This window comes from Hyla sarda, chromosome 3 (genome assembly GCF_029499605.1).
Source record: "Hyla sarda isolate aHylSar1 chromosome 3, aHylSar1.hap1, whole genome shotgun sequence".
NCBI lineage: Eukaryota > Metazoa > Chordata > Amphibia > Anura > Hylidae > Hyla > Hyla sarda.
This window is the reverse complement of record NC_079191.1, coordinates 250,999,535-251,143,283: the sequence shown is the minus strand read 5'-3', so window position 1 is coordinate 251,143,283 and position 143,749 is coordinate 250,999,535. Positions and strand designations below refer to the sequence as shown.

At 45.6% G+C, this 143,749-nt stretch overlaps 36 non-coding genes across 36 annotated transcripts; all 36 read left to right on the top strand.

Moving 5' to 3' along the window:
* The first annotated feature begins 10,961 nt into the window (after positions 1 to 10,961).
* TRNAL-UAA (transfer RNA leucine (anticodon UAA)) lies at positions 10,962 to 11,044 on the top strand. The gene has a single exon. It is a non-coding gene; the product is annotated as a tRNA-Leu (tRNA).
* Positions 11,045 to 20,147: 9,103 nt separating this feature from the next.
* On the top strand, positions 20,148 to 20,231 carry TRNAL-UAG (transfer RNA leucine (anticodon UAG)). The gene has a single exon. It is a non-coding gene; the product is annotated as a tRNA-Leu (tRNA).
* Positions 20,232 to 23,191: 2,960 nt separating this feature from the next.
* On the top strand, positions 23,192 to 23,274 carry TRNAL-UAA (transfer RNA leucine (anticodon UAA)). Its single transcript has one exon. It is a non-coding gene; the product is annotated as a tRNA-Leu (tRNA).
* A 17,330-nt stretch (positions 23,275 to 40,604) lies between these two features.
* Positions 40,605 to 40,676, top strand: TRNAC-GCA (transfer RNA cysteine (anticodon GCA)). The gene has a single exon. It is a non-coding gene; the product is annotated as a tRNA-Cys (tRNA).
* Positions 40,677 to 43,480: 2,804 nt separating this feature from the next.
* Positions 43,481 to 43,552, top strand: TRNAC-GCA (transfer RNA cysteine (anticodon GCA)). Its single transcript has one exon. It is a non-coding gene; the product is annotated as a tRNA-Cys (tRNA).
* Positions 43,553 to 47,271: 3,719 nt separating this feature from the next.
* TRNAC-GCA (transfer RNA cysteine (anticodon GCA)) lies at positions 47,272 to 47,343 on the top strand. Its single transcript has one exon. It is a non-coding gene; the product is annotated as a tRNA-Cys (tRNA).
* A 2,793-nt stretch (positions 47,344 to 50,136) lies between these two features.
* TRNAC-GCA (transfer RNA cysteine (anticodon GCA)) lies at positions 50,137 to 50,208 on the top strand. Its single transcript has one exon. It is a non-coding gene; the product is annotated as a tRNA-Cys (tRNA).
* Positions 50,209 to 53,927: 3,719 nt separating this feature from the next.
* Positions 53,928 to 53,999, top strand: TRNAC-GCA (transfer RNA cysteine (anticodon GCA)). The gene has a single exon. It is a non-coding gene; the product is annotated as a tRNA-Cys (tRNA).
* A 1,946-nt stretch (positions 54,000 to 55,945) lies between these two features.
* Positions 55,946 to 56,017, top strand: TRNAC-GCA (transfer RNA cysteine (anticodon GCA)). Its single transcript has one exon. It is a non-coding gene; the product is annotated as a tRNA-Cys (tRNA).
* Positions 56,018 to 60,626: 4,609 nt separating this feature from the next.
* TRNAC-GCA (transfer RNA cysteine (anticodon GCA)) lies at positions 60,627 to 60,698 on the top strand. Its single transcript has one exon. It is a non-coding gene; the product is annotated as a tRNA-Cys (tRNA).
* A 2,802-nt stretch (positions 60,699 to 63,500) lies between these two features.
* TRNAC-GCA (transfer RNA cysteine (anticodon GCA)) lies at positions 63,501 to 63,572 on the top strand. Its single transcript has one exon. It is a non-coding gene; the product is annotated as a tRNA-Cys (tRNA).
* Positions 63,573 to 67,306: 3,734 nt separating this feature from the next.
* On the top strand, positions 67,307 to 67,378 carry TRNAC-GCA (transfer RNA cysteine (anticodon GCA)). The gene has a single exon. It is a non-coding gene; the product is annotated as a tRNA-Cys (tRNA).
* A 1,946-nt stretch (positions 67,379 to 69,324) lies between these two features.
* Positions 69,325 to 69,396, top strand: TRNAC-GCA (transfer RNA cysteine (anticodon GCA)). The gene has a single exon. It is a non-coding gene; the product is annotated as a tRNA-Cys (tRNA).
* Positions 69,397 to 72,201: 2,805 nt separating this feature from the next.
* TRNAC-GCA (transfer RNA cysteine (anticodon GCA)) lies at positions 72,202 to 72,273 on the top strand. Its single transcript has one exon. It is a non-coding gene; the product is annotated as a tRNA-Cys (tRNA).
* Positions 72,274 to 76,000: 3,727 nt separating this feature from the next.
* TRNAC-GCA (transfer RNA cysteine (anticodon GCA)) lies at positions 76,001 to 76,072 on the top strand. The gene has a single exon. It is a non-coding gene; the product is annotated as a tRNA-Cys (tRNA).
* A 1,946-nt stretch (positions 76,073 to 78,018) lies between these two features.
* Positions 78,019 to 78,090, top strand: TRNAC-GCA (transfer RNA cysteine (anticodon GCA)). Its single transcript has one exon. It is a non-coding gene; the product is annotated as a tRNA-Cys (tRNA).
* A 2,806-nt stretch (positions 78,091 to 80,896) lies between these two features.
* Positions 80,897 to 80,968, top strand: TRNAC-GCA (transfer RNA cysteine (anticodon GCA)). Its single transcript has one exon. It is a non-coding gene; the product is annotated as a tRNA-Cys (tRNA).
* Positions 80,969 to 84,672: 3,704 nt separating this feature from the next.
* Positions 84,673 to 84,744, top strand: TRNAC-GCA (transfer RNA cysteine (anticodon GCA)). The gene has a single exon. It is a non-coding gene; the product is annotated as a tRNA-Cys (tRNA).
* Positions 84,745 to 86,690: 1,946 nt separating this feature from the next.
* Positions 86,691 to 86,762, top strand: TRNAC-GCA (transfer RNA cysteine (anticodon GCA)). The gene has a single exon. It is a non-coding gene; the product is annotated as a tRNA-Cys (tRNA).
* A 4,601-nt stretch (positions 86,763 to 91,363) lies between these two features.
* On the top strand, positions 91,364 to 91,435 carry TRNAC-GCA (transfer RNA cysteine (anticodon GCA)). The gene has a single exon. It is a non-coding gene; the product is annotated as a tRNA-Cys (tRNA).
* A 2,802-nt stretch (positions 91,436 to 94,237) lies between these two features.
* TRNAC-GCA (transfer RNA cysteine (anticodon GCA)) lies at positions 94,238 to 94,309 on the top strand. The gene has a single exon. It is a non-coding gene; the product is annotated as a tRNA-Cys (tRNA).
* Positions 94,310 to 97,162: 2,853 nt separating this feature from the next.
* On the top strand, positions 97,163 to 97,234 carry TRNAC-GCA (transfer RNA cysteine (anticodon GCA)). The gene has a single exon. It is a non-coding gene; the product is annotated as a tRNA-Cys (tRNA).
* A 2,790-nt stretch (positions 97,235 to 100,024) lies between these two features.
* TRNAC-GCA (transfer RNA cysteine (anticodon GCA)) lies at positions 100,025 to 100,096 on the top strand. Its single transcript has one exon. It is a non-coding gene; the product is annotated as a tRNA-Cys (tRNA).
* A 3,736-nt stretch (positions 100,097 to 103,832) lies between these two features.
* TRNAC-GCA (transfer RNA cysteine (anticodon GCA)) lies at positions 103,833 to 103,904 on the top strand. The gene has a single exon. It is a non-coding gene; the product is annotated as a tRNA-Cys (tRNA).
* Positions 103,905 to 106,694: 2,790 nt separating this feature from the next.
* Positions 106,695 to 106,766, top strand: TRNAC-GCA (transfer RNA cysteine (anticodon GCA)). Its single transcript has one exon. It is a non-coding gene; the product is annotated as a tRNA-Cys (tRNA).
* Positions 106,767 to 110,487: 3,721 nt separating this feature from the next.
* TRNAC-GCA (transfer RNA cysteine (anticodon GCA)) lies at positions 110,488 to 110,559 on the top strand. Its single transcript has one exon. It is a non-coding gene; the product is annotated as a tRNA-Cys (tRNA).
* Positions 110,560 to 112,491: 1,932 nt separating this feature from the next.
* TRNAC-GCA (transfer RNA cysteine (anticodon GCA)) lies at positions 112,492 to 112,563 on the top strand. Its single transcript has one exon. It is a non-coding gene; the product is annotated as a tRNA-Cys (tRNA).
* Positions 112,564 to 117,142: 4,579 nt separating this feature from the next.
* On the top strand, positions 117,143 to 117,214 carry TRNAC-GCA (transfer RNA cysteine (anticodon GCA)). The gene has a single exon. It is a non-coding gene; the product is annotated as a tRNA-Cys (tRNA).
* A 2,802-nt stretch (positions 117,215 to 120,016) lies between these two features.
* TRNAC-GCA (transfer RNA cysteine (anticodon GCA)) lies at positions 120,017 to 120,088 on the top strand. Its single transcript has one exon. It is a non-coding gene; the product is annotated as a tRNA-Cys (tRNA).
* Positions 120,089 to 123,801: 3,713 nt separating this feature from the next.
* Positions 123,802 to 123,873, top strand: TRNAC-GCA (transfer RNA cysteine (anticodon GCA)). Its single transcript has one exon. It is a non-coding gene; the product is annotated as a tRNA-Cys (tRNA).
* Positions 123,874 to 126,675: 2,802 nt separating this feature from the next.
* On the top strand, positions 126,676 to 126,747 carry TRNAC-GCA (transfer RNA cysteine (anticodon GCA)). Its single transcript has one exon. It is a non-coding gene; the product is annotated as a tRNA-Cys (tRNA).
* Positions 126,748 to 128,684: 1,937 nt separating this feature from the next.
* Positions 128,685 to 128,756, top strand: TRNAC-GCA (transfer RNA cysteine (anticodon GCA)). Its single transcript has one exon. It is a non-coding gene; the product is annotated as a tRNA-Cys (tRNA).
* Positions 128,757 to 133,365: 4,609 nt separating this feature from the next.
* Positions 133,366 to 133,437, top strand: TRNAC-GCA (transfer RNA cysteine (anticodon GCA)). Its single transcript has one exon. It is a non-coding gene; the product is annotated as a tRNA-Cys (tRNA).
* A 2,802-nt stretch (positions 133,438 to 136,239) lies between these two features.
* Positions 136,240 to 136,311, top strand: TRNAC-GCA (transfer RNA cysteine (anticodon GCA)). Its single transcript has one exon. It is a non-coding gene; the product is annotated as a tRNA-Cys (tRNA).
* A 3,726-nt stretch (positions 136,312 to 140,037) lies between these two features.
* Positions 140,038 to 140,109, top strand: TRNAC-GCA (transfer RNA cysteine (anticodon GCA)). The gene has a single exon. It is a non-coding gene; the product is annotated as a tRNA-Cys (tRNA).
* A 1,946-nt stretch (positions 140,110 to 142,055) lies between these two features.
* On the top strand, positions 142,056 to 142,127 carry TRNAC-GCA (transfer RNA cysteine (anticodon GCA)). Its single transcript has one exon. It is a non-coding gene; the product is annotated as a tRNA-Cys (tRNA).
* Positions 142,128 to 143,749: the final 1,622 nt, after the last annotated feature.

The following is a 143,749-nucleotide window of genomic DNA, read 5'->3' as shown; positions in this document are numbered from 1 at the left end:
TTATTTTACTACTTCCTAACTACATGCACAAAATTAATATTTTTTAAATTGTGATCTTCTGACCCCTATAACTTTTTTATTTTTCTGCATACGGGGCTATATGAGGGCTCATTATTTGCATAGTGGTCTGTAGTTTTTATGGGTACCATTTTTGTTTTGATGGGACTTTTTGATCGCTTTTTATTAGTTTTTTATGGTATGTGAAGTGACCAAAAATGCACAATTTTGGACTTTGGTATTTTTTTTACGTATACGCCATCGACCATGCGGTTTAGCTAATCTTATATTTTAATACTTTGGACATTTACCACACAACGGTACAACATATGATTATTTTAATTTTTCATTACATTATTTTATTTAAAAAATTGGGAAAAGGAGAGTGATTTAAACTTTTAATAGGGAAGGGGTTAATTCACTTTTATTCACTTATTTTTTAACTCTTTTTTTTTTTAGCCCCCAGCTACAACATGCAATCTTCTGATTGCATATACTGATGAATGCTATGCCGTAGCATAGAATTGTTCAGTGTTCTCGGCGCACTGCTCCTCTAGCCTGCTGAGCAGGCTTGGAGCAGCAGATCGCCGAAAGGTAGGCAAAGAGGCATGTGAGGACCCTTTTTTCGTCTTGTGAGCTGATCGGAACAACGTGATTTTGTCGCGATAGCCCCAATCAGCTCTGCTGAGCTGCCGGGATAGTTTCACTTTCATTTTTCACTTTCTAAAGGGTTAATGCTGGACATCGGCCCGATCAGCGGTGCCTGGCATTACCGTGGTCCCTGGCTGCCCCTAGCAACTGGGACCAACCGGGTTTAACCCGTTCTCTGCTGGTGAGAATTATTTAAACCCTGTTAACAGGACCAGGGCGTACATGTTGGTCCTTAAGTACCAGCATCCTAGGATGTACCTGTATGCCCTTGGTTCTGGACAGGTTATTATTATTATTATTATTTATTTTTTGTTCTATACACAAAATACAGATGTACCATCGCCCAGAATACACTTGGAATGGATACACGTATCCTGTCTGGAAATGAAGATATATAATCTTGATCTCGTGAATTTTAATGCAAACCAAACAACATAGTAACTCCATTAAACACTGTGTACATCAGCAGATCCATCGGAAAGGACGTTTTAAATGAAGATTTATGTTCCAGTATGTTTCATGAACAAAGAACAGTTGTAATCTATTTTCACACAATAGAGGGCACTGCTTTGCCTACAAAAAATGTATGCTTCTTTCATCACTTAAAATGGCAAATGTTTTATTATCAGTACCTTATTTGCTTTCAAAGCATATAGTTTACTTTGTTCTATGACTGTAATTATTGTGTTTAAATATCTTCAGTTTACAACTGTGCATAGATTGCAGCTACACAGAGCAACAAATGTCAGAAATGGCAAGAGGTATTAAATGTGTACTAAAAGTGTTATTTTTACCCCAAATTAAATACAAAAACCTAACCTTTTCCAAAGGATGGGATGTTTGTAGGCAATAATAAATACATTGGTCGAGATTTACTTAGTGCATGTTCACTTGTTAGAATGTTGCAGCCGGTTTCGCTACCACTAACTTCAAAGGGTTCGCAGTTAATCTGCAAGACGGCCACTATTGCTGATTTTCCGCTTACCCATTAAAGTGAATAGTAGTGAAACTCGTAGTGGATTTCCTGCATTGGTAAACTCGCTACGAGCTATCTATATAAGAACGTACTCTTAAACTGTCTTTTTCTTAAACAATGCAAACTTAAAAAAGGACGGACTTCAAAAAGCCAGATTTATTGCAGTGTATTAGGCTAATTGATAAATCTGGTGCATCTGGAGATTTTTTTTTGTTTAAGTTTAGACTATTTGTTGTCGTGTGCGCCAGAAATTTTTGCACAAATTCCCCACCAAAAGTCATTCCCCTTCAGACACAGCAGACAAATGTGCTTAAATGCATAGTAAATGTGTCAGAAGTTATATAAGACATTATTTTCACAATTGCATCAAATCTGTAGAAATAGATAACTAGATTGTGTGACTTTGAAAAATGTTAGTTAGCAAGCAAGCAATTGCACATAGACCTTTTAAGTATAAAATACCTACTTACTTTTCTTTCTGGTGTGAACATACACATATACCTGATGACTGACCACATATGTGTTGGACTCTGGATACACACCCGTGTCTGAATATTTCTCCTGCATCTGTTACCAAGTGTGCTCAGCATTGTATATGAATGAAAAGACTGCCATGCATATATAAGCACCTATATTATATGGCGGCTGTGGAACATTTATTATTACCCATTTGTGCACACCCTAAATTTTTATATTTCCATGTGTGGAAATATTTTATATCCACTTTACTATTTTCTTAAACCGGAATAATAAAAGTGAAGTTTTAAAATTATCTCACTATTTCATCAGTGCATGCTATAAGTATTTAGTGAGAAAACTCCTTTTTTGCTATGTTTTACATGGATCAGTGCAATATATTTAAAATCACCCATTAGGGAATGGTGAAATTGCTTGCTGGAAAAATTGACACCACACAATGTTTGGAAGATGCCAAGGAGGTATTTTCTGATAAAGAGCTTGTCTTTAGCACTCAGTCTACATCTATTAAAACCGCATTTAAATCAGTCACCAAACTGTATAAAGACCACGCAAGAACATGGTGGGAAATACACAGCTTGGAGAACTTTTTGGCACAAAGTATAGTACCGAAAGGATTGAGAATCCCCATTATGTCCGCTACTAGATTACAAACATCAATTAAGGAGCGTTGGGAAAAAGAGGCCACTGAAAGTTCTCTTCGTCTTATTAGGATTCTCCTGGAAGAAGAGAAAATCTAACTAGAAACCCTGCAAATTAAACACTGCAATTGATCATATTAACACATACAAAAGCAATTCTACTTTCACCAAAAAAAAGAACAAGTATTGGAGGACAATGTAGCTCAGTTTATTGCATATTTGAAGGAGAGAAAACATCAGCAATTCAAACGTGATATTACAGATTTTAAGGAGAAAAGGGAATACGAGACCATCAAAAAGAATACAGTAACACAGTTTGAAACTGACATTTCGTCCTCGGAATGTGAGGAATCCGAGGCAGAAAGAGGACCAGGAGGAGGATATTATAGGGGGAGAAGTAGGGGGCGACCACGAGGAAGAAGACCTTATTATAGACAGCCACAGGAAGGTTTTTTAGGGAACTACCCCAACAGTCAGTACCCACTACGCAACCGCAAACAGGACAAAACTCTCAGGAAGACACAGAGTTCCAGATTATTAACCTTACTCCTAGGGAATTAAGTAAAGTAGAGATGAGTTAATTTAGGAGGGGATTTCCCCTTGTACCCTACAGCATCCCTAAAATTCATAAAGGGACTTCCCCTTTAAGAGGCCACCCCATAGTTTTGGAGATAGAAAGCCTTACCTCCTACCCTAGCCAATATGTTGACTTAATACTTCATCCGTTTGTGTATGCCCTGCCTTCTTTTGTGAGGGATACCATGGATGTACTGAACAGGTTGGAGGGTCTCCACATCAAGCAGAGTACATATCTGGCTTCCCTCGACATGGAGGCCCTCTATTCATCCATCCATCACATGGAGGGCTGCATGGCTGTGGAATCATTTTTGCAAACTTGGCATATACAATATACCCAACATAATGAGTTTGTGTTAGAACTCCTTAGGTTCATTCTCACCAGGAATTATTTTTTATTTGAAGGGACTACATTTTTGCAAAAAAGAGGCGTGGCTATGGGGAGCCCATGTGCCCCTAGCTACGCTAATTTATACCTTGGACATTGGGAGGACACAGTGGTGTTCACTGAGGACATGTCGCTATGGACCGGATCCATTCAATTATGGATCCGGTACATAGACATCTTCCTCATTTGGACATCCACTAAAGATTGTTTTGATGAATTTGTTGCACACCTCAACTGCAACAAGTGGGGGTTAAAATTTACATACACAATTGATGCAAAGGAGTTGGTTTTCCTTGACTTGAAAATATCCATAGAGGAGAACAATCTAATTGCCACGACTCTTTACTGCAAAGAAACTGCTACCAACACACTATTACAATGGGAGAGTTGCCATCCAATTCCCTTAAAACTGGGAATACCCATAGGTCAATATTTGTGTGTAAGGTGCAATTGCTCCTCAATGGATGAATTTGAGCTCAAGGCCAATGAATTACGTATCAGATCAAAAAATAGAGGATATCCGAATAGGGCTTTAAAAAGAGCATATCACAGGGCCCTGTTGAGTAACAGAACTGAGCTGCTTACTCAAAAAAAAAGTGCTCAGGAGGATATGTCTATTCGTATAATAGGTATGTATGATGAAAAGGCAAGTGAGGTAAAAAATTTACTTACATCATTTTGGGATATTCTAAAATCAGACGAAAGTATCTCAGATATAATCCCTGATTTTCCCATAGTTACATACAGAAGAGGCAAAAACTTAAAGGATCACCTCACATAGAGCTATTTAACCCCTATCAAACAAACAACGTGGCTAACCAATAAAACAGTAGGCTGCTATCCATGTGGCCATTGTTCCATCTGCCCTCATGTTCAGACAGGTAAAATATTTAGAAGTGAAACCACAGGTGAAACATTTAACATGCAACATTTCTCCAATTGCAGTAGTGTTGGGGTGATATATCTTTTGATATGCCAGTGCCCCAAAAATTATGTAGGTAAGACCTTCCGTCCCTTCAGAAAACACCTTTAAGAACATCTAGGTGATATAGCTAACAAACGTAATACTCCTGTAGCTATCCATTTAAAAAATCATCATCGGAGTAATTGTTCAGGGTTAAAAGCACAGGTCTTGGAGGTGGTGCACCCACCAAAAAGAGGGGGTAAATGGGACCGATTATTACTTCAGCGTGAAGCTTAATGGACCTACATATTACACACAGTGAAGCCCCATGGTTTGAATGATTTTATATAATATACTAGTTGTCTATAACTTTAGCCCTTCACAATTTGTTATATATATTTTTCTTTCCAAGTTGTACATAATACTCTTTTGATATGATTTGTAAACAATTATAGTGTGTTATGGTAGAGTTTTTGGGTTTATAGACACTGTCATGGAGCTATGTGCTATCTTCTCCCAGTGTCTCTTAAAACAAGCAGAATAAAATATGTACATATAGATTTTGCATCAATATAGAGTAGGTAGGTAAGCTAGTCCATGGCAACCGAGATATAGTTGTAGATGATGTAAATTATAAAATTAGCATTTATCCTAGGGTTTAATCCCATGTTCTCCAACCCATTGTATTATCGCATAATGAGAATAGGTGTCTAGGGGCATTCACTTAGTTCATCAATCTTACACTATCTCCCCAGCATGGTCTTGAGCCTACCTGACAAGTATTACACAGGTGTAGCTGTTCAAAGATGCTGAGCACATGGGCAGGATCTATCATGGAATTCTGAACTTACCGAAAGGACTGCCATCCATTCGGAGGATACACTACTGTTTTCCATCTGGAGGATTTACCCACTGAAGCAAGTTCAGGACTAGCAGGTCTATTTTTCTTTCATGTAATTGTAACAAACTATCTATTTGCTTGATACAGACTATGAGGCTCAATATTGCTGTTAACAAAAGATTTTGGGGAGAACCAATATGTTGCCGTACCGGACTGTGTTTATATCGTACCGAACGGTCCCCTTTTCTTTACAGCTATATTTCAAGCAATTGCACATAGACCTTTTAAGTATAAAATACCTACTTACTTTTCTTTCTGGTGTGAACATACACATATACCTGATGACTAACCACATATGTGTTGGACTCTGGATACACACCTGTGTCTGAATATTTCTCCTGCATCTGTTACCAAGTGTGCTCAGCGTTGTATATGAATGAAAAAACTGCCATGCATATATAAGCACCTATATTATATGGTGGCTGTGGAACATTTATTATTACCCATTTGTGCACACTCTGAATTTTTGGACATTCACATATTTTTTCATATGTGGAAATATTTTATATCCACTTTACTATTTTCTTAAACCGGAATAATAAAAGTGAAGTTTTAAAATGATCTCACTGTTTCATCAGTGCATGTTATAAGTATTTAGTGAGAAAACTCCTTTTATGCTGATATTTCATAAAGAAAACAGCCCTTACAAATCCTACCACTAGGGGTCCCCATACCTACTGGGACACTAACCAGTCCTGCAGCAGCATCAAGCTTGTCTAGGAGTCATGTACAAGGCTGCATGAGCAGACACACCAATCATCTCCCACCACCACAAGGAGGGACACTCCCCCTTCCCCTGAGAGGATTTCCAACACTGTGAGCTAATGAAAAGAGGGATTTGTATAATAAATATCGGTGTTAAAGGTATAAAAATGGGTAAGGGTTAGGTACTGAGCAACATATCAAATTCTTTTTGTGGCATCTGATAGGTACACTTTAAAGGGGTTGTGCGCTGCCCTGCCTTTCGGAGCTCCGCACGCAGTGTCCCGGAAGTTCATTACTCCAAACGCTGTGTGCGGGCTTCCGTGTTTGCGGCCACCGGGCGTGACATCACGCCAGGCCCCCTCGTGACGTCATGCCCGCCCCCTCAACGAAAGTCTATGGGAATGGGGCGCGACCGCTGTCTTGCTCCCTTCCCATAGACTTTGTTAAAGGGGCGGGCGTGACGTCACGCCCGGCGGCCGCGAACACGGAAGCCCGCACACAGCGTTCGGAGTAATGAACTTCCGGACGCTGCGTGCGGAGCTCCGAAAGGCAGGGCAGCGCACAACCCCTTTAAGCAGGAAGAAAAGGGTGGATATTTTAGATGTTTTTAAAGTCCAGTTGACAAGAACATGAAAGGGACTGAATATAAGGAATGAAAGATAAATCAGAGTCTAACATAACTCCAAGACAACAAGCTTGCTGACTGGGAGTTATAGCAGTACCACACACTGAGATAGAAATGTCAGGTTAAGGTAGAGTAGTCAATGGAGAAAATATTAAAAGGTCAGTTTTAGAAAGATTTTGTTTCAGATACAGGGAGCACATGATGTTTGAGACAGCAGAGAAATAGTCACTGGTATTTTGTAGGAGTGATGCAATGAAAATAGAGCTGATCATCATCAGTGAAGAGTTTAGGGCTGCAAATAATGATTATTTTTATTTATAAGTTGTCGATTAATTGATTAGTTGTTTTAGCCCTACATACCTGTCTCTGAGCCGTGGTCCATTTCATAATGTTATCCCCCCTTCATTCAGCCGTCAGGCCGAGCTTCATGACGTCACCGCTGCTGCTTCTCTGCTGGGTCTGACTGAGAGTAGGCTTGTGGAAACAGCAGCGGTGACATCATGAAGCTCCGCCCGGTGCCCAAATGGAGGAAGATAATAGGTGAACCAGACCACAGCTTGGAGACAGGTATGTAGGGCTGGAACAACTAATTGATTAAAATAATCATTACTTGCAGCCCTAGTAGAGATAGTACTGGAAACCATATCTACTGATAGTTTGTCTAATGTGGAAGTGTGGAGAGAAAAGAGGAGAGGACCAAGGACTGATCCCTGAGGAACCAAAACAGCAAGAGGAAGAGGTGAAGAAGTAGAGATGAAAAATTATACAATGAAGGAGCATCCAAGAAAGTCCAATGTAGTTGGTGATCTACATTGTCAAATGCCACAGAGAGATCTAGAAGAATCAATAGAGAAATTGCCCTTTAGATTTGGCTGACAGAAGATTTTTTGTTACTTTTGTTAGGGCAATTTCTGAAGAGTTAGGCTATGTTCATACAACGGAATGTCTGCACAGAGGATCTCCATGCAGACATTCCGCAAACTGAGGGGCGCTGGCATGTTACCGGACCGCACAGGAATGCGCTGTCTCATAGACGGTTATCCAAGAATGAACATGTTCATTCTTTGTGCGGACACGAAAAATAGAATTTCCATGTCGGAAACATCTGGCAAGGAAATTCTGCCGTGTGAGCAGCGCAGCAGAATCTCATTAAATTCAATGAGGCCCGCTGCAGTGGCCTCAGGGAGTTAAAGCCAGGCTGTTAGGGGTCATGGATTGAATTTCTAGAGAAATAGTGCATTAGGCGGGAAAAGACCAAGCATTCAAGGAGTTTTGAGATAAAGGTCGATAGTTAGCTGTGCAGAACAGGTTCAGAGATTTTTTAGTAATGGAGTTATGAATGTTTGAATGAGGAGGGAAAGCTACAAGAGGGAAGTGAGAGGCTTCTGCTAGTTTTTTTTATGACTTTAACCCGGACCAAGCCCAATTTGGCCTTAAGGACACAACCAATTTTCGATTTTTTGCACTTCAGTTTTTTCCTCCTCCCCTTCCAAAAACCATAACGCTTAAAATGTTGCACATACAGACCCATATATGGGCTTGTTTTTTGTGTCACCAATTGCAATTTTTATTGACATCAATCATTTTATTACAAAATATGTGGTGAAATAAAAAAAAATATTTGTGGGGTAAAATAAAAAAATTTCAAATAAATTTTTTATTTTATTTTTTAATGGTATATGAAGTAAACAAAATTGCACAGTTTTCAACTTTGTTTTCTTTTTACGTGTATGCCATCAACCATATGGTTTAACTAACCTTACGTTTTAACCAGTTAATGACCAGCTTTTTTCTGTTTTTGCACTTTCATTGTTTCTCCTTAACTTTAAAAAATCATTACTCTTTCAATTTTGCACTTAAAAATCCATATGATGGCTTATTTTTTGTGCCACCAATTCTACTTTGTGATGACATCAGTAATTTAACCCAAAAATGTATGACGAAATTGAATAAAAAACATTGTGCCACAAAATTGAAGAAAAAAACCCATTTTGTAACTTTTGAGGGTTTACGTTTTGTCATAGATTTTGTTTTTTGGCAAAAACAACACCTTATCTTTATTCTGTAGGTCCATATGATTAAAATGATACCCTACTTATATAGGTTTGATTTTGACCTACTTCTGGAAAAAAAAATCATAACTACATGCAGGAAAATGTATGTGTTTAAAATTGTCATATTCTGATCCCTATAACTTTTTGATTTTTCTGCCTATAGGGTAGTATGGGGGCTCATTTTTTGCACTGTGATCTGAAGTTTTTAGCTGTACCATTTTTGTATTGATTGGACTTTTTGATTGCTTTTATTCATTTTTTCATAATATAAAAAGGGCCCAAAAATATGCTATTTTTGACTTTGGAATTTTTTTGTGCGTACACCATTGACCTTGCTATTTAATTAACAATATATTTTTATAATTTGGACATTTCCACACGCGTCGATACCACATATGTTTAATTTTATTTTTATTTACACAGTTTTTTTTTCAATGGGAAAAGGTTGGTGATTCAAACTTTTATTAAGGAAGGGGTTAAATGATCTTCATTAAGAGGGGTACTCTGGTGGTCAACGTGTTTTTCCGTTTTTGACTTACCCTATTTGTTTTGTTTCATTTCTATTCTTGTTGTTTAGGCGACTATTTCCGTTCTTTGTTTTCTTTTTATCCCCCACTTTGTTTTCCTATCTTTGCTTCTATTTCCTGTTTCTTGCTGTGCTGAAAACTAAAAATCCCAGCATGCCACTTGCCTTGCTGGTTTGGGGCGGCTACTTTTTTTTTTTTGTTTGTTTGTTCCACCCTTTACCCATCCTACTATTTTCCCGGGTCAGCCCCCTTATACACAGCACACTAATATAAGTCAGCCTTGGTTGGGATATACTGTCATACACATACAAAAGGGACTACAACTCCAAGCATGTGTCATTCAGGAGGCTTCAGTCTGTGGTATAACACCAGCATGCTGTCTCTGTAGTCTCCTGGGGGTTGTAGTTCACCACACCTCTGTAGGGCATACACCAGCGTTTCCCAACCAGGGTGCCTCCAGGTGTTGCAAAACTACAACTCCCAGCATGCCCTGAGAGCCTTTGGTCTCTGAACCAGATGAAGAAGAAAAGATAACAGAGAAGATATCACTCAAATCAGAAGACGTCACTCAGGTCACTGATATCATTGTGTGTTCTCCTGACTGTCCCATCAGAGCTGTAGTCACTTGTAAGTTCTGCAGTGATGATGGGTAAAACTGTGTCCAATCTGTGTCTCTCTGGCTGTTACAAAACTATAACTCCCATTGCCAGAGACTCTCCAGAATGATGGGAGTTTTAGCTTTCCAACAGCTGGAGAACCACTTCAACTGAGGTGATCGGTGCGGGTCTCAGCAGTCGGACCCCCACCAAAAAAATGGCCCTGGGGGGACAGGCAGGGGGAGGGGTCTGGAGCCCCAAGGTAATTTTTTGCATCGGGCCCTGTAGATTCTAGCTACACCTATGGGGGCAACTATTAACAGAGGGTCCTACCACAACTATGGGGGTAACTATTAACAGAGGGGTCTACGCAAATTATATGGAGTCCCCTACATAGCTTGGGTAGGCCCCTCTGTTAATAGTTGCTTCCCCCCCCCTGATTTCCTGCACATCTGTACCCTGCAGGAGGCCGCGGCCGGCACACCCCCTCCATGTATCTCTATGGGGTACATAGAAGGGCGTGTCAGCCGGCGCTCCGTGCTGGGTACAGCATGCCCCCCTTCCAGCTGGGGGGGGGGGGCAGGCCTTGAGCTGTGTGAGGGGCCCCGAAATTTGTGATGGCAGCCATGATTTTTGTATCTGTGCGTGGCGGTTTTCCCACAATTCTTATGTGATTTTCACCCCAATATTTATTTTTAACAGCATACAAAATGACTGTTGTCTCTGATTTTTCCCAGGTTGCAATGCGGCCGGGATCTGACTCACTAGTCAGCTGATGGCAGGGGGCCTGTCTGCTTCCATGGGTGGAGCGATCGCAATAAAATGGAATCAATAACCCTAGTAATCTTCCACTTTAAATATGCTCTTACAACTATTTAATATTCAAATTAAAAACCTCAGTCACAATAATCGACCATAGCAAGCAAAATTTCCTGAGCAGTTTACCAGGATGGCCGAGTGGTTAAGGCGTTGGACTTAAGATCCAATGGATATGTATCCGCGTGGGTTCGAACCCCACTCCTGGTATGAGTTTTAACTTTTGTGTTCTCCAAAGTGTTCTAAAGAAGAATATTTCATAAGTAACATGCATCATCTTGGTAAACAGTTGATCTCCTGTGATAAACCTACCACTCTTCCACTTCAAATATGCTCTTACAACAATTTTATTTTAGAAGTGAAAATCTTAGTCACAATGATCTCCAATGATCTCCAGGCTCTATTCTAGGAAGATTGAATAGATATGTATATGCGTGGGTTCAAACCCCACTCCTGGTATGAGTTTTAACTTTCACATTCTCCAAAGGGTTCTAAAGAAGAATGTTCACTGAATAACTTGCATCATCTTGGTATACAGTTGATCTTCTGTATAAACCCTAGTAATCTTCCACTTTAAATTTGCTCTTACAAGATCGAATGGATATGTATCCGCAGGGGTTCGAACCCCACTCTTGGTATGAGTTTTAACTTTAGCATTCTCCAAAGGGTTCTAAAGAAGAATGTTTCATGAGTAACTTGCATCATCTTGTTAAAAAGTTGATCTCCTGTGATAATCCTACAACTCTTCCACTTCAAATATGCTGTTACAACAATTTTATTTTAGAAGTGGAAATCTTACTCACAATGATCTCCAATGATCTTCAGGTTCTCCGGGCTCTTCAGGCTCTTTAGGCTCTTTAGGCTCTTTAGGCTCTTGGACTTGGATGGCCGAGTGGTTAAGGCTTTGGCCTTAAGTTCCGATGGATATGTATCTGTGTGGGTTTGAACCCCACTCCTGGTAGGAGTTTTAACCTTGGCATTCTAAAGAAGAATGTTTCATGTGTAACTTGCATCATCTTGGTAAACAGTTGATCTCCTGTGATAATCCTAGAACTCTTCCACTTCAAATATGCCCTTACAACTATTTTATTTTAGAAGGGAAAATTTTAGTCTCAATGATCTCCAATGATCTACAGAATCTCCAGGCTCTCCAGAATCTCCAGGCTCATGGACCAGGATGGCCGAGTGGTTAATGCGTTGGACTTAAGATTGGTATACAGTTGATCTTCTGTAATAACCCTAGAAATCTTCCACTTTAAATAAGCTCTTACAACTATTTAATATTCAAAGTAAAAACCTCAGTAACAGGAGGGGCGGAGACTAGCCGCAGACGGGTATGGACGTGTGAGCTCCTCCTGTGCACGCTTCCAGCCCCAATAACTCCGCTTTTACTAGCACCAAAATGGGAAAAATCGAGGAACATACTATGAACCGGCTGAGTCGCCTGGACAAGGTAGAAACCAGGCTGATATGGCGAAATTTCTCAAAAAGAAGAGCAACACTTCTCCCGCCAGATCGCTTAAGATGGCACCCGGGACTCCTCAACAGTACTTAAGCAGGGAGGACGGTGACTCAGTTGAGGAACGGGAGGACGTAGCCCCAGCTGTAGTGACACAGCATTTCTTAAAGACTTTTATGAAAAAAGCTTTATCCGAAGCCTTGAAGCCAGTAATAGCCGATCGGGCTAAAATCTAAACGGAGATGCACTCCATTGGCTTTAGGACAGAAGCGTCGGAGGCCCTGGCAGGAAGACAGTCCCGCTTAGAGATAGTGTTGCTCGCGAATATTCGCAATGCGAATTTTATTCGCGAATATCGCATATTCGTGAATTCACAAATATTGGCGAATATAGCACTATTTATTCGCAATGACGAATATTCGTTTTTTTCTTTTTTTTTTTTCACAGTACACATCACAGTGATCATCCCTCTCTGCTTCCAGCTTGTGTGGTGTAAAGAAGGCTCTAATCTGAATATGCTAATTTTCGCATATGCTAATTATCACTTATGGTAATTTCTGTATATGCAAATTTCCGCATATGCAAATTTACGCAGATGCAAAAATAAAACATGAATATTATGAATATGCAAATGTTGCGAATATATGACAAATATTCGTCCATATATTCGCAAAATATCGCAAATTCGAATATGGCCTATGCCGCTCAACACAACTTAGAGACCCATGTAAACTTAGCCCTATCCCTCATTGTGGATCAGGAAAATAAGTCGCCTAGTCGCAGAAAGAACATCCGCTTCAAAGGGCTGCCGGAGTCATTGGCACCCGAGTCTCTGAACAAGGTGGCGATGGACATTTTTACAAATCTACTGGGTCCCGAAAGAGCAGCCAGGATTATCATCGAGTGGGTGCATAGGGCTCTGCACCCGAAACCAAAACCCTCGGACCTTCCGAGGGATGTAATCTGTGGACTCTTATCATTTGTGGATATGGCAGCAGTTTTACAGGCGGCCAGGTAGCACAAGCCTCTCATGTACGGAGAAGATGAAATAGCGTTGTTTCAAGATATCTCCCCAACTACTCTCGCTAAGCGAAGAATTCTAAAGCCACTTCTAGAGAGACTGAGAGAGAAAAACATCAACTATGCCTGGTTGTTCCCTTTTGGACTCTCGATAAATGCAAATGGTCGACGGCTTACCGTGAAGACTCCGGGAGACCTGGAAGCAGTGTGGTCTGCTCTGGACATCTCTCCATTAGACATCCCCAGCTGGCTCCCAGTGACGGACCTGCCAGCCCTGCCGACTCTACCCAGGCAGGATGAATGGAAGCAGATGCACCTTCAGAAAGCTGGCAGGAATAAGAAGACTCCTGTGAAGGGACCCCCTCCGCCTCCCTGAAAGCTCTCCCAATGGAGATGGATGGAAATGGATAAGTAACTGTGTTTAATCTGTGGGCTCCCCCCGTTTCTGGGGACTCGGGTCTGGGGTGTCTTTGCCCGGGTTGCATGGGATGGGGACTGGGAGGGTCGTAATACTGCCAGCTTGCTTCTTGCAGTTGCTGACTCTGAGGGGGGCAGACTCACAGAGCTGTTAACTATGGGCAGTTTATAAGTGATTTCATTTTCAAAAAGGCTCCTTATATACTGACTGCATTGACTACCTGTTAAACTTGTAACCTGTTGTTTTATTGATCGTCTTTGCACTTCACTTGTGTCCCTAACCCTGTTAATCATCCTCTCCGATACCTCCTTGCTGTTCCCCCCCACCCCTCCCCTTCTCCTCTCTCACCCCTTCCACCTGTTCCTCCCCTATCCCTCTTTACCCTCCCCCTCACTTTAACCCCTTACTTTGACTTACTAATGTACATAGTGACATGGTGTGTCCTTTCATGGTATAAGACTACTGGGAGAACTTCTCTATATCATTGTATATTTATAAATTCTCTAACCTGTTGTACACTGATAGTGCTTATTATGTGCAGCTGAAGGATGCCTTCCATACCGCATTCTGCATTTCAAGACATTCTCTGCATTTGTTTTACCCCCGTTGCTTTACTATTCCAGTCCTTCTTAAAGCTTCATATATCTCCCACATCTGCTGCTCAAACTCTCTCTCTCTGATCGCATTCTCACATTCTTATGTGTCCTCTATATGTGTTCCCAACTTCTCTCCCTCTCCATTCCCCCCTCTTGCTTTTCTCCTCTCCCCCTTCTTTAGTTTTGTTTTACTCCTCTTCTCTCCTTCTCACTATCTGAGACTGTTTTCCCTTTTCGCCTTTGCACCATCCCTCCCTTCTTCTCCACTGTCTTGGTCTGCCCTGCATTTCTCGCAAGCTCTCTCATGCCCCCCTCCCCCCCCTGTTTTCCACCTGATAACTAAGTACACATAATGGTTCCTCGTTCTCTTGTACTGTTATTTCTATTGAAACTGTTTAGCTGGTGCTAGACCTGTGCTCCACAGGTTAGGATTTTAGTGGTGTGTATTAGCATCCTCCCCCCCCCCCCCCCAATTCAACCCTCAATGAACTTCTTGTTCTTACACAGTGCACCTTGAGGGAATATTTGCTCAAGCCATTGTTAGAGGTTTTAGTAAAATGAGTTCTGATATCTCGGTGACCTTCGGGTTCTTGCAGGTTTATTCCACCTTTGTTATACACTCCCCCTACCCCTTCCCCAGCCCTCTATTACCTTGTTACCCACTCAAATGTCTGACCTGAAGCTAATCTCCTTTAATGTCAGGGGCTTTAATACCCCAAACAAGAGGCACCAGATTTTAGAGGTAATCAGGAAGCAAAACACTACAATACTGCTATTACAAGAAACCCATTTCCGAGAGGGTAGAATTCCTAAACTTCGATTGAGACATTTTGATAGGTGGTTCCATTCTACAAATGAGGCAGCTTCTTCAAAAGGAGTCACGATAGCTCGCTACCTCTGCGTATATTAGATGTGTACAGAGATAGTGAAGGTAGAGCTCTATTTCTAAAGGTTCAGCTACAGAATGTGGAGTTCACCTTAGCCAATCTATATGCTCCAAATCAGCGACAGGTACCTTGGTTGCTACAGACATTAGAAAATCTAGCAGTGTTTGCAGAAGGTCCCATTGTTGTGGGAGGTGACCTAAATGTGACGCTAAACCCCCTGGTTGACACTACATCTGGTAAATTTCACATTTCATTCAGAGCTATTACAAAACTGAACTCTAAACTAACTGATTTCTCTCTCCTAGACTCCTGGCGATATCTCCATCCGACTGGGAGGGATTGATCACATTTCTCAGCAGGACACAATTCCTACCAGAGATTGGATTACTTCCTCATCCACAGGTCCCTGCTCACCAGTATCGGAGCCGCAAGTATTGAAGCGATCTCTACATCTGACCATGCACCTATTTCCCCTATTTCCCTCACACTCTACCTTATCTGCCCTTCCCCCTCACAATTCAGATGGCGCCTAAACGAGAATGTCTTAGAAGATATTAGGGCCAAAGAGGATGTTAGGCAACACCTCAAAACATATTTTGAACTAAACTCTCACTCAGGCCCGTCTGTGCCAGTAGTTTGGGAAGCACACAAATCATACATCCGGGGAATTTTCATTTCCTGGGGGACCAAGCTTAAGAAGGAAAGGGGTCAAAAGGTTTCCTCATTGCTCTCCCAAATTTCTGCACTAGAAAGAGTGCACAAACGAACGAGAGCAGCGGGGGTACTAGAAGAGTTGCAGGGACTTGGAGAACGACTTTTGAGTCATCTACAACTTTCACATTGGAGAACTTACTTACACTATCGTCATAAAATTTATGCCCACGGTAATAAAGGGGGGAAACTTATGTCTGCTCTATTAAAAAAAGGCCCGAGCTAAATCGCATATTCATACTATAAAATCTCAACAGGGAATCATGCATACAATATCCACGAATGTTATTCGGCACTATATGATCTCAGGTAGGGAGACACTCCATCAATGGTGGAGGATAGATTACACAAGATGAACGAGTTTTTACAAGACATTAACCTACCCTCGCACTCTTCAGACATGGCTAAGGAGTTAACCTCACCGATTACCAAGGACGAAGTGAAAAAGCTTATCTCGTCCTTTTCTCCTGGCAAGAGTCCGGGACCAGATGGTCTGCCTCTGTCTTATTACAAAACTTATGGGGACACACTCCTTCCTCGTCTGAGAGATTGGTGTGAGGCACTACTACAAGGCGAGACCCTACCTAAGCAGGTGCAGGAAGCTCACATAACTCTTCTAGCAAAAGAAGGGAAGAACCCGGAGGAATGCGGCAGTTATAGACCGATTTCCCTCCTTAACCTGGACGTTAAAATATGGGCCAAACTACTGTCCCTACGTATTAAAAAAATTCTCCACCAGTTAATAGGAGGGGAACAGTCTGGATTTGTGCCGGGGAGGGAGGGTCGTTCAAACACCAAACTTCTGACGAGTATTCATGAAGCACACTTAAAGATGCCGAGAAGGTTTTTGATAGACTAGATTGGTCATTAGTGCTAAAGACACTCCAGATAATTTTATAAATGCCATTTTTTCCCTTCATTCAAACCCGTCAGTGTCCCTTTTAGTCAATGAAGTAATCTCTTATCCATTTGAGATCCACAACGGGATGAGACAGAGATGCCCTCTATCCCCTACACTTTTCATCCTAATGATGGAGACTCTCTTACAGGCGGTACGCCAGTCATGGGGCTTTAAGGGGATGTGGACGTCTTAAGGGGAATATAGGGTCCTCGCTTTTGCTGACGACCATTTGTTCCTTATGAGAGACCCCTTTGAGAGTTTACCATGTCTTGTTCGGTTGCTGGACACGTTTGGACAAATATCCTATTTTAAAGTTAACATAAAAAAATCAGAGTTACTCAATATTACTTTGATAGAAAGCCAAAAACGAGAGCTAAGCAGTTTATCAATCTTCCCATGGGCCCAATCCACCATAAAATATTTAAGGGTGAAAATTCCACAATTGCTTAAGGAGATATATGAGTCTAATTTTGTACCCCTCCTTCAGAAAGTCAAACTAATGCTTCAGGATTTTAACATTCCACTAATTTAATGGTTTGGTAGGAAAAATGTGGTCAAGTGATCTGTGCTGCCTAAAATTACGTATAAACTGAGAATGCTCCCTATTGCCCTGCCTCAGGTGTTTTTCCATCGACTGCAAGCCATGATCTCCAAATATGTGTGGAGAACAAATAGACCTAGATTAGCCCGTAGTATATTTACTAGACACTCAAGGAAAGGGGGAATAGGATTACCAGATGTGCGTACTACATTTAAAGCTATCCAACTTCAGAGATGGTTGGAACTAGCGAGCTCAAGCTCAAATCGCTCCTTTAGTGGTTTTAGAAACTATGCACGACAAGACCACGAACTCCTCAGGGAAATATGGTTACCCTCACTCAAGAGATACAACGCCAACTCGGACTGTCTTCTGACACTAGGTATTAACTCGACCTGGCGGGAGCTCTCTCCTTCTTTGTCACCCTCTATCTCTCCTCTCTTACCAGCAAGCTTGATACCTGTGGCTCTGAACTGTCATTCCCCCACATTTCACCATATGTGGGAGAAACTGAGGGGTGTGTCTGTCTCCCAGTTGTATGGAGAAGAACCATTGCCAGCGACGGACGTCCTCAGATCCTTTGTTTCCCCAACAGAGACTATCGTTTTTACATCTGAGACACTTTACCCACTGCTACGACCTGTTCAAGGCTAAATATTTACCACTCCATGCCATGACTAAGTTTGAAAAACTACTGGATGAGGACCACTTAGACATACCTAAACTCTCCCCTTGTCTAAAGATCATTGATTAACCCCTTAAGGACGCAGGACGTAAATGTACGTCCTGGTGAGGTGGTACTTAACGCACCAGGACGTACATTTACGTCCTAAGCATAACCGCGGGCATCGGAGCGATGCCCGTGTCATGCGCGGCTGATCCCGGCTGCTGAAAAAGTGAAAATAAAAAGTGAAAAATCCCCTCCCCCAATAAAAAAGTAAAACGTCCGTTTTTTCCTATTTTACCCCCAAAAAGCGTAAAAAACATTTTTTATAGACATATTTGGTATCGCCGCGTGCGTAAATGTCCGAACTATTATAATAAAATGTTAATGATCCCGTACGGTGAACGGCGTGAACGAAAAAAAATTTAAAAAGTCCAAAATTCCTACTTTTTTAATACATTTTATTAAAAAAAAATTTTTTAAAAATTTATTAAAAGTTTTTTATATGCAAATGTGGTATCAAAAAAAAGTACAGATCATGGCGCAAAAAATGAGCCCCCATACCGCCGCTTATACGGAAAAATAAAAAAGTTATAGGTCATCAAAATAAAGGGATTATAAACGTACTAATTTGGTTAAAAAGTTTGTGATTTTTTTTAAGCGCAACAATAATATAAAAGTATATAATAATGGGTATAATTTTAATCGTATTGACCCTCAGAATAAAGAACACACATCATTTTTACCAGAAATTGTACGGCGTGAAAACAAAACCTTCCAAAATTAGCAAAATTGCGTTTTTCGTTTTAATTTCCCCACAAAAATAGTGTTTTTTGGTTGCGCCATACATTTTATGATATAATGAGTTATGTCATTACAAAGGACAACTGGTCACGCAAAAAACAAGCCCTCTTACTAGTCTGTGGATGAAAATATAAAAGAGTTATGATTTTTAGAAGGCGAGGAGGAAAAAATGAAAACGTAAAAATTAAATTGTCTGAGTCCTTAAGGCCAAAATGGGCTGAGTCCTTAAGGGGTTAAACCCGTGAGGCACGTCCACCACACTTTGTTACCTCTCGGGCAAAAGAACTAGGTAGGCACTTCACCACTGAGGAAAGTGATGCTATACTCAAACACTCCCAAGGCTTCTCCAGATGTATTAGGTTGCAGGAATCACACTACAAAATAGTATCACGCTGGTACAGGACACCGGAATTTCTGTTCAACCACCAGCTATCTGATTCTAACAAATGTTGGCGATGCAAGAAACACATAGGTACCCACTTGCACATTTGGTGGACCTGTCCAGTCATCACCCCTTATTGGGATGAGATTAACAAAGCAATTAACGCAATCTTAAAACAAACAGTACTGCTGCAACCTGAGGTAGTCCTGCTGGGACTAGCAACTCAGGGGTTTACCCCCCATAAAAATTCTCTGTTAACCCACTTAGTGGCGGTCACCAAATCCCTGATCTCACTGACGTGGCTTCAAACAGTCCCACCCACTCTGGGAGAATGGGTAAAAAAGGTCCACCAGGTTTGTAGGTTTGAGGAGATGTCGCATAGAGCTCAGAGGTCACATGATAACTTTTTGAAAATATGGAATCCATGGTTGCTATCCTCATTTGACCAGCTTCCTAACTGTATAAGAGCCGAGGTTTTACATGGGCCTTCAAGGACGAGTTACTTGAGCTAGGAGAATGCCCTGAAAGCCTCCCTACATGTAGCTTAACTGGTGTCCTAAATGTACTTCCCGTGACCTCACAGACCCTCAGTATAATAGTTTGCTTCTTCAAAGGGAAATCCTCTTTGTATAAGATCTGCAACCTATTACACTCTTATATGCAATAATCCCCCCCCCACCTCCCCTCCTCCTTGATACATTCTTGAACCCTTGATGAAAACCGAGATACCTGTTGTTGATGTTATATAACTGATATTAACTGCTTTTGATATTTTTGTGATGGCCGTTAGCAGCTGAGTCTGCTATATTAACGTCTGATATATTAATGTTCTCATTGGTTTTGTTTTGGTTGAAAAACATATTTGACAAAAAAAAATGTTTAAACTTCAGTAACAATGATCAACCATAGCATGCAACATTACTTGAGCTGTTCACCAGGATGGCCGAGTGGTTAAAGCGTTGGACTTAGGATCCAATGGACTTAGGAACTGTGTGGGTTCAAACCCCACTACTGGTATGAGTTTTAACTTTTGCATTCTCCAAAGTGTTCTAAAGAAGAATGTTTCATGAGTAACTTACATTATCTTGGTAAACAATTGATCTCCTGTGATAATCCTACAAGTCTTCCACTTCAAATATGCTCTTACAACAACTTTATTTTAGAAGGGAAAATCTTAGTTACAATGATCTCCAGGAATCTCCAGGGATCTCCAATGATCTCCAATGATCTCCAAGGATCTCCAATGATCTCCAGGCTCTCAGACCAGGATGGACGAGTGGTTAAGCATTGGGCTTAAGATCCAATGGATATGTATCTGTGTGGGTTTGAATCCCACGCCTGGTATGAGTTTAGACCTTGCACTGTTCTAAAGAAGAATGTTTCATGAGTAACTTGCATCATCTTGATAAAAAGTTGATCTCCTGTGAAAATCCTAGAACCCTTAAACTTCAAATATGCTCATACAACAATTTCATTTTAGAAGGGAAAATCTTAGTCAGAATGATCGCCATTAATCTTCAATGATCTCCAGGCTCTATTCTAGGAAGATTGAATAGATATACCTCCGCATGGGTTCGAACCCCACTCCTGGTATGAGTTTTCACTTTCACATTCTCCAAAGGGTTCTAAAGAAGAATGTTCACTGAGTAACTTGCATCATCTTGGTATACAGTTGATCTTCTGTAATAACCCTAGTAATCTTCCACTTTAAATATGCTCTTACAAGATCCAATGGATATGTATCCGTGTGGGTTCGAACCCCACTCCTGGTATGAGTTTTAACTTTTGCATACTCCAAAGTGTTCTTAAGAAGAATGCTTCATGAGTAACTTGCATCATCTTGGTAAACAGTTGATCTCCTGTGATAATCCTACAACTCTTCCACTTCAAATATGCTCTTACAACAATTTTATTTTAGAAGTGAAAATCTTAGTCACAAGGATCTCCAGGGATCTCCAATGATCTCCAATGATCTCCAGGCTCTCCAGGCTCTCCAGGCTCTCCAGGCTCTCCAGGCTCTCCAGGCTCTCCAGGCACATGAATCAGAATGGACGAGTGGTTAAGGCATTGGGCTTAAGATCCAATGGATATGTATCCGCATGGGTTTGAACCCCACTCCTGGTATGTGTTTTAACCTTGGAATGTTCTAAAGAACAATGTTTCATTAGTAGCTTGCATCATCTTAGTAAACAGATGATCATCTGTGAAAATGCTAGAACTCTTAAATTTCAAATATACTCTTAAAACAATTTCATTTCAGAAGGGAAAATCTTAGTCACAATGATCTCCAGGCTCTCCAGGCTCTCCAGGCTCTCCAGGCTCTCCAGGCTCTCCAGGCTCTCCAGGCTCTCCAGGCTCTCCAGGCTCTCCAGGCTCATATACCAGGATGACCGAGTGGTTAAGGCATTGGACTTTAGATCCAATGGATGTGTATCCGTGTGGGTTCAAACCCCACTACTGGTATGAGTTTTAACCTTTGCATTCCAAAGAAGAATGTCCACTGAGTAACTTGCGTCATCTTGGTAATACAGTTGATCTTCTGTACTAACCCTAGTAATCTTTCTCTTTAACCCCTTAATGACCATAAAGCCCATTTTAACCTTAAGGACCAGGCCAATTTTATTTTAGCATTTTTGTTTTTTCCTCCTCGCCTTCTAAAATCCATAACTCTTTTATATTTCCATCTACAGACCCATATAAGGGCTTGTTTTTTGCATGACCAATTTTACTTTGTAATGAAACCCCTCATTTTACCATAAAATGCACAGCAAATCCCCCAAAAAAATTTTTCCAAGGAAATTTAAATGAAAACCAAAATTTTGCACATTTTGGAGGGTTTTGTTTTCACACTATACACTTTACGGTAAAAATGACATGTGTTCTTTATTCTATGGGTCAATACGATTAACATGTTACCCATGGCTAGATACTTTTATATTTTTGTACCACTTAAAAAAAATCAGTAATCTAAAATCGCCCTATTTTGACCACCTATAACTTTTTCATTTTTATGTATATAGGGTGGTATGAGGGCTGTTTTTTTGCGCCGTCATCTGTACTTTTTTTTAAGTTACCACATTTGCATATATAAAACTTTTAGATAATTTTTTATAACTTTTTTTGTAAATAAAATGTGACAAAAAAGCAGCATTTTTGGACTTTCTTAAAATTTTTTACGTTTACGCCATTCACTGTACGGGATCATTAACATTATATTTTGATAGTTCGGACATTTACACACGCGTTGATACCAAATATGTTTATTAAAAAAAATTACGCTTTTTGGGGGTAAAATGGGAAAAACGGACAATTTTCATTTTTATTGGGGGAGGAGATTTTTCAAATTTTTTTAAAACTTTTATTTTTTTACATTTTTCAACTATTTTTACACTTGTTATGTCCCCATAGGGGACTATCTATAGCAATCCTTTGATTGCTAATACTGTGCAGTGCTATGCATAGGACACAGCACTGCTTAGTATTATCGGTGATATTCTGCTCTGGTCTGCTTGATCGCAGACCCCGCGATCCGATCATCCAGCATGGCAGCCGGAGGTCCCCTCACCTGGCTCCGGCCACCATGCTGGATAATTGGATCGCCGCAGCAGCGCTGCGGGCGATCCGGTCATCCAATCAAAGTACCGCAATGCCGCAGATGCCGTGATCTGTATTGATCATGGCATCTGAGGGGTTAATGGCGGACATCTGCACGATCGCGGATGTCGGCCATTACGGGCGGGTCCCCGGCTGCTGCTAGCAGCCGGAACCTGCCGTGTATGATGCGAGCACCCTTCCGATGCTCGCGGTCATACACAGGATGTAAATGTATGTCCTAGTGCGGGAAGTCCCGCCAAACCAGGACATACATTTATGTCCGTGGTCATTAAGGGGTTAAATATGCTCTTACAACTATTTAATGCTCAAGGTAAAAAACTCACAATGATCACCCATAGCATGCAAAAGTACTTGAACAGTCTACCAGGATAGCCGAGTGGTTAAGCCATTGGACTTAAGATCCAATGGATATGTATCTGCGTGGGTTCGAACCCCACTCCTGGTATGAGTTTTAACTTTTGCATTCTCCAAAGAGTTCTAAAGAAGAATGTTTCAAGTAACTTGCATCATCTTGGTAAACAGTTGATCTCCTGTGATAACCCTAGAACTCTTCCACTTCAAATATGATCTTAAAACTATTTTATTTTAGAAGTGAAAATCTTAGTCACAATCATCTCCAGGCTCCTCAGGCTCTTCCGCCTCTTCCGCCTCTTCCGCCTCTTCCGCCTCTTCCGCCTCTTCCGCCTCTTCCGCCTCTTCCGCCTCTTCCGCCTCATTGACATAGATGGCCGAGTGGTTAAGCCATTGGACTTAAGATCAAATGAATATGTGTCCATGTGGGTTTGAACCCCACTGCTAGTATGAGCTTTCAAAGTGTTCTAAAGAAGAATGTTTCATGAGTAACTTGCATCATCTTAGTAAACAGTTGATCTCCTTTGATAATCCTACAACTCTTCCAATTCAAATATGCTCTTACAACAATTATATTGTAGAAGTGAAAATCTTAGTCACAAAAATCTCGAGGATGGATGGTTAAGGTGTTGGACTGAAGATCCAAGGGATATGTATCTGCATGGGTTCAAACCCCACTCCTGGTATGAGCTTTAACACTGGCATTCTCCAAAGTGTCCTAAAGAAGAATGTTTCATGATAAGGCTGGGTTCACACTACGTTTTTGCCATACTGTTTTCAATCCGTTTTTCTAAAGAAAACCGCATGGCAAAAAAACGGATGGAACAGTATGGAAAAAAGTAAACCGTATGCGTTTTTAAACAGTAAAAAGTGCATACAGTTCCGTCAGTTTTTATAGAAAAAAAACCCCATACGTTTTTGAAAATTTTGTCCATTTTGACCACGATTTTGTCTCCGGTTTAAAAACCGTACTGCAACCGCATAAGTTTTCTTTTAACATGGTCGTCAATGGGAAACGCACATGTATACAGTTCCATACGGGAAAAACTTATACGTTTTTACTTTGCACATGCGCATTTGAATCCTAAAGTCCCCACCCAAGACCCCTCCCATTAAAAATGGACAAAATTTTCAAAAACGTATGGGTTTTTTTTCTATAAAAACTGACGGAACTGTATGCCCTTTTAAAAACAGTATACTGTTTAAAAACGCATACGGTTTACTTTTTTCCATACTGTTCCATCCTTTTTTTGCCATACGGTTTTCTTTAGAAAAACGGATTGAAAACAGTATGGCAAAAACGTAGTGTGAACCCAGCCTAACTTACATCATCTTGGTAAACAGTTGATCTTCTGTAATAATGCTAGAACTCTTCCACTTCAAATATGCTCTTACAACAATTTTATTTTTGAAGGGAAAATCTTAGTCACAATGATCTCCTATGATCTCCAGGCTCATAGAACAGGATTTTGTTTCTGTGAAAAGGGAATGGATCTCCAATGATCTCCAATGATCTCCAGGCTCTGCGGTTAAGCATTGGACTTAAAGGGGTACTCCGGTGCTTACACATCTTATACCCTATCCAAAGGATAGGGGATAAGATGCCTGATCGCGGGAGTCCCGCAGCTGGGGATGCCCGGGATCATGCACGCGGCACCCAGTTTGTAATCAGTCCCCGGTGCGTGTTCGCTCCGGGTCTGATTACCGGCGACCGCAGGGCTGGCGGTGTAAGGAACCTGAGGAGGACATCAGTGACAAGCAGACACTTGTTGATGATGATGAAGCCGATAACAATTGGGAGCCAGGTGCAGAAGGGGCTTCATCATCATCATCAGAAGATGGTTGCAGGTTGCCCTTGAGGCAGCAGCTGAGCCAGCAAGGCGGTAGCATGGTTGGCAGTCAGCATGGTGGCAGAAGTGGAAATTCTGGAGTCAAACATGCCCGGGGTAGACCACCTGCTTCGCGGCAGCCTACCTTTCCGGGAGGTAGTAGAACAGGGGTTCCTGGAGATGGTGCCAGTAGCAGTCAATTAGTGCAGACTGCAGGTGGGAAAATCAGCTACTCTGCGGTGTGGCAGTTTTTCATCAGGCATCCGGAGGAGGTTCACATAGCCACATGCAAGATATGTCGGCAGAAGGTGAAGCATAGCCATGGTCCCAATGTCGGCACCACGGCCCTGTGTCAACACATGCTTTACCACCATAAAGCGGCCTGGGAGACCCGTGGCTCCGATGTAGTGGTCCAGCCTGCTGCATCACCCAGTGGCCAGCTGCTCCCTCCTTCAGCCAGCCAAGGCTCCACCACCTCAGCTGAAAGGAGTTGTGTTTCAAACCCTCCTTCTGTCGCTCCAGATGCTCCTGCTTCTCCCACTTTCAGTCAGCCATTCCGCCAACAATCCATCGGCGAAGCCATGTCCAAGAGACAACAGTATGCGCCCACTCATCCAACGGCGCAGAAGTTGAATGTGCTCCTGTCCAAGTGGTGGACTCCGCACCTTTCAGAGAATTGATGGCTTGTGCCGAGCCGAGGGGGAGAGTCCCAAGCCGTCATTTCTTTGCAAAGCAGGCAGTACCAGCCCTGCATAAGTTTGTACAAGAGAAGGTGGGCAAGTCCTTGAGCCTGTCGGTGTGTTCAAAAGTGCACGGCAGCGCCGACGTGTGGAGCTGTAACTACGGGCAGGAACAATACATGTCTTTTATGGCCCACTGGGTAAATGTGGTTCCCGCACAGCCAAAACAGCAACTTGGACAGGTCACACTGCTTCCTCCTACACGCTCTCGCTCTCAGGCAGTTGGTCTTGTGACAGTTTGTGACTCCGCCTCCTCATCCTCCACCGTGTGCTCGACCTCCACTGCACGTACAAATCTCAGTGGCCCTTCATCGTACCATGTGTGTAGGGCACGGCGGTGTTAGGCTGTTCTTCACATGGTTTGCCTTGGCAAAAAGTCTTGGAAACAATGGCCGGTCAGGGCAATGGAGACGTTGCGCCTATATCTCATGGCCACATGAGACCTGTGGGGGCTTGTTTGATTTTGTCCTTTGTACCCTCAAGCCGGGGTCCGGGACACTCAAACTTTGATTTGAATTTCAAATAAAAAAATCAGACATTTCAATGGTCTCCTCATGCTTCAGCAACTCCAGTCATTCAGGCAATATATGGTTTACTGATGCCGCTGCTGGCCCTGGGTCTGGGAATTACATTTTATGATAGGTAGCACCCGCTATCCAAAATTTTTTATTTTATTTTTTAATCATAGGAATTGTGAAAGCCTAGTGCCTACTCATGCTGCTTGCAACTCCTGGCTGTGCCTTTCAGCCACTATATGGTCTCCTTATGCTGCCAACACCTCCACGCTGTGAAAAAATAATAATAATAAATGTGATTGTAACTGATCACAAGAAAACCAAATAACGGCCCCTCAGACTCTCAATACTGAAAAACATATATCAAGCGAAAATATGATATGTGGGGTGTCGCTAAAATATAAAAAATTTTGAAATTTTTATTAAAGCCACCAGATAGGAATTAGTGCAACCCAAATAGTACAGAAGATATCATGAAACCCAATGGCCCATCATGGTTGGCCAACTGGTTTCACAAAAGAGCTAATCACTGCTTAATAACAAGTAGTGACAGTATATTCATAGTATAAAGAAACCACGCATATAATAATCATGCTGTTATTCCCAACGCGTTTCTATCCACATGCAGTTGGTAATCCATGGGGACGTCCTCAGGGGATTCTTAGCAATGTAGCTCAAAAAAAATATATAGAAAATTAATACCAATAATGAACCATCATGTGCATCACAAGTTTAGCATAATAGATAGGCGGCCATCACCCCCACAGGTGTTCCTCAAGTAACATCAGAAGACCCTGTAAGGAAATATATATACAGTGTGTTTAAATGACCTTACCCCATCCAGTAGTGGTAGCCTCAAAACACAATCATGGTGTATACTCACTGTATAAGTAAGAGGGATCCCTGTAGGGAAGGGATAAGGTTATAAGTAATGTAACACTGTACAAATAGAAGCCCAGGCATATATAAAGATAAATATACTCACAGCCTACAGCGTCCGAATGTAAAACAAATCCACAACCTGCAATGGCAGGGAGCCGGGAAGTAGTGGTGGAGCTGTCCCATTCCGCCACTATATGGTCTCCTCATGCTGCCAACACCTCCACGCTGTGTCATTCATCCACTAAATGGTGTCCTCATGCTGCCAACACCTCCACACTGTGTCATTCAGCCACTATATGGTCTCCTCATGCTGTCAACACCTCCATGCTGTGTCATTAAGCCACTATATGGTCTCCTCATGCTGCCAACACCTCCATGCTGTGTCATTCAGCCACTATATGATGTCCTCATGCTTCAGCCTCATCCAAGCTGTGTCATTCAGCCACTATATGGTGTCCTCATGCTTCAGCCTCATCCAAGCTGTGTCATTCAGCCACTACATGGTCTCATCATGCTGCCAACACCTCCACACTGTGTCATTCAGCCACTATATGGTCTCCTCATGCTGCCAACAACCCCATGCTGTGTCATTCATCCACTATATGGTCTCCTCATGCTGCCAACACCTCCATGCTGTGTCATTCAGCCACTATATGGTCTCCTCATGCTGCCAACACCTCCACGCTGTGTCATTCAGCCACTATATGGTCTCCTCATGCTTCAGCCTCATCCAAGCTGTGTCATTCAGCCACTATATGGTGTCCTCATGCTTCAGCCTCATCCAAGCTGTGTCATTCAGCCACTATATGGTGTCCTCATGCTTCAGCCTCATCCAAGCTGTGTCATTCAGCCACTATATGGTCTCTTCATGCTGCCAACAACCCCATGCTGTGTTATTCAGCTACCATATGGTCTCCTCATGCTGCCAACACCTCCATGCTTTGTCATTCAGCCACTATATGGTCTCCTCACACTGATACCACCTCCACTCTCTGTCATTGTGCTGCTCTGTGGCAGTGATTCTAAAAGTGATGCCTGCCTCCATCCCCTTGAAGTCACAGGAGTGGGAAGTACACCCTCTCTGATATCCCTGCCCTCTACGAGACCTAGTTTGAGGCTGGGACGACCTAGAGCACCTAAATTGTCTTCCTGCTGGGGGAGACACTTGCCCTTTTTATCGGACAAACCCTCCATTATTTTGTCCAGTCCTGAGCCAAACAGTTTCCCAGGCTCATAGGGAAGCCCACATAGGGAAGCCTTCCAGGACTTCAGGAGAGGTCTTCTGCTGGCTACAGAGTGGGCCATAGATTTAGAGGCTAATTTAAGTTGTTTAGGGGCTGATTCGCACACAAAAAAATCCATTCCTAAAATGGTATATTTAAATTTAGTCAAAACATCCTCCCTAGCAACTCCAGAGTTGATATCAGAACGGATTTGAAGCAGCTTTTTGTAAACAAAATTAGCTACCTCGGTTGAGGCTATTGTAATGCCCCACAGATGTGGACCCACTATGCCACAAGTGGCAGCTGGCCAGGCAGGCAGAATGAGGCAAACAGACACTATGGAAGGCCTCAGACACAGCAGAGCTGAACAGGTGTAGTGGCAGAAGTTGTCAGAACAGCTAGCCAAGATCGGTACAGAGGTGGAACAAGCTAGTAGCAAGTAGTCAACAGTCCAATATCAAGCACAGGAGAGACAAGACAGGATCCAAGATATGACGCAGGGGAAAAGTCCAGTTGTCAGCCAATGATCAGGAACACTTGATCAATTGATCAGCAGAAACCTTAAAGACCGAACATGTGCAGGAAACTACTTTATTGCTAAGGCATCAGGGAACAAGTGGAGCTTCTTTATATAGGGAGTGCCTGGCAGGTATTGAAGGGGGAATTACTAGGGAGTGCATGTTGGCCCAATAAGTTCCAGGCAATGCTCGCGTGCGACCCCTAGTGGACAAGGCGGAAACTGCAGCAAAGACTGAAGCAGCAGGAGAGAATGCAGAGGATGTTGCCTGATGCTGGTTAAAACACTGGTGGTTTTTAACCAGTGACATTACAGCCATCACTACAGAGGCAGAAGCTGCAGAGTAGCTTCTCCTCAAGGTGCATTCCACACATCTGTCCATGGGATCCTGGATATTAGAGCCATCATCTGAGGAAACACCAGTCCTGACATTTTGGCAATTTCCATGTCCACTTTAGGTGAACGACCTTATTGCTCCAGCTGATCTTCCATGAATGGAAACATGGTTTTTAAATTTTTTGGCCTCTTTGTGGGTGCTTATACTTGGAATCCATCTTCATAATCCTAGAGGAGGATTCTGAAGCTTCCTGAGAATCAACTTCCTGGCCATCGACCAGGTTGCTGAATTTTTTCAAAAACGAGTGGAGACTTTCTCTACCTCCTCCTACTCAGGTGATGAAGAATACACCTCATCGATCACCTGAAAAGTATCCTCCTCTATCTGAACAGCGATCTGGGGAGACTGAGCTCTTGGCCTTTTTCGGGTAAGGGATTCTCTGAAATCATTTACAGAGGTTTCCACAAATTGTTTCACCCAACAAAACAGCTCCTGAATAGAAGGTTCAGGGGATGGATGGGGGCGAAAGCTAGGACACCTGACAAACTCATAACCATGCGGGAGAAGTGTAAAATATTCCCAACAAGCTAAATGCCTATGCTTATATATAGCCCTGTGTCTCCTAGCAGCGTGATTGCTGGATCTAGGTGAAGACATCTGAAATGGAGGAAATAAAATGTAATAAAGGAACACTTTATTAAACAAAGGGTGGAAGAGGAAACCACATTCCCTACAAGGATAAGGCTTACAACACAAATGTCTTAGTATAGACCTAGTATAGGCTTAGAAAAACAGCCAGACTGGCTGCACTCTAAAAGGTCGAAAAGCACAATAGAGAAAATCTGTACTTACCATAATTTTGCTTTCCACGAGTCTGAAGGCAGCACAGAAGGGTTAATTGCTCCTACCAGTTAATCCTAAGACCGCCCACCTAGCAAACAATTAAGAGAATTAACCAGTCTAAGGGCAGGCCTCGCTATAACCATCCATCAGAACCTTATCAACTTGTGTTCTTGAATAGCCTCAGTTCTGATGCAAAAAAAAAATTATATATAGTAGGGAGGGTTTGTATGTGCAGCCTTCAGACTCATGGAAAGCAAAATTACGGTAAGTACAAATTTTCTCTTTCCATTTTGTCTTCAGGCAGCACAGAAGGGATCTGAATAGCAACATAAAGGGGGGGATACTTTATTGAACACAGCATAGAGCACCGCTGTGCCAGAGGCTGGTCCCCAGTTTTTGTTGTCTAGAGTGCAGATTGAGCTCTGATAGAATCCAGTGGCTCAACTCCTGGATCTTACAGGTGTTCAGAGTCATAGACTTAAGCCATTCCACCAAGGTAGTTTTAGACACCTTTCTTCCCCTTATCACACCAGCAACTGTATGATTCCCTTCCACCCTGAATTTCTTGGTTCTATTGTGGTAGCAGATCAGTGCTGTAGACCCATCCAGATGGTGAAGAACTCGTCCTCCTCATCAGTGGATCCAGTAAGAAAATTCCCTGATGATGTCGTCACAGATGACACTTTCAGCAGGACTCCCTCGGTACAAATCTTATAAAGGGATCTCATTAGGAGAGAGCTTGTATTTTATCCCAACCTGTGTGCGAATGTTATCGCAATCAGGAAAGACCTTGTAGGACAATCACTTCAGGTCTACTTACTGCAGAGGCTTAGACACCACCACCGAGGAAGACATATGACTGGTCTGAGGGAGACACATGACTGGTCTGAGGAAGACACATGACTGGTCTGTGGAAGACACATGACTGGTCTGAGGAAGACACATGACTGGTCTGAGGAAGACACATGACTGGTCTGAGGAAGACACATGACTGGTCTGAGGAAGACACATGACTGGTCTGAGGAAGACATATGACTGGTCTGATGTCCTTAGTGCTGTTAAGAGTGATGACTGGATGACCGCTAATCTGCTATCCATGAAGGAATTTATTGAGGCATGGACCCTCAATGTATTTGCTCACAGGCTTTTCTTGACTCCATCTTGGAGGAAATGCAATATGACTGCAAATGAAACCTCTTTTAGGCCCTCCTCCAGAATGTGAACTTTCTTTGTGGATGAAGGACCTGTTCTGTGTCAGCAGGTCCCTGTGGGGAGGAAATTTCCTTTAACTGTAACAGGAGGGAAAATAAAACCAGTCTTGGCCAGTATGGGGCTATCAGGATCACATCTGGCTTGTCCATCAGGATCTTCCTTATGAATGAAGGCTGGAATAGATAGATGTAGAGGCATTGCTACGATACTGTTCATGTATCCAAGATGTCTGATTGACTTCTGCAATTCCGAGAAGCAAATTTAGCAACCTTTTGGTTTTCTATGGTAGCCCTCATGTCGTAATCAAGTAGACCTCTCCTGCTGACTATTTGGCAGAAATATACTTCAGTGAGGGCCCTTTGCTTGAGCATAGAATAGTTCTGCTCGGCTGATCCGCCTGGACATTCAGAGTGCCCTTTATGTGACCGCTGGGATACTGGGCACAGGGCTAAAAAGTATCAAAAATAGCCAAGTTCACTGGCCTTATTTCCCTCAGGTTGGATTACATCAGAGATTTTTCATGTGTCCAGCTCCTCTGGACTCAAATATCCAACATGTATTAATCTGATTCAGAGGCATCTGTTGTGAGCAGGACCACATCCGTAGGTCAAAAGCTACAACCTATTGGGAGATTTTCTTTTGAAGAGCCACGATCTGAGACTCTTGCGTGTGCGACTGACAGCCCAAGCGGGGAGGAAAAATAATGGAGATTCCTGTCCTAGGGAGACAGAACTTCCTCCTGAAAAACTCTAAGGCTGTTTGTAGAATGTGACTTCTTCAGTGAGAAATCCATCAGGGGTCAGGTACCCGGGTACTGTACCACATGGATCCCCTGAGAATGAAAAAACAGCCACTACCACAATGGCTCTACCACCCTGGGAGTATATACTAATGGCAGGGTCCAGAATAGTGAAGCACTCCTTTTCCTGACTGGATGGCCACTCTGATATTTCGGTGTGGATGGATGTATGGGCACATGTAGATAGGTGTAAATAACACATGCAACCCTTCCTAAGGCTGACAGGAATCCAGAAAGTCTTGCACCAACCATGGTTGTCCTTCTGACATCAAACTGATTTGGTTTGGTAGTCTTCTCCCTGGTTCCTTTATCCTTTTTCAGATCACTGGCTCTTGGAAAAGAAGTTTTGCTCTTTCGAGCACCATGACTAAGATGATTTTCATTTGGCAGCTTGTGGAAAGGCCGAGCTCTTCCTTTCCTTGGAGAAACTTAAGGATCCTCATATGCTGCCGACCCATCAGACAACCGGGCTGATTCTCAGTTGAGATTATAAGCACATCTAAGGCAAATCACATAGGACGTCTGATGCAGACCTAAGTGATGACACTTGGAAGACAACTCTTCTCCAGGTAGCTTGTCTTCAATGTCTCTGCTCAGCCGGACTACTCACGGTGGCAGAGTTGGATATCTGAGGACACCAGTGACTTTACATAGTTAAGTAACAGCAGAGTCTGTCTTAACTGGATTCTCCCAATGTTTGGACTCTGACTTGAACCTGGAGTCCATCTCATGTACCTGACTGGCTTTGTCCACTCTTGTGTCTACTCAAGATAAAAAAAAAAAACTCATTATCCAGTGAGCAGTGCCTCACTACTGACAGGCCTATATAGAAATGTATAGAAAACCTCAGTATATAGTGAGCAGGATTATATATATTGGTATACAGTATAAGGTTAGCATACAGCATCACTTACTGACAGGATTATGTATCAGTATACAGGATAAGGTGATCATACAGCATCACTTATTGACAGGATTATGTATCAGTATACAGTATAAGGTGAGTATACAGCATTACTTACTGACAGGATTATATATCAGTATACAGTATAAGGTGAGTATACAGTAACACTTACTGACAGGATTATATATCAGTATACAGTATAAGGTGAGTATACAACATCACTTACTGACAGGATTATATATCAGTATACAGTATAAGGTGAGTATACAGCAACACTGAGTATAGAGCATTACTTACTGACAGGTTCCTCCGGGCCCCACTCATACCCGGGATATATATATATATATCCGGCTCAACCAGGGAGCAGCTGGACATCTGTGATATGTACAGACAGCAACTAGTATAAGCTGAAAGATATAACCCGCATAGTCACCAATACGCATAATCTCATGCAAGGACACGCACAGAAAAAAAACTGCAAAATAGTGTTTTAGTTAGCACAGCATTACACACTATAACAGCAATAATCATGGCAGGGATTTTACAATATAAGTGATATGGGGAGTAAGGCATCATCACCAAATACACTGCATAAATAGTGAGAACCATCATCACAATTTACATAGTATATACTGTGTTACTGTGAGCGTACAGCATCACACACTTATCCTGTCAGAGTATTACAGTGAGAGACGTCGCACTAACTCTGCACACTGCTGCTGGGGAGGCTGACTGAGCCTAATTATACAGCCAGTACAGCTGAATCCCTCTATCTGCCAGGACCTGATGTCTGGAGAGAAACAGCATAAGATAGACAGACTAGCAATATGCAACACAGCAATAGCCTAGCATATGCATATAGCAATCAGACTAGCATGAACATTAGCTGGCAGACAGCCCTCCAAAAGTATCCCCACATTTGCAGTGTGTCCCCACAGCATTGTGGGCACCATGATTGGGATAGATAGTAACCCCGCAATGGCCGAATTTAGTCTGCATTTAGGCCAGACATGTTATGGCCATGCAGAGGGGTCCTCATTGAGCCAGGACCCCCAAGTCTGGCAGACTCGCAGGTTTAACGAGGCTGTAGCTCAGGGGCCAGGGATTCCCCGGTGGCTCCATCTAAGAGAAATAGGAAGGAAAAAAGACAGATATTAGTTGGTGGGCAATAGCAGGTATACACCTGACACCTGTCCCAGAACTGGAGGACAGAAAAAAACACAAGTGGATGAGGTTCTGATGGATGGTTATAGCCAGGCCTGGCCTGAGACTGGTTAATTGTTTGCTAGGTGGGCGGTCCTAGCATGAACTGGTAAAGAGGAGCTTAAATAATTTTAAAAAACTTTAAACATTTCTTCCAAACTAGTTCCTTGCTGGCTTTCATATTTCTCATTATCAGCATGGTAACAAATTTAATTGGCCCTGTTCTATCGCCTAGAAATTAGTTATGATATACAATGCTGCCGTATGCTGTGTAGATAGAAGTTTTTGTTGTCTGATTCTTGCTGCATAAATGCAGATTGATTGACTCATTCCGTATCCCTAAAATAGGTATGTATATGTGCTCATAATTAGTCTAATATATAACAAGCAAGTCAAGCTTCTAAGAGAAATACCTTTCGCCACTAAATAAGAAAACAGGAACTTTATGAACAAATAAGTGCTTAGATTAGAACAAATATCCATATTGATATAAAAATTACATGGAATTCACAAGGTATTTCTGTAATAAATTAATTGACAGAACTGACATTAGCGAGACATGTAGTGTCTTGATTTAAAGTGTCACGAACATTTACTAAAGTAAATCATAAAGGCATCGGTCCCAGCGTCTAATGACAACTAGAACCGTGAGCTAATAGTGTGTGGCACCGATCGTTGTGCCGCGCGGCGCTATTAACCTTTTAGACGCGGCGTTCAAAGTTGATAGCCGCTTCTAAAATGAAAGTCGGGCTGATTGGGATCCTCGCAGTGAAATTGCGATGTCCCGATCAGCTAGATGGCGAGCGGCGGTCCCCTCACCTGCGTCCGTCGCGTCCAATCGGCGATTGATTGCTCCAAGCCTGAAATCCAGGCTTAAAGGGGTACTCCGGTGGAAAAACTATTTTTTCTTTCTTTTTTAAATCAACTGGTGCCAGAAAGTTAAACATATTTGTAAATTACTTCTATTAAAAAATCTTAATCCTTCCAGTACTTATTAGCTGCTGAATGCTACAGAGGAAATTCCTTTCTTTTTGGAACACTGTAGACATCACGACCACAGTGCTCTCTGCTGACATCTCTGTCCATTTTAGCAACTGTGCATAGCAGATGTATGCTAAGGGCAGTATGGTGGCTTAGGGGTTAGCACTGCTACCTTGCAGTGCTGGGGCCTTGGGTTCAAATCCCACTAAGGACAAAAATAAATAAAGACTTATTATTATTATAACGTCAGCAGAGAGCAGTGTGTTCGTGATGTCATCAGAGAGCATTCCAAAAAGAAAAGAATGTCCTCTGTAGTATTCAGCAGCTAATAAAAACAGGAAGGATTAAGATATTTTAATAAAAGTAAATTACAAATATGTTTAACTTTCTGGCATCAGTTGATTTAAAAATGAAAAAATATATATTTTTCCACCGGAGTACCTCTTTAACCCCTTAAGGACCACGGACGTATGAGTACGTCCCTGCGCCCTGGGTCTTAAGGACCAGGGACGTACTCATACGTCCCAGCGAATTTCACATCCCGCCGCGCGCAGGGTGGGTTGCGAAACCGTACGCCAGCTAAAATCTTTCAACAGGAGTCCGAGGCAAATGCCGAGGGGGGTCCTGAGACCCCCCCATGTCGGCGATCGCAGAAAATCGCATGTCAATTCAGACATGCAATTTTCTGCTATTCTGGGCTGATCGGGTCTATGGTGACCTGATCAGCCCGGAAAATTGTGATGATCTGACCTGTCAGTGACAGCCCAGATCATCTTGCAGGGTAGGAGTGAGGTCGCAGTGCTGCGATCTCCTCCTATCCCCTGCCATTGTTAAGAACTGATTCTGACCAATGGCAGAGCAGGACAGTGGGTTGCCATGGCAACCCCCCGTCCTGCCCACCCCTGGATGTCGCGGGGAACATGGGGAGAAGATGGAGGTCGGTACCTGCAGGAGAAGATGCCTGGGAACAGCTGATCGTCGCTGCAGACTGCTGGATCCTGGCTCCAGTAGGGAAGCGACGTTGGGGGGGAATGAAAGTGAAAGTAATGTGATCATTAGGCTAGGTTTTCACTTGGTTATTTTTCTGGCAGTTTTTTGAAAACTGCCACTGCAGTTTTTGAGCCAAAGCCAGAAGTGTATTCAAAAGGAATAGGACATATAAAGGAAGGACTTAGACTTCTCCTCCCTTACGGATCCACTTCTGACTTTGGCTCAAAAACTGCAGTGGTAGTTTTCCAAAAACTGCCAGAAAAAAAACCAAGTGTAAACCTAGCCTTACTGTGGCAACCACTAGGAAGGCCAAACTGCAACTCCCAGCATTCCCAGACAGCCAAAGACTGTCTGGGCATGCTGGGAGTTGTAGTTTTGCAACATCTGGAGGGTCACAGTTAGGAGACCACTGTTACAGTGGTGCCCAAACGGTAGCCCTCCAGATCTTGCCAAACTACAACTCTCAGCATGCCTCGACTGCCCAGGCATGCTGGGAGTTGTACTTCTGTAACATCTATCCCTTCAGATTTAGCAATTTTCATGACATTTTTGAAAATTGCTGCTCTACTTTGAACCCCTCTAATTTTTTCCAAAAGCAAAAATATGTCCATTTTATGATGCCAACATAAAGTGGACATATTGTATTTGTGAATAAAAATAAAATGCATTTGGAATATCAATTTTCCTTACAAGTAGAGAGCTTCTAAGTTAGAAAAATGCTAAATTTTCTAAATTTTCATAAAATTTGGGGATTTTTCACTAAAAAAAGAATGCAAGTAACAACGAAAACTTACCACCAAAATAAAGTAGAATATGTCACGAAAAAACTATCTCAGAATCAGAATATTCAGTAAAAGCGTTTTAGAGATATTAATTCTTAAAGTGAAAGTGGTCAGATGTGCCAAAAAATGTTCTGGTCCTACAGTGAAAATTGGCCTGGTCCTTAAGGGGTTAAGCACTCAACCGATTACACAGGTCAATGCATGGCAATGATCTATGTATGAGATTGGTATGTGCAGTGAAATAGCCACCAGGGGGGATATAACACTTCCAAAAAAAAATGTTAAAATAAGTGAATAACGATCATTTAACACCTTCCCTAATAAAAGTAAGAATCATCTCTCTTTATCCATTTAAAAAAAAAAAAAAAAAAAAAAAAAAAATTAACATATGTGGTATCGCTGAGTGCATAAATGTCCAAACTATAAAAATATGTCAATAATTAAACCGCACGGTCAATGGCGTACGTGCAAAAAAATTCCATAGTCCAAAATAGTGTATTTTTGGTCACTTTTTATAGCATGAAAAAATGAATAAAAAGTGATCAAAACGTCTGATCAACATAAAAATGGTAGCGATCAAAATTAGCTTTCATACCAGCCCGTATGCGGAAAAATAACAAATTTATAGGGGTCATAAAATGACAATTTTAAACGTAAACATGTTCTTGCATGTAGTTATGATTTTTTTTGGAAGTATGACAAAATCAAACCTATGTAAGGTATCATTATAACCAAATAAACCTAGAGAATAAAGATAAGATGTAATTTTTTACCAAATAATGCACTGCGTAGAAATGGAAGCCCCCAAAAGTTTAAAAATGGCACTGCAAATTAAAATTGGTGGCGCAAAAAATTTGCCATTATATCTAATTTTAGGTGAAAAATTTCAAGTGTTATGATTTTTACAAGGTGATGAGGAAAAAAATGAAAATGCAAAAACAGAAAAACCCTGTTGTCCTAAAGGGGTTAAAAACTTATCCCTAACCTAACTACAGAGTTGTAGTTGACATTTTCATTCACTCCTGCACATGGCTAGCTTTCATTGGCTTGAAAAAGAACTGATCAATCTCTATCAATTGCTTATGTTTACTAAAACTGAAATGTTTGGTCAAACCCCACTTTTAGATTATTTGTATTATTTTATTAACTGCTCTGGACTTTAAACCAGCAAATGTTTTTCTTCAGACCCGTGCATACACATTTGAAAACACATGCTATTCATGAAGAATCTTAAATCCCTTTTGCACACAGTAATTGAGTCGAACCATGTTATTTGGCTACTTACTTTTCAAGCAATGTCTAAATTCAATACCTTGAATATATCAATGTATAGTTTAAAGTTGAGGTCTGATTGAGTAGTCAGTTGAAGAGCAAGAAAAGTTGATTAAAAGGATTCTTGTCTTTGCCTTGTCTAACTGCCGAGTTTAACTGCAACAACACTTTGACAAGCTAACACTTAGACAAGTGAATTAACCGTGCCTGCCCCTGCACAAGTGCCTTCCCCGTACTAATTCTACATATCAAGAAAGACAAATTGATAGAACAGAAGCAATTGCCTTGCTAATTAACTTGAACCCAAGAAATGTGAAACATATGGGGGAGATAAAACATTTTTTAAACATATATTAACTTATTTTATTTAAATTCATTTTCATTTTTGCAATAAAAAACTTTATTTTGGTATATTTGATTTGGAGTGTACCCAAATGCAGAACCAGCATTCCTTTCTCAATTCACAATAGAGAAAATTGGCCAAAGCAAGAGTGATTTACCTCTGTGGTAAAAAAAAAAATTATCATTGCAGTCTTGGAAAACTAATATATGAAGGCACATGACAGGCTTTTGACATTTGACATGAGCATTGAGCATTTGACAGCAGATCAAGAGGTCCTTGGTTCAAATCTGAGTTTACCATATCTCATGTTTGTAGTTTATTGCAAAACATTTGCAATGTTGAGGTACAGACATTGTAAATTTTTTTGGGCCAAAAAAAAAAAAAAGGACCATAGAACTTCCTCTTGTAGCATACAGCAGCTGATAAGTATTGGAAGAGTTAAGAGCTTTAAATACAAGTCATTTCCAAATCTGTATAACTTTTTGGCACCGGTTAATAAAAAAAAAAAATTGCCACACGAGTATCCCTTTAAGATCCACGAATGTAACTTTAATCTTTTTGTGGTCTGACAAAACTTACATCTAAAAAAATAAGGTACGAGAACATGCCACCAACTACTCCAAACCCCTTAGAACACCGACATCCACATGTTTTTATATATGGACAATAAAAGCAAGGCCATTTCCTCCATCTGCTACCAAGGGGGTTCAAACCCATGAAGTTGAATTCAACCAATACAGCAGGGGATTTGAACAAACAACCTTCATGCTGCTAGGCTGCAAGGCTAACCACTGAGCTGTGAGGGATCTTGACACAGCGAGCAGAGTGCTAGATCCGTCTTAGGTTCGAGTAACCGCCCCGTACCAAAACCCTCCCCCCCCCTTCCTCTGTACATTTAATCTGTGTGCCAAAACAACCTAGACCTTGGTCGCCGCATTTGGTTGACAAGCAGCTCCCACGGCCTGGTGGTTAGAGCAGCAGCCTTGGAGTGCAGAGGTCGAGAGTTCGAATCCTGTGAAGATCGTGACGATGGAAGCTGTTAAAAGAGATGGATCGTGGACGATGTCGGTGGATAAATGGACTGAGGTGAGGTGGATGTCAAGGAGAGCAGATTGCGGAATAATGGATCGTGGACCTGGAGGATGTCGATGGGTGGACTGAGGTGAGGAGGATGTCAAGGAAAACAGATGTTGAGGTAAGTGGTCAGAGGGTGAAGTGGTGGGAGGTGGTTGACTACATCGAATGGAGGCTTCTAGATTGTCGATCTGCCAAAAGTGGTGTTGTGTCTGTTGCAACATGTGGGATGTTGAAAATAAAAAAATGGGAGTGTTTATTTGCCTTTTTTTTTTTTATATTCAAGAAAAATGATCTCCCCCTCTAGTGCCTCCAGCCCATCACACACTTCCACATCACCAACCTTCTTCCTATCACACCTTCCTTCCCACCCACACCACTCACTTCCTTACCACCCACACCACCACCACAGCTATCCACACCTCCAACACCTTCTGGATGCCCAACCATCAACCACACACACACACACACACTAACACTTACCTTAACATACTCCATTGCCATGCTCTGCTGCCACAATTTCTTCAAACCAGCTTCAGTGTCTTCACAGGACTTGAACTGCCAACCTCTGTGCTCCAAGGCAGAAGCTCTAACCACTAGACCGTGAGAGCTACTTGGAAAATGGCAAGGAGGACTGTGGTCTTGAACTGTCTTGACAAAAAAAGAGAAAACGAGCAGAGGGGGGCTCGAACCTAAGACCGAGCTACCTCTTAGGCTTGCAATATCTAAATTCGAGCCCCCCTCTCTTTATGGCACGCAGGACATGCAGATCATAAGTACTGGAACGATTGAGAGCTTTAAATGTAGGTAATGTACAAATCTGTATAACTTTTTGGCACCAGTTGATTTCCAAAAATACATTTTTTCCCACCGGTTCATATACATTTAACTGGGACAGTACAGGCTAGCCGAGAGCTAGGTAGGACTTAGGTTCGAGTCCCCCACTCTGTGCGCTTAATTTAGCCTTCCATGTCTTGTGGGGGTATAGCTCAGTGGTAGAGCATTTGACTGCAGATCAAGAGGTCCTTGGTTCAAATCCGAGTGCCCCCTAATCCCCCTTTTTTTTGCTTTCGAACTGAACCATATCCCACATATGTAGTTTATTGCTGAAAATTAGCAATGTCGAGGTACATGCGTGCCACATATTGCAGGGGTATAGCTCAGTGGTAGAGCCGGTTCAAGAGGTCCTTGGTTCAAATCCAAGTGCCCGCTAATGCACAATTTTTTCTTTACAGCTCAACCATATCTCATGTTTGTAGTTTATTGCAAAACATTTGCAATGTTGAGGTACAGACATTGTAAATTTTTTTGGGCCAAAAAAAAAAAAAAGGACCATAGAACTTCCTCTTGTAGCATACAGCAGCTGATAAGTATTGGAAGAGTTAAGAGCTTTAAATACAAGTCATTTCCAAATCTGTATAACTTTTTGGCACCGGTTAATAAAAAAAAAAAATTGCCACACGAGTATCCCTTTAAGATCCACGAATGTAACTTTAATCTTTTTGTGGTCTGACAAAACTTACATCTAAAAAAATAAGGTACGAGAACATGCCACCAACTACTCCAAACCCCTTAGAACACCGACATCCACATGTTTTTATATATGGACAATAAAAGCAAGGCCATTTCCTCCATCTGCTACCAAGGGGGTTCAAACCCATGAAGTTGAATTCAACCAATACAGCAGGGGATTTGAACAAACAACCTTCATGCTGCTAGGCTGCAAGGCTAACCACTGAGCTGTGAGGGATCTTGACACAGCGAGCAGAGTGCTAGATCCGTCGTAGGTTAGAGTAACCGCCCCGTACCAAAACCCTCCCCCCCCCTTCCTCTGTACATTTAATCTGTGTGCCAAAACAACCTAGACCTTGGTCGCCGCATTTGGTTGACAAGCAGCTCCCACGGCCTGGTGGTTAGAGCAGCAGCCTTGGAGTGCAGAGGTCGAGAGTTCGAATCCTGTGAAGATCGTGACGATGGAAGCTGTTAAAAGAGATGGATCGTGGACGATGTCGGTGGATAAATGGACTGAGGTGAGGTGGATGTCAAGGAGAGCAGATTGCGGGATAATGGATCGTGGACCTGGAGGATGTCGATGGGTGGACTGAGGTGAGGAGGATGTCAAGGAAAACAGATGTTGAGGTAAGTGGTGGGAGGTGGTTGACTACATCGAATGGAGGCTTCTAGATTGTCGATCTGCCAAAAGTGGTGTTGTGTCTGTTGCAACATGTGGGATGTTGAAAATAAAAAAAATGGGAGTGTTTATTTACCTTTTTCTTTTATATTCAAGAAAAATGATCTCCCCCTCTTGTGCCTCCAGCCCATCACACACTTCCACATCACCAACCTTCTTCCTATCACAACTTCCTTCCCACCCACACCACTCACTTCCTTACCACCCACACCACCACCACAGCTATCCACACCTCCTGGATGCCCAACCATCAACACACACACACACACACACACACACACACACTAACACTTACCTTAACATACTCCATTGCCATGCTCTGCTGCCACAAATTCTCCAAACCAGCTTCAGTGTCTTCACAGGACTTGAACTGCCAACCTCTGTGCTCCAAGGCAGAAGCTCTAACCACTAGACCGTGAGAGCTACTTGGAAAATGGCAAGGATGACTGTGGTCTAGACCTGCCCCGCCCCGCCCCAACCCCCCCCCCCCCTTCCTCTGTACAGTTACTCTGTGTGCCAAAACAACCTAGACCTCGGTCGCTGCGTTTGGTTGACAAGCAGCTCCCACGGCCTGGTGGTTAGAGCAGCAGCCTTGGAGTGCAGAGGTCGAGAGTTCGAATCCTGTGAAGATCGTGACGATGGAAGCTGTTAAAAGAGATGGATCGTGGATGATGTTGGTGGATAAATGGACTGAGGTGAGGTGGATGTCAAGGAGAGCAGATTGTGGAATAATGGATCGTGGACCTGGAGGATGTCGATAGGTGGACTGAGGTGAGGAGGATGTCAAGGAGAACAGATGTTGAGGTAAGTGGTCAGAGGGTGAAGTGGTGGGAGGTGGTCGACTACATCGAATGGAGGCTTCTAGGTTGTCGATCTGCCAAAAGTGGTGTTGTGTCTGTTGCAACATGTGGGATGTTGAAAATAAAAAAATGGGAGTGTTTATTTGCCTTTTTTTTTTTTATATTCAAGAAAAATGATCTCCCCCTCTAGTGCCTCCAGCCCATCACACACTTCCACATCACCAACCTTCTTCCTATCACACCTTCCTTCCCACCCACACCACTCACTTCCTTACCACCCACACCACCACCACAGCTATCCACACCTCCAACACCTTCTGGATGCCCAACCATCAACCACACACACACACACACACACTAACACTTACCTTAACATACTCCATTGCCATGCTCTGCTGCCACAATTTCTTCAAACCAGCTTCAGTGTCTTCACAGGACTTGAACTGCCAACCTCTGTGCTCCAAGGCAGAAGCTCTAACCACTAGACCGTGAGAGCTACTTGGAAAATGGCAAGGAGGACTGTGGTCTTGAACTGTCTTGACAAAAAAAGAGAAAACGAGCAGAGGGGGGCTCGAACCTAAGACCGAGCTACCTCTTAGGCTTGCAATATCTAAATTCGAGCCCCCCTCTCTTTATGGCACGCAGGACATGCAGATCATAAGTACTGGAACGATTGAGAGCTTTAAATGTAGGTAATGTACAAATCTGTATAACTTTTTGGCACCAGTTGATTTCCAAAAATACATTTTTTCCCACCGGTTCATATACATTTAACTGGGACAGTACAGGCTAGCCGAGAGCTAGGTAGGACTTAGGTTCGAGTCCCCCACTCTGTGCGCTTAATTTAGCCTTCCATGTCTTGTGGGGGTATAGCTCAGTGGTAGAGCATTTGACTGCAGATCAAGAGGTCCTTGGTTCAAATCCGAGTGCCCCCTAATCCCCCTTTTTTTTGCTTTCGAACTGAACCATATCCCACATATGTAGTTTATTGCTGAAAATTAGCAATGTCGAGGTACATGCGTGCCACATATTGCAGGGGTATAGCTCAGTGGTAGAGCCGGTTCAAGAGGTCCTTGGTTCAAATCCAAGTGCCCGCTAATGCACAATTTTTTCTTTACAGCTCAACCATATCTCATGTTTGTAGTTTATTGCAAAACATTTGCAATGTTGAGGTACAGACATTGTAAATTTTTTTGGGCCAAAAAAAAAAAAAGGACCATAGAACTTCCTCTTGTAGCATACAGCAGCTGATAAGTATTGGAAGAGTTAAGAGCTTTAAATACAAGTCATTTCCAAATCTGTATAACTTTTTGGCACCGGTTAATAAAAAAAAAAAATTGCCACACGAGTATCCCTTTAAGATCCACGAATGTAACTTTAATCTTTTTGTGGTCTGACAAAACTTACAACTAAAAAAATAAGGTACGAGAACATGCCACCAACTACTCCAAACCCCTTAGAACACCGACATCCACATGTTTTTATATATGGACAATAAAAGCAAGGCCATTTCCTCCATCTGCTACCAAGGGGGTTCAAACCCATGAAGTTGGATTCAACCAATACAGCAGGGGATTTGAACAAACAACCTTCATGCTGCTAGGCTGCAAGGCTAACCACTGAGCTGTGAGGGATCTTGACACAGCGAGCAGAGTGCTAGATCCGTTGTAGGTTCGAGTAACCGCCCCGTACCAAAACCCTCCCCCCCCCCCCCTTCCTCTGTACATTTAATCTGTGTGCCAAAACAACCTAGACCTTGGTCGCCGCATATGGTTGACAAGCAGCTCCCACAGCCTGGTGGTTAGAGCAGCAGCCTTGGAGTGCAGAGGTCGAGAGTTCGAATCCTGTGAAGATCGTGACGATGGAAGCTGTTAAAAGAGATGGATCGTGGACGATGTCGGTGCATAAATGGACTGAGGTGAGGTGGATGTCAAGGAGAGCAGATTGCGGAATAATGGATCGTGGACCTGGAGGATGTCGATGGGTGGACTGAGGTGAGGAGGATGTCAAGGAAAACAGATGTTGAGGTAAGTGGTCAGAGGGTGAAGTGGTGGGAGGTGGTTGACTACATCGAATGGAGGCTTCTAGATTGTCGATCTGCCAAAAGTGGTGTTGTGTCTGTTGCAACATGTGGGATGTTGAAAATAAAAAAAATGGGAGTGTTTATTTACCTTTTTCTTTTATATTCAAGAAAAATGATCTCCCCCTCTTGTGCCTCCAGCCCATCACACACTTCCACATCACCAACCTTCTTCCTATCACAACTTCCTTCCCACCCACACCACTCACTTCCTTACCACCCACACCACCACCACAGCTATCCACACCTCCTGGATGCCCAACCATCAACCACACACACACACACACACACTAACACTTACCTTAACATACTCCATTGCCATGCTCTGCTGCCACAATTTCTCCAAACCAGCTTCAGTGTCTTCACAGGACTTGAACTGCCAACCTCTGTGCTCCAAGGCAGAAGCTCTAACCACTAGACCGTGAGAGCTACTTGGAAAATGGCAAGGAGGACTGTGGTCTAGACCTGCCCTGCCCCGCCCCGCCCCAACCCCCCCCCCTTCCTCTGTACAGTTACTCTGTGTGCCAAAACAACCTAGACCTCGGTCGCTGCATTTGGTTGACAAGCAGCTCCCACGGCCTGGTGGTTAGAGCAGCAGCCTTGGAGTGCAGAGGTCGAGAGTTCGAACCCTGTGAAGATCGTGACGATGGAAGCTGTTAAAAGAGATGGATCGTGGATGATGTCGGTGGATAAATGGACTGAGGTGAGGTGGATGTCAAGGAGAGCAGATTGCGGAATAATGGATCGTTGACCTGGAGGATGTCGATAGGTGGACTGAGGTGAGGAGGATGTCAAGGAGAACAGATGTTGAGGTAAGTGGTCAGAGGGTGAAGTGGTGGGAGGTGGTCGACTACATCGAATGGAGGCTTCTAGGTTGTCGATCTGCCAAAAGTGGTGTTGTGTCTGTTGCAACATGTGGGATGTTGAAAATAAAAAAATGGGAGTGTTTATTTGCCTTTTTTTTTTTTTTATATTCAAGAAAAATGATCTCCCCCTCTAGTGCCTCCAGCCCATCACACACTTCCACATCACCAACCTTCTTCCTATCACACCTTCCTTCCCACCCACACCACTCACTTCCTTACCACCCACACCACCACCACAGCTATCCACACCTCCAACACCTTCTGGATGCCCAACCATCACACACACACACACACACACACACACACACACACACACACACACACACACACACTCCATTGCCATGCTCTGCTGCCACAATTTCTCCAAACCAGCTTCAGTGTCTTCACAGGACTTGAACTGCCAACCTCTGTGCTCCAAGGCAGAAGCTCTAACCACTAGACCATGAGAGCTACTTGGAAAATGGCAAGGATGACTGTGGTCTAGACCTGCCCCGCCCCGCCCCAACCCCCCCCCCCCCCCCTTCCTCTGTACAGTTACTCTGTGTGCCAAAACAACCTAGACCTCGGTCGCTGCATTTGGTTGACAAGCAGCTCCCACGGCCTGGTGGTTAGAGCAGCAGCCTTGGAGTGCAGAGGTCGAGAGTTCGAATCCTGTGAAGATCGTGACGATGGAAGCTGTTAAAAGAGATGGATCGTGGATGATGTCGGTGGATAAATGGACTGAGGTGAGGTGGATGTCAAGGAGAGCAGATTGCGGAATAATGGATCGTCGACCTGGAGGATGTCGATAGGTGGACTGAGGTGAGGAGGATGTCAAGGAGAACAGATGTTGAGGTAAGTGGTCAGAGGGTGAAGTGGTGGGAGGTGGTCGACTACATCGAATGGAGGCTTCTAGGTTGTCGATCTGCCAAAAGTGGTGTTGTGTCTGTTGCAACATGTGGGATGTTGAAAATAAAAAAATGGGAGTGTTTATTTGCCTTTTTTTTTTTTTTATATTCAAGAAAAATGATCTCCCCCTCTAGTGCCTCCAGCCCATCACACACTTCCACATCACCAACCTTCTTCCTATCACACCTTCCTTCCCAACCACACCACTCACTTCCTTACCACCCACACCACCACCACAGCTATCCACACCTCCAACACCTTCTGGATGCCCAACCATCAACACACACACACACACACACACACACACACACACACACACACACACCTTAACATACTCCATTGCCATGCTCTGCTGCCACAATTTCTCCAAACCAGCTTCAGTGTCTTCACAGGACTTGAACTGCCAACCTCTGTGCTCCAAGGCAGAATCTCTAACCACTAGACCGTGAGAGCTACTTGGAAAATGGCAAGGAGGACTGTGTTCTTGAACTGTCTTGACAAAAAAAGAGAAAACGAGCAGAGGGGGGCTCGAACCTAAGACCGAGCTACCTCTTAGGCTTGCAATATCTAAATTCGAGCCCCCCTCTCTTTATGGCACGCAGGACATGCAGATCATAAGTACTGGAACGATTGAGAGCTTTAAATGTAGGTAATGTACAAATCTGTATAACTTTTTGGCACCAGTTGATTTCCAAAAATACATTTTTTCCCACCGGTTCATATACATTTAACTGGGACAGTACAGGCTAGCCGAGAGCTAGGTAGGACTTAGGTTCGAGTCCCCCACTCTGTGCGCTTAATTTAGCCTTCCATGTCTTGTGGGGGTATAGCTCAGTGGTAGAGCATTTGACTGCAGATCAAGAGGTCCTTGGTTCAAATCCGAGTGCCCCCTAATCCCCCTTTTTTTTGCTTTCGAACTGAACCATATCCCACATATGTAGTTTATTGCTGAAAATTAGCAATGTCGAGGTACATGCGTGCCACATATTGCAGGGGTATAGCTCAGTGGTAGAGCCGGTTCAAGAGGTCCTTGGTTCAAATCCAAGTGCCCGCTAATGCACAATTTTTTCTTTACAGCTCAACCATATCTCATGTTTGTAGTTTATTGCAAAACATTTGCAATGTTGAGGTACAGACATTGTAAATTTTTTTGGGCCAAAAAAAAAAAAAAAGGACCATAGAACTTCCTCTTGTAGCATACAGCAGCTGATAAGTATTGGAAGAGTTAAGAGCTTTAAATACAAGTCATTTCCAAATCTGTATAACTTTTTGGCACCGGTTAATAAAAAAAAAAAATTGCCACACGAGTATCCCTTTAAGATCCACGAATGTAACTTTAATCTTTTTGTGGTCTGACAAAACTTACATCTAAAAAAATAAGGTACGAGAACATGCCACCAACTACTCCAAACCCCTTAGAACACCGACATCCACATGTTTTTATATATGGACAATAAAAGCAAGGCCATTTCCTCCATCTGCTACCAAGGGGGTTCAAACCCATGAAGTTGAATTCAACCAATACAGCAGGGGATTTGAACAAACAACCTTCATGCTGCTAGGCTGCAAGGCTAACCACTGAGCTGTGAGGGATCTTGACACAGCGAGCAGAGTGCTAGATCCGTCTTAGGTTCGAGTAACCGCCCCGTACCAAAACCCTCCCCCCCCCTTCCTCTGTACATTTAATCTGTGTGCCAAAACAACCTAGACCTTGGTCGCCGCATTTGGTTGACAAGCAGCTCCCACGGCCTGGTGGTTAGAGCAGCAGCCTTGGAGTGCAGAGGTCGAGAGTTCGAATCCTGTGAAGATCGTGACGATGGAAGCTGTTAAAAGAGATGGATCGTGGACGATGTCGGTGGATAAATGGACTGAGGTGAGGTGGATGTCAAGGAGAGCAGATTGCGGGATAATGGATCGTGGACCTGGAGGATGTCGATGGGTGGACTGAGGTGAGGAGGATGTCAAGGAAAACAGATGTTGAGGTAAGTGGTGGGAGGTGGTTGACTACATCGAATGGAGGCTTCTAGATTGTCGATCTGCCAAAAGTGGTGTTGTGTCTGTTGCAACATGTGGGATGTTGAAAATAAAAAAAATGGGAGTGTTTATTTACCTTTTTCTTTTATATTCAAGAAAAATGATCTCCCCCTCTTGTGCCTCCAGCCCATCACACACTTCCACATCACCAACCTTCTTCCTATCACAACTTCCTTCCCACCCACACCACTCACTTCCTTACCACCCACACCACCACCACAGCTATCCACACCTCCTGGATGCCCAACCATCAACCACACACACACACACACTAACACTTACCTTAACATACTCCATTGCCATGCTCTGCTGCCACAAATTCTCCAAACCAGCTTCAGTGTCTTCACAGGACTTGAACTGCCAACCTCTGTGCTCCAAGGCAGAAGCTCTAACCACTAGACCGTGAGAGCTACTTGGAAAATGGCAAGGATGACTGTGGTCTAGACCTGCCCCGCCCCGCCCCAACCCCCCCCCCCCTTCCTCTGTACAGTTACTCTGTGTGCCAAAACAACCTAGACCTCGGTCGCTGCGTTTGGTTGACAAGCAGCTCCCATGGCCTGGTGGTTAGAGCAGCAGCCTTGGAGTGCAGAGGTCGAGAGTTCGAATCCTGTGAAGATCGTGACGATGGAAGCTGTTAAAAGAGATGGATCGTGGATGATGTTGGTGGATAAATGGACTGAGGTGAGGTGGATGTCAAGGAGAGCAGATTGTGGAATAATGGATCGTGGACCTGGAGGATGTCGATAGGTGGACTGAGGTGAGGAGGATGTCAAGGAGAACAGATGTTGAGGTAAGTGGTCAGAGGGTGAAGTGGTGGGAGGTGGTCGACTACATCGAATGGAGGCTTCTAGGTTGTCGATCTGCCAAAAGTGGTGTTGTGTCTGTTGCAACATGTGGGATGTTGAAAATAAAAAAATGGGAGTGTTTATTTGCCTTTTTTTTTTTTATATTCAAGAAAAATGATCTCCCCCTCTAGTGCCTCCAGCCCATCACACACTTCCACATCACCAACCTTCTTCCTATCACACCTTCCTTCCCACCCACACCACTCACTTCCTTACCACCCACACCACCACCACAGCTATCCACACCTCCAACACCTTCTGGATGCCCAACCATCAACCACACACACACACACACACACACTAACACTTACCTTAACATACTCCATTGCCATGCTCTGCTGCCACAATTTCTTCAAACCAGCTTCAGTGTCTTCACAGGACTTGAACTGCCAACCTCTGTGCTCCAAGGCAGAAGCTCTAACCACTAGACCGTGAGAGCTACTTGGAAAATGGCAAGGAGGACTGTGGTCTTGAACTGTCTTGACAAAAAAAGAGAAAACGAGCAGAGGGGGGCTCGAACCTAAGACCGAGCTACCTCTTAGGCTTGCAATATCTAAATTCGAGCCCCCCTCTCTTTATGGCACGCAGGACATGCAGATCATAAGTACTGGAACGATTGAGAGCTTTAAATGTAGGTAATGTACAAATCTGTATAACTTTTTGGCACCAGTTGATTTCCAAAAATACATTTTTTCCCACCGGTTCATATACATTTAACTGGGACAGTACAGGCTAGCCGAGAGCTAGGTAGGACTTAGGTTCGAGTCCCCCACTCTGTGCGCTTAATTTAGCCTTCCATGTCTTGTGGGGGTATAGCTCAGTGGTAGAGCATTTGACTGCAGATCAAGAGGTCCTTGGTTCAAATCCGAGTGCCCCCTAATCCCCCTTTTTTTTGCTTTCGAACTGAACCATATCCCACATATGTAGTTTATTGCTGAAAATTAGCAATGTCGAGGTACATGCGTGCCACATATTGCAGGGGTATAGCTCAGTGGTAGAGCCGGTTCAAGAGGTCCTTGGTTCAAATCCAAGTGCCCGCTAATGCACAATTTTTTCTTTACAGCTCAACCATATCTCATGTTTGTAGTTTATTGCAAAACATTTGCAATGTTGAGGTACAGACATTGTAAATTTTTTTGGGCCAAAAAAAAAAAAAGGACCATAGAACTTCCTCTTGTAGCATACAGCAGCTGATAAGTATTGGAAGAGTTAAGAGCTTTAAATACAAGTCATTTCCAAATCTGTATAACTTTTTGGCACCGGTTAATAAAAAAAAAAAATTGCCACACGAGTATCCCTTTAAGATCCACGAATGTAACTTTAATCTTTTTGTGGTCTGACAAAACTTACAACTAAAAAAATAAGGTACGAGAACATGCCACCAACTACTCCAAACCCCTTAGAACACCGACATCCACATGTTTTTATATATGGACAATAAAAGCAAGGCCATTTCCTCCATCTGCTACCAAGGGGGTTCAAACCCATGAAGTTGGATTCAACCAATACAGCAGGGGATTTGAACAAACAACCTTCATGCTGCTAGGCTGCAAGGCTAACCACTGAGCTGTGAGGGATCTTGACACAGCGAGCAGAGTGCTAGATCCGTTGTAGGTTCGAGTAACCGCCCCGTACCAAAACCCTCCCCCCCCCCCCCTTCCTCTGTACATTTAATCTGTGTGCCAAAACAACCTAGACCTTGGTCGCCGCATATGGTTGACAAGCAGCTCCCACAGCCTGGTGGTTAGAGCAGCAGCCTTGGAGTGCAGAGGTCGAGAGTTCGAATCCTGTGAAGATCGTGACGATGGAAGCTGTTAAAAGAGATGGATCGTGGACGATGTCGGTGCATAAATGGACTGAGGTGAGGTGGATGTCAAGGAGAGCAGATTGCGGAATAATGGATCGTGGACCTGGAGGATGTCGATGGGTGGACTGAGGTGAGGAGGATGTCAAGGAAAACAGATGTTGAGGTAAGTGGTCAGAGGGTGAAGTGGTGGGAGGTGGTTGACTACATCGAATGGAGGCTTCTAGATTGTCGATCTGCCAAAAGTGGTGTTGTGTCTGTTGCAACATGTGGGATGTTGAAAATAAAAAAAATGGGAGTGTTTATTTACCTTTTTCTTTTATATTCAAGAAAAATGATCTCCCCCTCTTGTGCCTCCAGCCCATCACACACTTCCACATCACCAACCTTCTTCCTATCACAACTTCCTTCCCACCCACACCACTCACTTCCTTACCACCCACACCACCACCACAGCTATCCACACCTCCTGGATGCCCAACCATCAACCACACACACACACACACACACTAACACTTACCTTAACATACTCCATTGCCATGCTCTGCTGCCACAATTTCTCCAAACCAGCTTCAGTGTCTTCACAGGACTTGAACTGCCAACCTCTGTGCTCCAAGGCAGAAGCTCTAACCACTAGACCGTGAGAGCTACTTGGAAAATGGCAAGGAGGACTGTGGTCTAGACCTGCCCTGCCCCGCCCCGCCCCAACCCCCCCCCCTTCCTCTGTACAGTTACTCTGTGTGCCAAAACAACCTAGACCTCGGTCGCTGCATTTGGTTGACAAGCAGCTCCCACGGCCTGGTGGTTAGAGCAGCAGCCTTGGAGTGCAGAGGTCGAGAGTTCGAACCCTGTGAAGATCGTGACGATGGAAGCTGTTAAAAGAGATGGATCGTGGATGATGTCGGTGGATAAATGGACTGAGGTGAGGTGGATGTCAAGGAGAGCAGATTGCGGAATAATGGATCGTTGACCTGGAGGATGTCGATAGGTGGACTGAGGTGGAGGAGGATGTCAAGGAGAACAGATGTTGAGGTAAGTGGTCAGAGGGTGAAGTGGTGGGAGGTGGTCGACTACATCGAATGGAGGCTTCTAGGTTGTCGATCTGCCAAAAGTGGTGTTGTGTCTGTTGCAACATGTGGGATGTTGAAAATAAAAAAATGGGAGTGTTTATTTGCCTTTTTTTTTTTTTTATATTCAAGAAAAATGATCTCCCCCTCTAGTGCCTCCAGCCCATCACACACTTCCACATCACCAACCTTCTTCCTATCACACCTTCCTTCCCACCCACACCACTCACTTCCTTACCACCCACACCACCACCACAGCTATCCACACCTCCAACACCTTCTGGATGCCCAACCATCAACCACACACACACACACACACACACACACACACACACACACACACACACTCCATTGCCATGCTCTGCTGCCACAATTTCTCCAAACCAGCTTCAGTGTCTTCACAGGACTTGAACTGCCAACCTCTGTGCTCCAAGGCAGAAGCTCTAACCACTAGACCATGAGAGCTACTTGGAAAATGGCAAGGATGACTGTGGTCTAGACCTGCCCCGCCCCGCCCCAACCCCCCCCCCCCCCCTTCCTCTGTACAGTTACTCTGTGTGCCAAAACAACCTAGACCTCGGTCGCTGCATTTGGTTGACAAGCAGCTCCCACGGCCTGGTGGTTAGAGCAGCAGCCTTGGAGTGCAGAGGTCGAGAGTTCGAATCCTGTGAAGATCGTGACGATGGAAGCTGTTAAAAGAGATGGATCGTGGATGATGTCGGTGGATAAATGGACTGAGGTGAGGTGGATGTCAAGGAGAGCAGATTGCGGAATAATGGATCGTCGACCTGGAGGATGTCGATAGGTGGACTGAGGTGAGGAGGATGTCAAGGAGAACAGATGTTGAGGTAAGTGGTCAGAGGGTGAAGTGGTGGGAGGTGGTCGACTACATCGAATGGAGGCTTCTAGGTTGTCGATCTGCCAAAAGTGGTGTTGTGTCTGTTGCAACATGTGGGATGTTGAAAATAAAAAAATGGGAGTGTTTATTTGCCTTTTTTTTTTTTTTATATTCAAGAAAAATGATCTCCCCCTCTAGTGCCTCCAGCCCATCACACACTTCCACATCACCAACCTTCTTCCTATCACACCTTCCTTCCCAACCACACCACTCACTTCCTTACCACCCACACCACCACCACAGCTATCCACACCTCCAACACCTTCTGGATGCCCAACCATCACCACACACACACACACACACACACACACACACACACACACACACACACACCTTAACATACTCCATTGCCATGCTCTGCTGCCACAATTTCTCCAAACCAGCTTCAGTGTCTTCACAGGACTTGAACTGCCAACCTCTGTGCTCCAAGGCAGAATCTCTAACCACTAGACCGTGAGAGCTACTTGGAAAATGGCAAGGAGGACTGTGTTCTTGAACTGTCTTGACAAAAAAAGAGAAAACGAGCAGAGGGGGGCTCGAACCTAAGACCGAGCTACCTCTTAGGCTTGCAATATCTAAATTCGAGCCCCCCTCTCTTTATGGCACGCAGGACATGCAGATCATAAGTACTGGAACGATTGAGAGCTTTAAATGTAGGTAATGTACAAATCTGTATAACTTTTTGGCACCAGTTGATTTCCAAAAATACATTTTTTCCCACCGGTTCATATACATTTAACTGGGACAGTACAGGCTAGCCGAGAGCTAGGTAGGACTTAGGTTCGAGTCCCCCACTCTGTGCGCTTAATTTAGCCTTCCATGTCTTGTGGGGGTATAGCTCAGTGGTAGAGCATTTGACTGCAGATCAAGAGGTCCTTGGTTCAAATCCGAGTGCCCCCTAATCCCCCTTTTTTTTGCTTTCGAACTGAACCATATCCCACATATGTAGTTTATTGCTGAAAATTAGCAATGTCGAGGTACATGCGTGCCACATATTGCAGGGGTATAGCTCAGTGGTAGAGCCGGTTCAAGAGGTCCTTGGTTCAAATCCAAGTGCCTGCTAATGCACAATTTTTTCTTTACAGCTCAACCATATCTCATGTTTGTAGTTTATTGCAAAACATTTGCAATGTTGAGGTACAGACATTGTAAATTTTTTTGGGCCAAAAAAAAAAAAAAGGACCATAGAACTTCCTCTTGTAGCATACAGCAGCTGATAAGTATTGGAAGAGTTAAGAGCTTTAAATACAAGTCATTTCCAAATCTGTATAACTTTTTGGCACCGGTTAATAAAAAAAAAAAATTGCCACACGAGTATCCCTTTAAGATCCACGAATGTAACTTTAATCTTTTTGTGGTCTGACAAAACTTACATCTAAAAAAATAAGGTACGAGAACATGCCACCAACTACTCCAAACCCCTTAGAACACCGACATCCACATGTTTTTATATATGGACAATAAAAGCAAGGCCATTTCCTCCATCTGCTACCAAGGGGGTTCAAACCCATGAAGTTGAATTCAACCAATACAGCAGGGGATTTGAACAAACAACCTTCATGCTGCTAGGCTGCAAGGCTAACCACTGAGCTGTGAGGGATCTTGACACAGCGAGCAGAGTGCTAGATCCGTCTTAGGTTCGAGTAACCGCCCCGTACCAAAACCCTCCCCCCCCCTTCCTCTGTACATTTAATCTGTGTGCCAAAACAACCTAGACCTTGGTCGCCGCATTTGGTTGACAAGCAGCTCCCACGGCCTGGTGGTTAGAGCAGCAGCCTTGGAGTGCAGAGGTCGAGAGTTCGAATCCTGTGAAGATCGTGACGATGGAAGCTGTTAAAAGAGATGGATCGTGGACGATGTCGGTGGATAAATGGACTGAGGTGAGGTGGATGTCAAGGAGAGCAGATTGCGGAATAATGGATCGTGGACCTGGAGGATGTCGATGGGTGGACTGAGGTGAGGAGGATGTCAAGGAAAACAGATGTTGAGGTAAGTGGTCAGAGGGTGAAGTGGTGGGAGGTGGTTGACTACATCGAATGGAGGCTTCTAGATTGTCGATCTGCCAAAAGTGGTGTTGTGTCTGTTGCAACATGTGGGATGTTGAAAATAAAAAAATGGGAGTGTTTATTTGCCTTTTTTTTTTTTATATTCAAGAAAAATGATCTCCCCCTCTAGTGCCTCCAGCCCATCACACACTTCCACATCACCAACCTTCTTCCTATCACACCTTCCTTCCCACCCACACCACTCACTTCCTTACCACCCACACCACCACCACAGCTATCCACACCTCCAACACCTTCTGGATGCCCAACCATCAACCACACACACACACACACACTAACACTTACCTTAACATACTCCATTGCCATGCTCTGCTGCCACAATTTCTTCAAACCAGCTTCAGTGTCTTCACAGGACTTGAACTGCCAACCTCTGTGCTCCAAGGCAGAAGCTCTAACCACTAGACCGTGAGAGCTACTTGGAAAATGGCAAGGAGGACTGTGGTCTTGAACTGTCTTGACAAAAAAAGAGAAAACGAGCAGAGGGGGGCTCGAACCTAAGACCGAGCTACCTCTTAGGCTTGCAATATCTAAATTCGAGCCCCCCTCTCTTTATGGCACGCAGGACATGCAGATCATAAGTACTGGAACGATTGAGAGCTTTAAATGTAGGTAATGTACAAATCTGTATAACTTTTTGGCACCAGTTGATTTCCAAAAATACATTTTTTCCCACCGGTTCATATACATTTAACTGGGACAGTACAGGCTAGCCGAGAGCTAGGTAGGACTTAGGTTCGAGTCCCCCACTCTGTGCGCTTAATTTAGCCTTCCATGTCTTGTGGGGGTATAGCTCAGTGGTAGAGCATTTGACTGCAGATCAAGAGGTCCTTGGTTCAAATCCGAGTGCCCCCTAATCCCCCTTTTTTTTGCTTTCGAACTGAACCATATCCCACATATGTAGTTTATTGCTGAAAATTAGCAATGTCGAGGTACATGCGTGCCACATATTGCAGGGGTATAGCTCAGTGGTAGAGCCGGTTCAAGAGGTCCTTGGTTCAAATCCAAGTGCCCGCTAATGCACAATTTTTTCTTTACAGCTCAACCATATCTCATGTTTGTAGTTTATTGCAAAACATTTGCAATGTTGAGGTACAGACATTGTAAATTTTTTTGGGCCAAAAAAAAAAAAAAGGACCATAGAACTTCCTCTTGTAGCATACAGCAGCTGATAAGTATTGGAAGAGTTAAGAGCTTTAAATACAAGTCATTTCCAAATCTGTATAACTTTTTGGCACCGGTTAATAAAAAAAAAAAATTGCCACACGAGTATCCCTTTAAGATCCACGAATGTAACTTTAATCTTTTTGTGGTCTGACAAAACTTACATCTAAAAAAATAAGGTACGAGAACATGCCACCAACTACTCCAAACCCCTTAGAACACCGACATCCACATGTTTTTATATATGGACAATAAAAGCAAGGCCATTTCCTCCATCTGCTACCAAGGGGGTTCAAACCCATGAAGTTGAATTCAACCAATACAGCAGGGGATTTGAACAAACAACCTTCATGCTGCTAGGCTGCAAGGCTAACCACTGAGCTGTGAGGGATCTTGACACAGCGAGCAGAGTGCTAGATCCGTCTTAGGTTCGAGTAACCGCCCCGTACCAAAACCCTCCCCCCCCCTTCCTCTGTACATTTAATCTGTGTGCCAAAACAACCTAGACCTTGGTCGCCGCATTTGGTTGACAAGCAGCTCCCACGGCCTGGTGGTTAGAGCAGCAGCCTTGGAGTGCAGAGGTCGAGAGTTCGAATCCTGTGAAGATCGTGACGATGGAAGCTGTTAAAAGAGATGGATCGTGGACGATGTCGGTGGATAAATGGACTGAGGTGAGGTGGATGTCAAGGAGAGCAGATTGCGGAATAATGGATCGTGGACCTGGAGGATGTCGATGGGTGGACTGAGGTGAGGAGGATGTCAAGGAAAACAGATGTTGAGGTAAGTGGTCAGAGGGTGAAGTGGTGGGAGGTGGTTGACTACATTGAATGGAGGCTTCTAGATTGTCGATCTGCCAAAAGTGGTGTTGTGTCTGTTGCAACATGTGGGATGTTGAAAATAAAAAAAATGGGAGTGTTTATTTACCTTTTTCTTTTATATTCAAGAAAAATGATCTCCCCCTCTTGTGCCTCCAGCCCATCACACACTTCCACATCACCAACCTTCTTCCTATCACAACTTCCTTCCCACCCACACCACTCACTTCCTTACCACCCACACCACCACCACAGCTATCCACACCTCCTGGATGCCCAACCATCAACCACACACACACACACACACTAACACTTACCTTAACATACTCCATTGCCATGCTCTGCTGCCACAATTTCTCCAAACCAGCTTCAGTGTCTTCACAGGACTTGAACTGCCAACCTCTGTGCTCCAAGGCAGAAGCTCTAACCACTAGACCGTGAGAGCTACTTGGAAAATGGCAAGGATGACTGTGGTCTAGACCTGCCCCGCCCCGCCCCAACCCCCCCCCCCCCCCCTTCCTCTGTACAGTTACTCTGTGTGCCAAAACAACCTAGACCTCGGTCGCTGCATTTGGTTGACAAGCAGCTCCCACGGCCTGGTGGTTAGAGCAGCAGCCTTGGAGTGCAGAGTTCGAGAGTTCGAACCCTGTGAAGATCGTGACGATGGAAGCTGTTAAAAGAGATGGATCGTGGATGATGTTGGTGGATAAATGGACTGAGGTGAGGTGGATGTCAAGGAGAGCAGATTGCGGAATAATGGATCGTCGACCTGGAGGATGTCGATAGGTGGACTGAGGTGAGGAGGATGTCAAGGAGAACAGATGTTGAGGTAAGTGGTCAGAGGGTGAAGTGGTGGGAGGCGGTCGACTACATCGAATGGAGGCTTCTAGGTTGTCGATCTGCCAAAAGTGGTGTTGTGTCTGTTGCAACATGTGGGATGTTGAAAATAAAAAAATGGGAGTGTTTATTTGCCTTTTTTTTTTTTTATATTCAAGAAAAATGATCTCCCCCTCTAGTGCCTCCAGCCCATCACACACTTCCACATCACCAACCTTCTTCCTATCACAACTTCCTTCCCCACCACACCACTCACTTCCTTACCACCCACACCACCACCACAGCTATCCACACCTCCAACACCTTCTGGATGCCCAACCATCAACCACACACACACACACTAACACTTACCTTAACATACTCCATTGCCATGCTCTGCTGCCACAATTTCTCCAAACCAGCTTCAGTGTCTTCACAGGACTTGAACTGCCAACCTCTGTGCTCCAAGGCAGAAGCTCTAACCACTAGACCGTGAGAGCTACTTGGAAAATGGCAAGGAGGACTGTGGTCTAGACCTGCCCTGCCCCGCCCCGCCCCAACCCCCCCCCCTTCCTCTGTACAGTTACTCTGTGTGCCAAAACAACCTAGACCTCGGTCGCTGCATTTGGTTGACAAGCAGCTCCCACGGCCTGGTGGTTAGAGCAGCAGCCTTGGAGTGCAGAGGTCGAGAGTTCGAACCCTGTGAAGATCGTGACGATGGAAGCTGTTAAAAGAGATGGATCGTGGATGATGTCGGTGGATAAATGGACTGAGGTGAGGTGGATGTCAAGGAGAGCAGATTGCGGAATAATGGATCGTTGACCTGGAGGATGTCGATAGGTGGACTGAGGTGAGGAGGATGTCAAGGAGAACAGATGTTGAGGTAAGTGGTCAGAGGGTGAAGTGGTGGGAGGTGGTCGACTACATCGAATGGAGGCTTCTAGGTTGTCGATCTGCCAAAAGTGGTGTTGTGTCTGTTGCAACATGTGGGATGTTGAAAATAAAAAAATGGGAGTGTTTATTTGCCTTTTTTTTTTTTTTATATTCAAGAAAAATGATCTCCCCCTCTAGTGCCTCCAGCCCATCACACACTTCCACATCACCAACCTTCTTCCTATCACACCTTCCTTCCCACCCACACCACTCACTTCCTTACCACCCACACCACCACCACAGCTATCCACACCTCCAACACCTTCTGGATGCCCAACCATCAACCACACACACACACACACACACACACACACACACACACACACACACACACACACACACTCCATTGCCATGCTCTGCTGCCACAATTTCTCCAAACCAGCTTCAGTGTCTTCACAGGACTTGAACTGCCAACCTCTGTGCTCCAAGGCAGAAGCTCTAACCACTAGACCATGAGAGCTACTTGGAAAATGGCAAGGATGACTGTGGTCTAGACCTGCCCCGCCCCGCCCCAACCCCCCCCCCCCCCCCCCCCCCCCCCCTTCCTCTGTACAGTTACTCTGTGTGCCAAAACAACCTAGACCTCGGTCGCTGCATTTGGTTGACAAGCAGCTCCCACGGCCTGGTGGTTAGAGCAGCAGCCTTGGAGTGCAGAGGTCGAGAGTTCGAATCCTGTGAAGATCGTGACGATGGAAGCTGTTAAAAGAGATGGATCGTGGATGATGTCGGTGGATAAATGGACTGAGGTGAGGTGGATGTCAAGGAGAGCAGATTGCGGAATAATGGATCGTCGACCTGGAGGATGTCGATAGGTGGACTGAGGTGAGGAGGATGTCAAGGAGAACAGATGTTGAGGTAAGTGGTCAGAGGGTGAAGTGGTGGGAGGTGGTCGACTACATCGAATGGAGGCTTCTAGGTTGTCGATCTGCCAAAAGTGGTGTTGTGTCTGTTGCAACATGTGGGATGTTGAAAATAAAAAAATGGGAGTGTTTATTTGCCTTTTTTTTTTTTTTATATTCAAGAAAAATGATCTCCCCCTCTAGTGCCTCCAGCCCATCACACACTTCCACATCACCAACCTTCTTCCTATCACACCTTCCTTCCCAACCACACCACTCACTTCCTTACCACCCACACCACCACCACAGCTATCCACACCTCCAACACCTTCTGGATGCCCAACCATCAACCACACACACACACACACACACACACACACACACACACACACACACACACACCTTAACATACTCCATTGCCATGCTCTGCTGCCACAATTTCTCCAAACCAGCTTCAGTGTCTTCACAGGACTTGAACTGCCAACCTCTGTGCTCCAAGGCAGAATCTCTAACCACTAGACCGTGAGAGCTACTTGGAAAATGGCAAGGAGGACTGTGTTCTTGAACTGTCTTGACAAAAAAAGAGAAAACGAGCAGAGGGGGGCTCGAACCTAAGACCGAGCTACCTCTTAGGCTTGCAATATCTAAATTCGAGCCCCCCTCTCTTTATGGCACGCAGGACATGCAGATCATAAGTACTGGAACGATTGAGAGCTTTAAATGTAGGTAATGTACAAATCTGTATAACTTTTTGGCACCAGTTGATTTCCAAAAATACATTTTTTCCCACCGGTTCATATACATTTAACTGGGACAGTACAGGCTAGCCGAGAGCTAGGTAGGACTTAGGTTCGAGTCCCCCACTCTGTGCGCTTAATTTAGCCTTCCATGTCTTGTGGGGGTATAGCTCAGTGGTAGAGCATTTGACTGCAGATCAAGAGGTCCTTGGTTCAAATCCGAGTGCCCCCTAATCCCCCTTTTTTTTGCTTTCGAACTGAACCATATCCCACATATGTAGTTTATTGCTGAAAATTAGCAATGTCGAGGTACATGCGTGCCACATATTGCAGGGGTATAGCTCAGTGGTAGAGCCGGTTCAAGAGGTCCTTGGTTCAAATCCAAGTGCCCGCTAATGCACAATTTTTTCTTTACAGCTCAACCATATCTCATGTTTGTAGTTTATTGCAAAACATTTGCAATGTTGAGGTACAGACATTGTAAATTTTTTTGGGCCAAAAAAAAAAAAAAGGACCATAGAACTTCCTCTTGTAGCATACAGCAGCTGATAAGTATTGGAAGAGTTAAGAGCTTTAAATACAAGTCATTTCCAAATCTGTATAACTTTTTGGCACCGGTTAATAAAAAAAAAAAATTGCCACACGAGTATCCCTTTAAGATCCACGAATGTAACTTTAATCTTTTTGTGGTCTGACAAAACTTACATCTAAAAAAATAAGGTACGAGAACATGCCACCAACTACTCCAAACCCCTTAGAACACCGACATCCACATGTTTTTATATATGGACAATAAAAGCAAGGCCATTTCCTCCATCTGCTACCAAGGGGGTTCAAACCCATGAAGTTGAATTCAACCAATACAGCAGGGGATTTGAACAAACAACCTTCATGCTGCTAGGCTGCAAGGCTAACCACTGAGCTGTGAGGGATCTTGACACAGCGAGCAGAGTGCTAGATCCGTCTTAGGTTCGAGTAACCGCCCCGTACCAAAACCCTCCCCCCCCCTTCCTCTGTACATTTAATCTGTGTGCCAAAACAACCTAGACCTTGGTCGCCGCATTTGGTTGACAAGCAGCTCCCACGGCCTGGTGGTTAGAGCAGCAGCCTTGGAGTGCAGAGGTCGAGAGTTCGAATCCTGTGAAGATCGTGACGATGGAAGCTGTTAAAAGAGATGGATCGTGGACGATGTCGGTGGATAAATGGACTGAGGTGAGGTGGATGTCAAGGAGAGCAGATTGCGGGATAATGGATCGTGGACCTGGAGGATGTCGATGGGTGGACTGAGGTGAGGAGGATGTCAAGGAAAACAGATGTTGAGGTAAGTGGTGGGAGGTGGTTGACTACATCGAATGGAGGCTTCTAGATTGTCGATCTGCCAAAAGTGGTGTTGTGTCTGTTGCAACATGTGGGATGTTGAAAATAAAAAAAATGGGAGTGTTTATTTACCTTTTTCTTTTATATTCAAGAAAAATGATCTCCCCCTCTTGTGCCTCCAGCCCATCACACACTTCCACATCACCAACCTTCTTCCTATCACAACTTCCTTCCCACCCACACCACTCACTTCCTTACCACCCACACCACCACCACAGCTATCCACACCTCCTGGATGCCCAACCATCAACCACACACACACACACACACACACACACACTAACACTTACCTTAACATACTCCATTGCCATGCTCTGCTGCCACAAATTCTCCAAACCAGCTTCAGTGTCTTCACAGGACTTGAACTGCCAACCTCTGTGCTCCAAGGCAGAAGCTCTAACCACTAGACCGTGAGAGCTACTTGGAAAATGGCAAGGATGACTGTGGTCTAGACCTGCCCCGCCCCGCCCCAACCCCCCCCCCCCTTCCTCTGTACAGTTACTCTGTGTGCCAAAACAACCTAGACCTCGGTCGCTGCGTTTGGTTGACAAGCAGCTCCCACGGCCTGGTGGTTAGAGCAGCAGCCTTGGAGTGCAGAGGTCGAGAGTTCGAATCCTGTGAAGATCGTGACGATGGAAGCTGTTAAAAGAGATGGATCGTGGATGATGTTGGTGGATAAATGGACTGAGGTGAGGTGGATGTCAAGGAGAGCAGATTGTGGAATAATGGATCGTGGACCTGGAGGATGTCGATAGGTGGACTGAGGTGAGGAGGATGTCAAGGAGAACAGATGTTGAGGTAAGTGGTCAGAGGGTGAAGTGGTGGGAGGTGGTCGACTACATCGAATGGAGGCTTCTAGGTTGTCGATCTGCCAAAAGTGGTGTTGTGTCTGTTGCAACATGTGGGATGTTGAAAATAAAAAAATGGGAGTGTTTATTTGCCTTTTTTTTTTTTATATTCAAGAAAAATGATCTCCCCCTCTAGTGCCTCCAGCCCATCACACACTTCCACATCACCAACCTTCTTCCTATCACACCTTCCTTCCCACCCACACCACTCACTTCCTTACCACCCACACCACCACCACAGCTATCCACACCTCCAACACCTTCTGGATGCCCAACCATCAACCACACACACACACACACACACTAACACTTACCTTAACATACTCCATTGCCATGCTCTGCTGCCACAATTTCTTCAAACCAGCTTCAGTGTCTTCACAGGACTTGAACTGCCAACCTCTGTGCTCCAAGGCAGAAGCTCTAACCACTAGACCGTGAGAGCTACTTGGAAAATGGCAAGGAGGACTGTGGTCTTGAACTGTCTTGACAAAAAAAGAGAAAACGAGCAGAGGGGGGCTCGAACCTAAGACCGAGCTACCTCTTAGGCTTGCAATATCTAAATTCGAGCCCCCCTCTCTTTATGGCACGCAGGACATGCAGATCATAAGTACTGGAACGATTGAGAGCTTTAAATGTAGGTAATGTACAAATCTGTATAACTTTTTGGCACCAGTTGATTTCCAAAAATACATTTTTTCCCACCGGTTCATATACATTTAACTGGGACAGTACAGGCTAGCCGAGAGCTAGGTAGGACTTAGGTTCGAGTCCCCCACTCTGTGCGCTTAATTTAGCCTTCCATGTCTTGTGGGGGTATAGCTCAGTGGTAGAGCATTTGACTGCAGATCAAGAGGTCCTTGGTTCAAATCCGAGTGCCCCCTAATCCCCCTTTTTTTTGCTTTCGAACTGAACCATATCCCACATATGTAGTTTATTGCTGAAAATTAGCAATGTCGAGGTACATGCGTGCCACATATTGCAGGGGTATAGCTCAGTGGTAGAGCCGGTTCAAGAGGTCCTTGGTTCAAATCCAAGTGCCCGCTAATGCACAATTTTTTCTTTACAGCTCAACCATATCTCATGTTTGTAGTTTATTGCAAAACATTTGCAATGTTGAGGTACAGACATTGTAAATTTTTTTGGGCCAAAAAAAAAAAAAGGACCATAGAACTTCCTCTTGTAGCATACAGCAGCTGATAAGTATTGGAAGAGTTAAGAGCTTTAAATACAAGTCATTTCCAAATCTGTATAACTTTTTGGCACCGGTTAATAAAAAAAAAAAATTGCCACACGAGTATCCCTTTAAGATCCACGAATGTAACTTTAATCTTTTTGTGGTCTGACAAAACTTACAACTAAAAAAATAAGGTACGAGAACATGCCACCAACTACTCCAAACCCCTTAGAACACCGACATCCACATGTTTTTATATATGGACAATAAAAGCAAGGCCATTTCCTCCATCTGCTACCAAGGGGGTTCAAACCCATGAAGTTGGATTCAACCAATACAGCAGGGGATTTGAACAAACAACCTTCATGCTGCTAGGCTGCAAGGCTAACCACTGAGCTGTGAGGGATCTTGACACAGCGAGCAGAGTGCTAGATCCGTTGTAGGTTCGAGTAACCGCCCCGTACCAAAACCCTCCCCCCCCCCCCCTTCCTCTGTACATTTAATCTGTGTGCCAAAACAACCTAGACCTTGGTCGCCGCATATGGTTGACAAGCAGCTCCCACAGCCTGGTGGTTAGAGCAGCAGCCTTGGAGTGCAGAGGTCGAGAGTTCGAATCCTGTGAAGATCGTGACGATGGAAGCTGTTAAAAGAGATGGATCGTGGACGATGTCGGTGCATAAATGGACTGAGGTGAGGTGGATGTCAAGGAGAGCAGATTGCGGAATAATGGATCGTGGACCTGGAGGATGTCGATGGGTGGACTGAGGTGAGGAGGATGTCAAGGAAAACAGATGTTGAGGTAAGTGGTCAGAGGGTGAAGTGGTGGGAGGTGGTTGACTACATCGAATGGAGGCTTCTAGATTGTCGATCTGCCAAAAGTGGTGTTGTGTCTGTTGCAACATGTGGGATGTTGAAAATAAAAAAAATGGGAGTGTTTATTTACCTTTTTCTTTTATATTCAAGAAAAATGATCTCCCCCTCTTGTGCCTCCAGCCCATCACACACTTCCACATCACCAACCTTCTTCCTATCACAACTTCCTTCCCACCCACACCACTCACTTCCTTACCACCCACACCACCACCACAGCTATCCACACCTCCTGGATGCCCAACCATCAACCACACACACACACACACACACTAACACTTACCTTAACATACTCCATTGCCATGCTCTGCTGCCACAATTTCTCCAAACCAGCTTCAGTGTCTTCACAGGACTTGAACTGCCAACCTCTGTGCTCCAAGGCAGAAGCTCTAACCACTAGACCGTGAGAGCTACTTGGAAAATGGCAAGGAGGACTGTGGTCTAGACCTGCCCTGCCCCGCCCCGCCCCAACCCCCCCCCCTTCCTCTGTACAGTTACTCTGTGTGCCAAAACAACCTAGACCTCGGTCGCTGCATTTGGTTGACAAGCAGCTCCCACGGCCTGGTGGTTAGAGCAGCAGCCTTGGAGTGCAGAGGTCGAGAGTTCGAACCCTGTGAAGATCGTGACGATGGAAGCTGTTAAAAGAGATGGATCGTGGATGATGTCGGTGGATAAATGGACTGAGGTGAGGTGGATGTCAAGGAGAGCAGATTGCGGAATAATGGATCGTTGACCTGGAGGATGTCGATAGGTGGACTGAGGTGAGGAGGATGTCAAGGAGAACAGATGTTGAGGTAAGTGGTCAGAGGGTGAAGTGGTGGGAGGTGGTCGACTACATCGAATGGAGGCTTCTAGGTTGTCGATCTGCCAAAAGTGGTGTTGTGTCTGTTGCAACATGTGGGATGTTGAAAATAAAAAAATGGGAGTGTTTATTTGCCTTTTTTTTTTTTTTATATTCAAGAAAAATGATCTCCCCCTCTAGTGCCTCCAGCCCATCACACACTTCCACATCACCAACCTTCTTCCTATCACACCTTCCTTCCCACCCACACCACTCACTTCCTTACCACCCACACCACCACCACAGCTATCCACACCTCCAACACCTTCTGGATGCCCAACCATCAACCACACACACACACACACACACACACACACACACACACACACACACACACACTCCATTGCCATGCTCTGCTGCCACAATTTCTCCAAACCAGCTTCAGTGTCTTCACAGGACTTGAACTGCCAACCTCTGTGCTCCAAGGCAGAAGCTCTAACCACTAGACCATGAGAGCTACTTGGAAAATGGCAAGGATGACTGTGGTCTAGACCTGCCCCGCCCCGCCCCAACCCCCCCCCCCCCCCCTTCCTCTGTACAGTTACTCTGTGTGCCAAAACAACCTAGACCTCGGTCGCTGCATTTGGTTGACAAGCAGCTCCCACGGCCTGGTGGTTAGAGCAGCAGCCTTGGAGTGCAGAGGTCGAGAGTTCGAATCCTGTGAAGATCGTGACGATGGAAGCTGTTAAAAGAGATGGATCGTGGATGATGTCGGTGGATAAATGGACTGAGGTGAGGTGGATGTCAAGGAGAGCAGATTGCGGAATAATGGATCGTCGACCTGGAGGATGTCGATAGGTGGACTGAGGTGAGGAGGATGTCAAGGAGAACAGATGTTGAGGTAAGTGGTCAGAGGGTGAAGTGGTGGGAGGTGGTCGACTACATCGAATGGAGGCTTCTAGGTTGTCGATCTGCCAAAAGTGGTGTTGTGTCTGTTGCAACATGTGGGATGTTGAAAATAAAAAAATGGGAGTGTTTATTTGCCTTTTTTTTTTTTTTATATTCAAGAAAAATGATCTCCCCCTCTAGTGCCTCCAGCCCATCACACACTTCCACATCACCAACCTTCTTCCTATCACACCTTCCTTCCCAACCACACCACTCACTTCCTTACCACCCACACCACCACCACAGCTATCCACACCTCCAACACCTTCTGGATGCCCAACCATCAACCATACACACACACACACACACACACACACACACACACACACACACACACACACACACACCTTAACATACTCCATTGCCATGCTCTGCTGCCACAATTTCTCCAAACCAGCTTCAGTGTCTTCACAGGACTTGAACTGCCAACCTCTGTGCTCCAAGGCAGAATCTCTAACCACTAGACCGTGAGAGCTACTTGGAAAATGGCAAGGAGGACTGTGTTCTTGAACTGTCTTGACAAAAAAAGAGAAAACGAGCAGAGGGGGGCTCGAACCTAAGACCGAGCTACCTCTTAGGCTTGCAATATCTAAATTCGAGCCCCCCTCTCTTTATGGCACGCAGGACATGCAGATCATAAGTACTGGAACGATTGAGAGCTTTAAATGTAGGTAATGTACAAATCTGTATAACTTTTTGGCACCAGTTGATTTCCAAAAATACATTTTTTCCCACCGGTTCATATACATTTAACTGGGACAGTACAGGCTAGCCGAGAGCTAGGTAGGACTTAGGTTCGAGTCCCCCACTCTGTGCGCTTAATTTAGCCTTCCATGTCTTGTGGGGGTATAGCTCAGTGGTAGAGCATTTGACTGCAGATCAAGAGGTCCTTGGTTCAAATCCGAGTGCCCCCTAATCCCCCTTTTTTTTGCTTTCGAACTGAACCATATCCCACATATGTAGTTTATTGCTGAAAATTAGCAATGTCGAGGTACATGCGTGCCACATATTGCAGGGGTATAGCTCAGTGGTAGAGCCGGTTCAAGAGGTCCTTGGTTCAAATCCAAGTGCCTGCTAATGCACAATTTTTTCTTTACAGCTCAACCATATCTCATGTTTGTAGTTTATTGCAAAACATTTGCAATGTTGAGGTACAGACATTGTAAATTTTTTTGGGCCAAAAAAAAAAAAAAGGACCATAGAACTTCCTCTTGTAGCATACAGCAGCTGATAAGTATTGGAAGAGTTAAGAGCTTTAAATACAAGTCATTTCCAAATCTGTATAACTTTTTGGCACCGGTTAATAAAAAAAAAAAATTGCCACACGAGTATCCCTTTAAGATCCACGAATGTAACTTTAATCTTTTTGTGGTCTGACAAAACTTACATCTAAAAAAATAAGGTACGAGAACATGCCACCAACTACTCCAAACCCCTTAGAACACCGACATCCACATGTTTTTATATATGGACAATAAAAGCAAGGCCATTTCCTCCATCTGCTACCAAGGGGGTTCAAACCCATGAAGTTGAATTCAACCAATACAGCAGGGGATTTGAACAAACAACCTTCATGCTGCTAGGCTGCAAGGCTAACCACTGAGCTGTGAGGGATCTTGACACAGCGAGCAGAGTGCTAGATCCGTCTTAGGTTCGAGTAACCGCCCCGTACCAAAACCCTCCCCCCCCCTTCCTCTGTACATTTAATCTGTGTGCCAAAACAACCTAGACCTTGGTCGCCGCATTTGGTTGACAAGCAGCTCCCACGGCCTGGTGGTTAGAGCAGCAGCCTTGGAGTGCAGAGGTCGAGAGTTCGAATCCTGTGAAGATCGTGACGATGGAAGCTGTTAAAAGAGATGGATCGTGGACGATGTCGGTGGATAAATGGACTGAGGTGAGGTGGATGTCAAGGAGAGCAGATTGCGGAATAATGGATCGTGGACCTGGAGGATGTCGATGGGTGGACTGAGGTGAGGAGGATGTCAAGGAAAACAGATGTTGAGGTAAGTGGTCAGAGGGTGAAGTGGTGGGAGGTGGTTGACTACATCGAATGGAGGCTTCTAGATTGTCGATCTGCCAAAAGTGGTGTTGTGTCTGTTGCAACATGTGGGATGTTGAAAATAAAAAAATGGGAGTGTTTATTTGCCTTTTTTTTTTTTATATTCAAGAAAAATGATCTCCCCCTCTAGTGCCTCCAGCCCATCACACACTTCCACATCACCAACCTTCTTCCTATCACACCTTCCTTCCCACCCACACCACTCACTTCCTTACCACCCACACCACCACCACAGCTATCCACACCTCCAACACCTTCTGGATGCCCAACCATCAACCACACACACACACACACACTAACACTTACCTTAACATACTCCATTGCCATGCTCTGCTGCCACAATTTCTTCAAACCAGCTTCAGTGTCTTCACAGGACTTGAACTGCCAACCTCTGTGCTCCAAGGCAGAAGCTCTAACCACTAGACCGTGAGAGCTACTTGGAAAATGGCAAGGAGGACTGTGGTCTTGAACTGTCTTGACAAAAAAAGAGAAAACGAGCAGAGGGGGGCTCGAACCTAAGACCGAGCTACCTCTTAGGCTTGCAATATCTAAATTCGAGCCCCCCTCTCTTTATGGCACGCAGGACATGCAGATCATAAGTACTGGAACGATTGAGAGCTTTAAATGTAGGTAATGTACAAATCTGTATAACTTTTTGGCACCAGTTGATTTCCAAAAATACATTTTTTCCCACCGGTTCATATACATTTAACTGGGACAGTACAGGCTAGCCGAGAGCTAGGTAGGACTTAGGTTCGAGTCCCCCACTCTGTGCGCTTAATTTAGCCTTCCATGTCTTGTGGGGGTATAGCTCAGTGGTAGAGCATTTGACTGCAGATCAAGAGGTCCTTGGTTCAAATCCGAGTGCCCCCTAATCCCCCTTTTTTTTGCTTTCGAACTGAACCATATCCCACATATGTAGTTTATTGCTGAAAATTAGCAATGTCGAGGTACATGCGTGCCACATATTGCAGGGGTATAGCTCAGTGGTAGAGCCGGTTCAAGAGGTCCTTGGTTCAAATCCAAGTGCCCGCTAATGCACAATTTTTTCTTTACAGCTCAACCATATCTCATGTTTGTAGTTTATTGCAAAACATTTGCAATGTTGAGGTACAGACATTGTAAATTTTTTTGGGCCAAAAAAAAAAAAAAGGACCATAGAACTTCCTCTTGTAGCATACAGCAGCTGATAAGTATTGGAAGAGTTAAGAGCTTTAAATACAAGTCATTTCCAAATCTGTATAACTTTTTGGCACCGGTTAATAAAAAAAAAAAATTGCCACACGAGTATCCCTTTAAGATCCACGAATGTAACTTTAATCTTTTTGTGGTCTGACAAAACTTACATCTAAAAAAATAAGGTACGAGAACATGCCACCAACTACTCCAAACCCCTTAGAACACCGACATCCACATGTTTTTATATATGGACAATAAAAGCAAGGCCATTTCCTCCATCTGCTACCAAGGGGGTTCAAACCCATGAAGTTGAATTCAACCAATACAGCAGGGGATTTGAACAAACAACCTTCATGCTGCTAGGCTGCAAGGCTAACCACTGAGCTGTGAGGGATCTTGACACAGCGAGCAGAGTGCTAGATCCGTCGTAGGTTAGAGTAACCGCCCCGTACCAAAACCCTCCCCCCCCCTTCCTCTGTACATTTAATCTGTGTGCCAAAACAACCTAGACCTTGGTCGCCGCATTTGGTTGACAAGCAGCTCCCACGGCCTGGTGGTTAGAGCAGCAGCCTTGGAGTGCAGAGGTCGAGAGTTCGAATCCTGTGAAGATCGTGACGATGGAAGCTGTTAAAAGAGATGGATCGTGGACGATGTCGGTGGATAAATGGACTGAGGTGAGGTGGATGTCAAGGAGAGCAGATTGCGGGATAATGGATCGTGGACCTGGAGGATGTCGATGGGTGGACTGAGGTGAGGAGGATGTCAAGGAAAACAGATGTTGAGGTAAGTGGTGGGAGGTGGTTGACTACATCGAATGGAGGCTTCTAGATTGTCGATCTGCCAAAAGTGGTGTTGTGTCTGTTGCAACATGTGGGATGTTGAAAATAAAAAAAATGGGAGTGTTTATTTACCTTTTTCTTTTATATTCAAGAAAAATGATCTCCCCCTCTTGTGCCTCCAGCCCATCACACACTTCCACATCACCAACCTTCTTCCTATCACAACTTCCTTCCCACCCACACCACTCACTTCCTTACCACCCACACCACCACCACAGCTATCCACACCTCCTGGATGCCCAACCATCAACCACACACACACACACACACACACACACACACTAACACTTACCTTAACATACTCCATTGCCATGCTCTGCTGCCACAAATTCTCCAAACCAGCTTCAGTGTCTTCACAGGACTTGAACTGCCAACCTCTGTGCTCCAAGGCAGAAGCTCTAACCACTAGACCGTGAGAGCTACTTGGAAAATGGCAAGGATGACTGTGGTCTAGACCTGCCCCGCCCCGCCCCAACCCCCCCCCCCCCTTCCTCTGTACAGTTACTCTGTGTGCCAAAACAACCTAGACCTCGGTCGCTGCGTTTGGTTGACAAGCAGCTCCCACGGCCTGGTGGTTAGAGCAGCAGCCTTGGAGTGCAGAGGTCGAGAGTTCGAATCCTGTGAAGATCGTGACGATGGAAGCTGTTAAAAGAGATGGATCGTGGATGATGTTGGTGGATAAATGGACTGAGGTGAGGTGGATGTCAAGGAGAGCAGATTGTGGAATAATGGATCGTGGACCTGGAGGATGTCGATAGGTGGACTGAGGTGAGGAGGATGTCAAGGAGAACAGATGTTGAGGTAAGTGGTCAGAGGGTGAAGTGGTGGGAGGTGGTCGACTACATCGAATGGAGGCTTCTAGGTTGTCGATCTGCCAAAAGTGGTGTTGTGTCTGTTGCAACATGTGGGATGTTGAAAATAAAAAAATGGGAGTGTTTATTTGCCTTTTTTTTTTTTATATTCAAGAAAAATGATCTCCCCCTCTAGTGCCTCCAGCCCATCACACACTTCCACATCACCAACCTTCTTCCTATCACACCTTCCTTCCCACCCACACCACTCACTTCCTTACCACCCACACCACCACCACAGCTATCCACACCTCCAACACCTTCTGGATGCCCAACCATCAACCACACACACACACACACACACTAACACTTACCTTAACATACTCCATTGCCATGCTCTGCTGCCACAATTTCTTCAAACCAGCTTCAGTGTCTTCACAGGACTTGAACTGCCAACCTCTGTGCTCCAAGGCAGAAGCTCTAACCACTAGACCGTGAGAGCTACTTGGAAAATGGCAAGGAGGACTGTGGTCTTGAACTGTCTTGACAAAAAAAGAGAAAACGAGCAGAGGGGGGCTCGAACCTAAGACCGAGCTACCTCTTAGGCTTGCAATATCTAAATTCGAGCCCCCCTCTCTTTATGGCACGCAGGACATGCAGATCATAAGTACTGGAACGATTGAGAGCTTTAAATGTAGGTAATGTACAAATCTGTATAACTTTTTGGCACCAGTTGATTTCCAAAAATACATTTTTTCCCACCGGTTCATATACATTTAACTGGGACAGTACAGGCTAGCCGAGAGCTAGGTAGGACTTAGGTTCGAGTCCCCCACTCTGTGCGCTTAATTTAGCCTTCCATGTCTTGTGGGGGTATAGCTCAGTGGTAGAGCATTTGACTGCAGATCAAGAGGTCCTTGGTTCAAATCCGAGTGCCCCCTAATCCCCCTTTTTTTTGCTTTCGAACTGAACCATATCCCACATATGTAGTTTATTGCTGAAAATTAGCAATGTCGAGGTACATGCGTGCCACATATTGCAGGGGTATAGCTCAGTGGTAGAGCCGGTTCAAGAGGTCCTTGGTTCAAATCCAAGTGCCCGCTAATGCACAATTTTTTCTTTACAGCTCAACCATATCTCATGTTTGTAGTTTATTGCAAAACATTTGCAATGTTGAGGTACAGACATTGTAAATTTTTTTGGGCCAAAAAAAAAAAAAGGACCATAGAACTTCCTCTTGTAGCATACAGCAGCTGATAAGTATTGGAAGAGTTAAGAGCTTTAAATACAAGTCATTTCCAAATCTGTATAACTTTTTGGCACCGGTTAATAAAAAAAAAAAATTGCCACACGAGTATCCCTTTAAGATCCACGAATGTAACTTTAATCTTTTTGTGGTCTGACAAAACTTACAACTAAAAAAATAAGGTACGAGAACATGCCACCAACTACTCCAAACCCCTTAGAACACCGACATCCACATGTTTTTATATATGGACAATAAAAGCAAGGCCATTTCCTCCATCTGCTACCAAGGGGGTTCAAACCCATGAAGTTGGATTCAACCAATACAGCAGGGGATTTGAACAAACAACCTTCATGCTGCTAGGCTGCAAGGCTAACCACTGAGCTGTGAGGGATCTTGACACAGCGAGCAGAGTGCTAGATCCGTTGTAGGTTCGAGTAACCGCCCCGTACCAAAACCCTCCCCCCCCCCCCCTTCCTCTGTACATTTAATCTGTGTGCCAAAACAACCTAGACCTTGGTCGCCGCATATGGTTGACAAGCAGCTCCCACAGCCTGGTGGTTAGAGCAGCAGCCTTGGAGTGCAGAGGTCGAGAGTTCGAATCCTGTGAAGATCGTGACGATGGAAGCTGTTAAAAGAGATGGATCGTGGACGATGTCGGTGCATAAATGGACTGAGGTGAGGTGGATGTCAAGGAGAGCAGATTGCGGAATAATGGATCGTGGACCTGGAGGATGTCGATGGGTGGACTGAGGTGAGGAGGATGTCAAGGAAAACAGATGTTGAGGTAAGTGGTCAGAGGGTGAAGTGGTGGGAGGTGGTTGACTACATCGAATGGAGGCTTCTAGATTGTCGATCTGCCAAAAGTGGTGTTGTGTCTGTTGCAACATGTGGGATGTTGAAAATAAAAAAAATGGGAGTGTTTATTTACCTTTTTCTTTTATATTCAAGAAAAATGATCTCCCCCTCTTGTGCCTCCAGCCCATCACACACTTCCACATCACCAACCTTCTTCCTATCACAACTTCCTTCCCACCCACACCACTCACTTCCTTACCACCCACACCACCACCACAGCTATCCACACCTCCTGGATGCCCAACCATCAACCACACACACACACACACACACTAACACTTACCTTAACATACTCCATTGCCATGCTCTGCTGCCACAATTTCTCCAAACCAGCTTCAGTGTCTTCACAGGACTTGAACTGCCAACCTCTGTGCTCCAAGGCAGAAGCTCTAACCACTAGACCGTGAGAGCTACTTGGAAAATGGCAAGGAGGACTGTGGTCTAGACCTGCCCTGCCCCGCCCCGCCCCAACCCCCCCCCCTTCCTCTGTACAGTTACTCTGTGTGCCAAAACAACCTAGACCTCGGTCGCTGCATTTGGTTGACAAGCAGCTCCCACGGCCTGGTGGTTAGAGCAGCAGCCTTGGAGTGCAGAGGTCGAGAGTTCGAACCCTGTGAAGATCGTGACGATGGAAGCTGTTAAAAGAGATGGATCGTGGATGATGTCGGTGGATAAATGGACTGAGGTGAGGTGGATGTCAAGGAGAGCAGATTGCGGAATAATGGATCGTTGACCTGGAGGATGTCGATAGGTGGACTGAGGTGAGGAGGATGTCAAGGAGAACAGATGTTGAGGTAAGTGGTCAGAGGGTGAAGTGGTGGGAGGTGGTCGACTACATCGAATGGAGGCTTCTAGGTTGTCGATCTGCCAAAAGTGGTGTTGTGTCTGTTGCAACATGTGGGATGTTGAAAATAAAAAAATGGGAGTGTTTATTTGCCTTTTTTTTTTTTTTATATTCAAGAAAAATGATCTCCCCCTCTAGTGCCTCCAGCCCATCACACACTTCCACATCACCAACCTTCTTCCTATCACACCTTCCTTCCCACCCACACCACTCACTTCCTTACCACCCACACCACCACCACAGCTATCCACACCTCCAACACCTTCTGGATGCCCAACCATCAACCACACACACACACACACACACACACACACACACACACACACACACACTCCATTGCCATGCTCTGCTGCCACAATTTCTCCAAACCAGCTTCAGTGTCTTCACAGGACTTGAACTGCCAACCTCTGTGCTCCAAGGCAGAAGCTCTAACCACTAGACCATGAGAGCTACTTGGAAAATGGCAAGGATGACTGTGGTCTAGACCTGCCCCGCCCCGCCCCAACCCCCCCCCCCCCCCCTTCCTCTGTACAGTTACTCTGTGTGCCAAAACAACCTAGACCTCGGTCGCTGCATTTGGTTGACAAGCAGCTCCCACGGCCTGGTGGTTAGAGCAGCAGCCTTGGAGTGCAGAGGTCGAGAGTTCGAATCCTGTGAAGATCGTGACGATGGAAGCTGTTAAAAGAGATGGATCGTGGATGATGTCGGTGGATAAATGGACTGAGGTGAGGTGGATGTCAAGGAGAGCAGATTGCGGAATAATGGATCGTCGACCTGGAGGATGTCGATAGGTGGACTGAGGTGAGGAGGATGTCAAGGAGAACAGATGTTGAGGTAAGTGGTCAGAGGGTGAAGTGGTGGGAGGTGGTCGACTACATCGAATGGAGGCTTCTAGGTTGTCGATCTGCCAAAAGTGGTGTTGTGTCTGTTGCAACATGTGGGATGTTGAAAATAAAAAAATGGGAGTGTTTATTTGCCTTTTTTTTTTTTTTATATTCAAGAAAAATGATCTCCCCCTCTAGTGCCTCCAGCCCATCACACACTTCCACATCACCAACCTTCTTCCTATCACACCTTCCTTCCCAACCACACCACTCACTTCCTTACCACCCACACCACCACCACAGCTATCCACACCTCCAACACCTTCTGGATGCCCAACCATCAACCACACACACACACACACACACACACACACACACACACACACACACACACACACACACTTAACATACTCCATTGCCATGCTCTGCTGCCACAATTTCTCCAAACCAGCTTCAGTGTCTTCACAGGACTTGAACTGCCAACCTCTGTGCTCCAAGGCAGAATCTCTAACCACTAGACCGTGAGAGCTACTTGGAAAATGGCAAGGAGGACTGTGTTCTTGAACTGTCTTGACAAAAAAAGAGAAAACGAGCAGAGGGGGGCTCGAACCTAAGACCGAGCTACCTCTTAGGCTTGCAATATCTAAATTCGAGCCCCCCTCTCTTTATGGCACGCAGGACATGCAGATCATAAGTACTGGAACGATTGAGAGCTTTAAATGTAGGTAATGTACAAATCTGTATAACTTTTTGGCACCAGTTGATTTCCAAAAATACATTTTTTCCCACCGGTTCATATACATTTAACTGGGACAGTACAGGCTAGCCGAGAGCTAGGTAGGACTTAGGTTCGAGTCCCCCACTCTGTGCGCTTAATTTAGCCTTCCATGTCTTGTGGGGGTATAGCTCAGTGGTAGAGCATTTGACTGCAGATCAAGAGGTCCTTGGTTCAAATCCGAGTGCCCCCTAATCCCCCTTTTTTTTGCTTTCGAACTGAACCATATCCCACATATGTAGTTTATTGCTGAAAATTAGCAATGTCGAGGTACATGCGTGCCACATATTGCAGGGGTATAGCTCAGTGGTAGAGCCGGTTCAAGAGGTCCTTGGTTCAAATCCAAGTGCCTGCTAATGCACAATTTTTTCTTTACAGCTCAACCATATCTCATGTTTGTAGTTTATTGCAAAACATTTGCAATGTTGAGGTACAGACATTGTAAATTTTTTTGGGCCAAAAAAAAAAAAAAGGACCATAGAACTTCCTCTTGTAGCATACAGCAGCTGATAAGTATTGGAAGAGTTAAGAGCTTTAAATACAAGTCATTTCCAAATCTGTATAACTTTTTGGCACCGGTTAATAAAAAAAAAAAATTGCCACACGAGTATCCCTTTAAGATCCACGAATGTAACTTTAATCTTTTTGTGGTCTGACAAAACTTACATCTAAAAAAATAAGGTACGAGAACATGCCACCAACTACTCCAAACCCCTTAGAACACCGACATCCACATGTTTTTATATATGGACAATAAAAGCAAGGCCATTTCCTCCATCTGCTACCAAGGGGGTTCAAACCCATGAAGTTGAATTCAACCAATACAGCAGGGGATTTGAACAAACAACCTTCATGCTGCTAGGCTGCAAGGCTAACCACTGAGCTGTGAGGGATCTTGACACAGCGAGCAGAGTGCTAGATCCGTCTTAGGTTCGAGTAACCGCCCCGTACCAAAACCCTCCCCCCCCCTTCCTCTGTACATTTAATCTGTGTGCCAAAACAACCTAGACCTTGGTCGCCGCATTTGGTTGACAAGCAGCTCCCACGGCCTGGTGGTTAGAGCAGCAGCCTTGGAGTGCAGAGGTCGAGAGTTCGAATCCTGTGAAGATCGTGACGATGGAAGCTGTTAAAAGAGATGGATCGTGGACGATGTCGGTGGATAAATGGACTGAGGTGAGGTGGATGTCAAGGAGAGCAGATTGCGGAATAATGGATCGTGGACCTGGAGGATGTCGATGGGTGGACTGAGGTGAGGAGGATGTCAAGGAAAACAGATGTTGAGGTAAGTGGTCAGAGGGTGAAGTGGTGGGAGGTGGTTGACTACATCGAATGGAGGCTTCTAGATTGTCGATCTGCCAAAAGTGGTGTTGTGTCTGTTGCAACATGTGGGATGTTGAAAATAAAAAAATGGGAGTGTTTATTTGCCTTTTTTTTTTTTATATTCAAGAAAAATGATCTCCCCCTCTAGTGCCTCCAGCCCATCACACACTTCCACATCACCAACCTTCTTCCTATCACACCTTCCTTCCCACCCACACCACTCACTTCCTTACCACCCACACCACCACCACAGCTATCCACACCTCCAACACCTTCTGGATGCCCAACCATCAACCACACACACACACACACACTAACACTTACCTTAACATACTCCATTGCCATGCTCTGCTGCCACAATTTCTTCAAACCAGCTTCAGTGTCTTCACAGGACTTGAACTGCCAACCTCTGTGCTCCAAGGCAGAAGCTCTAACCACTAGACCGTGAGAGCTACTTGGAAAATGGCAAGGAGGACTGTGGTCTTGAACTGTCTTGACAAAAAAAGAGAAAACGAGCAGAGGGGGGCTCGAACCTAAGACCGAGCTACCTCTTAGGCTTGCAATATCTAAATTCGAGCCCCCCTCTCTTTATGGCACGCAGGACATGCAGATCATAAGTACTGGAACGATTGAGAGCTTTAAATGTAGGTAATGTACAAATCTGTATAACTTTTTGGCACCAGTTGATTTCCAAAAATACATTTTTTCCCACCGGTTCATATACATTTAACTGGGACAGTACAGGCTAGCCGAGAGCTAGGTAGGACTTAGGTTCGAGTCCCCCACTCTGTGCGCTTAATTTAGCCTTCCATGTCTTGTGGGGGTATAGCTCAGTGGTAGAGCATTTGACTGCAGATCAAGAGGTCCTTGGTTCAAATCCGAGTGCCCCCTAATCCCCCTTTTTTTTGCTTTCGAACTGAACCATATCCCACATATGTAGTTTATTGCTGAAAATTAGCAATGTCGAGGTACATGCGTGCCACATATTGCAGGGGTATAGCTCAGTGGTAGAGCCGGTTCAAGAGGTCCTTGGTTCAAATCCAAGTGCCCGCTAATGCACAATTTTTTCTTTACAGCTCAACCATATCTCATGTTTGTAGTTTATTGCAAAACATTTGCAATGTTGAGGTACAGACATTGTAAATTTTTTTGGGCCAAAAAAAAAAAAAAGGACCATAGAACTTCCTCTTGTAGCATACAGCAGCTGATAAGTATTGGAAGAGTTAAGAGCTTTAAATACAAGTCATTTCCAAATCTGTATAACTTTTTGGCACCGGTTAATAAAAAAAAAAAATTGCCACACGAGTATCCCTTTAAGATCCACGAATGTAACTTTAATCTTTTTGTGGTCTGACAAAACTTACATCTAAAAAAATAAGGTACGAGAACATGCCACCAACTACTCCAAACCCCTTAGAACACCGACATCCACATGTTTTTATATATGGACAATAAAAGCAAGGCCATTTCCTCCATCTGCTACCAAGGGGGTTCAAACCCATGAAGTTGAATTCAACCAATACAGCAGGGGATTTGAACAAACAACCTTCATGCTGCTAGGCTGCAAGGCTAACCACTGAGCTGTGAGGGATCTTGACACAGCGAGCAGAGTGCTAGATCCGTCGTAGGTTAGAGTAACCGCCCCGTACCAAAACCCTCCCCCCCCCTTCCTCTGTACATTTAATCTGTGTGCCAAAACAACCTAGACCTTGGTCGCCGCATTTGGTTGACAAGCAGCTCCCACGGCCTGGTGGTTAGAGCAGCAGCCTTGGAGTGCAGAGGTCGAGAGTTCGAATCCTGTGAAGATCGTGACGATGGAAGCTGTTAAAAGAGATGGATCGTGGACGATGTCGGTGGATAAATGGACTGAGGTGAGGTGGATGTCAAGGAGAGCAGATTGCGGGATAATGGATCGTGGACCTGGAGGATGTCGATGGGTGGACTGAGGTGAGGAGGATGTCAAGGAAAACAGATGTTGAGGTAAGTGGTGGGAGGTGGTTGACTACATCGAATGGAGGCTTCTAGATTGTCGATCTGCCAAAAGTGGTGTTGTGTCTGTTGCAACATGTGGGATGTTGAAAATAAAAAAAATGGGAGTGTTTATTTACCTTTTTCTTTTATATTCAAGAAAAATGATCTCCCCCTCTTGTGCCTCCAGCCCATCACACACTTCCACATCACCAACCTTCTTCCTATCACAACTTCCTTCCCACCCACACCACTCACTTCCTTACCACCCACACCACCACCACAGCTATCCACACCTCCTGGATGCCCAACCATCAACCACACACACACACACACACACACACACACACTAACACTTACCTTAACATACTCCATTGCCATGCTCTGCTGCCACAAATTCTCCAAACCAGCTTCAGTGTCTTCACAGGACTTGAACTGCCAACCTCTGTGCTCCAAGGCAGAAGCTCTAACCACTAGACCGTGAGAGCTACTTGGAAAATGGCAAGGATGACTGTGGTCTAGACCTGCCCCGCCCCGCCCCAACCCCCCCCCCCCCCTTCCTCTGTACAGTTACTCTGTGTGCCAAAACAACCTAGACCTCGGTCGCTGCGTTTGGTTGACAAGCAGCTCCCACGGCCTGGTGGTTAGAGCAGCAGCCTTGGAGTGCAGAGGTCGAGAGTTCGAATCCTGTGAAGATCGTGACGATGGAAGCTGTTAAAAGAGATGGATCGTGGATGATGTTGGTGGATAAATGGACTGAGGTGAGGTGGATGTCAAGGAGAGCAGATTGTGGAATAATGGATCGTGGACCTGGAGGATGTCGATAGGTGGACTGAGGTGAGGAGGATGTCAAGGAGAACAGATGTTGAGGTAAGTGGTCAGAGGGTGAAGTGGTGGGAGGTGGTCGACTACATCGAATGGAGGCTTCTAGGTTGTCGATCTGCCAAAAGTGGTGTTGTGTCTGTTGCAACATGTGGGATGTTGAAAATAAAAAAATGGGAGTGTTTATTTGCCTTTTTTTTTTTTATATTCAAGAAAAATGATCTCCCCCTCTAGTGCCTCCAGCCCATCACACACTTCCACATCACCAACCTTCTTCCTATCACACCTTCCTTCCCACCCACACCACTCACTTCCTTACCACCCACACCACCACCACAGCTATCCACACCTCCAACACCTTCTGGATGCCCAACCATCAACCACACACACACACACACACACTAACACTTACCTTAACATACTCCATTGCCATGCTCTGCTGCCACAATTTCTTCAAACCAGCTTCAGTGTCTTCACAGGACTTGAACTGCCAACCTCTGTGCTCCAAGGCAGAAGCTCTAACCACTAGACCGTGAGAGCTACTTGGAAAATGGCAAGGAGGACTGTGGTCTTGAACTGTCTTGACAAAAAAAGAGAAAACGAGCAGAGGGGGGCTCGAACCTAAGACCGAGCTACCTCTTAGGCTTGCAATATCTAAATTCGAGCCCCCCTCTCTTTATGACACGCAGGACATGCAGATCATAAGTACTGGAACGATTGAGAGCTTTAAATGTAGGTAATGTACAAATCTGTATAACTTTTTGGCACCAGTTGATTTCCAAAAATACATTTTTTCCCACCGGTTCATATACATTTAACTGGGACAGTACAGGCTAGCCGAGAGCTAGGTAGGACTTAGGTTCGAGTCCCCCACTCTGTGCGCTTAATTTAGCCTTCCATGTCTTGTGGGGGTATAGCTCAGTGGTAGAGCATTTGACTGCAGATCAAGAGGTCCTTGGTTCAAATCCGAGTGCCCCCTAATCCCCCTTTTTTTTGCTTTCGAACTGAACCATATCCCACATATGTAGTTTATTGCTGAAAATTAGCAATGTCGAGGTACATGCGTGCCACATATTGCAGGGGTATAGCTCAGTGGTAGAGCCGGTTCAAGAGGTCCTTGGTTCAAATCCAAGTGCCCGCTAATGCACAATTTTTTCTTTACAGCTCAACCATATCTCATGTTTGTAGTTTATTGCAAAACATTTGCAATGTTGAGGTACAGACATTGTAAATTTTTTTGGGCCAAAAAAAAAAAAAGGACCATAGAACTTCCTCTTGTAGCATACAGCAGCTGATAAGTATTGGAAGAGTTAAGAGCTTTAAATACAAGTCATTTCCAAATCTGTATAACTTTTTGGCACCGGTTAATAAAAAAAAAAAATTGCCACACGAGTATCCCTTTAAGATCCACGAATGTAACTTTAATCTTTTTGTGGTCTGACAAAACTTACAACTAAAAAAATAAGGTACGAGAACATGCCACCAACTACTCCAAACCCCTTAGAACACCGACATCCACATGTTTTTATATATGGACAATAAAAGCAAGGCCATTTCCTCCATCTGCTACCAAGGGGGTTCAAACCCATGAAGTTGGATTCAACCAATACAGCAGGGGATTTGAACAAACAACCTTCATGCTGCTAGGCTGCAAGGCTAACCACTGAGCTGTGAGGGATCTTGACACAGCGAGCAGAGTGCTAGATCCGTTGTAGGTTCGAGTAACCGCCCCGTACCAAAACCCTCCCCCCCCCCCCCCTTCCTCTGTACATTTAATCTGTGTGCCAAAACAACCTAGACCTTGGTCGCCGCATATGGTTGACAAGCAGCTCCCACAGCCTGGTGGTTAGAGCAGCAGCCTTGGAGTGCAGAGGTCGAGAGTTCGAATCCTGTGAAGATCGTGACGATGGAAGCTGTTAAAAGAGATGGATCGTGGACGATGTCGGTGCATAAATGGACTGAGGTGAGGTGGATGTCAAGGAGAGCAGATTGCGGAATAATGGATCGTGGACCTGGAGGATGTCGATGGGTGGACTGAGGTGAGGAGGATGTCAAGGAAAACAGATGTTGAGGTAAGTGGTCAGAGGGTGAAGTGGTGGGAGGTGGTTGACTACATCGAATGGAGGCTTCTAGATTGTCGATCTGCCAAAAGTGGTGTTGTGTCTGTTGCAACATGTGGGATGTTGAAAATAAAAAAAATGGGAGTGTTTATTTACCTTTTTCTTTTATATTCAAGAAAAATGATCTCCCCCTCTTGTGCCTCCAGCCCATCACACACTTCCACATCACCAACCTTCTTCCTATCACAACTTCCTTCCCACCCACACCACTCACTTCCTTACCACCCACACCACCACCACAGCTATCCACACCTCCTGGATGCCCAACCATCAACCACACACACACACACACACACTAACACTTACCTTAACATACTCCATTGCCATGCTCTGCTGCCACAATTTCTCCAAACCAGCTTCAGTGTCTTCACAGGACTTGAACTGCCAACCTCTGTGCTCCAAGGCAGAAGCTCTAACCACTAGACCGTGAGAGCTACTTGGAAAATGGCAAGGAGGACTGTGGTCTAGACCTGCCCTGCCCCGCCCCGCCCCAACCCCCCCCCCTTCCTCTGTACAGTTACTCTGTGTGCCAAAACAACCTAGACCTCGGTCGCTGCATTTGGTTGACAAGCAGCTCCCACGGCCTGGTGGTTAGAGCAGCAGCCTTGGAGTGCAGAGGTCGAGAGTTCGAACCCTGTGAAGATCGTGACGATGGAAGCTGTTAAAAGAGATGGATCGTGGATGATGTCGGTGGATAAATGGACTGAGGTGAGGTGGATGTCAAGGAGAGCAGATTGCGGAATAATGGATCGTTGACCTGGAGGATGTCGATAGGTGGACTGAGGTGAGGAGGATGTCAAGGAGAACAGATGTTGAGGTAAGTGGTCAGAGGGTGAAGTGGTGGGAGGTGGTCGACTACATCGAATGGAGGCTTCTAGGTTGTCGATCTGCCAAAAGTGGTGTTGTGTCTGTTGCAACATGTGGGATGTTGAAAATAAAAAAATGGGAGTGTTTATTTGCCTTTTTTTTTTTTTTATATTCAAGAAAAATGATCTCCCCCTCTAGTGCCTCCAGCCCATCACACACTTCCACATCACCAACCTTCTTCCTATCACACCTTCCTTCCCACCCACACCACTCACTTCCTTACCACCCACACCACCACCACAGCTATCCACACCTCCAACACCTTCTGGATGCCCAACCATCAACCACACACACACACACACACACACACACACACACACACACACACACACTCCATTGCCATGCTCTGCTGCCACAATTTCTCCAAACCAGCTTCAGTGTCTTCACAGGACTTGAACTGCCAACCTCTGTGCTCCAAGGCAGAAGCTCTAACCACTAGACCATGAGAGCTACTTGGAAAATGGCAAGGATGACTGTGGTCTAGACCTGCCCCGCCCCGCCCCAACCCCCCCCCCCCCCCCTTCCTCTGTACAGTTACTCTGTGTGCCAAAACAACCTAGACCTCGGTCGCTGCATTTGGTTGACAAGCAGCTCCCACGGCCTGGTGGTTAGAGCAGCAGCCTTGGAGTGCAGAGGTCGAGAGTTCGAATCCTGTGAAGATCGTGACGATGGAAGCTGTTAAAAGAGATGGATCGTGGATGATGTCGGTGGATAAATGGACTGAGGTGAGGTGGATGTCAAGGAGAGCAGATTGCGGAATAATGGATCGTCGACCTGGAGGATGTCGATAGGTGGACTGAGGTGAGGAGGATGTCAAGGAGAACAGATGTTGAGGTAAGTGGTCAGAGGGTGAAGTGGTGGGAGGTGGTCGACTACATCGAATGGAGGCTTCTAGGTTGTCGATCTGCCAAAAGTGGTGTTGTGTCTGTTGCAACATGTGGGATGTTGAAAATAAAAAAATGGGAGTGTTTATTTGCCTTTTTTTTTTTTTTATATTCAAGAAAAATGATCTCCCCCTCTAGTGCCTCCAGCCCATCACACACTTCCACATCACCAACCTTCTTCCTATCACACCTTCCTTCCCAACCACACCACTCACTTCCTTACCACCCACACCACCACCACAGCTATCCACACCTCCAACACCTTCTGGATGCCCAACCATCAACACACACACACACACACACACACACACACACACCTTAACATACTCCATTGCCATGCTCTGCTGCCACAATTTCTCCAAACCAGCTTCAGTGTCTTCACAGGACTTGAACTGCCAACCTCTGTGCTCCAAGGCAGAATCTCTAACCACTAGACCGTGAGAGCTACTTGGAAAATGGCAAGGAGGACTGTGTTCTTGAACTGTCTTGACAAAAAAAGAGAAAACGAGCAGAGGGGGGCTCGAACCTAAGACCGAGCTACCTCTTAGGCTTGCAATATCTAAATTCGAGCCCCCCTCTCTTTATGGCACGCAGGACATGCAGATCATAAGTACTGGAACGATTGAGAGCTTTAAATGTAGGTAATGTACAAATCTGTATAACTTTTTGGCACCAGTTGATTTCCAAAAATACATTTTTTCCCACCGGTTCATATACATTTAACTGGGACAGTACAGGCTAGCCGAGAGCTAGGTAGGACTTAGGTTCGAGTCCCCCACTCTGTGCGCTTAATTTAGCCTTCCATGTCTTGTGGGGGTATAGCTCAGTGGTAGAGCATTTGACTGCAGATCAAGAGGTCCTTGGTTCAAATCCGAGTGCCCCCTAATCCCCCTTTTTTTTGCTTTCGAACTGAACCATATCCCACATATGTAGTTTATTGCTGAAAATTAGCAATGTCGAGGTACATGCGTGCCACATATTGCAGGGGTATAGCTCAGTGGTAGAGCCGGTTCAAGAGGTCCTTGGTTCAAATCCAAGTGCCTGCTAATGCACAATTTTTTCTTTACAGCTCAACCATATCTCATGTTTGTAGTTTATTGCAAAACATTTGCAATGTTGAGGTACAGACATTGTAAATTTTTTTGGGCCAAAAAAAAAAAAAAGGACCATAGAACTTCCTCTTGTAGCATACAGCAGCTGATAAGTATTGGAAGAGTTAAGAGCTTTAAATACAAGTCATTTCCAAATCTGTATAACTTTTTGGCACCGGTTAATAAAAAAAAAAAATTGCCACACGAGTATCCCTTTAAGATCCACGAATGTAACTTTAATCTTTTTGTGGTCTGACAAAACTTACATCTAAAAAAATAAGGTACGAGAACATGCCACCAACTACTCCAAACCCCTTAGAACACCGACATCCACATGTTTTTATATATGGACAATAAAAGCAAGGCCATTTCCTCCATCTGCTACCAAGGGGGTTCAAACCCATGAAGTTGAATTCAACCAATACAGCAGGGGATTTGAACAAACAACCTTCATGCTGCTAGGCTGCAAGGCTAACCACTGAGCTGTGAGGGATCTTGACACAGCGAGCAGAGTGCTAGATCCGTCTTAGGTTCGAGTAACCGCCCCGTACCAAAACCCTCCCCCCCCCTTCCTCTGTACATTTAATCTGTGTGCCAAAACAACCTAGACCTTGGTCGCCGCATTTGGTTGACAAGCAGCTCCCACGGCCTGGTGGTTAGAGCAGCAGCCTTGGAGTGCAGAGGTCGAGAGTTCGAATCCTGTGAAGATCGTGACGATGGAAGCTGTTAAAAGAGATGGATCGTGGACGATGTCGGTGGATAAATGGACTGAGGTGAGGTGGATGTCAAGGAGAGCAGATTGCGGAATAATGGATCGTGGACCTGGAGGATGTCGATGGGTGGACTGAGGTGAGGAGGATGTCAAGGAAAACAGATGTTGAGGTAAGTGGTCAGAGGGTGAAGTGGTGGGAGGTGGTTGACTACATCGAATGGAGGCTTCTAGATTGTCGATCTGCCAAAAGTGGTGTTGTGTCTGTTGCAACATGTGGGATGTTGAAAATAAAAAAATGGGAGTGTTTATTTGCCTTTTTTTTTTTTATATTCAAGAAAAATGATCTCCCCCTCTAGTGCCTCCAGCCCATCACACACTTCCACATCACCAACCTTCTTCCTATCACACCTTCCTTCCCACCCACACCACTCACTTCCTTACCACCCACACCACCACCACAGCTATCCACACCTCCAACACCTTCTGGATGCCCAACCATCAACCACACACACACACACACACTAACACTTACCTTAACATACTCCATTGCCATGCTCTGCTGCCACAATTTCTTCAAACCAGCTTCAGTGTCTTCACAGGACTTGAACTGCCAACCTCTGTGCTCCAAGGCAGAAGCTCTAACCACTAGACCGTGAGAGCTACTTGGAAAATGGCAAGGAGGACTGTGGTCTTGAACTGTCTTGACAAAAAAAGAGAAAACGAGCAGAGGGGGGCTCGAACCTAAGACCGAGCTACCTCTTAGGCTTGCAATATCTAAATTCGAGCCCCCCTCTCTTTATGGCACGCAGGACATGCAGATCATAAGTACTGGAACGATTGAGAGCTTTAAATGTAGGTAATGTACAAATCTGTATAACTTTTTGGCACCAGTTGATTTCCAAAAATACATTTTTTCCCACCGGTTCATATACATTTAACTGGGACAGTACAGGCTAGCCGAGAGCTAGGTAGGACTTAGGTTCGAGTCCCCCACTCTGTGCGCTTAATTTAGCCTTCCATGTCTTGTGGGGGTATAGCTCAGTGGTAGAGCATTTGACTGCAGATCAAGAGGTCCTTGGTTCAAATCCGAGTGCCCCCTAATCCCCCTTTTTTTTGCTTTCGAACTGAACCATATCCCACATATGTAGTTTATTGCTGAAAATTAGCAATGTCGAGGTACATGCGTGCCACATATTGCAGGGGTATAGCTCAGTGGTAGAGCCGGTTCAAGAGGTCCTTGGTTCAAATCCAAGTGCCCGCTAATGCACAATTTTTTCTTTACAGCTCAACCATATCTCATGTTTGTAGTTTATTGCAAAACATTTGCAATGTTGAGGTACAGACATTGTAAATTTTTTTGGGCCAAAAAAAAAAAAAAGGACCATAGAACTTCCTCTTGTAGCATACAGCAGCTGATAAGTATTGGAAGAGTTAAGAGCTTTAAATACAAGTCATTTCCAAATCTGTATAACTTTTTGGCACCGGTTAATAAAAAAAAAAAATTGCCACACGAGTATCCCTTTAAGATCCACGAATGTAACTTTAATCTTTTTGTGGTCTGACAAAACTTACATCTAAAAAAATAAGGTACGAGAACATGCCACCAACTACTCCAAACCCCTTAGAACACCGACATCCACATGTTTTTATATATGGACAATAAAAGCAAGGCCATTTCCTCCATCTGCTACCAAGGGGGTTCAAACCCATGAAGTTGAATTCAACCAATACAGCAGGGGATTTGAACAAACAACCTTCATGCTGCTAGGCTGCAAGGCTAACCACTGAGCTGTGAGGGATCTTGACACAGCGAGCAGAGTGCTAGATCCGTCTTAGGTTCGAGTAACCGCCCCGTACCAAAACCCTCCCCCCCCCTTCCTCTGTACATTTAATCTGTGTGCCAAAACAACCTAGACCTTGGTCGCCGCATTTGGTTGACAAGCAGCTCCCACGGCCTGGTGGTTAGAGCAGCAGCCTTGGAGTGCAGAGGTCGAGAGTTCGAATCCTGTGAAGATCGTGACGATGGAAGCTGTTAAAAGAGATGGATCGTGGACGATGTCGGTGGATAAATGGACTGAGGTGAGGTGGATGTCAAGGAGAGCAGATTGCGGAATAATGGATCGTGGACCTGGAGGATGTCGATGGGTGGACTGAGGTGAGGAGGATGTCAAGGAAAACAGATGTTGAGGTAAGTGGTCAGAGGGTGAAGTGGTGGGAGGTGGTTGACTACATTGAATGGAGGCTTCTAGATTGTCGATCTGCCAAAAGTGGTGTTGTGTCTGTTGCAACATGTGGGATGTTGAAAATAAAAAAAATGGGAGTGTTTATTTACCTTTTTCTTTTATATTCAAGAAAAATGATCTCCCCCTCTTGTGCCTCCAGCCCATCACACACTTCCACATCACCAACCTTCTTCCTATCACAACTTCCTTCCCACCCACACCACTCACTTCCTTACCACCCACACCACCACCACAGCTATCCACACCTCCTGGATGCCCAACCATCAACCACACACACACACACACACTAACACTTACCTTAACATACTCCATTGCCATGCTCTGCTGCCACAATTTCTCCAAACCAGCTTCAGTGTCTTCACAGGACTTGAACTGCCAACCTCTGTGCTCCAAGGCAGAAGCTCTAACCACTAGACCGTGAGAGCTACTTGGAAAATGGCAAGGATGACTGTGGTCTAGACCTGCCCCGCCCCGCCCCAACCCCCCCCCCCCCCCTTCCTCTGTACAGTTACTCTGTGTGCCAAAACAACCTAGACCTCGGTCGCTGCATTTGGTTGACAAGCAGCTCCCACGGCCTGGTGGTTAGAGCAGCAGCCTTGGAGTGCAGAGTTCGAGAGTTCGAACCCTGTGAAGATCGTGACGATGGAAGCTGTTAAAAGAGATGGATCGTGGATGATGTTGGTGGATAAATGGACTGAGGTGAGGTGGATGTCAAGGAGAGCAGATTGCGGAATAATGGATCGTCGACCTGGAGGATGTCGATAGGTGGACTGAGGTGAGGAGGATGTCAAGGAGAACAGATGTTGAGGTAAGTGGTCAGAGGGTGAAGTGGTGGGAGGCGGTCGACTACATCGAATGGAGGCTTCTAGGTTGTCGATCTGCCAAAAGTGGTGTTGTGTCTGTTGCAACATGTGGGATGTTGAAAATAAAAAAATGGGAGTGTTTATTTGCCTTTTTTTTTTTTTATATTCAAGAAAAATGATCTCCCCCTCTAGTGCCTCCAGCCCATCACACACTTCCACATCACCAACCTTCTTCCTATCACAACTTCCTTCCCCACCACACCACTCACTTCCTTACCACCCACACCACCACCACAGCTATCCACACCTCCAACACCTTCTGGATGCCCAACCATCAACCACACACACAAACACTAACACTTACCTTAACATACTCCATTGCCATGCTCTGCTGCCACAATTTCTCCAAACCAGCTTCAGTGTCTTCACAGGACTTGAACTGCCAACCTCTGTGCTCCAAGGCAGAAGCTCTAACCACTAGACCGTGAGAGCTACTTGGAAAATGGCAAGGAGGACTGTGGTCTAGACCTGCCCTGCCCCGCCCCGCCCCAACCCCCCCCCCTTCCTCTGTACAGTTACTCTGTGTGCCAAAACAACCTAGACCTCGGTCGCTGCATTTGGTTGACAAGCAGCTCCCACGGCCTGGTGGTTAGAGCAGCAGCCTTGGAGTGCAGAGGTCGAGAGTTCGAACCCTGTGAAGATCGTGACGATGGAAGCTGTTAAAAGAGATGGATCGTGGATGATGTCGGTGGATAAATGGACTGAGGTGAGGTGGATGTCAAGGAGAGCAGATTGCGGAATAATGGATCGTTGACCTGGAGGATGTCGATAGGTGGACTGAGGTGAGGAGGATGTCAAGGAGAACAGATGTTGAGGTAAGTGGTCAGAGGGTGAAGTGGTGGGAGGTGGTCGACTACATCGAATGGAGGCTTCTAGGTTGTCGATCTGCCAAAAGTGGTGTTGTGTCTGTTGCAACATGTGGGATGTTGAAAATAAAAAAATGGGAGTGTTTATTTGCCTTTTTTTTTTTTTTATATTCAAGAAAAATGATCTCCCCCTCTAGTGCCTCCAGCCCATCACACACTTCCACATCACCAACCTTCTTCCTATCACACCTTCCTTCCCACCCACACCACTCACTTCCTTACCACCCACACCACCACCACAGCTATCCACACCTCCAACACCTTCTGGATGCCCAACCATCAACCACACACACACACACACACACACACACACACACACACACACACACACACACACACTCCATTGCCATGCTCTGCTGCCACAATTTCTCCAAACCAGCTTCAGTGTCTTCACAGGACTTGAACTGCCAACCTCTGTGCTCCAAGGCAGAAGCTCTAACCACTAGACCATGAGAGCTACTTGGAAAATGGCAAGGATGACTGTGGTCTAGACCTGCCCCGCCCCGCCCCAACCCCCCCCCCCCCCCCCCCCCCCCCCTTCCTCTGTACAGTTACTCTGTGTGCCAAAACAACCTAGACCTCGGTCGCTGCATTTGGTTGACAAGCAGCTCCCACGGCCTGGTGGTTAGAGCAGCAGCCTTGGAGTGCAGAGGTCGAGAGTTCGAATCCTGTGAAGATCGTGACGATGGAAGCTGTTAAAAGAGATGGATCGTGGATGATGTCGGTGGATAAATGGACTGAGGTGAGGTGGATGTCAAGGAGAGCAGATTGCGGAATAATGGATCGTCGACCTGGAGGATGTCGATAGGTGGACTGAGGTGAGGAGGATGTCAAGGAGAACAGATGTTGAGGTAAGTGGTCAGAGGGTGAAGTGGTGGGAGGTGGTCGACTACATCGAATGGAGGCTTCTAGGTTGTCGATCTGCCAAAAGTGGTGTTGTGTCTGTTGCAACATGTGGGATGTTGAAAATAAAAAAATGGGAGTGTTTATTTGCCTTTTTTTTTTTTTTATATTCAAGAAAAATGATCTCCCCCTCTAGTGCCTCCAGCCCATCACACACTTCCACATCACCAACCTTCTTCCTATCACACCTTCCTTCCCAACCACACCACTCACTTCCTTACCACCCACACCACCACCACAGCTATCCACACCTCCAACACCTTCTGGATGCCCAACCATCAACCACACACACACACACACACACACACACACACACACACACACACACACCTTAACATACTCCATTGCCATGCTCTGCTGCCACAATTTCTCCAAACCAGCTTCAGTGTCTTCACAGGACTTGAACTGCCAACCTCTGTGCTCCAAGGCAGAATCTCTAACCACTAGACCGTGAGAGCTACTTGGAAAATGGCAAGGAGGACTGTGTTCTTGAACTGTCTTGACAAAAAAAGAGAAAACGAGCAGAGGGGGGCTCGAACCTAAGACCGAGCTACCTCTTAGGCTTGCAATATCTAAATTCGAGCCCCCCTCTCTTTATGGCACGCAGGACATGCAGATCATAAGTACTGGAACGATTGAGAGCTTTAAATGTAGGTAATGTACAAATCTGTATAACTTTTTGGCACCAGTTGATTTCCAAAAATACATTTTTTCCCACCGGTTCATATACATTTAACTGGGACAGTACAGGCTAGCCGAGAGCTAGGTAGGACTTAGGTTCGAGTCCCCCACTCTGTGCGCTTAATTTAGCCTTCCATGTCTTGTGGGGGTATAGCTCAGTGGTAGAGCATTTGACTGCAGATCAAGAGGTCCTTGGTTCAAATCCGAGTGCCCCCTAATCCCCCTTTTTTTTGCTTTCGAACTGAACCATATCCCACATATGTAGTTTATTGCTGAAAATTAGCAATGTCGAGGTACATGCGTGCCACATATTGCAGGGGTATAGCTCAGTGGTAGAGCCGGTTCAAGAGGTCCTTGGTTCAAATCCAAGTGCCCGCTAATGCACAATTTTTTCTTTACAGCTCAACCATATCTCATGTTTGTAGTTTATTGCAAAACATTTGCAATGTTGAGGTACAGACATTGTAAATTTTTTTGGGCCAAAAAAAAAAAAAAGGACCATAGAACTTCCTCTTGTAGCATACAGCAGCTGATAAGTATTGGAAGAGTTAAGAGCTTTAAATACAAGTCATTTCCAAATCTGTATAACTTTTTGGCACCGGTTAATAAAAAAAAAAAATTGCCACACGAGTATCCCTTTAAGATCCACGAATGTAACTTTAATCTTTTTGTGGTCTGACAAAACTTACATCTAAAAAAATAAGGTACGAGAACATGCCACCAACTACTCCAAACCCCTTAGAACACCGACATCCACATGTTTTTATATATGGACAATAAAAGCAAGGCCATTTCCTCCATCTGCTACCAAGGGGGTTCAAACCCATGAAGTTGAATTCAACCAATACAGCAGGGGATTTGAACAAACAACCTTCATGCTGCTAGGCTGCAAGGCTAACCACTGAGCTGTGAGGGATCTTGACACAGCGAGCAGAGTGCTAGATCCGTCTTAGGTTCGAGTAACCGCCCCGTACCAAAACCCTCCCCCCCCCTTCCTCTGTACATTTAATCTGTGTGCCAAAACAACCTAGACCTTGGTCGCCGCATTTGGTTGACAAGCAGCTCCCACGGCCTGGTGGTTAGAGCAGCAGCCTTGGAGTGCAGAGGTCGAGAGTTCGAATCCTGTGAAGATCGTGACGATGGAAGCTGTTAAAAGAGATGGATCGTGGACGATGTCGGTGGATAAATGGACTGAGGTGAGGTGGATGTCAAGGAGAGCAGATTGCGGGATAATGGATCGTGGACCTGGAGGATGTCGATGGGTGGACTGAGGTGAGGAGGATGTCAAGGAAAACAGATGTTGAGGTAAGTGGTGGGAGGTGGTTGACTACATCGAATGGAGGCTTCTAGATTGTCGATCTGCCAAAAGTGGTGTTGTGTCTGTTGCAACATGTGGGATGTTGAAAATAAAAAAAATGGGAGTGTTTATTTACCTTTTTCTTTTATATTCAAGAAAAATGATCTCCCCCTCTTGTGCCTCCAGCCCATCACACACTTCCACATCACCAACCTTCTTCCTATCACAACTTCCTTCCCACCCACACCACTCACTTCCTTACCACCCACACCACCACCACAGCTATCCACACCTCCTGGATGCCCAACCATCAACCACACACACACACACACACACACACACACTAACACTTACCTTAACATACTCCATTGCCATGCTCTGCTGCCACAAATTCTCCAAACCAGCTTCAGTGTCTTCACAGGACTTGAACTGCCAACCTCTGTGCTCCAAGGCAGAAGCTCTAACCACTAGACCGTGAGAGCTACTTGGAAAATGGCAAGGATGACTGTGGTCTAGACCTGCCCCGCCCCGCCCCAACCCCCCCCCCCCTTCCTCTGTACAGTTACTCTGTGTGCCAAAACAACCTAGACCTCGGTCGCTGCGTTTGGTTGACAAGCAGCTCCCACGGCCTGGTGGTTAGAGCAGCAGCCTTGGAGTGCAGAGGTCGAGAGTTCGAATCCTGTGAAGATCGTGACGATGGAAGCTGTTAAAAGAGATGGATCGTGGATGATGTTGGTGGATAAATGGACTGAGGTGAGGTGGATGTCAAGGAGAGCAGATTGTGGAATAATGGATCGTGGACCTGGAGGATGTCGATAGGTGGACTGAGGTGAGGAGGATGTCAAGGAGAACAGATGTTGAGGTAAGTGGTCAGAGGGTGAAGTGGTGGGAGGTGGTCGACTACATCGAATGGAGGCTTCTAGGTTGTCGATCTGCCAAAAGTGGTGTTGTGTCTGTTGCAACATGTGGGATGTTGAAAATAAAAAAATGGGAGTGTTTATTTGCCTTTTTTTTTTTTATATTCAAGAAAAATGATCTCCCCCTCTAGTGCCTCCAGCCCATCACACACTTCCACATCACCAACCTTCTTCCTATCACACCTTCCTTCCCACCCACACCACTCACTTCCTTACCACCCACACCACCACCACAGCTATCCACACCTCCAACACCTTCTGGATGCCCAACCATCAACCACACACACACACACACACACTAACACTTACCTTAACATACTCCATTGCCATGCTCTGCTGCCACAATTTCTTCAAACCAGCTTCAGTGTCTTCACAGGACTTGAACTGCCAACCTCTGTGCTCCAAGGCAGAAGCTCTAACCACTAGACCGTGAGAGCTACTTGGAAAATGGCAAGGAGGACTGTGGTCTTGAACTGTCTTGACAAAAAAAGAGAAAACGAGCAGAGGGGGGCTCGAACCTAAGACCGAGCTACCTCTTAGGCTTGCAATATCTAAATTCGAGCCCCCCTCTCTTTATGGCACGCAGGACATGCAGATCATAAGTACTGGAACGATTGAGAGCTTTAAATGTAGGTAATGTACAAATCTGTATAACTTTTTGGCACCAGTTGATTTCCAAAAATACATTTTTTCCCACCGGTTCATATACATTTAACTGGGACAGTACAGGCTAGCCGAGAGCTAGGTAGGACTTAGGTTCGAGTCCCCCACTCTGTGCGCTTAATTTAGCCTTCCATGTCTTGTGGGGGTATAGCTCAGTGGTAGAGCATTTGACTGCAGATCAAGAGGTCCTTGGTTCAAATCCGAGTGCCCCCTAATCCCCCTTTTTTTTGCTTTCGAACTGAACCATATCCCACATATGTAGTTTATTGCTGAAAATTAGCAATGTCGAGGTACATGCGTGCCACATATTGCAGGGGTATAGCTCAGTGGTAGAGCCGGTTCAAGAGGTCCTTGGTTCAAATCCAAGTGCCCGCTAATGCACAATTTTTTCTTTACAGCTCAACCATATCTCATGTTTGTAGTTTATTGCAAAACATTTGCAATGTTGAGGTACAGACATTGTAAATTTTTTTGGGCCAAAAAAAAAAAAAGGACCATAGAACTTCCTCTTGTAGCATACAGCAGCTGATAAGTATTGGAAGAGTTAAGAGCTTTAAATACAAGTCATTTCCAAATCTGTATAACTTTTTGGCACCGGTTAATAAAAAAAAAAAATTGCCACACGAGTATCCCTTTAAGATCCACGAATGTAACTTTAATCTTTTTGTGGTCTGACAAAACTTACAACTAAAAAAATAAGGTACGAGAACATGCCACCAACTACTCCAAACCCCTTAGAACACCGACATCCACATGTTTTTATATATGGACAATAAAAGCAAGGCCATTTCCTCCATCTGCTACCAAGGGGGTTCAAACCCATGAAGTTGGATTCAACCAATACAGCAGGGGATTTGAACAAACAACCTTCATGCTGCTAGGCTGCAAGGCTAACCACTGAGCTGTGAGGGATCTTGACACAGCGAGCAGAGTGCTAGATCCGTTGTAGGTTCGAGTAACCGCCCCGTACCAAAACCCTCCCCCCCCCCCCCCTTCCTCTGTACATTTAATCTGTGTGCCAAAACAACCTAGACCTTGGTCGCCGCATATGGTTGACAAGCAGCTCCCACAGCCTGGTGGTTAGAGCAGCAGCCTTGGAGTGCAGAGGTCGAGAGTTCGAATCCTGTGAAGATCGTGACGATGGAAGCTGTTAAAAGAGATGGATCGTGGACGATGTCGGTGCATAAATGGACTGAGGTGAGGTGGATGTCAAGGAGAGCAGATTGCGGAATAATGGATCGTGGACCTGGAGGATGTCGATGGGTGGACTGAGGTGAGGAGGATGTCAAGGAAAACAGATGTTGAGGTAAGTGGTCAGAGGGTGAAGTGGTGGGAGGTGGTTGACTACATCGAATGGAGGCTTCTAGATTGTCGATCTGCCAAAAGTGGTGTTGTGTCTGTTGCAACATGTGGGATGTTGAAAATAAAAAAAATGGGAGTGTTTATTTACCTTTTTCTTTTATATTCAAGAAAAATGATCTCCCCCTCTTGTGCCTCCAGCCCATCACACACTTCCACATCACCAACCTTCTTCCTATCACAACTTCCTTCCCACCCACACCACTCACTTCCTTACCACCCACACCACCACCACAGCTATCCACACCTCCTGGATGCCCAACCATCAACCACACACACACACACACACACTAACACTTACCTTAACATACTCCATTGCCATGCTCTGCTGCCACAATTTCTCCAAACCAGCTTCAGTGTCTTCACAGGACTTGAACTGCCAACCTCTGTGCTCCAAGGCAGAAGCTCTAACCACTAGACCGTGAGAGCTACTTGGAAAATGGCAAGGATGACTGTGGTCTAGACCTGCCCCGCCCCGCCCCAACCCCCCCCCCCCCCCCCCCCCCCCCCCCCCCTTCCTCTGTACAGTTACTCTGTGTGCCAAAACAACCTAGACCTCGGTCGCTGCATTTGGTTGACAAGCAGCTCCCACGGCCTGGTGGTTAGAGCAGCAGCCTTGGAGTGCAGAGGTCGAGAGTTCGAATCCTGTGAAGATCGTGACGATGGAAGCTGTTAAAAGAGATGGATCGTGGATGATGTCGGTGGATAAATGGACTGAGGTGAGGTGGATGTCAAGGAGAGCAGATTGCGGAATAATGGATCGTCGACCTGGAGGATGTCGATAGGTGGACTGAGGTGAGGAGGATGTCAAGGAGAACAGATGTTGAGGTAAGTGGTCAGAGGGTGAAGTGGTGGGAGGTGGTCGACTACATCGAATGGAGGCTTCTAGGTTGTCGATCTGCCAAAAGTGGTGTTGTGTCTGTTGCAACATGTGGGATGTTGAAAATAAAAAAATGGGAGTGTTTATTTGCCTTTTTTTTTTTTTTATATTCAAGAAAAATGATCTCCCCCTCTAGTGCCTCCAGCCCATCACACACTTCCACATCACCAACCTTCTTCCTATCACACCTTCCTTCCCAACCACACCACTCACTTCCTTACCACCCACACCACCACCACAGCTATCCACACCTCCAACACCTTCTGGATGCCCAACCATCAACCACACACACACACACACACACACACACACACACACACACACACACACACCTTAACATACTCCATTGCCATGCTCTGCTGCCACAATTTCTCCAAACCAGCTTCAGTGTCTTCACAGGACTTGAACTGCCAACCTCTGTGCTCCAAGGCAGAATCTCTAACCACTAGACCGTGAGAGCTACTTGGAAAATGGCAAGGAGGACTGTGTTCTTGAACTGTCTTGACAAAAAAAGAGAAAACGAGCAGAGGGGGGCTCGAACCTAAGACCGAGCTACCTCTTAGGCTTGCAATATCTAAATTCGAGCCCCCCTCTCTTTATGGCACGCAGGACATGCAGATCATAAGTACTGGAACGATTGAGAGCTTTAAATGTAGGTAATGTACAAATCTGTATAACTTTTTGGCACCAGTTGATTTCCAAAAATACATTTTTTCCCACCGGTTCATATACATTTAACTGGGACAGTACAGGCTAGCCGAGAGCTAGGTAGGACTTAGGTTCGAGTCCCCCACTCTGTGCGCTTAATTTAGCCTTCCATGTCTTGTGGGGGTATAGCTCAGTGGTAGAGCATTTGACTGCAGATCAAGAGGTCCTTGGTTCAAATCCGAGTGCCCCCTAATCCCCCTTTTTTTTGCTTTCGAACTGAACCATATCCCACATATGTAGTTTATTGCTGAAAATTAGCAATGTCGAGGTACATGCGTGCCACATATTGCAGGGGTATAGCTCAGTGGTAGAGCCGGTTCAAGAGGTCCTTGGTTCAAATCCAAGTGCCCGCTAATGCACAATTTTTTCTTTACAGCTCAACCATATCTCATGTTTGTAGTTTATTGCAAAACATTTGCAATGTTGAGGTACAGACATTGTAAATTTTTTTGGGCCAAAAAAAAAAAAAAGGACCATAGAACTTCCTCTTGTAGCATACAGCAGCTGATAAGTATTGGAAGAGTTAAGAGCTTTAAATACAAGTCATTTCCAAATCTGTATAACTTTTTGGCACCGGTTAATAAAAAAAAAAAATTGCCACACGAGTATCCCTTTAAGATCCACGAATGTAACTTTAATCTTTTTGTGGTCTGACAAAACTTACATCTAAAAAAATAAGGTACGAGAACATGCCACCAACTACTCCAAACCCCTTAGAACACCGACATCCACATGTTTTTATATATGGACAATAAAAGCAAGGCCATTTCCTCCATCTGCTACCAAGGGGGTTCAAACCCATGAAGTTGAATTCAACCAATACAGCAGGGGATTTGAACAAACAACCTTCATGCTGCTAGGCTGCAAGGCTAACCACTGAGCTGTGAGGGATCTTGACACAGCGAGCAGAGTGCTAGATCCGTCTTAGGTTCGAGTAACCGCCCCGTACCAAAACCCTCCCCCCCCCTTCCTCTGTACATTTAATCTGTGTGCCAAAACAACCTAGACCTTGGTCGCCGCATTTGGTTGACAAGCAGCTCCCACGGCCTGGTGGTTAGAGCAGCAGCCTTGGAGTGCAGAGGTCGAGAGTTCGAATCCTGTGAAGATCGTGACGATGGAAGCTGTTAAAAGAGATGGATCGTGGACGATGTCGGTGGATAAATGGACTGAGGTGAGGTGGATGTCAAGGAGAGCAGATTGCGGGATAATGGATCGTGGACCTGGAGGATGTCGATGGGTGGACTGAGGTGAGGAGGATGTCAAGGAAAACAGATGTTGAGGTAAGTGGTGGGAGGTGGTTGACTACATCGAATGGAGGCTTCTAGATTGTCGATCTGCCAAAAGTGGTGTTGTGTCTGTTGCAACATGTGGGATGTTGAAAATAAAAAAAATGGGAGTGTTTATTTACCTTTTTCTTTTATATTCAAGAAAAATGATCTCCCCCTCTTGTGCCTCCAGCCCATCACACACTTCCACATCACCAACCTTCTTCCTATCACAACTTCCTTCCCACCCACACCACTCACTTCCTTACCACCCACACCACCACCACAGCTATCCACACCTCCTGGATGCCCAACCATCAACCACACACACACACACACTAACACTTACCTTAACATACTCCATTGCCATGCTCTGCTGCCACAAATTCTCCAAACCAGCTTCAGTGTCTTCACAGGACTTGAACTGCCAACCTCTGTGCTCCAAGGCAGAAGCTCTAACCACTAGACCGTGAGAGCTACTTGGAAAATGGCAAGGATGACTGTGGTCTAGACCTGCCCCGCCCCGCCCCAACCCCCCCCCCCCTTCCTCTGTACAGTTACTCTGTGTGCCAAAACAACCTAGACCTCGGTCGCTGCGTTTGGTTGACAAGCAGCTCCCACGGCCTGGTGGTTAGAGCAGCAGCCTTGGAGTGCAGAGGTCGAGAGTTCGAATCCTGTGAAGATCGTGACGATGGAAGCTGTTAAAAGAGATGGATCGTGGATGATGTTGGTGGATAAATGGACTGAGGTGAGGTGGATGTCAAGGAGAGCAGATTGTGGAATAATGGATCGTGGACCTGGAGGATGTCGATAGGTGGACTGAGGTGAGGAGGATGTCAAGGAGAACAGATGTTGAGGTAAGTGGTCAGAGGGTGAAGTGGTGGGAGGTGGTCGACTACATCGAATGGAGGCTTCTAGGTTGTCGATCTGCCAAAAGTGGTGTTGTGTCTGTTGCAACATGTGGGATGTTGAAAATAAAAAAATGGGAGTGTTTATTTGCCTTTTTTTTTTTTATATTCAAGAAAAATGATCTCCCCCTCTAGTGCCTCCAGCCCATCACACACTTCCACATCACCAACCTTCTTCCTATCACACCTTCCTTCCCACCCACACCACTCACTTCCTTACCACCCACACCACCACCACAGCTATCCACACCTCCAACACCTTCTGGATGCCCAACCATCAACCACACACACACACACACACACTAACACTTACCTTAACATACTCCATTGCCATGCTCTGCTGCCACAATTTCTTCAAACCAGCTTCAGTGTCTTCACAGGACTTGAACTGCCAACCTCTGTGCTCCAAGGCAGAAGCTCTAACCACTAGACCGTGAGAGCTACTTGGAAAATGGCAAGGAGGACTGTGGTCTTGAACTGTCTTGACAAAAAAAGAGAAAACGAGCAGAGGGGGGCTCGAACCTAAGACCGAGCTACCTCTTAGGCTTGCAATATCTAAATTCGAGCCCCCCTCTCTTTATGGCACGCAGGACATGCAGATCATAAGTACTGGAACGATTGAGAGCTTTAAATGTAGGTAATGTACAAATCTGTATAACTTTTTGGCACCAGTTGATTTCCAAAAATACATTTTTTCCCACCGGTTCATATACATTTAACTGGGACAGTACAGGCTAGCCGAGAGCTAGGTAGGACTTAGGTTCGAGTCCCCCACTCTGTGCGCTTAATTTAGCCTTCCATGTCTTGTGGGGGTATAGCTCAGTGGTAGAGCATTTGACTGCAGATCAAGAGGTCCTTGGTTCAAATCCGAGTGCCCCCTAATCCCCCTTTTTTTTGCTTTCGAACTGAACCATATCCCACATATGTAGTTTATTGCTGAAAATTAGCAATGTCGAGGTACATGCGTGCCACATATTGCAGGGGTATAGCTCAGTGGTAGAGCCGGTTCAAGAGGTCCTTGGTTCAAATCCAAGTGCCCGCTAATGCACAATTTTTTCTTTACAGCTCAACCATATCTCATGTTTGTAGTTTATTGCAAAACATTTGCAATGTTGAGGTACAGACATTGTAAATTTTTTTGGGCCAAAAAAAAAAAAAGGACCATAGAACTTCCTCTTGTAGCATACAGCAGCTGATAAGTATTGGAAGAGTTAAGAGCTTTAAATACAAGTCATTTCCAAATCTGTATAACTTTTTGGCACCGGTTAATAAAAAAAAAAAATTGCCACACGAGTATCCCTTTAAGATCCACGAATGTAACTTTAATCTTTTTGTGGTCTGACAAAACTTACAACTAAAAAAATAAGGTACGAGAACATGCCACCAACTACTCCAAACCCCTTAGAACACCGACATCCACATGTTTTTATATATGGACAATAAAAGCAAGGCCATTTCCTCCATCTGCTACCAAGGGGGTTCAAACCCATGAAGTTGGATTCAACCAATACAGCAGGGGATTTGAACAAACAACCTTCATGCTGCTAGGCTGCAAGGCTAACCACTGAGCTGTGAGGGATCTTGACACAGCGAGCAGAGTGCTAGATCCGTTGTAGGTTCGAGTAACCGCCCCGTACCAAAACCCTCCCCCCCCCCCCCTTCCTCTGTACATTTAATCTGTGTGCCAAAACAACCTAGACCTTGGTCGCCGCATATGGTTGACAAGCAGCTCCCACAGCCTGGTGGTTAGAGCAGCAGCCTTGGAGTGCAGAGGTCGAGAGTTCGAATCCTGTGAAGATCGTGACGATGGAAGCTGTTAAAAGAGATGGATCGTGGACGATGTCGGTGCATAAATGGACTGAGGTGAGGTGGATGTCAAGGAGAGCAGATTGCGGAATAATGGATCGTGGACCTGGAGGATGTCGATGGGTGGACTGAGGTGAGGAGGATGTCAAGGAAAACAGATGTTGAGGTAAGTGGTCAGAGGGTGAAGTGGTGGGAGGTGGTTGACTACATCGAATGGAGGCTTCTAGATTGTCGATCTGCCAAAAGTGGTGTTGTGTCTGTTGCAACATGTGGGATGTTGAAAATAAAAAAAATGGGAGTGTTTATTTACCTTTTTCTTTTATATTCAAGAAAAATGATCTCCCCCTCTTGTGCCTCCAGCCCATCACACACTTCCACATCACCAACCTTCTTCCTATCACAACTTCCTTCCCACCCACACCACTCACTTCCTTACCACCCACACCACCACCACAGCTATCCACACCTCCTGGATGCCCAACCATCAACCACACACACACACACACACACTAACACTTACCTTAACATACTCCATTGCCATGCTCTGCTGCCACAATTTCTCCAAACCAGCTTCAGTGTCTTCACAGGACTTGAACTGCCAACCTCTGTGCTCCAAGGCAGAAGCTCTAACCACTAGACCGTGAGAGCTACTTGGAAAATGGCAAGGAGGACTGTGGTCTAGACCTGCCCTGCCCCGCCCCGCCCCAACCCCCCCCCCTTCCTCTGTACAGTTACTCTGTGTGCCAAAACAACCTAGACCTCGGTCGCTGCATTTGGTTGACAAGCAGCTCCCACGGCCTGGTGGTTAGAGCAGCAGCCTTGGAGTGCAGAGGTCGAGAGTTCGAACCCTGTGAAGATCGTGACGATGGAAGCTGTTAAAAGAGATGGATCGTGGATGATGTCGGTGGATAAATGGACTGAGGTGAGGTGGATGTCAAGGAGAGCAGATTGCGGAATAATGGATCGTTGACCTGGAGGATGTCGATAGGTGGACTGAGGTGAGGAGGATGTCAAGGAGAACAGATGTTGAGGTAAGTGGTCAGAGGGTGAAGTGGTGGGAGGTGGTCGACTACATCGAATGGAGGCTTCTAGGTTGTCGATCTGCCAAAAGTGGTGTTGTGTCTGTTGCAACATGTGGGATGTTGAAAATAAAAAAATGGGAGTGTTTATTTGCCTTTTTTTTTTTTTTATATTCAAGAAAAATGATCTCCCCCTCTAGTGCCTCCAGCCCATCACACACTTCCACATCACCAACCTTCTTCCTATCACACCTTCCTTCCCACCCACACCACTCACTTCCTTACCACCCACACCACCACCACAGCTATCCACACCTCCAACACCTTCTGGATGCCCAACCATCAACCACACACACACACACACACACACACACACACACACACACACACACACACACACACACTCCATTGCCATGCTCTGCTGCCACAATTTCTCCAAACCAGCTTCAGTGTCTTCACAGGACTTGAACTGCCAACCTCTGTGCTCCAAGGCAGAAGCTCTAACCACTAGACCATGAGAGCTACTTGGAAAATGGCAAGGATGACTGTGGTCTAGACCTGCCCCGCCCCGCCCCAACCCCCCCCCCCCCCCCCCCCCCCCTTCCTCTGTACAGTTACTCTGTGTGCCAAAACAACCTAGACCTCGGTCGCTGCATTTGGTTGACAAGCAGCTCCCACGGCCTGGTGGTTAGAGCAGCAGCCTTGGAGTGCAGAGGTCGAGAGTTCGAATCCTGTGAAGATCGTGACGATGGAAGCTGTTAAAAGAGATGGATCGTGGATGATGTCGGTGGATAAATGGACTGAGGTGAGGTGGATGTCAAGGAGAGCAGATTGCGGAATAATGGATCGTCGACCTGGAGGATGTCGATAGGTGGACTGAGGTGAGGAGGATGTCAAGGAGAACAGATGTTGAGGTAAGTGGTCAGAGGGTGAAGTGGTGGGAGGTGGTCGACTACATCGAATGGAGGCTTCTAGGTTGTCGATCTGCCAAAAGTGGTGTTGTGTCTGTTGCAACATGTGGGATGTTGAAAATAAAAAAATGGGAGTGTTTATTTGCCTTTTTTTTTTTTTTATATTCAAGAAAAATGATCTCCCCCTCTAGTGCCTCCAGCCCATCACACACTTCCACATCACCAACCTTCTTCCTATCACACCTTCCTTCCCAACCACACCACTCACTTCCTTACCACCCACACCACCACCACAGCTATCCACACCTCCAACACCTTCTGGATGCCCAACCATCAACCACACACACACACACACACACACACACACACACACACACACACACACCTTAACATACTCCATTGCCATGCTCTGCTGCCACAATTTCTCCAAACCAGCTTCAGTGTCTTCACAGGACTTGAACTGCCAACCTCTGTGCTCCAAGGCAGAATCTCTAACCACTAGACCGTGAGAGCTACTTGGAAAATGGCAAGGAGGACTGTGTTCTTGAACTGTCTTGACAAAAAAAGAGAAAACGAGCAGAGGGGGGCTCGAACCTAAGACCGAGCTACCTCTTAGGCTTGCAATATCTAAATTCGAGCCCCCCTCTCTTTATGGCACGCAGGACATGCAGATCATAAGTACTGGAACGATTGAGAGCTTTAAATGTAGGTAATGTACAAATCTGTATAACTTTTTGGCACCAGTTGATTTCCAAAAATACATTTTTTCCCACCGGTTCATATACATTTAACTGGGACAGTACAGGCTAGCCGAGAGCTAGGTAGGACTTAGGTTCGAGTCCCCCACTCTGTGCGCTTAATTTAGCCTTCCATGTCTTGTGGGGGTATAGCTCAGTGGTAGAGCATTTGACTGCAGATCAAGAGGTCCTTGGTTCAAATCCGAGTGCCCCCTAATCCCCCTTTTTTTTGCTTTCGAACTGAACCATATCCCACATATGTAGTTTATTGCTGAAAATTAGCAATGTCGAGGTACATGCGTGCCACATATTGCAGGGGTATAGCTCAGTGGTAGAGCCGGTTCAAGAGGTCCTTGGTTCAAATCCAAGTGCCCGCTAATGCACAATTTTTTCTTTACAGCTCAACCATATCTCATGTTTGTAGTTTATTGCAAAACATTTGCAATGTTGAGGTACAGACATTGTAAATTTTTTTGGGCCAAAAAAAAAAAAAAGGACCATAGAACTTCCTCTTGTAGCATACAGCAGCTGATAAGTATTGGAAGAGTTAAGAGCTTTAAATACAAGTCATTTCCAAATCTGTATAACTTTTTGGCACCGGTTAATAAAAAAAAAAAATTGCCACACGAGTATCCCTTTAAGATCCACGAATGTAACTTTAATCTTTTTGTGGTCTGACAAAACTTACATCTAAAAAAATAAGGTACGAGAACATGCCACCAACTACTCCAAACCCCTTAGAACACCGACATCCACATGTTTTTATATATGGACAATAAAAGCAAGGCCATTTCCTCCATCTGCTACCAAGGGGGTTCAAACCCATGAAGTTGAATTCAACCAATACAGCAGGGGATTTGAACAAACAACCTTCATGCTGCTAGGCTGCAAGGCTAACCACTGAGCTGTGAGGGATCTTGACACAGCGAGCAGAGTGCTAGATCCGTCTTAGGTTCGAGTAACCGCCCCGTACCAAAACCCTCCCCCCCCCTTCCTCTGTACATTTAATCTGTGTGCCAAAACAACCTAGACCTTGGTCGCCGCATTTGGTTGACAAGCAGCTCCCACGGCCTGGTGGTTAGAGCAGCAGCCTTGGAGTGCAGAGGTCGAGAGTTCGAATCCTGTGAAGATCGTGACGATGGAAGCTGTTAAAAGAGATGGATCGTGGACGATGTCGGTGGATAAATGGACTGAGGTGAGGTGGATGTCAAGGAGAGCAGATTGCGGGATAATGGATCGTGGACCTGGAGGATGTCGATGGGTGGACTGAGGTGAGGAGGATGTCAAGGAAAACAGATGTTGAGGTAAGTGGTGGGAGGTGGTTGACTACATCGAATGGAGGCTTCTAGATTGTCGATCTGCCAAAAGTGGTGTTGTGTCTGTTGCAACATGTGGGATGTTGAAAATAAAAAAAATGGGAGTGTTTATTTACCTTTTTCTTTTATATTCAAGAAAAATGATCTCCCCCTCTTGTGCCTCCAGCCCATCACACACTTCCACATCACCAACCTTCTTCCTATCACAACTTCCTTCCCACCCACACCACTCACTTCCTTACCACCCACACCACCACCACAGCTATCCACACCTCCTGGATGCCCAACCATCAACCACACACACACACACACTAACACTTACCTTAACATACTCCATTGCCATGCTCTGCTGCCACAAATTCTCCAAACCAGCTTCAGTGTCTTCACAGGACTTGAACTGCCAACCTCTGTGCTCCAAGGCAGAAGCTCTAACCACTAGACCGTGAGAGCTACTTGGAAAATGGCAAGGATGACTGTGGTCTAGACCTGCCCCGCCCCGCCCCAACCCCCCCCCCCCTTCCTCTGTACAGTTACTCTGTGTGCCAAAACAACCTAGACCTCGGTCGCTGCGTTTGGTTGACAAGCAGCTCCCATGGCCTGGTGGTTAGAGCAGCAGCCTTGGAGTGCAGAGGTCGAGAGTTCGAATCCTGTGAAGATCGTGACGATGGAAGCTGTTAAAAGAGATGGATCGTGGATGATGTTGGTGGATAAATGGACTGAGGTGAGGTGGATGTCAAGGAGAGCAGATTGTGGAATAATGGATCGTGGACCTGGAGGATGTCGATAGGTGGACTGAGGTGAGGAGGATGTCAAGGAGAACAGATGTTGAGGTAAGTGGTCAGAGGGTGAAGTGGTGGGAGGTGGTCGACTACATCGAATGGAGGCTTCTAGGTTGTCGATCTGCCAAAAGTGGTGTTGTGTCTGTTGCAACATGTGGGATGTTGAAAATAAAAAAATGGGAGTGTTTATTTGCCTTTTTTTTTTTTATATTCAAGAAAAATGATCTCCCCCTCTAGTGCCTCCAGCCCATCACACACTTCCACATCACCAACCTTCTTCCTATCACACCTTCCTTCCCACCCACACCACTCACTTCCTTACCACCCACACCACCACCACAGCTATCCACACCTCCAACACCTTCTGGATGCCCAACCATCAACCACACACACACACACACACACTAACACTTACCTTAACATACTCCATTGCCATGCTCTGCTGCCACAATTTCTTCAAACCAGCTTCAGTGTCTTCACAGGACTTGAACTGCCAACCTCTGTGCTCCAAGGCAGAAGCTCTAACCACTAGACCGTGAGAGCTACTTGGAAAATGGCAAGGAGGACTGTGGTCTTGAACTGTCTTGACAAAAAAAGAGAAAACGAGCAGAGGGGGGCTCGAACCTAAGACCGAGCTACCTCTTAGGCTTGCAATATCTAAATTCGAGCCCCCCTCTCTTTATGGCACGCAGGACATGCAGATCATAAGTACTGGAACGATTGAGAGCTTTAAATGTAGGTAATGTACAAATCTGTATAACTTTTTGGCACCAGTTGATTTCCAAAAATACATTTTTTCCCACCGGTTCATATACATTTAACTGGGACAGTACAGGCTAGCCGAGAGCTAGGTAGGACTTAGGTTCGAGTCCCCCACTCTGTGCGCTTAATTTAGCCTTCCATGTCTTGTGGGGGTATAGCTCAGTGGTAGAGCATTTGACTGCAGATCAAGAGGTCCTTGGTTCAAATCCGAGTGCCCCCTAATCCCCCTTTTTTTTGCTTTCGAACTGAACCATATCCCACATATGTAGTTTATTGCTGAAAATTAGCAATGTCGAGGTACATGCGTGCCACATATTGCAGGGGTATAGCTCAGTGGTAGAGCCGGTTCAAGAGGTCCTTGGTTCAAATCCAAGTGCCCGCTAATGCACAATTTTTTCTTTACAGCTCAACCATATCTCATGTTTGTAGTTTATTGCAAAACATTTGCAATGTTGAGGTACAGACATTGTAAATTTTTTTGGGCCAAAAAAAAAAAAAGGACCATAGAACTTCCTCTTGTAGCATACAGCAGCTGATAAGTATTGGAAGAGTTAAGAGCTTTAAATACAAGTCATTTCCAAATCTGTATAACTTTTTGGCACCGGTTAATAAAAAAAAAAAATTGCCACACGAGTATCCCTTTAAGATCCACGAATGTAACTTTAATCTTTTTGTGGTCTGACAAAACTTACAACTAAAAAAATATACGAGAACATGCCACCAACTACTCCAAACCCCTTAGAACACCGACATCCACATGTTTTTATATATGGACAATAAAAGCAAGGCCATTTCCTCCATCTGCTACCAAGGGGGTTCAAACCCATGAAGTTGGATTCAACCAATACAGCAGGGGATTTGAACAAACAACCTTCATGCTGCTAGGCTGCAAGGCTAACCACTGAGCTGTGAGGGATCTTGACACAGCGAGCAGAGTGCTAGATCCGTTGTAGGTTCGAGTAACCGCCCCGTACCAAAACCCTCCCCCCCCCCCCCTTCCTCTGTACATTTAATCTGTGTGCCAAAACAACCTAGACCTTGGTCGCCGCATATGGTTGACAAGCAGCTCCCACAGCCTGGTGGTTAGAGCAGCAGCCTTGGAGTGCAGAGGTCGAGAGTTCGAATCCTGTGAAGATCGTGACGATGGAAGCTGTTAAAAGAGATGGATCGTGGACGATGTCGGTGCATAAATGGACTGAGGTGAGGTGGATGTCAAGGAGAGCAGATTGCGGAATAATGGATCGTGGACCTGGAGGATGTCGATGGGTGGACTGAGGTGAGGAGGATGTCAAGGAAAACAGATGTTGAGGTAAGTGGTCAGAGGGTGAAGTGGTGGGAGGTGGTTGACTACATCGAATGGAGGCTTCTAGATTGTCGATCTGCCAAAAGTGGTGTTGTGTCTGTTGCAACATGTGGGATGTTGAAAATAAAAAAAATGGGAGTGTTTATTTACCTTTTTCTTTTATATTCAAGAAAAATGATCTCCCCCTCTTGTGCCTCCAGCCCATCACACACTTCCACATCACCAACCTTCTTCCTATCACAACTTCCTTCCCACCCACACCACTCACTTCCTTACCACCCACACCACCACCACAGCTATCCACACCTCCTGGATGCCCAACCATCAACCACACACACACACACACACACTAACACTTACCTTAACATACTCCATTGCCATGCTCTGCTGCCACAATTTCTCCAAACCAGCTTCAGTGTCTTCACAGGACTTGAACTGCCAACCTCTGTGCTCCAAGGCAGAAGCTCTAACCACTAGACCGTGAGAGCTACTTGGAAAATGGCAAGGAGGACTGTGGTCTAGACCTGCCCTGCCCCGCCCCGCCCCAACCCCCCCCCCTTCCTCTGTACAGTTACTCTGTGTGCCAAAACAACCTAGACCTCGGTCGCTGCATTTGGTTGACAAGCAGCTCCCACGGCCTGGTGGTTAGAGCAGCAGCCTTGGAGTGCAGAGGTCGAGAGTTCGAACCCTGTGAAGATCGTGACGATGGAAGCTGTTAAAAGAGATGGATCGTGGATGATGTCGGTGGATAAATGGACTGAGGTGAGGTGGATGTCAAGGAGAGCAGATTGCGGAATAATGGATCGTTGACCTGGAGGATGTCGATAGGTGGACTGAGGTGAGGAGGATGTCAAGGAGAACAGATGTTGAGGTAAGTGGTCAGAGGGTGAAGTGGTGGGAGGTGGTCGACTACATCGAATGGAGGCTTCTAGGTTGTCGATCTGCCAAAAGTGGTGTTGTGTCTGTTGCAACATGTGGGATGTTGAAAATAAAAAAATGGGAGTGTTTATTTGCCTTTTTTTTTTTTTTATATTCAAGAAAAATGATCTCCCCCTCTAGTGCCTCCAGCCCATCACACACTTCCACATCACCAACCTTCTTCCTATCACACCTTCCTTCCCACCCACACCACTCACTTCCTTACCACCCACACCACCACCACAGCTATCCACACCTCCAACACCTTCTGGATGCCCAACCATCAACACACACACACACACACACACACACACACACACACACACACACACACACTCCATTGCCATGCTCTGCTGCCACAATTTCTCCAAACCAGCTTCAGTGTCTTCACAGGACTTGAACTGCCAACCTCTGTGCTCCAAGGCAGAAGCTCTAACCACTAGACCATGAGAGCTACTTGGAAAATGGCAAGGATGACTGTGGTCTAGACCTGCCCCGCCCCGCCCCAACCCCCCCCCCCCCCCCTTCCTCTGTACAGTTACTCTGTGTGCCAAAACAACCTAGACCTCGGTCGCTGCATTTGGTTGACAAGCAGCTCCCACGGCCTGGTGGTTAGAGCAGCAGCCTTGGAGTGCAGAGGTCGAGAGTTCGAATCCTGTGAAGATCGTGACGATGGAAGCTGTTAAAAGAGATGGATCGTGGATGATGTCGGTGGATAAATGGACTGAGGTGAGGTGGATGTCAAGGAGAGCAGATTGCGGAATAATGGATCGTCGACCTGGAGGATGTCGATAGGTGGACTGAGGTGAGGAGGATGTCAAGGAGAACAGATGTTGAGGTAAGTGGTCAGAGGGTGAAGTGGTGGGAGGTGGTCGACTACATCGAATGGAGGCTTCTAGGTTGTCGATCTGCCAAAAGTGGTGTTGTGTCTGTTGCAACATGTGGGATGTTGAAAATAAAAAAATGGGAGTGTTTATTTGCCTTTTTTTTTTTTTTATATTCAAGAAAAATGATCTCCCCCTCTAGTGCCTCCAGCCCATCACACACTTCCACATCACCAACCTTCTTCCTATCACACCCCAACCACACCACTCACTTCCTTACCACCCACACCACCACCACAGCTATCCACACCTCCAACACCTTCTGGATGCCCAACCATCAACCACACACACACACACACACACACACACACACACACACACACACACACACACACACACACCTTAACATACTCCATTGCCATGCTCTGCTGCCACAATTTCTCCAAACCAGCTTCAGTGTCTTCACAGGACTTGAACTGCCAACCTCTGTGCTCCAAGGCAGAATCTCTAACCACTAGACCGTGAGAGCTACTTGGAAAATGGCAAGGAGGACTGTGTTCTTGAACTGTCTTGACAAAAAAAGAGAAAACGAGCAGAGGGGGGCTCGAACCTAAGACCGAGCTACCTCTTAGGCTTGCAATATCTAAATTCGAGCCCCCCTCTCTTTATGGCACGCAGGACATGCAGATCATAAGTACTGGAACGATTGAGAGCTTTAAATGTAGGTAATGTACAAATCTGTATAACTTTTTGGCACCAGTTGATTTCCAAAAATACATTTTTTCCCACCGGTTCATATACATTTAACTGGGACAGTACAGGCTAGCCGAGAGCTAGGTAGGACTTAGGTTCGAGTCCCCCACTCTGTGCGCTTAATTTAGCCTTCCATGTCTTGTGGGGGTATAGCTCAGTGGTAGAGCATTTGACTGCAGATCAAGAGGTCCTTGGTTCAAATCCGAGTGCCCCCTAATCCCCCTTTTTTTTGCTTTCGAACTGAACCATATCCCACATATGTAGTTTATTGCTGAAAATTAGCAATGTCGAGGTACATGCGTGCCACATATTGCAGGGGTATAGCTCAGTGGTAGAGCCGGTTCAAGAGGTCCTTGGTTCAAATCCAAGTGCCTGCTAATGCACAATTTTTTCTTTACAGCTCAACCATATCTCATGTTTGTAGTTTATTGCAAAACATTTGCAATGTTGAGGTACAGACATTGTAAATTTTTTTGGGCCAAAAAAAAAAAAAAGGACCATAGAACTTCCTCTTGTAGCATACAGCAGCTGATAAGTATTGGAAGAGTTAAGAGCTTTAAATACAAGTCATTTCCAAATCTGTATAACTTTTTGGCACCGGTTAATAAAAAAAAAAAATTGCCACACGAGTATCCCTTTAAGATCCACGAATGTAACTTTAATCTTTTTGTGGTCTGACAAAACTTACATCTAAAAAAATAAGGTACGAGAACATGCCACCAACTACTCCAAACCCCTTAGAACACCGACATCCACATGTTTTTATATATGGACAATAAAAGCAAGGCCATTTCCTCCATCTGCTACCAAGGGGGTTCAAACCCATGAAGTTGAATTCAACCAATACAGCAGGGGATTTGAACAAACAACCTTCATGCTGCTAGGCTGCAAGGCTAACCACTGAGCTGTGAGGGATCTTGACACAGCGAGCAGAGTGCTAGATCCGTCTTAGGTTCGAGTAACCGCCCCGTACCAAAACCCTCCCCCCCCCTTCCTCTGTACATTTAATCTGTGTGCCAAAACAACCTAGACCTTGGTCGCCGCATTTGGTTGACAAGCAGCTCCCACGGCCTGGTGGTTAGAGCAGCAGCCTTGGAGTGCAGAGGTCGAGAGTTCGAATCCTGTGAAGATCGTGACGATGGAAGCTGTTAAAAGAGATGGATCGTGGACGATGTCGGTGGATAAATGGACTGAGGTGAGGTGGATGTCAAGGAGAGCAGATTGCGGAATAATGGATCGTGGACCTGGAGGATGTCGATGGGTGGACTGAGGTGAGGAGGATGTCAAGGAAAACAGATGTTGAGGTAAGTGGTGGGAGGTGGTTGACTACATCGAATGGAGGCTTCTAGATTGTCGATCTGCCAAAAGTGGTGTTGTGTCTGTTGCAACATGTGGGATGTTGAAAATAAAAAAATGGGAGTGTTTATTTGCCTTTTTTTTTTTTATATTCAAGAAAAATGATCTCCCCCTCTAGTGCCTCCAGCCCATCACACACTTCCACATCACCAACCTTCTTCCTATCACACCTTCCTTCCCACCCACACCACTCACTTCCTTACCACCCACACCACCACCACAGCTATCCACACCTCCAACACCTTCTGGATGCCCAACCATCAACCACACACACACACACACACACTAACACTTACCTTAACATACTCCATTGCCATGCTCTGCTGCCACAATTTCTTCAAACCAGCTTCAGTGTCTTCACAGGACTTGAACTGCCAACCTCTGTGCTCCAAGGCAGAAGCTCTAACCACTAGACCGTGAGAGCTACTTGGAAAATGGCAAGGAGGACTGTGGTCTTGAACTGTCTTGACAAAAAAAGAGAAAACGAGCAGAGGGGGGCTCGAACCTAAGACCGAGCTACCTCTTAGGCTTGCAATATCTAAATTCGAGCCCCCCTCTCTTTATGGCACGCAGGACATGCAGATCATAAGTACTGGAACGATTGAGAGCTTTAAATGTAGGTAATGTACAAATCTGTATAACTTTTTGGCACCAGTTGATTTCCAAAAATACATTTTTTCCCACCGGTTCATATACATTTAACTGGGACAGTACAGGCTAGCCGAGAGCTAGGTAGGACTTAGGTTCGAGTCCCCCACTCTGTGCGCTTAATTTAGCCTTCCATGTCTTGTGGGGGTATAGCTCAGTGGTAGAGCATTTGACTGCAGATCAAGAGGTCCTTGGTTCAAATCCGAGTGCCCCCTAATCCCCCTTTTTTTTGCTTTCGAACTGAACCATATCCCACATATGTAGTTTATTGCTGAAAATTAGCAATGTCGAGGTACATGCGTGCCACATATTGCAGGGGTATAGCTCAGTGGTAGAGCCGGTTCAAGAGGTCCTTGGTTCAAATCCAAGTGCCCGCTAATGCACAATTTTTTCTTTACAGCTCAACCATATCTCATGTTTGTAGTTTATTGCAAAACATTTGCAATGTTGAGGTACAGACATTGTAAATTTTTTTGGGCCAAAAAAAAAAAAAGGACCATAGAACTTCCTCTTGTAGCATACAGCAGCTGATAAGTATTGGAAGAGTTAAGAGCTTTAAATACAAGTCATTTCCAAATCTGTATAACTTTTTGGCACCGGTTAATAAAAAAAAAAAATTGCCACACGAGTATCCCTTTAAGATCCACGAATGTAACTTTAATCTTTTTGTGGTCTGACAAAACTTACAACTAAAAAAATAAGGTACGAGAACATGCCACCAACTACTCCAAACCCCTTAGAACACCGACATCCACATGTTTTTATATATGGACAATAAAAGCAAGGCCATTTCCTCCATCTGCTACCAAGGGGGTTCAAACCCATGAAGTTGAATTCAACCAATACAGCAGGGGATTTGAACAAACAACCTTCATGCTGCTAGGCTGCAAGGCTAACCACTGAGCTGTGAGGGATCTTGACACAGCGAGCAGAGTGCTAGATCCGTCTTAGGTTCGAGTAACCGCCCCGTACCAAAACCCTCCCCCCCCCTTCCTCTGTACATTTAATCTGTGTGCCAAAACAACCTAGACCTTGGTCGCCGCATTTGGTTGACAAGCAGCTCCCACGGCCTGGTGGTTAGAGCAGCAGCCTTGGAGTGCAGAGGTCGAGAGTTCGAATCCTGTGAAGATCGTGACGATGGAAGCTGTTAAAAGAGATGGATCGTGGACGATGTCGGTGGATAAATGGACTGAGGTGAGGTGGATGTCAAGGAGAGCAGATTGCGGAATAATGGATCGTGGACCTGGAGGATGTCGATGGGTGGACTGAGGTGAGGAGGATGTCAAGGAAAACAGATGTTGAGGTAAGTGGTCAGAGGGTGAAGTGGTGGGAGGTGGTTGACTACATTGAATGGAGGCTTCTAGATTGTCGATCTGCCAAAAGTGGTGTTGTGTCTGTTGCAACATGTGGGATGTTGAAAATAAAAAAAATGGGAGTGTTTATTTACCTTTTTCTTTTATATTCAAGAAAAATGATCTCCCCCTCTTGTGCCTCCAGCCCATCACACACTTCCACATCACCAACCTTCTTCCTATCACAACTTCCTTCCCACCCACACCACTCACTTCCTTACCACCCACACCACCACCACAGCTATCCACACCTCCTGGATGCCCAACCATCAACCACACACACACACACACACTAACACTTACCTTAACATACTCCATTGCCATGCTCTGCTGCCACAATTTCTCCAAACCAGCTTCAGTGTCTTCACAGGACTTGAACTGCCAACCTCTGTGCTCCAAGGCAGAAGCTCTAACCACTAGACCGTGAGAGCTACTTGGAAAATGGCAAGGATGACTGTGGTCTAGACCTGCCCCGCCCCGCCCCAACCCCCCCCCCCCCCCCTTCCTCTGTACAGTTACTCTGTGTGCCAAAACAACCTAGACCTCGGTCGCTGCATTTGGTTGACAAGCAGCTCCCACGGCCTGGTGGTTAGAGCAGCAGCCTTGGAGTGCAGAGTTCGAGAGTTCGAACCCTGTGAAGATCGTGACGATGGAAGCTGTTAAAAGAGATGGATCGTGGATGATGTTGGTGGATAAATGGACTGAGGTGAGGTGGATGTCAAGGAGAGCAGATTGCGGAATAATGGATCGTCGACCTGGAGGATGTCGATAGGTGGACTGAGGTGAGGAGGATGTCAAGGAGAACAGATGTTGAGGTAAGTGGTCAGAGGGTGAAGTGGTGGGAGGCGGTCGACTACATCGAATGGAGGCTTCTAGGTTGTCGATCTGCCAAAAGTGGTGTTGTGTCTGTTGCAACATGTGGGATGTTGAAAATAAAAAAATGGGAGTGTTTATTTGCCTTTTTTTTTTTTTATATTCAAGAAAAATGATCTCCCCCTCTAGTGCCTCCAGCCCATCACACACTTCCACATCACCAACCTTCTTCCTATCACAACTTCCTTCCCCACCACACCACTCACTTCCTTACCACCCACACCACCACCACAGCTATCCACACCTCCAACACCTTCTGGATGCCCAACCATCAACCACACACACACACACTAACACTTACCTTAACATACTCCATTGCCATGCTCTGCTGCCACAATTTCTCCAAACCAGCTTCAGTGTCTTCACAGGACTTGAACTGCCAACCTCTGTGCTCCAAGGCAGAAGCTCTAACCACTAGACCGTGAGAGCTACTTGGAAAATGGCAAGGAGGACTGTGGTCTAGACCTGCCCTGCCCCGCCCCGCCCCAACCCCCCCCCCTTCCTCTGTACAGTTACTCTGTGTGCCAAAACAACCTAGACCTCGGTCGCTGCATTTGGTTGACAAGCAGCTCCCACGGCCTGGTGGTTAGAGCAGCAGCCTTGGAGTGCAGAGGTCGAGAGTTCGAACCCTGTGAAGATCGTGACGATGGAAGCTGTTAAAAGAGATGGATCGTGGATGATGTCGGTGGATAAATGGACTGAGGTGAGGTGGATGTCAAGGAGAGCAGATTGCGGAATAATGGATCGTTGACCTGGAGGATGTCGATAGGTGGACTGAGGTGAGGAGGATGTCAAGGAGAACAGATGTTGAGGTAAGTGGTCAGAGGGTGAAGTGGTGGGAGGTGGTCGACTACATCGAATGGAGGCTTCTAGGTTGTCGATCTGCCAAAAGTGGTGTTGTGTCTGTTGCAACATGTGGGATGTTGAAAATAAAAAAATGGGAGTGTTTATTTGCCTTTTTTTTTTTTTTATATTCAAGAAAAATGATCTCCCCCTCTACTGCCTCCAGCCCATCACACACTTCCACATCACCAACCTTCTTCCTATCACACCTTCCTTCCCACCCACACCACTCACTTCCTTACCACCCACACCACCACCACAGCTATCCACACCTCCAACACCTTCTGGATGCCCAACCATCAACACACACACACACACACACACACACACACACACACACACACACACACACACACTCCATTGCCATGCTCTGCTGCCACAATTTCTCCAAACCAGCTTCAGTGTCTTCACAGGACTTGAACTGCCAACCTCTGTGCTCCAAGGCAGAAGCTCTAACCACTAGACCATGAGAGCTACTTGGAAAATGGCAAGGATGACTGTGGTCTAGACCTGCCCCGCCCCGCCCCAACCCCCCCCCCCTTCCTCTGTACAGTTACTCTGTGTGCCAAAACAACCTAGACCTCGGTCGCTGCATTTGGTTGACAAGCAGCTCCCACGGCCTGGTGGTTAGAGCAGCAGCCTTGGAGTGCAGAGGTCGAGAGTTCGAATCCTGTGAAGATCGTGACGATGGAAGCTGTTAAAAGAGATGGATCGTGGATGATGTCGGTGGATAAATGGACTGAGGTGAGGTGGATGTCAAGGAGAGCAGATTGCGGAATAATGGATCGTCGACCTGGAGGATGTCGATAGGTGGACTGAGGTGAGGAGGATGTCAAGGAGAACAGATGTTGAGGTAAGTGGTCAGAGGGTGAAGTGGTGGGAGGTGGTCGACTACATCGAATGGAGGCTTCTAGGTTGTCGATCTGCCAAAAGTGGTGTTGTGTCTGTTGCAACATGTGGGATGTTGAAAATAAAAAAATGGGAGTGTTTATTTGCCTTTTTTTTTTTTTTATATTCAAGAAAAATGATCTCCCCCTCTAGTGCCTCCAGCCCATCACACACTTCCACATCACCAACCTTCTTCCTATCACACCTTCCTTCCCAACCACACCACTCACTTCCTTACCACCCACACCACCACCACAGCTATCCACACCTCCAACACCTTCTGGATGCCCAACCATCAACCACACACACACACACACACACACACACACACACACACACACACCTTAACATACTCCATTGCCATGCTCTGCTGCCACAATTTCTCCAAACCAGCTTCAGTGTCTTCACAGGACTTGAACTGCCAACCTCTGTGCTCCAAGGCAGAATCTCTAACCACTAGACCGTGAGAGCTACTTGGAAAATGGCAAGGAGGACTGTGTTCTTGAACTGTCTTGACAAAAAAAGAGAAAACGAGCAGAGGGGGGCTCGAACCTAAGACCGAGCTACCTCTTAGGCTTGCAATATCTAAATTCGAGCCCCCCTCTCTTTATGGCACGCAGGACATGCAGATCATAAGTACTGGAACGATTGAGAGCTTTAAATGTAGGTAATGTACAAATCTGTATAACTTTTTGGCACCAGTTGATTTCCAAAAATACATTTTTTCCCACCGGTTCATATACATTTAACTGGGACAGTACAGGCTAGCCGAGAGCTAGGTAGGACTTAGGTTCGAGTCCCCCACTCTGTGCGCTTAATTTAGCCTTCCATGTCTTGTGGGGGTATAGCTCAGTGGTAGAGCATTTGACTGCAGATCAAGAGGTCCTTGGTTCAAATCCGAGTGCCCCCTAATCCCCCTTTTTTTTGCTTTCGAACTGAACCATATCCCACATATGTAGTTTATTGCTGAAAATTAGCAATGTCGAGGTACATGCGTGCCACATATTGCAGGGGTATAGCTCAGTGGTAGAGCCGGTTCAAGAGGTCCTTGGTTCAAATCCAAGTGCCCGCTAATGCACAATTTTTTCTTTACAGCTCAACCATATCTCATGTTTGTAGTTTATTGCAAAACATTTGCAATGTTGAGGTACAGACATTGTAAATTTTTTTGGGCCAAAAAAAAAAAAAAGGACCATAGAACTTCCTCTTGTAGCATACAGCAGCTGATAAGTATTGGAAGAGTTAAGAGCTTTAAATACAAGTCATTTCCAAATCTGTATAACTTTTTGGCACCGGTTAATAAAAAAAAAAAATTGCCACACGAGTATCCCTTTAAGATCCACGAATGTAACTTTAATCTTTTTGTGGTCTGACAAAACTTACATCTAAAAAAATAAGGTACGAGAACATGCCACCAACTACTCCAAACCCCTTAGAACACCGACATCCACATGTTTTTATATATGGACAATAAAAGCAAGGCCATTTCCTCCATCTGCTACCAAGGGGGTTCAAACCCATGAAGTTGAATTCAACCAATACAGCAGGGGATTTGAACAAACAACCTTCATGCTGCTAGGCTGCAAGGCTAACCACTGAGCTGTGAGGGATCTTGACACAGCGAGCAGAGTGCTAGATCCGTCTTAGGTTCGAGTAACCGCCCCGTACCAAAACCCTCCCCCCCCCTTCCTCTGTACATTTAATCTGTGTGCCAAAACAACCTAGACCTTGGTCGCCGCATTTGGTTGACAAGCAGCTCCCACGGCCTGGTGGTTAGAGCAGCAGCCTTGGAGTGCAGAGGTCGAGAGTTCGAATCCTGTGAAGATCGTGACGATGGAAGCTGTTAAAAGAGATGGATCGTGGACGATGTCGGTGGATAAATGGACTGAGGTGAGGTGGATGTCAAGGAGAGCAGATTGCGGGATAATGGATCGTGGACCTGGAGGATGTCGATGGGTGGACTGAGGTGAGGAGGATGTCAAGGAAAACAGATGTTGAGGTAAGTGGTGGGAGGTGGTTGACTACATCGAATGGAGGCTTCTAGATTGTCGATCTGCCAAAAGTGGTGTTGTGTCTGTTGCAACATGTGGGATGTTGAAAATAAAAAAAATGGGAGTGTTTATTTACCTTTTTCTTTTATATTCAAGAAAAATGATCTCCCCCTCTTGTGCCTCCAGCCCATCACACACTTCCACATCACCAACCTTCTTCCTATCACAACTTCCTTCCCACCCACACCACTCACTTCCTTACCACCCACACCACCACCACAGCTATCCACACCTCCTGGATGCCCAACCATCAACCACACACACACACACACACACACACACACTAACACTTACCTTAACATACTCCATTGCCATGCTCTGCTGCCACAAATTCTCCAAACCAGCTTCAGTGTCTTCACAGGACTTGAACTGCCAACCTCTGTGCTCCAAGGCAGAAGCTCTAACCACTAGACCGTGAGAGCTACTTGGAAAATGGCAAGGATGACTGTGGTCTAGACCTGCCCCGCCCCGCCCCAACCCCCCCCCCCCTTCCTCTGTACAGTTACTCTGTGTGCCAAAACAACCTAGACCTCGGTCGCTGCGTTTGGTTGACAAGCAGCTCCCACGGCCTGGTGGTTAGAGCAGCAGCCTTGGAGTGCAGAGGTCGAGAGTTCGAATCCTGTGAAGATCGTGACGATGGAAGCTGTTAAAAGAGATGGATCGTGGATGATGTTGGTGGATAAATGGACTGAGGTGAGGTGGATGTCAAGGAGAGCAGATTGTGGAATAATGGATCGTGGACCTGGAGGATGTCGATAGGTGGACTGAGGTGAGGAGGATGTCAAGGAGAACAGATGTTGAGGTAAGTGGTCAGAGGGTGAAGTGGTGGGAGGTGGTCGACTACATCGAATGGAGGCTTCTAGGTTGTCGATCTGCCAAAAGTGGTGTTGTGTCTGTTGCAACATGTGGGATGTTGAAAATAAAAAAATGGGAGTGTTTATTTGCCTTTTTTTTTTTTATATTCAAGAAAAATGATCTCCCCCTCTAGTGCCTCCAGCCCATCACACACTTCCACATCACCAACCTTCTTCCTATCACACCTTCCTTCCCACCCACACCACTCACTTCCTTACCACCCACACCACCACCACAGCTATCCACACCTCCAACACCTTCTGGATGCCCAACCATCAACCACACACACACACACACACACTAACACTTACCTTAACATACTCCATTGCCATGCTCTGCTGCCACAATTTCTTCAAACCAGCTTCAGTGTCTTCACAGGACTTGAACTGCCAACCTCTGTGCTCCAAGGCAGAAGCTCTAACCACTAGACCGTGAGAGCTACTTGGAAAATGGCAAGGAGGACTGTGGTCTTGAACTGTCTTGACAAAAAAAGAGAAAACGAGCAGAGGGGGGCTCGAACCTAAGACCGAGCTACCTCTTAGGCTTGCAATATCTAAATTCGAGCCCCCCTCTCTTTATGGCACGCAGGACATGCAGATCATAAGTACTGGAACGATTGAGAGCTTTAAATGTAGGTAATGTACAAATCTGTATAACTTTTTGGCACCAGTTGATTTCCAAAAATACATTTTTTCCCACCGGTTCATATACATTTAACTGGGACAGTACAGGCTAGCCGAGAGCTAGGTAGGACTTAGGTTCGAGTCCCCCACTCTGTGCGCTTAATTTAGCCTTCCATGTCTTGTGGGGGTATAGCTCAGTGGTAGAGCATTTGACTGCAGATCAAGAGGTCCTTGGTTCAAATCCGAGTGCCCCCTAATCCCCCTTTTTTTTGCTTTCGAACTGAACCATATCCCACATATGTAGTTTATTGCTGAAAATTAGCAATGTCGAGGTACATGCGTGCCACATATTGCAGGGGTATAGCTCAGTGGTAGAGCCGGTTCAAGAGGTCCTTGGTTCAAATCCAAGTGCCCGCTAATGCACAATTTTTTCTTTACAGCTCAACCATATCTCATGTTTGTAGTTTATTGCAAAACATTTGCAATGTTGAGGTACAGACATTGTAAATTTTTTTGGGCCAAAAAAAAAAAAAGGACCATAGAACTTCCTCTTGTAGCATACAGCAGCTGATAAGTATTGGAAGAGTTAAGAGCTTTAAATACAAGTCATTTCCAAATCTGTATAACTTTTTGGCACCGGTTAATAAAAAAAAAAAATTGCCACACGAGTATCCCTTTAAGATCCACGAATGTAACTTTAATCTTTTTGTGGTCTGACAAAACTTACAACTAAAAAAATAAGGTACGAGAACATGCCACCAACTACTCCAAACCCCTTAGAACACCGACATCCACATGTTTTTATATATGGACAATAAAAGCAAGGCCATTTCCTCCATCTGCTACCAAGGGGGTTCAAACCCATGAAGTTGGATTCAACCAATACAGCAGGGGATTTGAACAAACAACCTTCATGCTGCTAGGCTGCAAGGCTAACCACTGAGCTGTGAGGGATCTTGACACAGCGAGCAGAGTGCTAGATCCGTTGTAGGTTCGAGTAACCGCCCCGTACCAAAACCCTCCCCCCCCCCCCCTTCCTCTGTACATTTAATCTGTGTGCCAAAACAACCTAGACCTTGGTCGCCGCATATGGTTGACAAGCAGCTCCCACAGCCTGGTGGTTAGAGCAGCAGCCTTGGAGTGCAGAGGTCGAGAGTTCGAATCCTGTGAAGATCGTGACGATGGAAGCTGTTAAAAGAGATGGATCGTGGACGATGTCGGTGCATAAATGGACTGAGGTGAGGTGGATGTCAAGGAGAGCAGATTGCGGAATAATGGATCGTGGACCTGGAGGATGTCGATGGGTGGACTGAGGTGAGGAGGATGTCAAGGAAAACAGATGTTGAGGTAAGTGGTCAGAGGGTGAAGTGGTGGGAGGTGGTTGACTACATCGAATGGAGGCTTCTAGATTGTCGATCTGCCAAAAGTGGTGTTGTGTCTGTTGCAACATGTGGGATGTTGAAAATAAAAAAAATGGGAGTGTTTATTTACCTTTTTCTTTTATATTCAAGAAAAATGATCTCCCCCTCTTGTGCCTCCAGCCCATCACACACTTCCACATCACCAACCTTCTTCCTATCACAACTTCCTTCCCACCCACACCACTCACTTCCTTACCACCCACACCACCACCACAGCTATCCACACCTCCTGGATGCCCAACCATCAACCACACACACACACACACACACTAACACTTACCTTAACATACTCCATTGCCATGCTCTGCTGCCACAATTTCTCCAAACCAGCTTCAGTGTCTTCACAGGACTTGAACTGCCAACCTCTGTGCTCCAAGGCAGAAGCTCTAACCACTAGACCGTGAGAGCTACTTGGAAAATGGCAAGGAGGACTGTGGTCTAGACCTGCCCTGCCCCGCCCCGCCCCAACCCCCCCCCCTTCCTCTGTACAGTTACTCTGTGTGCCAAAACAACCTAGACCTCGGTCGCTGCATTTGGTTGACAAGCAGCTCCCACGGCCTGGTGGTTAGAGCAGCAGCCTTGGAGTGCAGAGGTCGAGAGTTCGAACCCTGTGAAGATCGTGACGATGGAAGCTGTTAAAAGAGATGGATCGTGGATGATGTCGGTGGATAAATGGACTGAGGTGAGGTGGATGTCAAGGAGAGCAGATTGCGGAATAATGGATCGTTGACCTGGAGGATGTCGATAGGTGGACTGAGGTGAGGAGGATGTCAAGGAGAACAGATGTTGAGGTAAGTGGTCAGAGGGTGAAGTGGTGGGAGGTGGTCGACTACATCGAATGGAGGCTTCTAGGTTGTCGATCTGCCAAAAGTGGTGTTGTGTCTGTTGCAACATGTGGGATGTTGAAAATAAAAAAATGGGAGTGTTTATTTGCCTTTTTTTTTTTTTTATATTCAAGAAAAATGATCTCCCCCTCTAGTGCCTCCAGCCCATCACACACTTCCACATCACCAACCTTCTTCCTATCACACCTTCCTTCCCACCCACACCACTCACTTCCTTACCACCCACACCACCACCACAGCTATCCACACCTCCAACACCTTCTGGATGCCCAACCATCAACCACACACACACACACACACACACACACACACACACACACACACACACACACACTCCATTGCCATGCTCTGCTGCCACAATTTCTCCAAACCAGCTTCAGTGTCTTCACAGGACTTGAACTGCCAACCTCTGTGCTCCAAGGCAGAAGCTCTAACCACTAGACCATGAGAGCTACTTGGAAAATGGCAAGGATGACTGTGGTCTAGACCTGCCCCGCCCCGCCCCAACCCCCCCCCCCCCCCCCCCCCCCCCCCTTCCTCTGTACAGTTACTCTGTGTGCCAAAACAACCTAGACCTCGGTCGCTGCATTTGGTTGACAAGCAGCTCCCACGGCCTGGTGGTTAGAGCAGCAGCCTTGGAGTGCAGAGGTCGAGAGTTCGAATCCTGTGAAGATCGTGACGATGGAAGCTGTTAAAAGAGATGGATCGTGGATGATGTCGGTGGATAAATGGACTGAGGTGAGGTGGATGTCAAGGAGAGCAGATTGCGGAATAATGGATCGTCGACCTGGAGGATGTCGATAGGTGGACTGAGGTGAGGAGGATGTCAAGGAGAACAGATGTTGAGGTAAGTGGTCAGAGGGTGAAGTGGTGGGAGGTGGTCGACTACATCGAATGGAGGCTTCTAGGTTGTCGATCTGCCAAAAGTGGTGTTGTGTCTGTTGCAACATGTGGGATGTTGAAAATAAAAAAATGGGAGTGTTTATTTGCCTTTTTTTTTTTTTTATATTCAAGAAAAATGATCTCCCCCTCTAGTGCCTCCAGCCCATCACACACTTCCACATCACCAACCTTCTTCCTATCACACCTTCCTTCCCAACCACACCACTCACTTCCTTACCACCCACACCACCACCACAGCTATCCACACCTCCAACACCTTCTGGATGCCCAACCATCAACCACACACACACACACACACACACACCTTAACATACTCCATTGCCATGCTCTGCTGCCACAATTTCTCCAAACCAGCTTCAGTGTCTTCACAGGACTTGAACTGCCAACCTCTGTGCTCCAAGGCAGAATCTCTAACCACTAGACCGTGAGAGCTACTTGGAAAATGGCAAGGAGGACTGTGTTCTTGAACTGTCTTGACAAAAAAAGAGAAAACGAGCAGAGGGGGGCTCGAACCTAAGACCGAGCTACCTCTTAGGCTTGCAATATCTAAATTCGAGCCCCCCTCTCTTTATGGCACGCAGGACATGCAGATCATAAGTACTGGAACGATTGAGAGCTTTAAATGTAGGTAATGTACAAATCTGTATAACTTTTTGGCACCAGTTGATTTCCAAAAATACATTTTTTCCCACCGGTTCATATACATTTAACTGGGACAGTACAGGCTAGCCGAGAGCTAGGTAGGACTTAGGTTCGAGTCCCCCACTCTGTGCGCTTAATTTAGCCTTCCATGTCTTGTGGGGGTATAGCTCAGTGGTAGAGCATTTGACTGCAGATCAAGAGGTCCTTGGTTCAAATCCGAGTGCCCCCTAATCCCCCTTTTTTTTGCTTTCGAACTGAACCATATCCCACATATGTAGTTTATTGCTGAAAATTAGCAATGTCGAGGTACATGCGTGCCACATATTGCAGGGGTATAGCTCAGTGGTAGAGCCGGTTCAAGAGGTCCTTGGTTCAAATCCAAGTGCCCGCTAATGCACAATTTTTTCTTTACAGCTCAACCATATCTCATGTTTGTAGTTTATTGCAAAACATTTGCAATGTTGAGGTACAGACATTGTAAATTTTTTTGGGCCAAAAAAAAAAAAAAGGACCATAGAACTTCCTCTTGTAGCATACAGCAGCTGATAAGTATTGGAAGAGTTAAGAGCTTTAAATACAAGTCATTTCCAAATCTGTATAACTTTTTGGCACCGGTTAATAAAAAAAAAAAATTGCCACACGAGTATCCCTTTAAGATCCACGAATGTAACTTTAATCTTTTTGTGGTCTGACAAAACTTACATCTAAAAAAATAAGGTACGAGAACATGCCACCAACTACTCCAAACCCCTTAGAACACCGACATCCACATGTTTTTATATATGGACAATAAAAGCAAGGCCATTTCCTCCATCTGCTACCAAGGGGGTTCAAACCCATGAAGTTGAATTCAACCAATACAGCAGGGGATTTGAACAAACAACCTTCATGCTGCTAGGCTGCAAGGCTAACCACTGAGCTGTGAGGGATCTTGACACAGCGAGCAGAGTGCTAGATCCGTCTTAGGTTCGAGTAACCGCCCCGTACCAAAACCCTCCCCCCCCCTTCCTCTGTACATTTAATCTGTGTGCCAAAACAACCTAGACCTTGGTCGCCGCATTTGGTTGACAAGCAGCTCCCACGGCCTGGTGGTTAGAGCAGCAGCCTTGGAGTGCAGAGGTCGACAGTTCGAATCCTGTGAAGATCGTGACGATGGAAGCTGTTAAAAGAGATGGATCGTGGACGATGTCGGTGGATAAATGGACTGAGGTGAGGTGGATGTCAAGGAGAGCAGATTGCGGGATAATGGATCGTGGACCTGGAGGATGTCGATGGGTGGACTGAGGTGAGGAGGATGTCAAGGAAAACAGATGTTGAGGTAAGTGGTGGGAGGTGGTTGACTACATCGAATGGAGGCTTCTAGATTGTCGATCTGCCAAAAGTGGTGTTGTGTCTGTTGCAACATGTGGGATGTTGAAAATAAAAAAAATGGGAGTGTTTATTTACCTTTTTCTTTTATATTCAAGAAAAATGATCTCCCCCTCTTGTGCCTCCAGCCCATCACACACTTCCACATCACCAACCTTCTTCCTATCACAACTTCCTTCCCACCCACACCACTCACTTCCTTACCACCCACACCACCACCACAGCTATCCACACCTCCTGGATGCCCAACCATCAACCACACACACACACACACACACACACACACTAACACTTACCTTAACATACTCCATTGCCATGCTCTGCTGCCACAAATTCTCCAAACCAGCTTCAGTGTCTTCACAGGACTTGAACTGCCAACCTCTGTGCTCCAAGGCAGAAGCTCTAACCACTAGACCGTGAGAGCTACTTGGAAAATGGCAAGGATGACTGTGGTCTAGACCTGCCCCGCCCCGCCCCAACCCCCCCCCCCCTTCCTCTGTACAGTTACTCTGTGTGCCAAAACAACCTAGACCTCGGTCGCTGCGTTTGGTTGACAAGCAGCTCCCACGGCCTGGTGGTTAGAGCAGCAGCCTTGGAGTGCAGAGGTCGAGAGTTCGAATCCTGTGAAGATCGTGACGATGGAAGCTGTTAAAAGAGATGGATCGTGGATGATGTTGGTGGATAAATGGACTGAGGTGAGGTGGATGTCAAGGAGAGCAGATTGTGGAATAATGGATCGTGGACCTGGAGGATGTCGATAGGTGGACTGAGGTGAGGAGGATGTCAAGGAGAACAGATGTTGAGGTAAGTGGTCAGAGGGTGAAGTGGTGGGAGGTGGTCGACTACATCGAATGGAGGCTTCTAGGTTGTCGATCTGCCAAAAGTGGTGTTGTGTCTGTTGCAACATGTGGGATGTTGAAAATAAAAAAATGGGAGTGTTTATTTGCCTTTTTTTTTTTTATATTCAAGAAAAATGATCTCCCCCTCTAGTGCCTCCAGCCCATCACACACTTCCACATCACCAACCTTCTTCCTATCACACCTTCCTTCCCACCCACACCACTCACTTCCTTACCACCCACACCACCACCACAGCTATCCACACCTCCAACACCTTCTGGATGCCCAACCATCAACCACACACACACACACACACACTAACACTTACCTTAACATACTCCATTGCCATGCTCTGCTGCCACAATTTCTTCAAACCAGCTTCAGTGTCTTCACAGGACTTGAACTGCCAACCTCTGTGCTCCAAGGCAGAAGCTCTAACCACTAGACCGTGAGAGCTACTTGGAAAATGGCAAGGAGGACTGTGGTCTTGAACTGTCTTGACAAAAAAAGAGAAAACGAGCAGAGGGGGGCTCGAACCTAAGACCGAGCTACCTCTTAGGCTTGCAATATCTAAATTCGAGCCCCCCTCTCTTTATGGCACGCAGGACATGCAGATCATAAGTACTGGAACGATTGAGAGCTTTAAATGTAGGTAATGTACAAATCTGTATAACTTTTTGGCACCAGTTGATTTCCAAAAATACATTTTTTCCCACCGGTTCATATACATTTAACTGGGACAGTACAGGCTAGCCGAGAGCTAGGTAGGACTTAGGTTCGAGTCCCCCACTCTGTGCGCTTAATTTAGCCTTCCATGTCTTGTGGGGGTATAGCTCAGTGGTAGAGCATTTGACTGCAGATCAAGAGGTCCTTGGTTCAAATCCGAGTGCCCCCTAATCCCCCTTTTTTTTGCTTTCGAACTGAACCATATCCCACATATGTAGTTTATTGCTGAAAATTAGCAATGTCGAGGTACATGCGTGCCACATATTGCAGGGGTATAGCTCAGTGGTAGAGCCGGTTCAAGAGGTCCTTGGTTCAAATCCAAGTGCCCGCTAATGCACAATTTTTTCTTTACAGCTCAACCATATCTCATGTTTGTAGTTTATTGCAAAACATTTGCAATGTTGAGGTACAGACATTGTAAATTTTTTTGGGCCAAAAAAAAAAAAAAGGACCATAGAACTTCCTCTTGTAGCATACAGCAGCTGATAAGTATTGGAAGAGTTAAGAGCTTTAAATACAAGTCATTTCCAAATCTGTATAACTTTTTGGCACCGGTTAATAAAAAAAAAAAATTGCCACACGAGTATCCCTTTAAGATCCACGAATGTAACTTTAATCTTTTTGTGGTCTGACAAAACTTACATCTAAAAAAATAAGGTACGAGAACATGCCACCAACTACTCCAAACCCCTTAGAACACCGACATCCACATGTTTTTATATATGGACAATAAAAGCAAGGCCATTTCCTCCATCTGCTACCAAGGGGGTTCAAACCCATGAAGTTGAATTCAACCAATACAGCAGGGGATTTGAACAAACAACCTTCATGCTGCTAGGCTGCAAGGCTAACCACTGAGCTGTGAGGGATCTTGACACAGCGAGCAGAGTGCTAGATCCGTCTTAGGTTCGAGTAACCGCCCCGTACCAAAACCCTCCCCCCCCCTTCCTCTGTACATTTAATCTGTGTGCCAAAACAACCTAGACCTTGGTCGCCGCATTTGGTTGACAAGCAGCTCCCACGGCCTGGTGGTTAGAGCAGCAGCCTTGGAGTGCAGAGGTCGAGAGTTCGAATCCTGTGAAGATCGTGACGATGGAAGCTGTTAAAAGAGATGGATCGTGGACGATGTCGGTGGATAAATGGACTGAGGTGAGGTGGATGTCAAGGAGAGCAGATTGCGGAATAATGGATCGTGGACCTGGAGGATGTCGATGGGTGGACTGAGGTGAGGAGGATGTCAAGGAAAACAGATGTTGAGGTAAGTGGTCAGAGGGTGAAGTGGTGGGAGGTGGTCGACTACATCGAATGGAGGCTTCTAGATTGTCGATCTGCCAAAAGTGGTGTTGTGTCTGTTGCAACATGTGGGATGTTGAAAATAAAAAAATGGGAGTGTTTATTTGCCTTTTTTTTTTTTATATTCAAGAAAAATGATCTCCCCCTCTAGTGCCTCCAGCCCATCACACACTTCCACATCACCAACCTTCTTCCTATCACAACTTCCTTCCCACCCACACCACTCACTTCCTTACCACCCACACCACCACCACAGCTATCCACACCTCCTGGATGCCCAACCATCAACCACACACACACACACACACTAACACTTACCTTAACATACTCCATTGCCATGCTCTGCTGCCACAATTTCTTCAAACCAGCTTCAGTGTCTTCACAGGACTTGAACTGCCAACCTCTGTGCTCCAAGGCAGAAGCTCTAACCACTAGACCGTGAGAGCTACTTGGAAAATGGCAAGGAGGACTGTGGTCTTGAACTGTCTTGACAAAAAAAGAGAAAACGAGCAGAGGGGGGCTCGAACCTAAGACCGAGCTACCTCTTAGGCTTGCAATATCTAAATTCGAGCCCCCCTCTCTTTATGGCACGCAGGACATGCAGATCATAAGTACTGGAACGATTGAGAGCTTTAAATGTAGGTAATGTACAAATCTGTATAACTTTTTGGCACCAGTTGATTTCCAAAAATACATTTTTTCCCACCGGTTCATATACATTTAACTGGGACAGTACAGGCTAGCCGAGAGCTAGGTAGGACTTAGGTTCGAGTCCCCCACTCTGTGCGCTTAATTTAGCCTTCCATGTCTTGTGGGGGTATAGCTCAGTGGTAGAGCATTTGACTGCAGATCAAGAGGTCCTTGGTTCAAATCCGAGTGCCCCCTAATCCCCCTTTTTTTTGCTTTCGAACTGAACCATATCCCACATATGTAGTTTATTGCTGAAAATTAGCAATGTCGAGGTACATGCGTGCCACATATTGCAGGGGTATAGCTCAGTGGTAGAGCCGGTTCAAGAGGTCCTTGGTTCAAATCCAAGTGCCCGCTAATGCACAATTTTTTCTTTACAGCTCAACCATATCTCATGTTTGTAGTTTATTGCAAAACATTTGCAATGTTGAGGTACAGACATTGTAAATTTTTTTGGGCCAAAAAAAAAAAAAAGGACCATAGAACTTCCTCTTGTAGCATACAGCAGCTGATAAGTATTGGAAGAGTTAAGAGCTTTAAATACAAGTCATTTCCAAATCTGTATAACTTTTTGGCACCGGTTAATAAAAAAAAAAAATTGCCACACGAGTATCCCTTTAAGATCCACGAATGTAACTTTAATCTTTTTGTGGTCTGACAAAACTTACATCTAAAAAAATAAGGTACGAGAACATGCCACCAACTACTCCAAACCCCTTAGAACACCGACATCCACATGTTTTTATATATGGACAATAAAAGCAAGGCCATTTCCTCCATCTGCTACCAAGGGGGTTCAAACCCATGAAGTTGAATTCAACCAATACAGCAGGGGATTTGAACAAACAACCTTCATGCTGCTAGGCTGCAAGGCTAACCACTGAGCTGTGAGGGATCTTGACACAGCGAGCAGAGTGCTAGATCCGTCTTAGGTTCGAGTAACCGCCCCGTACCAAAACCCTCCCCCCCCCTTCCTCTGTACATTTAATCTGTGTGCCAAAACAACCTAGACCTTGGTCGCCGCATTTGGTTGACAAGCAGCTCCCACGGCCTGGTGGTTAGAGCAGCAGCCTTGGAGTGCAGAGGTCGAGAGTTCGAATCCTGTGAAGATCGTGACGATGGAAGCTGTTAAAAGAGATGGATCGTGGACGATGTCGGTGGATAAATGGACTGAGGTGAGGTGGATGTCAAGGAGAGCAGATTGCGGAATAATGGATCGTGGACCTGGAGGATGTCGATGGGTGGACTGAGGTGAGGAGGATGTCAAGGAAAACAGATGTTGAGGTAAGTGGTCAGAGGGTGAAGTGGTGGGAGGTGGTTGACTACATTGAATGGAGGCTTCTAGATTGTCGATCTGCCAAAAGTGGTGTTGTGTCTGTTGCAACATGTGGGATGTTGAAAATAAAAAAAATGGGAGTGTTTATTTACCTTTTTCTTTTATATTCAAGAAAAATGATCTCCCCCTCTTGTGCCTCCAGCCCATCACACACTTCCACATCACCAACCTTCTTCCTATCACAACTTCCTTCCCACCCACACCACTCACTTCCTTAACTCACTTCCTTACCACCCACACCACCACCACAGCTATCCACACCTCCTGGATGCCCAACCATCAACCACACACACACACACACACTAACACTTACCTTAACATACTCCATTGCCATGCTCTGCTGCCACAATTTCTCCAAACCAGCTTCAGTGTCTTCACAGGACTTGAACTGCCAACCTCTGTGCTCCAAGGCAGAAGCTCTAACCACTAGACCGTGGGAAAATGGCAAGGATGACTGTGGTCTAGACCTGCCCCGCCCCGCCCCAACCCCCCCCCCCCCCCCTTCCTCTGTACAGTTACTCTGTGTGCCAAAACAACCTAGACCTCGGTCGCTGCATTTGGTTGACAAGCAGCTCCCACGGCCTGGTGGTTAGAGCAGCAGCCTTGGAGTGCAGAGTTCGAGAGTTCGAACCCTGTGAAGATCGTGACGATGGAAGCTGTTAAAAGAGATGGATCGTGGATGATGTTGGTGGATAAATGGACTGAGGTGAGGTGGATGTCAAGGAGAGCAGATTGCGGAATAATGGATCGTCGACCTGGAGGATGTCGATAGGTGGACTGAGGTGAGGAGGATGTCAAGGAGAACAGATGTTGAGGTAAGTGGTCAGAGGGTGAAGTGGTGGGAGGCGGTCGACTACATCGAATGGAGGCTTCTAGGTTGTCGATCTGCCAAAAGTGGTGTTGTGTCTGTTGCAACATGTGGGATGTTGAAAATAAAAAAATGGGAGTGTTTATTTGCCTTTTTTTTTTTTTATATTCAAGAAAAATGATCTCCCCCTCTAGTGCCTCCAGCCCATCACACACTTCCACATCACCAACCTTCTTCCTATCACAACTTCCTTCCCCACCACACCACTCACTTCCTTACCACCCACACCACCACCACAGCTATCCACACCTCCAACACCTTCTGGATGCCCAACCATCAACCACACACACACACACTAACACTTACCTTAACATACTCCATTGCCATGCTCTGCTGCCACAATTTCTCCAAACCAGCTTCAGTGTCTTCACAGGACTTGAACTGCCAACCTCTGTGCTCCAAGGCAGAAGCTCTAACCACTAGACCGTGAGAGCTACTTGGAAAATGGCAAGGAGGACTGTGGTCTAGACCTGCCCTGCCCCGCCCCGCCCCAACCCCCCCCCCTTCCTCTGTACAGTTACTCTGTGTGCCAAAACAACCTAGACCTCGGTCGCTGCATTTGGTTGACAAGCAGCTCCCACGGCCTGGTGGTTAGAGCAGCAGCCTTGGAGTGCAGAGGTCGAGAGTTCGAACCCTGTGAAGATCGTGACGATGGAAGCTGTTAAAAGAGATGGATCGTGGATGATGTCGGTGGATAAATGGACTGAGGTGAGGTGGATGTCAAGGAGAGCAGATTGCGGAATAATGGATCGTTGACCTGGAGGATGTCGATAGGTGGACTGAGGTGAGGAGGATGTCAAGGAGAACAGATGTTGAGGTAAGTGGTCAGAGGGTGAAGTGGTGGGAGGTGGTCGACTACATCGAATGGAGGCTTCTAGGTTGTCGATCTGCCAAAAGTGGTGTTGTGTCTGTTGCAACATGTGGGATGTTGAAAATAAAAAAATGGGAGTGTTTATTTGCCTTTTTTTTTTTTTTATATTCAAGAAAAATGATCTCCCCCTCTAGTGCCTCCAGCCCATCACACACTTCCACATCACCAACCTTCTTCCTATCACACCTTCCTTCCCACCCACACCACTCACTTCCTTACCACCCACACCACCACCACAGCTATCCACACCTCCAACACCTTCTGGATGCCCAACCATCAACCACACACACACACACACACACACACACACACACACACACACACACACACACACACTCCATTGCCATGCTCTGCTGCCACAATTTCTCCAAACCAGCTTCAGTGTCTTCACAGGACTTGAACTGCCAACCTCTGTGCTCCAAGGCAGAAGCTCTAACCACTAGACCATGAGAGCTACTTGGAAAATGGCAAGGATGACTGTGGTCTAGACCTGCCCCGCCCCGCCCCAACCCCCCCCCCCCCCCCCCCCCCCCCCTTCCTCTGTACAGTTACTCTGTGTGCCAAAACAACCTAGACCTCGGTCGCTGCATTTGGTTGACAAGCAGCTCCCACGGCCTGGTGGTTAGAGCAGCAGCCTTGGAGTGCAGAGGTCGAGAGTTCGAATCCTGTGAAGATCGTGACGATGGAAGCTGTTAAAAGAGATGGATCGTGGATGATGTCGGTGGATAAATGGACTGAGGTGAGGTGGATGTCAAGGAGAGCAGATTGCGGAATAATGGATCGTCGACCTGGAGGATGTCGATAGGTGGACTGAGGTGAGGAGGATGTCAAGGAGAACAGATGTTGAGGTAAGTGGTCAGAGGGTGAAGTGGTGGGAGGTGGTCGACTACATCGAATGGAGGCTTCTAGGTTGTCGATCTGCCAAAAGTGGTGTTGTGTCTGTTGCAACATGTGGGATGTTGAAAATAAAAAAATGGGAGTGTTTATTTGCCTTTTTTTTTTTTTTATATTCAAGAAAAATGATCTCCCCCTCTAGTGCCTCCAGCCCATCACACACTTCCACATCACCAACCTTCTTCCTATCACACCTTCCTTCCCAACCACACCACTCACTTCCTTACCACCCACACCACCACCACAGCTATCCACACCTCCAACACCTTCTGGATGCCCAACCATCAACCACACACACACACACACACACACACACACACACACACACACACACACACACCTTAACATACTCCATTGCCATGCTCTGCTGCCACAATTTCTCCAAACCAGCTTCAGTGTCTTCACAGGACTTGAACTGCCAACCTCTGTGCTCCAAGGCAGAATCTCTAACCACTAGACCGTGAGAGCTACTTGGAAAATGGCAAGGAGGACTGTGTTCTTGAACTGTCTTGACAAAAAAAGAGAAAACGAGCAGAGGGGGGCTCGAACCTAAGACCGAGCTACCTCTTAGGCTTGCAATATCTAAATTCGAGCCCCCCTCTCTTTATGGCACGCAGGACATGCAGATCATAAGTACTGGAACGATTGAGAGCTTTAAATGTAGGTAATGTACAAATCTGTATAACTTTTTGGCACCAGTTGATTTCCAAAAATACATTTTTTCCCACCGGTTCATATACATTTAACTGGGACAGTACAGGCTAGCCGAGAGCTAGGTAGGACTTAGGTTCGAGTCCCCCACTCTGTGCGCTTAATTTAGCCTTCCATGTCTTGTGGGGGTATAGCTCAGTGGTAGAGCATTTGACTGCAGATCAAGAGGTCCTTGGTTCAAATCCGAGTGCCCCCTAATCCCCCTTTTTTTTGCTTTCGAACTGAACCATATCCCACATATGTAGTTTATTGCTGAAAATTAGCAATGTCGAGGTACATGCGTGCCACATATTGCAGGGGTATAGCTCAGTGGTAGAGCCGGTTCAAGAGGTCCTTGGTTCAAATCCAAGTGCCCGCTAATGCACAATTTTTTCTTTACAGCTCAACCATATCTCATGTTTGTAGTTTATTGCAAAACATTTGCAATGTTGAGGTACAGACATTGTAAATTTTTTTGGGCCAAAAAAAAAAAAAAGGACCATAGAACTTCCTCTTGTAGCATACAGCAGCTGATAAGTATTGGAAGAGTTAAGAGCTTTAAATACAAGTCATTTCCAAATCTGTATAACTTTTTGGCACCGGTTAATAAAAAAAAAAAATTGCCACACGAGTATCCCTTTAAGATCCACGAATGTAACTTTAATCTTTTTGTGGTCTGACAAAACTTACATCTAAAAAAATAAGGTACGAGAACATGCCACCAACTACTCCAAACCCCTTAGAACACCGACATCCACATGTTTTTATATATGGACAATAAAAGCAAGGCCATTTCCTCCATCTGCTACCAAGGGGGTTCAAACCCATGAAGTTGAATTCAACCAATACAGCAGGGGATTTGAACAAACAACCTTCATGCTGCTAGGCTGCAAGGCTAACCACTGAGCTGTGAGGGATCTTGACACAGCGAGCAGAGTGCTAGATCCGTCTTAGGTTCGAGTAACCGCCCCGTACCAAAACCCTCCCCCCCCCTTCCTCTGTACATTTAATCTGTGTGCCAAAACAACCTAGACCTTGGTCGCCGCATTTGGTTGACAAGCAGCTCCCACGGCCTGGTGGTTAGAGCAGCAGCCTTGGAGTGCAGAGGTCGAGAGTTCGAATCCTGTGAAGATCGTGACGATGGAAGCTGTTAAAAGAGATGGATCGTGGACGATGTCGGTGGATAAATGGACTGAGGTGAGGTGGATGTCAAGGAGAGCAGATTGCGGGATAATGGATCGTGGACCTGGAGGATGTCGATGGGTGGACTGAGGTGAGGAGGATGTCAAGGAAAACAGATGTTGAGGTAAGTGGTGGGAGGTGGTTGACTACATCGAATGGAGGCTTCTAGATTGTCGATCTGCCAAAAGTGGTGTTGTGTCTGTTGCAACATGTGGGATGTTGAAAATAAAAAAAATGGGAGTGTTTATTTACCTTTTTCTTTTATATTCAAGAAAAATGATCTCCCCCTCTTGTGCCTCCAGCCCATCACACACTTCCACATCACCAACCTTCTTCCTATCACAACTTCCTTCCCACCCACACCACTCACTTCCTTACCACCCACACCACCACCACAGCTATCCACACCTCCTGGATGCCCAACCATCAACCACACACACACACACACACACACACACACTAACACTTACCTTAACATACTCCATTGCCATGCTCTGCTGCCACAAATTCTCCAAACCAGCTTCAGTGTCTTCACAGGACTTGAACTGCCAACCTCTGTGCTCCAAGGCAGAAGCTCTAACCACTAGACCGTGAGAGCTACTTGGAAAATGGCAAGGATGACTGTGGTCTAGACCTGCCCCGCCCCGCCCCAACCCCCCCCCCCCTTCCTCTGTACAGTTACTCTGTGTGCCAAAACAACCTAGACCTCGGTCGCTGCGTTTGGTTGACAAGCAGCTCCCACGGCCTGGTGGTTAGAGCAGCAGCCTTGGAGTGCAGAGGTCGAGAGTTCGAATCCTGTGAAGATCGTGACGATGGAAGCTGTTAAAAGAGATGGATCGTGGATGATGTTGGTGGATAAATGGACTGAGGTGAGGTGGATGTCAAGGAGAGCAGATTGTGGAATAATGGATCGTGGACCTGGAGGATGTCGATAGGTGGACTGAGGTGAGGAGGATGTCAAGGAGAACAGATGTTGAGGTAAGTGGTCAGAGGGTGAAGTGGTGGGAGGTGGTCGACTACATCGAATGGAGGCTTCTAGGTTGTCGATCTGCCAAAAGTGGTGTTGTGTCTGTTGCAACATGTGGGATGTTGAAAATAAAAAAATGGGAGTGTTTATTTGCCTTTTTTTTTTTTATATTCAAGAAAAATGATCTCCCCCTCTAGTGCCTCCAGCCCATCACACACTTCCACATCACCAACCTTCTTCCTATCACACCTTCCTTCCCACCCACACCACTCACTTCCTTACCACCCACACCACCACCACAGCTATCCACACCTCCAACACCTTCTGGATGCCCAACCATCAACCACACACACACACACACACACTAACACTTACCTTAACATACTCCATTGCCATGCTCTGCTGCCACAATTTCTTCAAACCAGCTTCAGTGTCTTCACAGGACTTGAACTGCCAACCTCTGTGCTCCAAGGCAGAAGCTCTAACCACTAGACCGTGAGAGCTACTTGGAAAATGGCAAGGAGGACTGTGGTCTTGAACTGTCTTGACAAAAAAAGAGAAAACGAGCAGAGGGGGGCTCGAACCTAAGACCGAGCTACCTCTTAGGCTTGCAATATCTAAATTCGAGCCCCCCTCTCTTTATGGCACGCAGGACATGCAGATCATAAGTACTGGAACGATTGAGAGCTTTAAATGTAGGTAATGTACAAATCTGTATAACTTTTTGGCACCAGTTGATTTCCAAAAATACATTTTTTCCCACCGGTTCATATACATTTAACTGGGACAGTACAGGCTAGCCGAGAGCTAGGTAGGACTTAGGTTCGAGTCCCCCACTCTGTGCGCTTAATTTAGCCTTCCATGTCTTGTGGGGGTATAGCTCAGTGGTAGAGCATTTGACTGCAGATCAAGAGGTCCTTGGTTCAAATCCGAGTGCCCCCTAATCCCCCTTTTTTTTGCTTTCGAACTGAACCATATCCCACATATGTAGTTTATTGCTGAAAATTAGCAATGTCGAGGTACATGCGTGCCACATATTGCAGGGGTATAGCTCAGTGGTAGAGCCGGTTCAAGAGGTCCTTGGTTCAAATCCAAGTGCCCGCTAATGCACAATTTTTTCTTTACAGCTCAACCATATCTCATGTTTGTAGTTTATTGCAAAACATTTGCAATGTTGAGGTACAGACATTGTAAATTTTTTTGGGCCAAAAAAAAAAAAAGGACCATAGAACTTCCTCTTGTAGCATACAGCAGCTGATAAGTATTGGAAGAGTTAAGAGCTTTAAATACAAGTCATTTCCAAATCTGTATAACTTTTTGGCACCGGTTAATAAAAAAAAAAAATTGCCACACGAGTATCCCTTTAAGATCCACGAATGTAACTTTAATCTTTTTGTGGTCTGACAAAACTTACAACTAAAAAAATAAGGTACGAGAACATGCCACCAACTACTCCAAACCCCTTAGAACACCGACATCCACATGTTTTTATATATGGACAATAAAAGCAAGGCCATTTCCTCCATCTGCTACCAAGGGGGTTCAAACCCATGAAGTTGGATTCAACCAATACAGCAGGGGATTTGAACAAACAACCTTCATGCTGCTAGGCTGCAAGGCTAACCACTGAGCTGTGAGGGATCTTGACACAGCGAGCAGAGTGCTAGATCCGTTGTAGGTTCGAGTAACCGCCCCGTACCAAAACCCTCCCCCCCCCCCCCTTCCTCTGTACATTTAATCTGTGTGCCAAAACAACCTAGACCTTGGTCGCCGCATATGGTTGACAAGCAGCTCCCACAGCCTGGTGGTTAGAGCAGCAGCCTTGGAGTGCAGAGGTCGAGAGTTCGAATCCTGTGAAGATCGTGACGATGGAAGCTGTTAAAAGAGATGGATCGTGGACGATGTCGGTGCATAAATGGACTGAGGTGAGGTGGATGTCAAGGAGAGCAGATTGCGGAATAATGGATCGTGGACCTGGAGGATGTCGATGGGTGGACTGAGGTGAGGAGGATGTCAAGGAAAACAGATGTTGAGGTAAGTGGTCAGAGGGTGAAGTGGTGGGAGGTGGTTGACTACATCGAATGGAGGCTTCTAGATTGTCGATCTGCCAAAAGTGGTGTTGTGTCTGTTGCAACATGTGGGATGTTGAAAATAAAAAAAATGGGAGTGTTTATTTACCTTTTTCTTTTATATTCAAGAAAAATGATCTCCCCCTCTTGTGCCTCCAGCCCATCACACACTTCCACATCACCAACCTTCTTCCTATCACAACTTCCTTCCCACCCACACCACTCACTTCCTTACCACCCACACCACCACCACAGCTATCCACACCTCCTGGATGCCCAACCATCAACCACACACACACACACACACACTAACACTTACCTTAACATACTCCATTGCCATGCTCTGCTGCCACAATTTCTCCAAACCAGCTTCAGTGTCTTCACAGGACTTGAACTGCCAACCTCTGTGCTCCAAGGCAGAAGCTCTAACCACTAGACCGTGAGAGCTACTTGGAAAATGGCAAGGAGGACTGTGGTCTAGACCTGCCCTGCCCCGCCCCGCCCCAACCCCCCCCCCTTCCTCTGTACAGTTACTCTGTGTGCCAAAACAACCTAGACCTCGGTCGCTGCATTTGGTTGACAAGCAGCTCCCACGGCCTGGTGGTTAGAGCAGCAGCCTTGGAGTGCAGAGGTCGAGAGTTCGAACCCTGTGAAGATCGTGACGATGGAAGCTGTTAAAAGAGATGGATCGTGGATGATGTCGGTGGATAAATGGACTGAGGTGAGGTGGATGTCAAGGAGAGCAGATTGCGGAATAATGGATCGTTGACCTGGAGGATGTCGATAGGTGGACTGAGGTGAGGAGGATGTCAAGGAGAACAGATGTTGAGGTAAGTGGTCAGAGGGTGAAGTGGTGGGAGGTGGTCGACTACATCGAATGGAGGCTTCTAGGTTGTCGATCTGCCAAAAGTGGTGTTGTGTCTGTTGCAACATGTGGGATGTTGAAAATAAAAAAATGGGAGTGTTTATTTGCCTTTTTTTTTTTTTTATATTCAAGAAAAATGATCTCCCCCTCTAGTGCCTCCAGCCCATCACACACTTCCACATCACCAACCTTCTTCCTATCACACCTTCCTTCCCACCCACACCACTCACTTCCTTACCACCCACACCACCACCACAGCTATCCACACCTCCAACACCTTCTGGATGCCCAACCATCAACCACACACACACACACACACACACACACACACACACACACACACACACTCCATTGCCATGCTCTGCTGCCACAATTTCTCCAAACCAGCTTCAGTGTCTTCACAGGACTTGAACTGCCAACCTCTGTGCTCCAAGGCAGAAGCTCTAACCACTAGACCATGAGAGCTACTTGGAAAATGGCAAGGATGACTGTGGTCTAGACCTGCCCCGCCCCGCCCCAACCCCCCCCCCCCCCCCTTCCTCTGTACAGTTACTCTGTGTGCCAAAACAACCTAGACCTCGGTCGCTGCATTTGGTTGACAAGCAGCTCCCACGGCCTGGTGGTTAGAGCAGCAGCCTTGGAGTGCAGAGGTCGAGAGTTCGAATCCTGTGAAGATCGTGACGATGGAAGCTGTTAAAAGAGATGGATCGTGGATGATGTCGGTGGATAAATGGACTGAGGTGAGGTGGATGTCAAGGAGAGCAGATTGCGGAATAATGGATCGTCGACCTGGAGGATGTCGATAGGTGGACTGAGGTGAGGAGGATGTCAAGGAGAACAGATGTTGAGGTAAGTGGTCAGAGGGTGAAGTGGTGGGAGGTGGTCGACTACATCGAATGGAGGCTTCTAGGTTGTCGATCTGCCAAAAGTGGTGTTGTGTCTGTTGCAACATGTGGGATGTTGAAAATAAAAAAATGGGAGTGTTTATTTGCCTTTTTTTTTTTTTTATATTCAAGAAAAATGATCTCCCCCTCTAGTGCCTCCAGCCCATCACACACTTCCACATCACCAACCTTCTTCCTATCACACCTTCCTTCCCAACCACACCACTCACTTCCTTACCACCCACACCACCACCACAGCTATCCACACCTCCAACACCTTCTGGATGCCCAACCATCAACCACACACACACACACACACACACACACACACACACACACACACACACACACACACCTTAACATACTCCATTGCCATGCTCTGCTGCCACAATTTCTCCAAACCAGCTTCAGTGTCTTCACAGGACTTGAACTGCCAACCTCTGTGCTCCAAGGCAGAATCTCTAACCACTAGACCGTGAGAGCTACTTGGAAAATGGCAAGGAGGACTGTGTTCTTGAACTGTCTTGACAAAAAAAGAGAAAACGAGCAGAGGGGGGCTCGAACCTAAGACCGAGCTACCTCTTAGGCTTGCAATATCTAAATTCGAGCCCCCCTCTCTTTATGGCACGCAGGACATGCAGATCATAAGTACTGGAACGATTGAGAGCTTTAAATGTAGGTAATGTACAAATCTGTATAACTTTTTGGCACCAGTTGATTTCCAAAAATACATTTTTTCCCACCGGTTCATATACATTTAACTGGGACAGTACAGGCTAGCCGAGAGCTAGGTAGGACTTAGGTTCGAGTCCCCCACTCTGTGCGCTTAATTTAGCCTTCCATGTCTTGTGGGGGTATAGCTCAGTGGTAGAGCATTTGACTGCAGATCAAGAGGTCCTTGGTTCAAATCCGAGTGCCCCCTAATCCCCCTTTTTTTTGCTTTCGAACTGAACCATATCCCACATATGTAGTTTATTGCTGAAAATTAGCAATGTCGAGGTACATGCGTGCCACATATTGCAGGGGTATAGCTCAGTGGTAGAGCCGGTTCAAGAGGTCCTTGGTTCAAATCCAAGTGCCTGCTAATGCACAATTTTTTCTTTACAGCTCAACCATATCTCATGTTTGTAGTTTATTGCAAAACATTTGCAATGTTGAGGTACAGACATTGTAAATTTTTTTGGGCCAAAAAAAAAAAAAAGGACCATAGAACTTCCTCTTGTAGCATACAGCAGCTGATAAGTATTGGAAGAGTTAAGAGCTTTAAATACAAGTCATTTCCAAATCTGTATAACTTTTTGGCACCGGTTAATAAAAAAAAAAAATTGCCACACGAGTATCCCTTTAAGATCCACGAATGTAACTTTAATCTTTTTGTGGTCTGACAAAACTTACATCTAAAAAAATAAGGTACGAGAACATGCCACCAACTACTCCAAACCCCTTAGAACACCGACATCCACATGTTTTTATATATGGACAATAAAAGCAAGGCCATTTCCTCCATCTGCTACCAAGGGGGTTCAAACCCATGAAGTTGAATTCAACCAATACAGCAGGGGATTTGAACAAACAACCTTCATGCTGCTAGGCTGCAAGGCTAACCACTGAGCTGTGAGGGATCTTGACACAGCGAGCAGAGTGCTAGATCCGTCTTAGGTTCGAGTAACCGCCCCGTACCAAAACCCTCCCCCCCCCTTCCTCTGTACATTTAATCTGTGTGCCAAAACAACCTAGACCTTGGTCGCCGCATTTGGTTGACAAGCAGCTCCCACGGCCTGGTGGTTAGAGCAGCAGCCTTGGAGTGCAGAGGTCGAGAGTTCGAATCCTGTGAAGATCGTGACGATGGAAGCTGTTAAAAGAGATGGATCGTGGACGATGTCGGTGGATAAATGGACTGAGGTGAGGTGGATGTCAAGGAGAGCAGATTGCGGAATAATGGATCGTGGACCTGGAGGATGTCGATGGGTGGACTGAGGTGAGGAGGATGTCAAGGAAAACAGATGTTGAGGTAAGTGGTCAGAGGGTGAAGTGGTGGGAGGTGGTTGACTACATCGAATGGAGGCTTCTAGATTGTCGATCTGCCAAAAGTGGTGTTGTGTCTGTTGCAACATGTGGGATGTTGAAAATAAAAAAATGGGAGTGTTTATTTGCCTTTTTTTTTTTTATATTCAAGAAAAATGATCTCCCCCTCTAGTGCCTCCAGCCCATCACACACTTCCACATCACCAACCTTCTTCCTATCACACCTTCCTTCCCACCCACACCACTCACTTCCTTACCACCCACACCACCACCACAGCTATCCACACCTCCAACACCTTCTGGATGCCCAACCATCAACCACACACACACACACACACTAACACTTACCTTAACATACTCCATTGCCATGCTCTGCTGCCACAATTTCTTCAAACCAGCTTCAGTGTCTTCACAGGACTTGAACTGCCAACCTCTGTGCTCCAAGGCAGAAGCTCTAACCACTAGACCGTGAGAGCTACTTGGAAAATGGCAAGGAGGACTGTGGTCTTGAACTGTCTTGACAAAAAAAGAGAAAACGAGCAGAGGGGGGCTCGAACCTAAGACCGAGCTACCTCTTAGGCTTGCAATATCTAAATTCGAGCCCCCCTCTCTTTATGGCACGCAGGACATGCAGATCATAAGTACTGGAACGATTGAGAGCTTTAAATGTAGGTAATGTACAAATCTGTATAACTTTTTGGCACCAGTTGATTTCCAAAAATACATTTTTTCCCACCGGTTCATATACATTTAACTGGGACAGTACAGGCTAGCCGAGAGCTAGGTAGGACTTAGGTTCGAGTCCCCCACTCTGTGCGCTTAATTTAGCCTTCCATGTCTTGTGGGGGTATAGCTCAGTGGTAGAGCATTTGACTGCAGATCAAGAGGTCCTTGGTTCAAATCCGAGTGCCCCCTAATCCCCCTTTTTTTTGCTTTCGAACTGAACCATATCCCACATATGTAGTTTATTGCTGAAAATTAGCAATGTCGAGGTACATGCGTGCCACATATTGCAGGGGTATAGCTCAGTGGTAGAGCCGGTTCAAGAGGTCCTTGGTTCAAATCCAAGTGCCCGCTAATGCACAATTTTTTCTTTACAGCTCAACCATATCTCATGTTTGTAGTTTATTGCAAAACATTTGCAATGTTGAGGTACAGACATTGTAAATTTTTTTGGGCCAAAAAAAAAAAAAAGGACCATAGAACTTCCTCTTGTAGCATACAGCAGCTGATAAGTATTGGAAGAGTTAAGAGCTTTAAATACAAGTCATTTCCAAATCTGTATAACTTTTTGGCACCGGTTAATAAAAAAAAAAAATTGCCACACGAGTATCCCTTTAAGATCCACGAATGTAACTTTAATCTTTTTGTGGTCTGACAAAACTTACATCTAAAAAAATAAGGTACGAGAACATGCCACCAACTACTCCAAACCCCTTAGAACACCGACATCCACATGTTTTTATATATGGACAATAAAAGCAAGGCCATTTCCTCCATCTGCTACCAAGGGGGTTCAAACCCATGAAGTTGAATTCAACCAATACAGCAGGGGATTTGAACAAACAACCTTCATGCTGCTAGGCTGCAAGGCTAACCACTGAGCTGTGAGGGATCTTGACACAGCGAGCAGAGTGCTAGATCCGTCGTAGGTTAGAGTAACCGCCCCGTACCAAAACCCTCCCCCCCCCTTCCTCTGTACATTTAATCTGTGTGCCAAAACAACCTAGACCTTGGTCGCCGCATTTGGTTGACAAGCAGCTCCCACGGCCTGGTGGTTAGAGCAGCAGCCTTGGAGTGCAGAGGTCGAGAGTTCGAATCCTGTGAAGATCGTGACGATGGAAGCTGTTAAAAGAGATGGATCGTGGACGATGTCGGTGGATAAATGGACTGAGGTGAGGTGGATGTCAAGGAGAGCAGATTGCGGGATAATGGATCGTGGACCTGGAGGATGTCGATGGGTGGACTGAGGTGAGGAGGATGTCAAGGAAAACAGATGTTGAGGTAAGTGGTGGGAGGTGGTTGACTACATCGAATGGAGGCTTCTAGATTGTCGATCTGCCAAAAGTGGTGTTGTGTCTGTTGCAACATGTGGGATGTTGAAAATAAAAAAAATGGGAGTGTTTATTTACCTTTTTCTTTTATATTCAAGAAAAATGATCTCCCCCTCTTGTGCCTCCAGCCCATCACACACTTCCACATCACCAACCTTCTTCCTATCACAACTTCCTTCCCACCCACACCACTCACTTCCTTACCACCCACACCACCACCACAGCTATCCACACCTCCTGGATGCCCAACCATCAACCACACACACACACACACACACACACACACACTAACACTTACCTTAACATACTCCATTGCCATGCTCTGCTGCCACAAATTCTCCAAACCAGCTTCAGTGTCTTCACAGGACTTGAACTGCCAACCTCTGTGCTCCAAGGCAGAAGCTCTAACCACTAGACCGTGAGAGCTACTTGGAAAATGGCAAGGATGACTGTGGTCTAGACCTGCCCCGCCCCGCCCCAACC